Source organism: Haemaphysalis longicornis, unplaced genomic scaffold, assembly GCF_048455015.1.
Source record: "Haemaphysalis longicornis isolate Haplotype H1 unplaced genomic scaffold, Haemaphysalis longicornis Haplotype H1 scaffold_295, whole genome shotgun sequence".
Classification (NCBI taxonomy): domain Eukaryota; kingdom Metazoa; phylum Arthropoda; class Arachnida; order Ixodida; family Ixodidae; genus Haemaphysalis; species Haemaphysalis longicornis.
Genome location: NW_027526334.1, coordinates 69,579 through 213,757, shown reverse-complemented (window position 1 = coordinate 213,757; position 144,179 = coordinate 69,579). Strand labels below are relative to the sequence as shown.

Here is a 144,179-nt window from a genome sequence, read left to right as displayed (position 1 = left end):
ATATCCGGAGGCTGCATTCACCGATTTACGGCACGACCCGAACTGTCGTTCAAGGCAGTGTCTGCCAAAGCAACAAATACCTGCAGTATCTTTTTGAACATTTTAGAAGAATTCGTTCCTGGACATTTAAAAAAAGAAAGGGCGGCACAAATTGAGCATTTACTTCAATTTTGCTCCCCAGAGGTGAGTTGCTGACGGAACCCGCCGCGGTGGCTCAGTGGCTAAGGCGTTGCGCTGCTAAGCACGAGGTCGCGGGTTCGATTCCCGGCCGCGGCGACCGCTTTTCTGATGGAGGCGAAAAGCAAAAACGCCCGTGTGTACGAGATTTCGGCGCACGTTAAAGATCCCCAGGTGTTCAAAATTAATCCGGAGCCCTCCACTACGGCGCGCCTCAACGGCTGCGTTGCATCGGCGCGTTAAACCCAACAATCAATCGAGTTGCTGACGGAGCATGCATATTTTCCTCCTTTTTAACCTATTTGTATAATATGATTTTCGGGTAATACGTTTTATTTTCCGGTTCCCGTGAAAAACGTATCAACGAGATTTCACTGTATATTGTGAGCATCAATGTGGGCGCTGCGATAGTGCTCACTTCAAGGACACATTGAAGGTGCCTGTTACTTCTGTGTCCTATATATCTTGCACTTCGTCTGCTTCTCACGACCGTTATCATCATCGCGTCGTACCTCATATGTTTCTCATACCCATCCACATCATCATTCCCGGTGCTTGAGTCCTGGGCTGCCACTCGGAGTAAACGCGCTGTGTCGGCTGTCTCTCCGGCGCCCTTCCTGTGTGACGGCTGTCCTTGACGCGTCTCTCAAGGAGTGGAGGCGCGGGGTATCACGGATGCTCGAATGATCTGTTTCCGTTAGTTCTATGGTCCGAGCGGTGACAGGATATAATGGCGGAAACCGATGAGAGAAAGCCCCACCCCAAAATCAGTTGATGAGCCCACCCTGGTAAGACTGCGCACTGTATGTGGTGCCGGATTCCATCTTTAAAAGCACGCACTTTTAAGTACCCAGTTGGTTCGATTGCACCTTCGTTAGCACTACACAAGCAAGCGGGACCAGTGTACGTGGTTTTCTCTTTGCGCAGCGGTGAGCACTAGTTTCCATTAACAACTGATATACTAGCTCCTGTGTCAACAACAAGGGCATCAACAATACTTCCCTCTACTTCGACAGCAGAAGTATATATATATATATATATATATATATTTCTTTCTTTCCAAATTCTTTATCTGTTTCAATTACCTACCACATCCTCCCCTTTGCTTTCCGAGGTTTTCTTGACTGCCAACCCTTATTTCTGTCTTACTTTCAACGAGCCCCTCATTTCCTATTCTTATTCGCTACATGCATAGCGAGGGCCTCTGTTCTGGCAGTCTTGGTGCCATAGGAAGCTTAAGAGGGTTCAACGCTGGTCGACCACTCTCGACATGTCGTAGACACTCGAGTCACGGCCCGGGGGTTAAAAAGAAGGTCCCCTTCACCCCGAGTAGTCAGAGTGGCGCTGGCTACCACCCCCAAGCGCAGGAAACAAAAATACCTAACATAAATACCCAGAAAGTGGAGGGGAAATATAGCCCCGCCGGTAGCGTAGTGGTTATCGCACCAGACCGGTATTCTGGAGATCGTGGGTTCGGATCCCACGTGGCGGGCATTTTTTCTCCACTTTCTTTCTTTCGTTCCAAATTCTTTATCTGTTTCAATTACCTACCACATCCTCCCCTTTGCTTTCCGAGGTTTTCTTGACTGCCAACCCTTATTTCTGTCTTACTTTCAACGAGCCCCTCATTTCCTATTCTGATTCGCTACACACACACACACACACACATATATATATATATATATATATATATATATATACAGAAAGATAGGTCAGCAGTCTACGACGCCAAAGGAGGCATAGGGGTGTGGTTAGGCTCTTTTCTTTTTTACTACGGTTAATGAAGTGAACTTTTTTTTTCAAATATACAGAAGAAAGAAAGAAAAACACGCGCCCAGAGTGGGGACCGAACCCACGCCTTTCGATTACATGTCGAATGCCTTACCAATTCGGCTATCTGGGCGACTGTGTTCTCCTTCACTTTCTGGGCTATTTATATTTACTAGAAGTGTATCTGACACTTGAGGGTAGTAGCCAGCGCCACTCTGACTACACGGGGAGAAGGGGACCTTCTTTTCAACCCCCGGGGCGTGACTCCAACGTCTACAGCCTGTCATGAGCGGGTAACTGGCGAGAAGCCCTCTTATGCTACCTAGGCATCAAGGCTGCCAGAACCGAGACCCTCGCTAGGCTTTCGCAGAATAATATAAAAAGGAAATGAGGGGCTCGTTGAGGAAATACAGAAAGATAGGTCAGCAGTCTACGACGCCAAAGGAGGCATAGGGGTGTGGTTAGGCTCTTTTCTTTTTTACTACGGTTAATGAAGTGAACATTTTTTTTTTACTTTTTTTTTCAAATATACAGAAGAAAGAAAGAAAAACACGCGCCCAGAGTGGGGACCGAACCCACGCCTTTCGATTACATGTCGAATGCCTTACCAATTCGGCTATCTGGGCGACTGTGTTCTCCTTCACTTTCTGGGCTATTAATATGTAATCGAAAGGCGTGGGTTCGGTCCCCAATCTGGGCGCGTGTTTTTCTTTCTTTCTTCTGTATATTTGAAAAAAAATGTTCACTTCATTAACCGTAGTAAAAAAGAAAAGAGCCTAACCACACCCCTATGCCTCCTTTGGCGTCGTAGACTGCTGACCTATCTTTCTGTATTTCCTCAACGAGCCCCTCATTTCCTTACTATATTATTCTGCGAAAGCCTAGCGAGGGTCTCGGTTCTGGCAGCCTTGATGCCTAGGTAGCATAAGAGGGCTTCCCGCCAGTTACCCGCTCATGACAGGCTGTAGACGTTGGAGTCATGCCCCGGGGGTTGAAAAGAAGGTCCCCTTCTCCCCGTGTAGTCAGAGTGGCGCTGGCTACCACCCTCAAGTGTCAGATACACTTCTAGTAAATATAAATAGCCCAGAAAGTGAAGGAGAACACAGTCGCCCAGATAGCCGAATTGGTAAGGCATTCGACATGTAATCGAAAGGCGTGGGTTCGGTCCCCACTCTGGGCGCGTGTTTTTCTTTCTTCTGTGTTTTTCTTTCTTTCTTCTGTATATTTGAAAAAAAAAATGTTCACTTCATTAACCGTAGTAAAAAAGAAAAGAGCCTAACCACACCCCTATGCCTCCTTTGGCGTCGTAGACTGCTGACCTATCTTTCTGTATTTCCTCAACGAGCCCCTCATTTCCTTACTATATTATTCTGCGAAAGCCTAGCGAGGGTCTCGGTTCTGGCAGCCTTGATGCCTAGGTAGCATAAGAGGGCTTCCCGCCAGTTACCCGCTCATGACAGGCTGTAGACGTTGGAGTCACGCCCCGGGGGTTGAAAAGAAGGTCCCCTTCTCCCCGTGTAGTCAGAGTGGCGCTGGCTACCACCCTCAAGTGTCAGATACACTTCTAGTAAATATAAATAGCGCAGAAAGTGAAGGAGAACACAGTCGCCCAGATAGCCGAATTGGTAAGGCATTCGACATGTAATCGAAAGGCGTGGGTTCGGTCCCCACTCTGGGCGCGTGTTTTTCTTTCTTTCTTCTGTATATTTGAAAAAAAAAGAAAAAAAATGTTCACTTCATTAACCGTAGTAAAAAAGAAAAGAGCCTAACCACACCCCTATGCCTCCTTTGGCGTCGTAGACTGCTGACCTATCTTTCTGTATTTCCTCAACGAGCCCCTCATTTCCTTACTATATTATTCTGCGAAAGCCTAGCGAGGGTCTCGGTTCTGGCAGCCTTGATGCCTAGGTAGCATAAGAGGGCTTCCCGCCAGTTACCCGCTCATGACAGGCTGTAGACGTTGGAGTCACGCCCCGGGGGTTGAAAAGAAGGTCCCCTTCTCCCCGTGTAGTCAGAGTGGCGCTGGCTACCACCCTCAAGTGTCAGATACACTTCTAGTAAATATAAATAGCCCAGAAAGTGAAGGAGAACACAGTCGCCCAGATAGCCGAATTGGTAAGGCATTCGACATGTAATCGAAAGGCGTGGGTTCGGTCCCCACTCTGGGCGCGTGTTTTTCTTTCTTTCTTCTGTGTTTTTCTTTCTTTCTTCTGTATATTTGAAAAAAAAAATGTTCACTTCATTAACCGTAGTAAAAAAGAAAAGAGCCTAACCACACCCCTATGCCTCCTTTGGCGTCGTAGACTGCTGACCTATCTTTCTGTATTTCCTCAACGAGCCCCTCATTTCCTTACTATATTATTCTGCGAAAGCCTAGCGAGGGTCTCGGTTCTGGCAGCCTTGATGCCTAGGTAGCATAAGAGGGCTTCCCGCCAGTTACCCGCTCGTGACAGGCTGTAGACGTTGGAGTCACGCCCCGGGGGTTGAAAAGAAGGTCCCCTTCTCCCCGTGTAGTCAGAGTGGCGCTGGCTACCACCCTCAAGTGTCAGATACACTTCTAGTAAATATAAATAGCGCAGAAAGTGAAGGAGAACACAGTCGCCCAGATAGCCGAATTGGTAAGGCATTCGACATGTAATCGAAAGGCGTGGGTTCGGTCCCCACTCTGGGCGCGTGTTTTTCTTTCTTTCTTCGGTATATTTGAAAAAAAAATGTTCACTTCATTAACCGTAGTAAAAAAGAAAAGAGCCTAACCACACCCCTATGCCTCCTTTGGCGTCGTAGACTGCTGACCTATCTTTCTGTATTTCCTCAACGAGCCCCTCATTTCCTTACTATATATATATATATATATATATATATATATATATATATATATATACCGTAATTACCCAATTCTAACGCGCACCCGATTTTCTCGGCAAAAAAAACGAAAAAACTTGCACCTCCGATTGTAACGCGCACGGAACTTAGTGAACAAGAAAAAACGAATGCGAGAGAAACGGGCGATTTATTTCTCCACGTAATCTGACTCATCTCACTCCTCGTCGCTCTCCGCTGACCACAACATCTTGTCCTCAGTGCCGCCAAGCGCGTTCGCGATGCCACACTTCATAACGGACGTTCAACCACGGTCGATGGGATCATGGCCCACGCCTCGCACGCCCATCGTGCGAGCTTCTCCAGAGGCGCACGCTTCAGCCGACCACCGCTCGTTTTGAACGCGTGAGAGCCGCTGCTGCCACTGCTGTTATCAAGCGCGCAAGTGGAACGATTTGACGGTTTGTGTGAACGCCGATAGAAAAGCCTAGGCGCCTATGCTTCCGGCGTCCGAAAAATCGTTGTTAAAGCTTTGGCGCCATCTTGAGATGGCGATGGCGATGGGCGGGACGAAATTTCCGTTGTTTCGGCAGTTTCGGTTTCGTATCCGATTCTAACGCGCATGTGATCTTTCGACCTATTTTGGCGGAAAAAAAGTGCGCGTTAGAATCGGGTAATTACGGTATATATATATATATATATATATATATATATATATATATATATATATATATATATATATATATATATATATATATATATATATATATATATATATATATATATATATATATAGTAAAATGGGGCGCAATAAAAAACATAACAACTTTACTTCGAAAACATAACTTTACATCGACGTTTCGGACGGGGACCGTCCTTTATCAAGACTCTTGATAAAGGACGGTCCCCGTCCAAAACGTCTATGTAAAGTTGTTTTCTAAGTAAGTTTGTTATGTTTTTTATTGCGCCCCTTTTTACTATTTAACCTTCACTAGCCTAACCGTTTATCTTATATATATATATATATATATATATATATATATATATAATGTTAGTTATTTTTGTTGTTGACGACACATTGTGCAGATGGTGCTTCGTGCGGGCGAGGTGGGTAATCAGTGATGGTCCTTACTGGGTAGACAAATTCCCATTTTTAGGTTGAGAAATTCCCTATTTCTATCATTTTTCCCCGCAGATTTCTCAAGAATTCCCAGCAAAATTCCTTCCACTCTAATTTTGCAGCTGACACGTCTTTACGTGATTCGTGGTCGGTTTTGTGTGTTAGCTAGCGCCACCTATGTCAACTTTACGTAGCCTTCGGCTTCAGGACGAATACGTCGTTCAGCGTAAAATAAATTACAGTGCATCGGCCGCTCTACAGCATATAGGCATTTCATGTTTTGTGCCAAAATGCATGCTTACTTCGCATGCTAAACCTGTAAGTTAAAACTGCCGGAATGAAAAAGAATAAACATTTTTCAGTAAAAGAGATAATTTTAGCTGAGTGCCGGAACGGCTGGCTGCATCTTTTTTTGACAGCACGTGGACTAAGGTGCACCCAAAATACTTTTTTCTATATCGCGCAGGAATTCACGCGAACAGGCTTCAGCCCTTCAGCCGCCGCCGCTTCACTCTTTACTAGCTATTTTTCATGGAATATTCTTTCCTCTATGCTCCTTCCCGTTTTATTAACTGGATTGTAAGCCGTCTTGGATGCTTGTCGCTTGAGGTAACACGACTTCCCACCTTTGAACACCCATCTGACGAAGTGCTAACGCAGCTTTTAAAAATATAATAAATGATGCGAGGTCCGGTTCACTGACATTACTTGTTCCTTTTACTCGACGACTCCTAAAATCCCCTGCATCAGTTAAACATTCTCTTTCTCCCTTTTTCCAAAAATAAGAGCCCGAAAATTCCCCGTGTGGAACATCACTGTGGGTAATCCATATGAGTGAGTTCCTCGTGTGTTGTTGACCTACCCGGTATATGCGCCACGGTGCAACAGTTATATTCTGAGTCAGGGAAGCACAAGCGAAAAATAAAGGCGTACACTCAGCCGTGCATGGTCACATGAATTTACAGCGAAGTTGTTAAAATGACAACGAAAATTTTATGACAAAGTGAATGACTAATGCACTTTGAACTGCAATTTGCACTACCCTATTTCCGAGTGTATTGACCGAGGTGCAGTCCTAGCGAGACCAACGGTCAAAACACAGTTGTTTCGCATTTGCGATCTGGCATTGTTCTGAACTAATTGTCTGAGTAAACCTTGGAATAAATGACTGCAGTTTTATCCTAACAGGATGACAAGAGGCTATTCTCGCTAGCTAAAAGATTACAGAAAGGTTTCCGAAATGGCACAAAGACGCTTTAGCTGAAACAAAGGCAGGTGCACTGATTTATGATAGAAAACTACAACGTTACTGGAATACAGTACACCCTCCTCATAACGATATCACTGTATTCTAAATCTCGCTTCATTCGAATTGCTTTATGGTCCTCACTGTATAGGAAACCATTCCCTCCTTTAACAAAGGATCGCCTATAACGAAGGCAGTTTCCTGTCTTTGTGGCTTTCGCTTCACTCCATAGACCCGCACAGGACCTTTAGGATGCCTGAAGGACTTTCCAAGCATGACGAAGCGGTTCTTCACCGTGTGCGGCTAAATGTCGCTTACACCAATTACTTTCGATTCAAGACGAAACAGGCCGCTTCCCCCTTGTGCACTCTTTGTGACGTGCGCGAGGACCTACGCGGTATAGAGCCGCCAGAACGCCCCTTTTAGTGTCCTTGGGTCTTCCGCTGTCTAGAGGCTTAACTCTCAGTGACGTGCTAGGCCCTTGGACGAACTCTAAACGAGCATCTCGAGCGACAAAAGCTCTACTGTCTTTCCTGCGAAGCACAGGACTTGATCAGACTCTTTAAACAGGACTCTCTTAATGAGCGCGTCATCTTCATCACAGTCATTATCATCATCTCTTCATCGATTTCTTTTTTTTTTATACATCCGGTGTAGCAAGCTAGGCGCCTTGGCCAGGCTAACCTCACCAGTATCATTAAAGACTATTCTCTCTCTCTCTTTTCTTTAACATGTTTTACTTAAAACCGGTAGTCACAGATATAGCGCACTCCGTCTCGCGCATCCAGGCACTATGACACCTAAAACTTGATTCCGTCCTCAGGGCGTACTGCTGTTCATTTCTCCGAGAACCATACGAGAACGGAAAGCTCTTCAAGCCGGTTTCATGCGCTTCTGACGACAAGTTTCGAGATGCGTTGCACTATTCTACCCTTGGTGCTGTTGCCCTCGCGTTTCGTCGGAATTTATCTAGAATGCCCTGAAAGTGCATTTCGTAAGAATGTTTTAATAGTATTCGTCAGTTGCTTTCATTGCTTTGTCGCAGTTTTTGAATTGCACTTCTGCATGGTCACAGCCTTCCTTTCCCTTCTCTGAATTTCTTTTGTGTGAGTGCCCTTGTTCTGTATGAGCTTTTGAAGGCAGCTGCTTATTTATGCCGAAGCTTCTTGCATCGCCTTTTGGTCACGTCTTCCTGGGGACATTTTTGCCTCTTTGGATGTGTTTATGTGGCATACTTTTCACTCATGGTTTTTCTTCGAATCTGTTTTATCTGTTCCCAGAACCTTTCCGTGGCGGTTGATTTCTATATTTGATATTATCTTTCTTGTGGCCAGTTGCTGCCAAGTGATACTTCGGTGAAACTGTTCGATGCTGAATCGCGGTTTTTTTAGATAAACTCTTTCGATAACGATTGTTGGCACGTCTATTGCACATGTGTGGATGTACCTGTAAATGTACGATGCTGTCTTCGCTAATTCTTTTTTATGAAAGAAGGGCGTGTCTCGTGTCCCATTTCTTGTGTGTGTTTCTTTGCGCTACTCAGTATGTTCTTTAGGGGTGCAGTTTGTTTTAGTGACGATGAGGTAGATACCGGCACGTTCTTTTCCTTCGAGGTCTTATTTTTCGTTTATTCTGCATTACTTCTCGATTTATGCCGCGATTGTTTTTTTTTTTAGAGCTTTGTTTGGCATTCCAACGAGTATTTATGCAAGTTAACTGCGAGTAAGAATTTCTCCACCAAATCTGCTAACGTTGTCCGCCGCGTGAAACGCAGAAAGTGGCATTTCCAAGTAATTCATGATACTAACGTCATCCACTCCACCAAAAAGCTACATAAAGAAATTCTGAGAATTGTCTACACTAATGCGTAATCATTCTTCAGGGTATACATTTCCTGGTTGGCTGGCATTAAAAGGACACATCAGCCCAGACAGCGTCTTTTTTCTTAGTTGTTTTTTAGTTAACCAATTGCGGACGCAGGATTAGACTGACCTCTGGGATTTAGAGAGTTAAATTTGAGTTTTTTTTATATTTGTTGTTTTTTGCTGTTCTTTTTTAGTTAACCGCGTGAGGTTCGGCAGATTAGATACATCTTTGAATGATAATCCTTTTGATTTTTATCCCTATTTTTTTTTCAATTCTATCCACTTTTTTATCGGTAGCCCATGAGAAGGCTTCCTGGGCTTGTTAGCCGCATGGTGAGGCTGTATTAGGTATACCATCACGATTTCTTTACAGCGCTTTCAGTAGGAGTAGTAGAAACTTTTATTGTACCCCTGATAGGATTAAAAAGGAAAGTTACGAATGAGAAGGCGGTGTCTTCTACTCGTCTTCCTCCCCTCTTCCTCAGTCGCCAGCCAGAATCCCTTGGGTTCAGGCGGCGTCCTCGGCCATCCGGACGACCCGAAGTTGCACTTCCGGGTCGGGGCTGAGCAAAGCTGTCTCCCATTGCTCCATGTTCGTTACAGTCAACGAGTTTCTCCTAGCGTTTGCTGCACCATTTCGATTCCGTCTTGCGGGACACGACCAGAACATGCGGCAGAGTTTCGCCCGACAGGCGCATAGCTTACAAGCTCCAGCATATATGTCGGGGTAGCATCGTCTGATCGCAACCGGGTTTCGAAATGTGTTCGTCTGTAACTGCCTCCACGATACCGATTCCTTTTTAGTGAGGCTGCGGTGCGCGGCGGGATACTTTCGTCTCGCCAATCTGTAATGATCTATGATTTCTCTGTTATGACACCATGCGATCTCTTCCCGACCTGACATCGTTTTCAGTTATTTTTAATCGACGCCTATATGGTTTGGGATCCAAGTGTTTTTGATGACCGAGAACCAAACCTTCCGAGCCTCCATTTGTCTTTGGAGCGCGAGGCTTTAGAAAAAGCACGTCCACGTGTGTGTTTCAGCAGCACGAGGTCACCACCAATGTCGCACGCCATTATTAACGTGACTTTGACCCCACGCTTACACGTCTGATCACTTGAATATGCATTTTTGGTAGGTTCCATAGGTACATCTTTATATTTAGCCAGAATAAAAGTGTGCGTGCATATGTACGTGTTTTTCTTTAGGAAAAAATTAAAGCCGTTCCACTCAATGTGAAAGCTGGCGGAAGTGCAGAGCAGTGATTTGCCATAATGGGCTGTAGCGCCGTTATCCGCTCACTACAGCCGCTACGACGGAACGCCGTGTGGCTCCACTTTGGTCCAGCGAGCGAGCTACGACGACAACGCGAGCCCCTAAAATGCTCTTCACTTAAAATGTGACGTCCAACGGGGCTAACCTCCACCCCTTCCCCATTCCCCCGAGCAGTGGGAGACGCTGCTGTCCAGCTCCCTTTTTTGCGATCAGCTCCTGCTTGTTGAGAGAACGGTAGCATCAAGGACGGTACATGGCTACCTGTAAGAAGGCTCCACTCCCACGAGGCTCTGCCAAATAAATAAGTTTTTCACTCTCTCTCTAACGGGGCTACTGATCGATTAAGATCGGTCAACTCTGTTACCAGTTTTTCCAAAATAAAACCTGAAAAAATTCAGAGCCATTTCATTTTGGGTAAGTGGATGACCAGTGAAGCTGTTTGTAAGTTATTTGCTGACCACGAGCTCTCGCTGAAACCACTCCGTAGCACCGAGTACGCGTTCAGAGCGGGATTGTGAGTAGGCTTCACCGTGGAACACCGAATGTGGAAAAGGCAGCTCACAAAAACCAAGCTTACATCGATTCTTTTAAAGTCGGCTTCACTTCCACACACAAATTCATTGCTAAGAAGTCACTTTATCCGGGGCAATATTGGCCACCTTGTAAACGAAATCAACCGCCGGAGGCGAATAGGTGGCCGAAGGGAGAAACTTTTTCGAAGGGAGGGAAACGGGCGCGGCTTTTGTCGTCCTGCGGGCGCGAAAAAAGGGGGGCGTTAGTCTATATCGGATCCGCTGTAAAATGGCAGAATTTGAAGAATGGAGCCAATTCAAATGCGATTCATTTTTCTTTCCGAGCTTTGCAGTCAAGTCAGAGTGGCTGCTGCCAAGACCTCTTAAAATAAACGGGCACGAACACATGGGACCGACGGAGCCCGCGTCGGAATTAGGGGATGATGATGATGATTTTTGGATTTTATTGACGCAAGGCCAGCTAGGAAAAAGAGCGCCAAATAGAGGTGATTAACACAAAAAGTACGTAATAAAACCTGTAAGCCAGACAAATAGTAAAATAGACAAATAGTAAATAGACAAATAGACAAGTAGTAAAATGGGGATGGCTTGTGTATAGGGTCAGTTTTTCATTATGCATGATTAGAAAGGAGGTTCAAAACTTTTACTTCTAAACACGTTTTATGGAAAACATAGTGTCGGAGTTTGGGGACCGTTCAAGTTGTCCGATATTTCGAGCAAACAAAATGCACTTACGTTTCGTTTCGGCCGGCGGTCTGGCCTGCGTGAGAGGGAACCACGAACACATGCAACAACATTCTTTAATGCTACATAGGCAGTGAAGGACATGGCTATTGCGCAGGCAAAACTCCGTCTGCGCAGTTGGCTCGGAGACGAAAAACACATTTACGAACACATGCTTACGTGCACATAGAAGGCGTGAACTTGGTGTATGGTTAACAATAGGAACGCTGCCTCCTGCTAAGATACACTATCTGGCTGTATTGTTACGAGAAATGCATTGTCAGGGGTCAGCTGAATGAAGTACAAGGGAGATAACGCTTGATGGAACTGCTTGATATTTTTAGAAGTCTCCGAGAAGCCGGGATCGATACCTACTATCAGGGTTTATATTTATTGTTATTCCTAAAGCATTATGTGCCTCATGGAGCTAAAAACCCGCCGTTGCGAGCATCGGACGGCACCAGAACTCCACGCGCCTTCAAAGAAAAAAAGACACCTTGGTAGAAGCGGCAATGGAACCCTAGGACGCGCAGTGACAGCGTCCTAACCAGCCGCATGGTATATTCGAAACACCACAGTTCCAGTTAAAATGTTATTTGTCTGCTTTTACGAACCGAAACGACTGGGCTGTGAGGAGCGTTAAAGTGGAGGTGTAAAAATTAATTTCGACCTTCTGCAGATCGTGGGCTGAAGACTCGACACACAGGCGTTGCTGTTTTTCTCCTCAGTCGGAAAAGCGGCCTCTGTGGCCTAGAGTCGAACCCGCGACCCAGTGCTATGACAGGAGGGGGGGGGGGGGGGTAGAACTCCAGGGGCCCGAAATTCTTATTGATAGACGTTTCTTTCTGTTTCTTTATAGGAAAACTGTAAAAATTTGCCGCGTACCTGCTCCTTTCGTTGCAAATGTTGACGAAAGACGATAGTCGACTGGCGCCACTGGCAAATAAATGCCTCCCTTCTCTTTCCCGCTCACCTCTCATGCTGTTCGTCTCCGGTCTCGTTCCTCCAAAGATAACACGCTAGATGTTTGCTCAAGTCAATTTAAAGTTACCGCGTCCCACTGCTCCGAATCGGGTGACTCTATGCCAGCGCTGCCGTGCGGCGGAGACGCGCGTGAATTGAGGCACTGTACTACAACGTTTATAGAACCATGTTGCCCTACTCCACGAGCATTCCAAGCGGAACGTGGAACCTATCTAGTGGAACCTTTAGTTGCTGTTGCCGTTTGATTTTTTAATATTCCGCCAGGTAGCGCGGGCAATATCAGGCGACGTTTTTCTGCAATTGTTGTTGTATTTTATATGCTACCGCAAAAATCGAGCATCTATGAATTTTTTAGTAAAGTAACACTGCCAATAAAGCTCATGTATTGATTTTCTGACTTATATTTGCGTAATGTCTTGTTTTTGTTCAACAATGTTGACAAGTATGAACATTAACACCGGACTAAGACGTTTAGTTTTGGCTTTGGGTATATAAGACTATTGTGCAGTTTCTGTTCCACTTATGCCGGGTGGCTGAATCGAGTCGACTCACAGGGGACATTGAGCCTTATGTCCGACTTTCAGATGCCGAGTTAGTCACAAAAAGTGGTGTCCTCCCTCTAGGAAACGCTACACTCGCCCTTAATCATAACTTATAAATAGTTCGAGACCTGAAGATTCTCGGCGTCAAATTTTCCGAAGATGGTGTTTCACCATACATGTGGCCCGAGTAATAGTTGATATTCAAAAGAATGTTGCCCGGCCTAGGTCTTTCAACTTCTTTTTTTGGAAAAAAATTTATCTGATTAAATGCGTTCTTCTTGCTAAATTCTGTTTTGCCTCCAGGATTATGCTGCCTCCCATCCTGTTACGCACAAAGTGTCTCGCCACATTTTTTTTTCTTTCTTTTGGGATGGAAGCACGGAGCGTTTAGCGAGAGATGCCCTGCGCCTCCCACGCCGCTCTGGGGGTTATGTTATTCCTTGCATCGACCTCATGAGCCAGTCGTTGGACCTTAGAGTCGTCTCTTTACTTCTCAGTGACGAAGACCTTTGATCCTCTACTTTCTCGGCCCTTCTGGACGGGTTGTTTGTCAAGCTATGACCAGCAACCTACACCCCAGTGCAGCTATACCGTCGAAACTCCTCAAGGCCGTCATTACTTTAGCTAAGGAAATTCGTGCACTGGATGCTGATCTCGAGTTTGTGAATGAACAACCTGCCAGGCTGTGTGAAAAAATAGTTACTGCGAGATCGGGCAGACGCGTGGATCCACCAGATTTTCCCTGGTTACGTCTGACTACAAGTAGGCTGCCTGAGGGCGCCAAAAATATCCAGTGGCAAAAAGCTTGGCGAATTCTTCCCACAAAAGACAGATTATTTCGCTGGGGAGTAACACAGAACACTTCGATCCTGTCCAAACTGCGGTGAACCAGAATTTACGGCACACACTTTCTCAAGCTGCACTGTTGCGCGTTGCTTTTGGCGCATCATACACAGTGCCGCTCCAAGTATGGGGCTTGCACGGTATCAATTGAAAGAACAGTGCCCTTGAACTCCCCGAGGCAAACTATTCGTAGTAATTGGCAATTATGTAGTATGGCGCAATTACTGCAGGGCCGTTGCACAGAATCGCAGGCTACGTATGCAGTGGTCCTTGTTTTCCTTTTTTCAGACACACATCGTGACCTTTCTCGAAGGCGAGCTGGCCCTGTTGGGTGAGGAAGAATTTCTGCGACATTGGTTTACCCGGTTTATTGAGATTTCGAACAAAAGAGGCTACTATTCATGCCAGCTTTTCAGACCCGTGTCTTTAAGAATTTTCGTTGTTACAATTAATTTTGGTGTTAGGATTGGGTGTTATTCCGCTACAGTACTCGTTGTCTCGTATATTGCTGCATTTTTAAAGAGAAGGTTTTTGTATCCTTCATTCCTTCGCATGTTGCTCCTTTGGTTGTAAGCAACTCTAAATTGTTTGTATGTTAATATTTTGTCTACGATCAACTTGAAACTGTTTGCGTGCTTTTGGAAGTTCCTGTAACTGGCAGCCTTCGGGTTCTGTTTGTTTTGTAGCAAGAGGCGCTGCACTTGTTTAATTTTTTCCGGTTGTTACGTTGTATCACTGAAACTGGGATTTTTCGATAATAAATGTATCCTTTCAAGACAGACAGACATAAATACACACAGACCAAAATTTATGCGTTTATGTAGCCCGAGGAAAACTACCGTCTTTAAAAAGGTTCTGTCGACTTCTTAGAACTATATACATATGGGATGTCACTTGTGCCGCCACGTAGCAATAGGTATATATATATATATATATATATATAGAAATAAGGTTTGGCAGTGAAGAAAACCTCGGAAAGCAAAGGGGAGGATATGGTAGGTCATTAAAACAGATAAAGAATTTGGAAAGAAAGAAGAGAAAAAATGCCCGCCAGGTGGGATCCGAGCCCACGATCTCCAGAATACCGGTCTGGTGCGATAACCACTACGCTACCGGCGGGGCTATTTTTCCCCTCCACTTTCTGGGGTATTTATGTCAATGTAATTTTTTCCTGTGCTTGGGGGTGGTAGCCAGCGCCACTCGGACTTCTCGGGGTGAAGGGGACCTTCTTTTTAACCCCCGGGCCGTGACTCGAGTGTCTACGACATGTCGAGAGTGGTCGACCAGCGTTGAACCCTCTTAAGCTTCCTATGGCCCTATGGCACCAAGACTGCCAGAACAGAGGCCCTCGTTATGCATGTAGCGAATCAGAATAGGAAATCAGGGGCTCGTTGAACGCCTTCTTTTATATATATATATATATATATATATATATATATATATATATATATATATATATATATATATATATATATATATATATTACAAGAAAAGAAAACTTCGAACAAGGTGGAAACCACGATTGTTGTCAACGTTTCAGCAAAGAGTCTTGCCTTCGTCAGGGCAACCACTCGCCTGGCTGGCACGCTTTATATAGGGGTAGGTCTCCAGGTGAGGGGAGAGAAGGAAGTGGAAATGAGAAAGCGGATTGGTTTGGTATGTAGGATGAGCTATTGAGGGGGAAAGAAGGTTGCATAGTTTGAGTGGCGAAGTCGGTAAGAGGGAAGCGAGCCGGAGGTTGATATTCCCGGAAATTCTTGGAGAGAAAGGATGCGAGGGTGTTTGTTGCCGCGCCGCGCGGCGTACCGAAAGGTTATCAGAAACGCCGCAAGCAGAACAGGTAGGGAGAGGAGTCCTTCTCAGAAGCTATCAGCAAGCATCAGGTCAAAAGCAAAGGTAGAGAAGGGGGAAAATAACTAGGTAAAGGAAAAAAGAAGCAAGAAAAAACAAGAAAAAAGGGAGGAAAAACCACGCACACACACAGAAAAGAAAAAGCAATAACCGCACAACTGAAATGACACGGGTCGCCAACAGCAAAGTTCCTGGAACAGGCCTTTCCTGAAACTCAAAAACGAAAACATAAAGTTGGAGCTAGGGACGTACGGGGCACAAGACAAAGCGGAGCAAAAAAGAAAGAAAAAAATACAATGGAATTCCAGAGAAAAGGTTGGAGGGACGCCTGCGCGGGAGACTTAAAGTTTGACTGAAGTATATACAACTTAAGGTCATCCAAACTGTGGCCTGGTTGGCTGAAATGCTGCGCTACAGCTATGGAGGATTTGCTAAGAGTATCTGCCCGGTGACCGTTAAGACGTAGGCTCATAGGTTGACTCGTTTCGCCTACATACTGTTTGTGGCACATTGAACATTCCAACATATACACAATGTTAGATGAAGTGCACGTAAAACTTGAATTAACCTTGTGAACATGATTACTGACTGTGCTTTTTACAATTCAGTTTGTCTGCAGGTGCCTGCAAGTCTTGCATCTGGGACGAGAGCAGCTGGCTGTGACTGGTTGTTTTTAAGGCCCTGTTTTAGCATGCACTAAAATATCTTTTAGATTCCTATTTCTCCGGTAGGTAACCCTTGGTGCTTCCGGGAACGCCTTTTCCGGTAGTATTTCCGCAGGATATTGTTTACGTTTGGGAGGGCGTTTGAAAAATATAGTTATTAGGGCAGGCGGCCTGGCGCTTTTATTTTGTCGCTGTTTGTTGAGCCCGTCATACCTTTTGAGATTAGATACACATTGGTACACCTGATTGAGCGAGCGTTTTGGGTGGTTAATTGTTCATAAGGGTGGACTTGAGTTCGTCTAGATGCTTTACGTAGTCACTGTCATCACTGCATACTCTTCTAAGTCTAGTGGCTTGTCCTACAAAGATCCCTTGTTTGCAGTATCTCGGGTGATGACTTTTATAATCTAGATACTGCTGCCTGTCTGTTGGTTTTCTAAAAAGAGTAGATTTAAGTTTACCGTTGTCTAGAATGACGGTAGTATCTAGGAAGTTCACTTCTTTTTCAGAATGCTGGCAGGAAAATTTAATAGTCGGATGCGAAGAATTTAGATGAGATATAAACGTTTTTAGAGTCGCGCGACCGTGTTCCCAAATCATGAAGATGTCGTCTATGTATCGGAGGTAAACCTGAGGTTTATGCAGAAAAGAGTTTAGTAGAGTGGCTTCAAGTTGACCTATGAAAATATTGGACCTACCCCTATATAAAGCGTGCCAGTCAGGCGAGTGGTTGCCCTGACGAACTCAAGTCTCTTTGCTGAAACGTTGGCAACAATCGTCGTTGCTACCTTGTTCGAAGTTTTCTTTTCTTGTAATATATATATATATATATATATATATATATATATATATATAAGAGAAGAAAAATTTCGAACAAGGTAAAAGCACGATTGTGGCCTACGTTTCAGCAAAGAGAACTTGCTTTCCTTGCTATATATATATATATATATATATATATATATATATATATACCACCCCACAGCGCAGACAACCAATTCCTTTACATAAATACCCGATAAAGTGGAGGGGAAAAACAGCCCCGCCGGTAGCGTAGTGGTCATCGCACCAGACGCGTATTTGGAGGTCATGGGTTCGGATCCCACCAGGCGGGCATTTTTTCTCCACTTTCTTTCTTTCTTTCTTCCGAAAATTCTTTATCTGTTTCAGTGACCTACCGCATCCTCTCCTTTGCTTTCCTCGGCAATCTTGGCTGCCAATTCTTATTTCTGTATTATTTCAACGAGCCCCTCGTTTCCCATTCTGATTCGCTACATCCATAGCGAGGGTCTCTGTTCTGGCAGTCCTGATGCCATAGGTAGCTTAAAAGGGTTCAACGCTGGTCGACCACTCTTGACATGTCGTAGACACTCGAGTCACGACCCGGGGATAAAAAAGAAGTTCCATTCACCCCGAGTAGTCCAATTCGGAGGGTATATAGCGGTGCGACGATGAGCGAGGACAAAACCAAGCGGTCGTTCCAGCTGGATCAGAGCGAGTCCGAGACAAGCGGGTGCGATGGGGCGTGACCAAATCTTGACAATGATAGTGAGCTGATCTTGGTGCATGCTTACAGAAGGAAGATTGTCAGTTGCACTGTCCTGACTCTGGCATATCCACAGACAGGAAATTGTCCGTTGCATCTCTCGGTGACTATCTTCGTTACAATATATATTTATGTAGTGTGAGGCCCAGGGCAGGAGTCGTCGGGCACCGGTTGATTAGGTGAATCTCGCAAAGAGCGACAGGCTAGCGAGCCAGGTCGAGTGCTGAGATCCCCAAACACACACCGATGATGATAGCGTGAGGACGACGATGTGCGTGGCGACGGCTCCGGTCTTTTCGGTACAGGACGTTTCGGTACAGGGCGTTTCGGTACGGTCTTTTCGGCGCACGGGCGTTTCGGTACACGGGCGTTTCGGGACACGGGCGTTTCGGGACACGGACCTTTCGGTACAGGACATTTCGGTACAGGGCGGTTCGGTACAGGTCGTTTCATTTCGGCGAGCGCTTTAGGCTGCGAGCGTTGTTTACGGGGTGGTTACAAGCACGGAATTTGTACCTATTTATTACAGATGTTCTTGTTCGAAATTCTGCGTTATTTTAGGCCAGCAGTTGGTTATGCGGCCTTCCCAAAAAAACCTCTGTTGATTTGTTAAATATTAGCTGCGATATTTGTAGCATTCAGACAACCTATAAGTGTTCATTATTTTGTTTCTTAGTGACCTATTATCACCAGAATGTTATATAACAAATCAGTGATAGTATCATCGTGTTTTTCACTCTTTTTTTTTTGACGACTTATTATCACCTGTTTATTTTTTCGAAAATCAGTGAGGTAAATATTTTCTTTTTGCACTTTGCGGAAACCCTTCGACAACGGTTGCGGGAATGAGTCCCACCGCACGGGGAAGGAACCTGTCCCTTTATAACGTAATGACGAAGAAGTTGCAATTTCTTGTGTTTCTGCATTTGTGTGCGTTGCTTTCTTCTGATAACGCAAGTACTTGAGGTGTTATTAGCAATGCATTACGGAAGGCACCTATTGTACCTTGCCGCACGCTTCCGTCCCGACTTATTCGTAGTTAGCAGGGACTGCGGCGGGTTTATTGTGTTTCTGAATCAAATTTGGAAATGCTTTGTAATGACATTGAAAGCACTCTGTAATGTTTTATGCAGCATACATACAGTTATTCTTCTTCGCAAGGACTGCTCATCTGAAATTCTTGGCGTTTTGCTAATATGGTCGTGACCTGAGACCAATGTCACCTGCTGCTCCCCATAATCAGTACTTTTTTGAGCCGCACAGCGTTAAAATGATGTTCGCAGAAGCAGGTTGTCGGCACGACATTATACATGACATATATATATATATATATATATATATATATATATATATATATATATATATATATATATATATATATATATATATATATATATATAAACAAGTGCCGACTGCAACAGGCATGCTGCAGGTTAAAATGAGCCGCTGCAACTCAAATCGCGTGGGATGATGTAAGTGAAAAACCCAATGTAACACATTAGCGCTACTATTCCGACGGATAATGTTTCTAACTGCACTGTTAAACCATTTCATTCTTATTTATAAGCTAGGTGTTTACTTAGTTTAACAGCCCTGAAGAGCGCTTAGTGCGTAAGAAATATTTCCCGCAGCAAACATGCACGTCAAAGCAGCGTCCCCGAATAGGAGCCACGTTGGATCGTGGCTCATTGGTACCTCTGAAGTACGGTACTTTTGTGACAAAGAACTTCGCTACTCAGAACAAAATTTGTCTAAGTAATTGAATAATCGATTCAAAGAACATTTATGCGAGAAGTAAACAAATGAAACAGGATCGAGGAACTATCCTCAACAAATATTTACAGGAGAAATCGCTTGAAAAGCATGCGGATTCGTAAGTAAGCGTTAAATAATCACAATATGAGCTCAGAAGCCGTCTAAAGAAATAGATCCTAGAGATCCTGTGCAAAATCAAATCAAAACAAAAACAAAATAAAGAAATAACTGATATGTTCATGCAGCGAAAACTCTTTAAACCCGTAATTTTTTTATTCTGGACCAAAATTTTGGACCGAAGGGGCTGCGGAACCCCAATTGAGGTTCCCCGTGGGGTCAGTCACCTGTCTTACCAGAATTTCTTTGGACGCACGGACAGTGGGGGAGGAGCGTGCATGGCTTGCGGCGGAGCTTGCCTAAAACGCTCGCCCTAAGATCGGGCTCCCGCTGACATTCGTGCCGCTAACCATTCGGGGTACCAAGGCATGTTTTTTTTTTTTTTTTTTTTTTTTTTTAAGCAGAATGCGCCGAAGCCCAAGAGATCACGTGGGCGACGACGGTGTGGGAAACGCGAGGGCACAAATAAAAAATTCAGCCCCGCGAGAGGACGAATATTTAGTATTTCTTTTTTTATTGTAGTGTTTAACGCGCCGACGCAAAACGCAGGCGATGAGGCGCGCGGTAGTAGATGGCTCCGGATTAATTTTGACAACCTGGGGATCTTTAACGTGCGCCGAAATCTCGTACATACGGGCGTTTTTGCTTTTCGCCTCCATCAGAAAAGCGGCCGCAGTGGCCGGTAATCGAACCCGCGACCTCGTGCTCAGCAGCGCAACGCCTTAGCCCCTGTGCCACCGCGGCGGGTAGAAAATACATAATGATATTGTCGCTAAAGAAACGAAGTAATGAACAAGCTATACATTTTCTGGCTACGGTTACGCAAATAGGCATTTTTTTGGCAAGGCCGCATAAATTTCTACTGGACTAAAGTAACGCAGAAATACAAGCAACAACAGTTGTAATAAACAGGTTCGATGTATACTTGCAACTCCCATGTTAACAACGCACGCGAATTTGGCCGCCTCAAACGCTCGCTCGAATTCGTTTTCGCACCGAAACGACCTGTACCGAACCGCCCTGTACCGAAATGTCCTGTACCGAAACACCCGTGTCCCGAAACGCCCGTGTCCCGAAACGCCCGTGTCCCGAAACGCCCGTGTACCGAAAAGACCGTACCGAAACGCCCTGTACCGAACCGCCCTGTACCGAAAAGACCTAGACCCGAAGTGTCCGGTCTTTTCGGTACAGGACGTTTCGGTACAGGGCGTTTCAGTACGGTCTTTTCGGTGCACGGGCGTTTCGGTACACGGGCGTTTCGGGACACGGGCGTTTCGGGACACGGACCTTTCGGGACACGGCGTTTCGGTACAAAGACGAATTTCGACCAGTGCTTTAGGCTGCGGGCGTCGTTTACGGGTTGGTTACAAGCGCGGAATTTGTACCTATTTATTACAGGTGTTCTTATTCGAAATTCTGCGTTATTTTAGGCCAGCAGTTGGTTATGCGGCCTTCCCGAAAAAACCTCTGTTGATTTGTTAAACATTAGCTGCGATATTTCTAGCATTCAGACAACCTATAAGTATTCATTATTTTATTTCTTAGCGAGCTATTATCACCAGAATGTTATATAACAAATCAGTGACAGTTTCATCGTGTTTTTTCACTCCTTCTTTTGACGACTTATTATCACCTGTTTATTTTTTCGAAAATCAGTGAGGTAAATATTTTCTTTTTGCACTTTGCGGAGACCCTTCGACAACGTCTGTGGGAACGAGTCCCACCGCACGGGGAAGGAACCTGTCCCTTTATAACGTAATGACGAAGAAGTTGCAATTTCTTGTGTTTCTGCATTTGTGTGTGTTGCTTTCTTCTGATAACGCAAGTACTTGAGGTGTTATTGGCAATGCATTACGGAAGGAACCTATTGTACCTTGCCGCACGCTTCCGTCCCGACTTATTCGTAGTTAGAAGTGACTGCGGCGGGTTTATTGTGTTTGTGAGTAAAATTTGGAAATGCTGTGTAATGACGTTGAAAGCACTCTGCAATGTTTTATGCAGCATACATACAGTTATTCATCTTCGCAAGAACTGCTCATCTGTAATTCTTGGCGTTTTGCTAATATGGTCGTGGCCTGAGACCAATGTCACCTGCTGCTCCCCATAATCAGTACTTTTTTGAGCCGCACACCGTTATAATGATGTTCGCAGAAGCAGGTGTCGGCACGACATTATACATGGCATATATATAAAAAAACAAGTGCCGACTGCAACAGGCATGCTGTAGGTTAAAATGAGCCGCTGCAACTCAAATCGCGTGGGATGATGTAAGTGAAAAACCCAGTGTAACAGTTTAGCGCTACTATTCCGACGGATAATGTTTCTAACTTCACTGTTAAACCATTTCATTCTTATTTATAAGATTGGTGTTTACTTAGTTTAATAGCCGGGAAGAGCGCTTAGTGTGTAAAAATATTTCCCGCAGCAAAAATGCACGTCAAAGCAGCTCCCCCGAATAGGAGCCACGTTGGATCACGGCTTATTGGTACCTCTGAAGTTTACATACGGTACTTTTGTGACAAAGAACTTCGCTACTCAGAACAAAATATAAAAGAATGTCTAAGTAATTGAATAATCGATTCAAAGAACACTTATGCAAAAAGTAAACAAATGAAACAGGATCGAGGAACTATCCTTAACAAATATCTACGGGAGAAATCGCTTGAAAAGTATGCGGATTCGTAAGTAGGCGTTAAATAATCACGATATTAGCTCAGAAGCTGTCTAAAAAATAGATCCTAGAGATCCTGCGCGAAATCAAATCAAAACAAAAACAAATGAAAGAACTAACTGATATGTTCATGCAGCGAAAACTCCTTAAACCCGTAAATTTTTTATTCTGGACCAAGTTTTGGACGGAAGGGGCTGCGGAATCCCAATGGTGGTTCCCCGTGGGGTCAGTCACCTGTCTTCCCGGAATTTCTCTGGACGCACGGGGAGTGGGGGAGGAGCGTGCATGGCTTGCGGCGGAGTTTGCATAAAACGCTCGCCCTAAGATCGGGCTCCAGCTGACATTCGTGCCGCTAACCATTCTGGGTACCAAGGCATGGTGTTTTTCGCAGAATGCGCCGAAGCGCAAGCGATCACGTGGGCGACGACGGGATGGGAAACGCGAGGGCGCAAATAAAAAATTCAGCCCTGTGAGAGGACAAATATTTAGTATTTCTTTTTTTTTTTATTGTAGTGTTTAACGCGCCGACGCAACGCAGGCGATGAGGCGCGCCGTAGTGGAGGGCTCCGGATTAATTTTGACCACCTGGGGATCTTTAACGTGTGCCGAAATCTCGTACACACAGGCATTTTTGCTTTCCGCCTCCATCACAAAAGCGACCGCCGTGGCCGGAATCGAACCAGCGACCTCATGCTTCAGACATCCCGGTTTTGCAGTGTCTAGGCTGGCTGCTGTGGAATTGCGGATAGTGCCGATGGTATGCATATGAAGAATAGTTTTAAGCCTGCCTTGAGGCACAGTGGTTGTGACATCTAGTGAAGTATACGCGGGTTTGGACGTAGAACGACTAGGTGGAGCGCGACTATGCGTTTAATCAAGCATGACAACAAAGGTTAGAACAATTCGCGTCGAAGTACCCGTTAGATGATGAATATATCATTGGTGATGTATAAATAATTCATGACCCGGCAGCACGACGCCGCATTCGCGCTCAGAACGTATGCTCGCGCGGCATTTACGAGGCTGTTTTGGCAACGCTAGAGGTAAGATGCTAGAAAACACATTATAGATTGTTTTAAAATGTGTTGTAGAGCTTTCAAATTGACATATTAGCGGGTAAGATAATAGCTGTGAAGTTGCTTATTAATCGCGACCTATTGCGTTTCAAAGGGAGCACTGCCAGGGTTACGTGAAAAACGCATTAAAAAAAGGGTCCCTAAATACGTTTGAACGTGGTCGCTTACGCATTCTTGAAAGACGCGCTCAAGGATTTCTGAGCAGAATGTCCCGTTTTAGCGAACAGCACGACGCTCACAATTACGCTTCGACTTTTGCCATTTCTTCTCTGCGCTCATTGTAAATCCTCGCTTTCTTTCGTACATTCTTCCCTATCATGTGTTCGCATAAAGTTTGCACGTCTCCTCGTGTTTATGCGTGTTGGAGATATAATTAATGCTATTTTTCAGCCTTTTTCTTGCATTCCCCGAAACTTTAAGCACTGCTCTTGATTTGACTGCACTGCGTCGACGCCGACACTTTTCGTCAGTCAGTGCTGTTTGCAGCTCTATTGTGTCAACCGTCCTTTTAGATCGCATCTCTTTATGCGCTGAACGGAGTCGACATCGGCGTCGGCGTAAGCGAGCGAAGGGGAAGAACAGGAGAGCATGACAGAGAGCCATGGAAGAGGGAGAGAGAGAAAGTGTTTATTGAGCATATATTTACAAGGCGAAGTTTTGCGAACGCGCAGCGCAGCGGAAAATAAAGGACGAACGTGAAGAGGAAAGCTGGTGTACGTACAACGGAAGCGTGAGGGGAAAGAGTTGAGCGTAGCTCCGCACGAGGCGTGCTCCACAGTGGCGATCTCCACCCTCCCCAGTTCCCGTCTATCCTCTTATCCTCCCCTCCCCTTCACCATGGTCCTTTTCATCCTGCCCATCGGGCTCCATCCCCTTCGTTTTTGAGTACCCCAGCTGATTGAGCGCTTTCGCCGACTTATATATAGGTTGAACTCACCGGCGAGGCACGCTTGCAGGAAACCACGTGTGTGCGCCATGACTGGTTACGTCGGGCTCCGCGGGATGGCGGTACCTGTTCGTGCTAAGCACATGAAGTGTGTTGGAAGTTCCAAACTCTACCCCAACGAACGCAAAGTAATGCCTCGACTGCAATGCGACTGCGATTAAGAACATCTCTATTGACACCACCGTTCAGAATCGGGTTGAAATGGAGCAGGCGACGCACGCCGGTGTTTTCTTTTTTCTTTTTTTTTCTGCGGCGGGCGGGTGCTGTGGCACAATCCGCGCTATGTACGTGGCGCTTCGGCCACGTCCTGTGCCGCTTCTATAGCCAAGGGCCGCTTCTATAATATCATCTATAGCCAAGGGACGTTACCGCGTCTTTAGCTGCTTTCATTGTATTTTTTCTATGTAATTATATATCGAGGGTCCCTGTGCAGTATCAACTATGGGACCCTCGTCTGGATATATCTTCACATGTAACCTTCATCTTTTACAATAAACTTCTTCTTCTTCACTTCCTGGAATTATATAATAAATTTCATGCTACAGTTCTGTCCTACACCTGCCCAATCAACCACCGGTCGTCCATCGACCGTGCAACGTACGTCCATTCCGTCTATAGCGGACGTCTGTGGGACGTCCGTTTCAGATCCGATGTACATACCATGTACGTCCGTGGGACATCCGGATTTAACACTTCTTTGCGTCCTTTCGGACGCCTGAAAGTGGAGGTATTTTGGATATTCAGTAAAAATTTGCAGAAAGACAAATGTTATATTAACGAGAAACCCACGATGAATACTACACGGCACAACGTTAACGCACTACCGTACAGACGAGTATGCACGAACGCGGTAAACTTGCTTCATACGTTTTGTTAGCGGTTCTCAATTCTTATATATCCCTCGCCAGGAGTTCATCGTTGAAGTCGGCGAGCTACTTTAAAAGAGCTAAAAAATTAGGCTTAATTTTAGTGATATACAGATGAAACTTTCAATATGCAAGTCAGGGTGTGGATATACAAAATCTTGCGAATTGAAAATTAGAGTAGCTTTTCTGTTTTTGCTTTCACAATCAATTTACGCCATTATTAAATGCTTCGTGGTAACAGTGTACGGTCACGGGAGGATTTTCCTTCGGACATACGGAAATGTATATCCTTTGTACATCCGTCGCTGGATTTCCACTGTACGCCCGCAAATGTACATTCAGACGGATGTAAAGTGGCCGTCCAAACTTGGCATTCGACGTTCGGCTCTTTTCCGGACGTTCCACGGACGTCCGTGGTTGCTTGGGCGGGTCCACCTCCACACATAATGCTCGAAGTGTCGCCGCCGTCAGGCAGCATACAACCATGGTGTGACATTGTCTGACACCATAATACAACGCTGATGCTGGAGGCGTTTCCGAGTGAGGATCGGAGGCGCCGCCGCGTGAGTTCGTCCGCTACTGAAAGCGTGTTCGGCGGCGCGGTCTGTTCGAATTTTCGTGCGAGTTATCCTGCGTTTTCTCTCACTGGAAGACACAGAATACCCCTTAACCCTAACTGCAGAGTCGAGGAGCTCGAAGGCCCCGAAGCTAGTTACAAATATAAAAGACTCGAATATGACAGAGTTTCAAATTTCCCGTCACACAGCGGGAGGAATGACGTCACTGGGGACGACTTTTTTGCCATGAAGCAATACTACGACTAGAGTGTACTAGAAGTTTTAGAGTGGCCCGAGCGGCGGCCTCTCCCATTGCTCCGCCGGGTCGACTTTCGCGCAGAAAATAAAACCGGAATAGCGGCGGCGCTGCTGTCGTCAACAACTGAACAGCCGGCGCTCCCCGGCACTAGCTCCCAGCCTGCGCGCGGCAATATTTGCGTTGCTCGCTGCGGTGTTTTGCGCTTGCGAAGCTTATTTATTTTGGATTATGAAGTTTAACGCGCCGGCGCTACACAGGCGATGAGGCAAGCGGTACTGGAGGGCTCCGGATTAATTTTAACCACCTGGGGATCTTTAACGTGCGCCGAAATCTCGAAGACACGGGCGTTTTTCGCTTTTATCATCCATCACAAAAGCGGCCCAGCCGCGGCCGGGAATCGAACCTGCACCTTTGGTCAGCTGATTTAGAAAGTAGACGCAGAAACGTTATGACTCCGCTTGAACGATACTTTCTCATTTTTTATGCATTTTCTGAAAACGCTAATTGTTGATATACAGTCCCCTCTCGTTAACTCAAAGTCGTAAAATTAACTGAAAATTTTGAGATAAGTGCAGAGTTTCAAGTTAAGTCAAATGCAGAAAATTTGTAGCCAGGTCCCTGAAATAACAGCTAGTGGCGCTAACAAAAGCACTATTGCACAGGGGAGATTTCGTAATGAAGGCAAAATAATTTGCAGGAAAAAAAAACTTTTATTATTGCAGAAGAAAGAACTGTGTAGCGCTCGGCTGTTTCGCGTTCGCATCTGCACCCCAGAAAAGCGTACCCGAGCTTCTCAATGCATCGCATGAATTGGTGTTCGCCACCGCTACATTTTACCTTGTTACAAAGCAGACACAGCATGTATGTTGTTTCTGCCGTTGCACGCATGCACTTCTGGAGGCTCCTCCTCGTCCGCATGATCAGCTGCGTCGTCCACAGCAATGATGTACGCGCCAGACAGCATTCCGCTAACGGGGACGCGTAGTCCGCGTAAACTTGCACTTGATCATTCGAACGGGGACCTTATCAGCTGCCTGCAGCGGACTTTGCCTTTTATCCTCTCTGCCAGTATTTCGAGACATCCGTGGTCCTCCGAAAAAACGTTTCGAGATAAAGAGGGCAAATGCTTAGCGCCTATGGGAGGTAAACACACTGTGAGAAAAAGTTTCGAGAAAATATTTTGAGATTTTGAGACAGGCACCAGGAATGTTTTTCCCTTCCCTTTCTTGACTCTGCGCATGAAGCAAAAGCGGTGGCGCACATTCTATATAGGCTGCAAAAAGTTTGTTTTTTTACGTCCTCATTTGGAACAAAAATACCAAGAGCCTTCTTCTGGGCTACCCCTGCCGTTGATGCTTGTACTGTCGTTAGTGGGCTTTCTTATTTTATTAACCTGCTATGTCGCATATTGCAGGCACTTGGTAAGGAAGTGTGTACTGAAAACGAAGTACCAAGTCTGAATCACCAATCCTGCATGCCAGAGGAAGATGCCGCTGTGTTTACTACCTCTTGAATTTTGGGCGGGGGGGGGGGGGGAGGGGAGGGGGAGGGGGGGGGGGGGGGGGGGGCTTCTGAATTTTTCCGTGCATTTTTGAAAGTTTATTAGCGATCTCTAGGACGTTTTTACCAGTTGCTTCAGCAACAAGGAGCTCCACCATGACAGCGTTATGGATGTGCCGCAGCCCTTATTCACAGCAAACACCTTAACGGCGTTGGTTGCGACCAGCACGTGAGACCTTGACAGCAGATTTGGTTGGGTTCTGTATACATTGTGGCACGGATTCATTTCTATATAAAATGTTTAATCAAGTTCCGTGATTACATGCGAAGGTGGGAGCAACACCTTAAACTTAGCCGTCGCTAATGATCGAGGGCGAGTTATGAAAATGCGTGGGGCAAAAATGTCAATTTAAACCTCCATGTTAGCGTTATTCCTAAACCTTTACCTGTGTAGACTATGTGCATGATTTCCCGCGTTACATTTCATTTTCTGGGCTATCGAAAATGAAAACAAAATGTGTATTTTGTTCCAGTTCCGTTTATTTGAACCTCCATGTTAGCGTTCTTGAACCTTTACCTCTATAGTAGACGTGGTATATTTCATTGTTGTCGCGGTCAATATATTTTCTGATCTATGTTTTGCATTTGCTTTATGTACGTGTAATTGTACCATCAGCATACTTGTGAATTAAATTTGTGTTAATTTGATTCAACTCCTTTTTTGACCTAATCAGGTGAAAGGTGGTGCGATTAATAGAGCGTTGCGGGAATAGTTATATGAAAGACGGTCATTGGGACAACTGAGCTAACCGCTGGGCTAACCCCTTTTTAGTTAAAAGGATGCCTCGCTGGCGCGCGTCATTTTCTGATCGGCCACCACGGTGACCCGTAATTATCCCAAGCGGGCCACTGCTTAAATACTGCTATAATAACAACTCACGCAATAAAAAACAAGCGCAGCTTATGATATTAACCCACATAACTGCAGTCCGAGCGTAAATTGCAAGACAATAAATAAAAAATTTATCTGAGAAGCTATCATCCCAGTCCTCATATATATTTTTTCATGCCATTTGCGTCGACCAACGTTAACGCTGCACAATAAGGACACAATCATAAAGCAATCATGAACTGGATCATACCAGGCAATTTCACGCAAAATACTTTTATTGAGAAATTGAAAACGCGAAAACGTCGCTGCAATTACTTTATTTACAATCCGCTACGAATGCTGCAAAGGAAAATCCGTAACTTTCCTTGTTGTTGTCGAGCGGGAAAGGCAAAACTAACGCAAAATGAGCTGCAGCGTTGGTTTTTCATTTCGTTACCCACAGTCCACTGTACCTACAGTATATTTAAGCAATTGGACGACCCGCAGAAGAAATTACAAGCGCTCCGCGCGTAAAGCTGCAGCGTTTCCTGGCACGCGCGCGGCCGTGCGCGCGGCCGGCCGCCGCTTTCGCTTTCAGTTGTCGTTGACTACAGCGCCGCCGCTATTTTCTGCGCGAAACGAGCACCTCTCCGGGCGGCCGGTCGGGCCGCTCTAAAACTTCTAGTACACTCTACTACGACCGTGCAATCATGCTTGCTGGTGGTAGCTTTGTGTCGTAGCCGCCAATAGCCCTGTGACGTCATAAGGGGAGCGTCAGAAAATGGCTGGTCTTTGCACGATATCTAGCTTAATTATTTAGGGTTTTCGTTTATGTTGGCACTATTGTTATTTTGACGTGGTACCTTTGCGAAGGAACCGAAACTCTATTTTGTGTTCATGGACTATTTAAGAAATCTATGGCCGCGTTGTTCTGTGCTTGTCCACGCTTCCTGCCGGTGCGAGCGATAGCGCAAGAATTACTGCGAGTGAGCAGCATTTGTATAAAAAAATTCTGGTTGATTACTCTGTCATAGATAGATAGATAGATAGAAACTTTATTGTTCATGGGAAGGTTAGGGCGAATCAGCCGCCTCGGTCCAGGCAGCCGCTGAGGGCCCTGATGATGTGGGCCGCCAGTTCCCGTTGCTGTTGGAAACTCGCCGCAACAGCCAGCCACTCTCCGGTGTAATTGTGTGGTTGGGTTGGGTTGTAGGGGCACTCCCACAGAATGTGGTCCTGGGTAGGGGGAATAAGGCAGTGGGGACAGAGTGGGACAGGGGTGTCTGGCGTGCGTTGGAACAGATGGAGCCGAGTGGGTGTGTGCAGTGTATATGTTTGCGCCTGCCGAATGACTACTTGCTCGCGACGGGTAAGCCCGGAATGGAGGGGAGGGAACGTGCGGCGTATGCTTAGAATGTCTGCTAAGGTGGGGAGCGGAGGGGGAGGACAAGGATTTGTGTCGCGAGCGTCGACAGGGGCCCGGAGGAGAGCTTCGCGGGCAAGCTGGTGAGCTCGTTCATTCCCTGCAACGCCTGCGTGACCAGGGATCCAGTGCACGTGAAAAGGCCCTTTAACGTTGTTGAAGAGGGACAGTGAGGAGGGGAACGCAAGACCTTGAGCCAGGTGGTAGCATGCTGACTTCGAATCGGTGTAGATATTGGTCGTGCGGACGGGGGATGTGTTGTCAGCAGCGGCAAAAGCGATAGCGAGAAGTTCGGCTTCTTCTGGGGAGGTGCAGCGTCGAGTGATGGAGTAGTGAGTACCTTCTGAAGTGATGAAGGCGACCGCACCGAGGTTATCTTCAAATGCCGCATCTGTGAATACGTGGCGGCTGTCGGTATCACGGTTTACTTTCTTGGCGTAGTATGCGGCACGAATAAGACGGCGTTTGGGATTGCGTTCCTTGTCCATGTGGCGGGGAATAGGTGCTACGGTAATATGTTGGAGTATTTTGCTGTCTAGAGGAGTTGTTTGAGGTCGGGGAGGACGGGACGGGTATCCTAATGTGCGTAAGATATGAAGACCTGTTGCAGTTTCGGAGAGGCGTTGACGTTGGTGGCTGCGGTGGATGTCAATTATGTCAGTAACCGTCGGGAGAACACCAAGTTGCGCAAGTCGGGTGGTGCTAGTGGTAATAGGAAGACCCAGAGAAATTTTTGTCGCTTTGCGGATTAGAGCGTCAAGCTTCCCTTCCAAGGTGCGCGATAGGACGACGTACGGCGCTTGATAGCGAATGCGGGAGAGGATAAGAGCATCGCGGAGTTGAAGAAGGTCCTGTTCTTTGAGTCCCCTGGAGCGTGTAGTGACACGGCGCAGCATGTTAAGAATGGGTTCGGCCTGACGGAGAATGTGCTGCACAGCCAAACCTCCTCCTCCATCAGATTGCATGTGAAGGCCAAGAACTTTCAAAGTTTTTTGTGGGTAGATGGTGTTGTCATGGTGATGAAGGACAACTTGAGGTGGTTTCCACTTACGGGAGTGCACAAGCAGCAATGAAGTTTTCTCAGCCGAGCAAGCTAGACCGATAGTGTGAGCTGCTTGATCAACGGCTATGAGGGCGTCTTGAAGGGTGTCTTGAATGAATCCCGGACTGCCGCTCTTGATCCAGATAGTGATGTCGTCGGCATACAGAGAGTACTGAATTTCGGGGAAAGATTGTAGAGCACGGTGGATACGGCGCATGGCGAGGTTAAATAATGTAGGAGAGAGGACCGCACCCTGAGGAATGCCTCTCTGAGGGTGAGGTACCGCGTCAAGCTTGTGGTCGCCAATTTGTATGGTCAGGGTGCGAGATTGAAGAAAGTCCCGGACGTAACTGTACATGTTCGAGCCGCAATTTGTCTCTGCTAGTTCTGAGAGCATAGCGTCGTGATCCACATAGTCAAATGCCTTCATTAGGTCTATAGCGAGGATGGCTTTCAGCTGGGCTGAGCTGGGAGACTGAAGGATGTCCTCGTATATGCGAAGCAGTGTGTCTTGAGTAGATAGCTGTGAGCGATATCCAATCATAGAGTGAGGGAGTGCTTGGGTATCCTCTAGATGTTTCTGAAGGCGATTTAGGGCCATACGCTCCATAACTTTGCCAACGTGAGAGGTCAGTGTTATTGGACGGAGATTAGGGAGATCTAGAGGTTTACCGGGCTTCGGGATGAAGATCATGTGGCCCTTCTTCCATAAGTTGCAGAGTGGTATTTGTCCTGTCCAAACGAGGTTGATGGCATGTAAGAGATGGTGTTGGTCAGCATCTGACATATTCCGAAGTAGGGCGGTAGTTACAGAGTCGGGACCAGGAGATTTGCTGCCTCTACACATACGGAGGGCGATGCGAAGCTCAGCCAAGGTGAATTCCTCATCGGAATCGGTAAAACACAAGAGTGAAATGTGCAACGAAATCTGCAGCTGAGCATGATTTGCGGGTCGGCGGCTGTCTTGTAGTGTGCTTGACGAGCGACGTCCTGCTGGCGGGTCGCTTCGGCAAAGGTGTGCTGGCGTCATTTCCGAGACGGATATGACGTCAGTGAAGTCTTGATGTATCCCGACATAAAACACTTTCGTGTTGAACTATAAAACCCGAAAACGAACAACCCGAAGTATAACGTACTTTTTAGTACTAAAGGTTGCTTCCCCGCAAGAAGACCCTGTGTGAAGGGGTGCACCCTTTACAGGCCGCTTGCTTCGTTGTACTGGCGATATTTCCGTGACGGATTTGACGTAAGTGAAATCTTCGTGAATCCCGGAATAAAACACTTTCGTGTTAATACATTTGAGCCCCTGGAACACCATGGAATGACAGTGAAGAGCGGGGCTTCAACGCAACTGTGGGCTTCGTAAAAGCCTACGAACCAGAGACCAGTTTGGGGCTGTTTATCTTTCTACAATTCTGTGTGTAAAGAAATGCGCGCTCGAGATGTGCGATAAGTAAGCTACCTAAAATGTTTTCTGCGGGGCACTACGAGTTCGCAAGCGTCGGCGAGGAGTGCTCCAGGGTTCCCTGTCAGGTTTCAATCGTTGTAATGAAAATGTTTTTTTTTTTTCGCTGGCTTTTTAATTTTATTGTATATAACTTAATACAGAGGTGCGAAGCAGTTGCAGAAAGGGAGGATATTCCTGAAGAAACCTAAACTAATATGAATTATTGGGCATAAAAATGATTGCGATGACAGAGAGAGAGAGAGAGAGGGGATATGAAGCCAAGGTGGGCTCAAGACCTTAAAAGGGCCATGCAGACAAAATACAAGTTTGTCTTATTCGAATGATTCGGTGTTTTATAGTGCCCCCAGCGCTTGTCCAGCACCAAACCATGCTTTATTCATTGAGAAATTAAATAATTTATGCCATAGTTTTGATTCTTCCGCTGAATCATGTATTCCATAGCGTCTGCGATAACGTACCCAGGGAAAGTATTGAAGCGAGCGTAAGTATGCGGACTAGGGCTGTAGCGAAAGGCGGAACGCCTTCAGTCCTCCTAGATGGCGCCACCATACTCCTCGGGACCGCTGTCCACCCCCTCGTTTTGTTTTTGACCAGATTTGTGCCTGGATAATGTTTATTACCGATGATAGTGCTCGCTTCGTGAAACATTGGGTATGCTCGACAGAGTCACAAAAGACACTGTCGCTTATGCCAGTCGACCAGTTTAAACTCAATGCTTCAGATAGCTGTGCAGCATAACCGACATAGTGCGCGCAGCACGAAGTGGTGCTTCTATGTTTACGTGTGCGTTCGTAACTTCCATTGTTTACACCAGCATCCTTACTGTAATAATATGCATTAAATTTAAGCGCATACAGCTCGTTCTTGGAGCTCTTTGCCCTTGTTGGCCTTGCGCCATTAAACACCAACCATCATCATCACTCATTCTGCCCCATGTCTTCCTCCATGCCTATAATAACCCCTGCTTAGCTTGCGTTGGATTTTGCCGGTAGCAGCCAGCCGCGCAGCTGCCCATACAGGGATTTATACACCCCCTCCCAATACCCCTCAGAAGGGTTTCGACCCCCCCCCCCCAAAAAAAAGAGAAAGATTCCACAACCACGAGCACCCTGCCCAGGGATTTATACACACCCCCCAACAACCCCCAACAACCCCCAAGACGGACTGCGACACCCCCCCCTCCCCCCCCCCCCCCAAATCGAAATTCTGGATAAACCCGTGCGCCCATAATACGTCATGGGTTCTAGTACGGGAAGTGAGCTAGTGGGGAGCATGGCCATTCTCTTTTTTCCTAATTGCATAGCTTATTTGAGCGAAGTTTGCGTTAAAACTTAGGTCAGCTTCAAAAAATACCGCCAGCCATGGGTCAGGGGCGGATTCTAGGAAGTGGTCCTTGATGTGATAACTTAGTTTGCTCGGAAGGGCCATAATAGTGGCTCTGGCACTCGGAAACACTGCATCGGTGCCTACAAGATCACTGAGCAGCTTACAAGAGAGATGTTCCGGCCCATTCAGCTTTTACCAACTTCTCTCTGATCTGGGGGCGGAAGGGGTGAGGGAGGAGTTGACAGAAACGACCTTGCGCGGATTGCTGCACAACTGCGAACGTGTGATAGATAGGCTGAATGGACTCCAAAAAGTTGGCGAGTTCCTTTTGTGTGTGTGGGAACGCAGGGTTCGCGGACTCAAAATGGCTTCGCGGACCGCTGGCTGGCCCTCTTTGAGAACCAATGCCTGGTGGGGTAGGTATAGCGGGCGCTAGAATCGGGGTGGTCTCGGCCTTTTCGTAAACCTTCTGGGAGAAGAATCAGTCTTGTTGGTATCGCGTTCGGAGGATGGGAGCAGCATGCGGTCGTGCTGTTTGGCAGTGTTTGAAACCATACAGTTTCTTCCACGTTTGCCAAAAAACTTTGTGTTTGGATTTGGCGGGGTACTGTAGTGCCATCTATATTATACTATTCGAACTGATTGCTATTTCAATCCGAAACCGGAATCTCTCATGTTTTTGCAGCGGTCGTCTCTTGTTTGATACTTTCTGGTCCTGAACGCGGTGAAAAAAATTATAGGACCACAATTCATGCCTTACATCACAGCCGATATAAATCAGTCAGCTCAGACTGCTTGCTCAGCTGACCGGAACAGACATCTAGGCAGCCCAGATGGCAGTGGGAGCGTTTGTGAATTTTTTTTTCGTCTCCCATTGAGAACTTCCGCTATGCGGAGTGTGCACCCGAAAATGAAGTTACGAAATTTTGTAGCATGAGTTAGTCGTTTCGTCCTAATTCTACCGCTTTACCATGGACGCTAAAAGCATGGATCATCAGTCTGCAAATGGAGACACGGAAAGTGAGTCACCTGTCATTTCTTGAAACTGTCTTTTGAAGGGACCCTTAGGCTTAAACTGCAATTTGTTGACGATTTCCGACCGAATGGTTCGCCCCCAAACCTCAGGTAGCTTTAGCAGTTGCAACCTACTGACGTTGGGCCGTCCGCTATCGTGGGAATCGCGCACAACAAAATTTTATAACCTGTCAACAATGCGCAGCGTTAGTTAGGTTTTGTCTCGGTCCGCGTTTTGGGTGACTTCGCGGTGCTTGGTATTGGTCTAATCAAAGTGGTCATCAGCTGACTGAAAGCTCACAAGTGCACTGCCGCGCACGGACCGATGTTCCGAGGCTTTGGGCGTCGGAACGCCATACGCTCCATTACGTTTTATTATTGTCTCTCTATCGTTCGAAATGCAAACAGATAATATCGAGGGATCCGTCGTGGTAGTTACTGCGAAAGGATTCCTGTACTTCAAGCCCTGACGCATATACCCCTCTTTTTTGGTGTCTAGCCTCATCAGAGCTCGATTACGTATCGCGTAAGAGTATGTTCACCGGTAAGAACTCTTCTGGGGCGCTAGAAACTTCCACTTCGAATGTCACCAGTTGCATGGCAGCTCAACATTGCGCCGTAGGAAGCATGCCGACGTCGTTTTGCTTTTGGGGCATTACGGAGGCCAGTCCGTGTCATCAATTTGAGTTCTGAAGATTGGCTCTGATGCAACCTCAATTGCTTTGCGGCTGATTCATACCTCTAGGAACGACTAATGCCCGCACGACTGAGTCACTCATTTATTAAAGAAAACACGACATATTGGAAGACCTGATTGGCTTACCATTCAGCCAATTTTGTCCTGGTTGTCTTGAAGTTGTCAAATTTATCTTCCGCAACAAAGATTAAGCGGGTGACTTTTGTAAAGCCCTTATTTCTCACCAACAAGCTCTGTCGTGTGGTATATACATTGTTTCCTCTGCTTGCGTAGAAGACTTTGCATTTGCTCTGAAAGAAGGAATAAAAAAAAAAACTGATGCCTCGAACACAAATTCGTTCACGTTCTTTTCTTGCTGACGTAAACCACACCAAACTGCTTAACAACGTCGGTGTCATGCAAAACAAGCAAGGGCTTCAGCCATGATTCGTAATGAATAAAGGGGTTGTTAGCACCATATCTTATTTCATACAATCCACTGCTGTTGAATCCTGGGACCCAAATTTTACGCCCTCCCGGTCCCAAGGGAAAATCCTCAGGCACTGACTGCACAGTTACCAACTCAGTGAAATGGTAAAATGTTGCTGTTGCTAAAAGCAGGCCCTGAAACTTCTTGCAGACAGTCTGTGAAGGTATGACAAGTGATAGTTCATCTTCATTTGCTACCACACCCGCCACACCCACACCATCAGGAGGCCCTGGTCCCTGACCAAAACAGGCTATAGTTGATTCCACAAGCTGCGTGCGGCACTGTGGAGGCAACATTGTTGCCAATAGTCCGCCCCCTCAGGGTGCCTAACTCACTGTTAAGGAAACGACAAAAGAGGCGCCGGGGCCTTGCGCTTCCACCTGCCGAGAGGGGAGAAGGAAATGTCTCGGCCATGTCCATGGCCGTTTCCAGTGTTTCCAAGCGAAGGAATTGACAGCTAAACTTTTCAATGAATACCACCTGTAGTTATACATGAGTGCATGATACATCCAGTTTAACTTCCTTTGTCTTCAGTGCATCCCTTGGTCTTAATGTATCGTGGGTTGTCTCTACTGTGTCGAAGGCAGGGTATAAGGTCTGACAACAGTGGTGTTAGGAAGAGGGTCAAAACATGCATTTGAGGATGAATTGCTCGTGGATGCATGCAAACGTGACCGAAAATTTGCCAGGGGGGTAGGGTGCAGAACACTTGAGTGGTCTGTGCAAGCACCTGTGCAGTTTATAGCCAATTTCATGCTCTGCATCACCAAGCTAACTCAAATTTGAATTAGATTGCAGGACAGGCATTCAGTATTCATGGGAGGTCCATGCGAAATATACTGCTTTAACTACACTGAAAATTTCTACCTCTTGAAAACCAGATTTCCACGTAGTCTGCCAAAAAGGACGGCCAGATATGAGAACAGGAGAACAGGAACGCGCGTGTGCACGGCGCAAACAACCAGCAACAATTGGGGATTTTGAACGTGAAATTAAGAAGAGCGTGGCCGTTACGGCCAGGCTAAAGTGACGTTGCAGTCGCCGAGCAAGCGGCCGGCCAGCCAAAGCAAACCTGCGTGCAACCGCATTGTGCACATGGCAGCCGTAGAAGAAGAGCACCCAGCGGAGCTTGATCAGTTCTCCTAGCTGGCCGGAGGATCAAGCAGCCGGCCGGTCAGGATGTCACTTCTGCTTCATGGCCGTTCGCACAACCCGCCAGTAGGTGCAGCGCGTCATCTGCTACAGAGCCATTTTAAATGCTTCTGATTAACAATGCATTTCACAAAGCGGTCAGTCATGTCCTATTTGGTTTTGTGGTAGGTACTGTATGTGGAAAGCAAATTTAGCCGTTGTGAAATTTGATTGCAGTTTGCGTTTAAGGAGAAAAAATGTAATGGCATAGCAAAGAAGAGCGGAAGAATGTGATAAGTTGAGTAAAGGGTTTTCATGGGTATTGCCTGTGATCAGTGAAGTCACACTGTGTGCTAAAGCTTCTAAAAAACCTTGTGAATTTGCAGCGAGGCTGCATATACAGAATATTTGTGCCTGGTCTTGGCACTTAATGGTGAAGTCAAGAATAGAATATGAAGGGAACATGAGCAGTGGTTTTAAAACGTGCATGAAAAGGGCTCTATGTGCCCTTTTCAATGGCACCATGTGCCCATAACAATGCAAACATTGGACAAAACAAAGACGGTATGGAGGCTGATACTGGAAATGAAATATTTAAGAGTGTAGCTTTGAGTTGGTATGGCATGGTTGCATAAATGTGTAAATTGTTAACTGAAGGCACACATTGCTGTGTCTGTGCCTTTCCCTGTTGGTATATCATGCCAGACCAACTCACCCACGCTGCAGATGCAGTGAAAGTGCAAATGCTGCAATGTAGACTCCAAAACGCAGATGCCGAAGTAGTAAATTGCAGCGAACAGCTTGCTACGATTTACTGCTAAATGCAGTGTAGGGGAAGTGGTTCAGACACGCGCTGTTATAAACAAAATGCTTCGATATTTGCTGGCGTGACAGTTTACAAAAAAGATGTTCTTGCAAAATTAACAGCAGTTGTGCCTTAACAAGGACAACCGCAAATGGGCATGCCTTTCCGTAGCAAGACTTGTAAATACATCGCTAGCAGGATAAAGTATATACATAACCAATGGGGCAGTGTGCACCTGGCTGACATATTTCTACTCCCTATGCCTGCGGCAGGAATGGTGTTTGTTGTTTTGTTGGAATTATGCCACTTAATTTTTTTTTCATTAGGAGTGCTAGATTGAAAGCCCGTAATTATTACGTGCTTATTGTAGTATGACCAGTGAATCATGTAAAAGGTACAGCGGACCAGTACATCCTCTCGGGGGAGGGGCCTAGCGGCTCCGTTTACATACGAGAGCACAGGACGATGATTGCCTTCCTTCTTTAACCCACGCTTCTTCACACAAGTGATGCTTATGTTATGAAGGGAGCTTACGGCAACCGAAAATACATTTGAAAAATTTAATATGCATACTTAAAATAGCAAAACAGGGCTTTATGAGTAAAAACTGGGCAGTTGACTTTGCATTGCCCTCAATGAAAGCTATTTTAGCTTTATAGTTTTACTTACAACTATTTTATTTTGTTAATTAAGTTCTATAATTTAATTTTTATGTAAATTTCGTTAATTTTTTCATTTTATTTTGTAATTAACACACGAAAAATGTTTTTCCCCCCATAATATCCAGTCACAGGGACTTTCCAACCCACAGAGGAGCTCACGCAGCACAAGATGTTAGTAAATGTCTTACATCAAAGTTGACTTTGCAATTGGTTTAAGTTATTTCCTGAGCTGCCGCTTGAACATTTGACATTTACTTCGCTTTGGGGAGTTGTCAGAACAGATGCCTTTTTTTGTCTTTAATTTTTCTGACTGGGGTGGATTTTTTTATATTGTTAAATGACTTTTGTACGAAACAGTAAGGTGTAAAAGCTAAAAAACAGTGGCTGGGGTGGCTGTCATAACAGAGCTTGAATAGTGCATGCATTTGGCATTTAGAAGGGACTGACCGGAGGTTCTCCAATTTTTGAACCAGCAGTAATATGCCATTAACTCGAATTTTTAGATTTTGGATAAGAAATGTTAGTTGAGCAGAGAATTAGGTAGCAAAACTTTCAGAGCTCAAGCCTTTATTGTAGATAAACAGCTTATACGTCGATTTACCATACGTAAACTGTGTTTCCTATGTGAAGCACAACTGCGCAAGCTTTTTGCCTGATAAGTAAAATGATAAATTGACATCAAGTGCTCCGATAATACAGGGGAGCAGTAGGGTTTTCTAAAGCAGACAGTCTGCAAGCAGCATTGTTAAATGTTTAGTCTCGTATAAATCACTTCAGACGGAAAATATCTTGCAGGTTGTTTGCCTGGCATTCAACTCTGTTGTAAGAAAGAAATTTCAAAGCCGCTGCTGCACCTGTCTTATGGTCAAATACAACTGAACTAGAGCACAAACAATGGTAATTGTGAAGTGACTGCTGCCGTACAAAACCAGAAGGAAAAAAAAGTTGGGACAGAGAAACCGGGAAGCTGCCAAGCTAGGCCCATTCCAAAGGCTTCGCAAAACACCAAAGGCTTCGCAAAACAAAAAAAAGAACAGTGGAAAATAACGAGCGAATGTCAAACATCCTTGAACCTCGATGTGTGCTTCCTGTTGTGCCTGCATGTGCTCATGCGTGGGACATTTTTTTCCCCCGCTTGCGTTGCTTTAACTTTACTGCCAGGGTTATCTCTCCAGGAACGGCAGTTTGCAACTTCAGTAGCTTTCGTGAGGGGCTGTTTGTCCAAACTTTTGCCCACTCTGGACTCCGAGTTGAAATTCCAGTGATCTGAGTTGAAATTTCGAGCCGAGTAAGTGCTCACTGTGGGGGCCCTGCTGCAATCACCGCAGCCGTTCCCGTTCCAGATGCGGAGGAAGGGTCGCTGTTGCTCCAACTGCGCAAGGAGAAGGAGACCATGGAAACTGAATTCGGACTCAAAAGGGCAAAGTTCAAAGAGCTCTTCATGCAGAAAGAAGGTATGTCATCGTCTTTTCTACTCCTGCAGGAGACATAGCGGCAGAGGGCTGATTGGCCTAAGCCCTTCCAGTCGTGTAGAGCTTTCCACTGACAGCTCGTCTGGTTAGTATAGCCCTTTCGGCCCTGGTGGTGTCAATTGACGCCATCACATGAAAGCGCATAGAGAACGAAACCAAAACTGCTCGTTTCTTTGGGGAATTGTTTTTCATTGATTCCTATTGCGATGGATGTCACTATGGTTTCATAAAAAGAAGCTCCTCCGGTGAAGACGATGTTACGACGTTGAGGCCAAAAAAAATGGCGGTCCGAATTTTATTCCCAGGCTTGTCAATCTATAAATAAGTGCATTACGAAGCTCATTTCTTGTTTGTAGGCTCATGTAGTCACAAAGTTTCGAAAATATGTGTAAGTGATGTCTCTGTTTGACAACAGAAACGTTTTAATTGCCAGATGTCCTAACTAATTGCCTCATTAATAATTCTGTTATTGCTTGCACTTCCAGCTCTATTTTTTGTTTGAGGACCTATGGGACCCTAAATTTAAGAAAACACAGAAAACATTGTTCTGCTTGAAATAAAAAAATCAGGGCGGAAAGGGATAGCTTCAGGCACACTAGTGCCAAATGAAAAAGGGATTAACACACAGAAACTTGCCCGTGGGAATCTGTGTTCTAGTTCCGGAAGTTTTGAACGGGCTGACTATCTTCAAGGCGCAGTTCCTTTTAAAACTTCCTTAGTGGTGAAAGTCAGGTTTGCCACATGTATTACAGTAAAAACATTCCTATGTATTGCCATGTTTGTTTTCCTGTCATTGAAGACGGAGCACTCGTCACTGCTTGTCCTTTGGCCGGCTGCCCAGTGACCAAGGAAGAAGCGGACAGTTTGTTTGGCATAGAAGAGCAATAAAATAAGTGCAGCGCATGTCTGGTATTCAATTGGACAGCAGGCGTGAGCTCTTTACGACTCTGGCATGCATCGTTGGGTGGTAATAAATTATCCTAAGTGACATGCTGTTCTAATACGTCATGCTTCTAGTAAAAGCATAAATGTCCAGTCAGGGCAAAACTTTACCTAGAAGTTTGAAGTTATTAATCTTCCTAGTTAAAAAAAACAGGACCAAAAGGAAAGAATTAGAGCCTAACCGGCAATTTCATATGTCTTTTTATTTTTGAGGCTGTTGTATTGCCCGCTTTTTGAGTACTGCTTGTGTGTTTTTTTATTTTGTGGTGGGTAGTTTTAATTTTATTGTTCTTGTGAAATCGACGTGAATGTTGGAGTTAATTTACTCAGCATTTCTTTACTTGGGCATTCTCGCAACCTCATGTGTTCAAATATTAAATATGATTTCTTGTGTGGAACTAAACGGTTCTGCTATGGAAAGCATACAAGTGGAGTCTCAAAAGCAAGCTGTGCAGAAGTTTGTGTGCTTATATGAATTTCTCCGCTGTACGGATATCACCATGCACCATGTGCTGCTGCTTTACGAGTGGATTTTGCTTCAGGAGGACCTGACTAAAAACGCAGTTGTGTGTTAATATAAATTTCTTCGCCATGCAGATATCGCCATGCACCATGTACTGCTGCTGTACGAGTGGATTGTATTGGATTGTAGTGTAGGAGGACTTGACTAGAAATTCACTTAAGATTGCTGGCCACTGCACGTGGTTGCTAAGCACTTACGGGTGTTTGAGTCGTGCGTGCTTGCGAGCAACCTTCTTAGGGCTACCCAAACATTTTTTTTTTCTTTCAAAGAATGACACGAGTGGCAATGCTAGTGCCACGACAGTGTTACTGGATCTAGTGCAAACTGTATGCCGGGTGTGTTGTGCAAGTGCTTACAGTTGGTGCCAGCTTGAGAAAATGTTCAGTGTCACCCTTACATTTCCTCTTCTTTTTGAGACGTCAGTGCTTTTTGTGAATCTACAAAATTGGCTTCTACAAAATGTTGAAGGTATTTTGGGGGCTCGAAATCCTCGCGAGTGACAACAACCCGTGTAACCGACCACCATTTCTTCTTATTCATTCTGTTATTGTCCAAGTGGGAAACGCAGCAGGCACTTTATATTTCAATCTTGTCTGCCCCTGTAACCCAGGCCTAACATGGCAAGTCCAGTTCCTTATTGGCTTATTCAAAACACAAAACGCAACAGAAAGAGTTTTTCGAAGTGAAAACTCGTATTAAGACAACATGCTCATGCATGTGAAAGGTCCGGCACCGATGTTTCCTGCTGGCATAGCTGCTCGGTGCATGAGCACAAGTTGTGGAATGGGACCTGATCAGTGACCGTCGTCCTTGTGGTGCAGTAAAATTAAAGGGGAAACAAAAAAAAATTGCAAGAACTCCCGAGTGGGTGTGGTGACAAAAATTATTTGGCTTCACTTCTACACGCATGCGTTGCTGGGAAGACATTTTCCCACTTGCCATATTAACGGTGCGATACCAAAGCAGGAATGCCCCCAGGGCCTTTTTCTGATAACCAATGGTGTAAGACCCCACAAATCCCTATTAAGGTCTATATGCGGGGCTCCTTTAAATTCGGCTTCACTACTGTACACAAATGCATGGGTGAGAAGATGTTTTTCTGGAGCAATGTAGGTCTCTATGGAAATACGAAGGCCCCAGCAGCTTCTATTAGTAATAGCTTTTTCGTATGGTGCGAAAGTGCAACACATAGAGCGTTACTGAGGGATGGACGTGAAAATGCCGACGCATTTAAAAAAATGAAAGAAGCTCACACTAACGCATAAGGCTTGAAGGTAGCGAAGCTGTACACAACTTTCACAACCATCATGACAGTTTCAGTCCACGATTGCAGCCACTTTGCTCCTTCTTACGTGCCGAACGACCTTTACTCCATCATTGTGGCTATAAGTGTGAGCTTCTTTCATTTTTTGGATGTAATACTCATGTGACATCACCTTGGAGGGAGGTATGCTACGATATCTTTCTTGCGCCGAGCAAGTGTTGCCACGACTGTGGCGAATGCTGGAGTTCTTTTGGCCAGTCTTGGTCAATCTCCCTTAGTAGGTATACTACTTGGCTTGATAAGCGTGTGCTGGGGTGCTGGGCGGTCGCCACGATGCACGCGCATATGAGCGCTCGGCATTTTCTTGGTTTTTTTTAACTGCCGGGCGGTTGCCGCAATCTTGGCCAATCTTGTTAAGTGGGTACGCCTGACTTGACGAACGTGCGCAGTGGATGCCGGGCGGTTGTTGCGAGGCCTGCGCTCACGTGCGCACGCTTTTAACTGCGGACATGAAAAACTATGATTTGCTAAACAGCTTCGCTGTTGCAAAAACGTGTCACGATGGTGTTGGTGGTGCAGAGGAGCTGCAGGCGGAGCGTGAGCAGCGGGAGTCCCTGGCGGGGCAGCTGCGGGCACTGCAGGGAGAGCTGGACGAGGCGCGCTCGCTGCTGCTGGTGGCCCAGTGCGAGCAGGAGAACGAGCTCGAGTCGGAGAGGCGGCGGCACCGCGAGGAGCTCGCCTCCCTGCAGCACATCCTCAAGGAGAACGCCCAGGAGGCCCTGCGCTCCTCCAACCGCTACGAGAAGGAGCTCGTGCGCTGCCGAAGGCACACCGAGCGCCTCGAGCAGGAGCTGCACGACCTCAGGGCGGCTGCCGGCCAACAGCAGCAGCAGCAGCAGCAGGGGCCTGACAAGTAAGTCTGCCACCCGGAGTAGCCCTTCCTCTTGTCGTGGGGGACGTTTGCGACTCCTGTAACGCGAACTCAGTGTCAGCGAGGTGCATGAAGCATAGAGTGTCGCGTATTTACTAAAGAGGAATCCAGTGCTAGTGTCTACGAGAGCCATGCTTTAATGAGCATGCCATCACGTATAGTGGAGGATCGTTCTAACTCACCCTCTGTGGTGGCTCAATGGCTAAGGTGCTGCGCAGCTAATCCGAAAGACGCAGGTTTTATACTGGCCGTGGTGGCTGCTTTTCTGATGGAAGCGGAAAAAGAAAACTTTCTTGTGTCGAGATTTCGGCACGCGTTAAAACTTCCCAGCCGGACAAAATTCATCCGGACCCCTCCACTATGGCACACCTTGTAGCCCAGGTGTAGCTTCGGTTTGGTAAACCCCCAGAATTTTTCTTTCTTTTTTTTTTTTTTTTTTGCATAACTGGTGAACAAGTTCAACGGTCGCCTGTGGCTGTGTAAACTGCAGTTACTGTCCTTAAAAGACCAGTGCAAGGTATTTTAGTATTGCAGTCCAACCCTGCTAATATGTAGTCGGCTGGGAACGACGTTTATGTTTGCATTAAACGATGTACGGATTAACCGCTAATGCCAGTTTAACGGCTACTTATTGGCCAGAAAAGAACTACGACATGTTGCTTTCAAACATACAGACTCTGGCAGACATTATTTGCAGATAGGCAGCAAAAAATCCGTCCTCCTCACTTTTTGCCATGGCGGACTTGTTGCGATGTCGGCGTCTTCGAAGTCGGTGAGGCTGTGAACCAGTTTGTCCATGAGGCCCCACTTCTCTGCGAAAGCTCGCATGACACTGGCGGAATGAAAAAAAAAAATGCACTTCTGTGCGGTTACTTCTTGAACTGGATTGGATTGGGTTCGACTGTGACAGCGAATTCACACCCCCTACCGGCAGCTACTTCGTGTTACCACGAGCTAACCTCAAAGGCCATGTTTTTGTGCGCTGCAATTGGCAACAGCTGTATGAGCAAGAAATATATCGTGGTGGCCATGTTTGAACATCGCTATCACTGGCAACTGTCGTCCGAGCATTGCAGCTCGAGCATCGAACGTCTGCACACATGAGATTTTGCCGATTTCGTGCCTGTGTGTGTAAAAGAAAGAAAATAGTATGCACTAGCCATTTGATGGGTAATGGGTGGCTACGGCTTAATTTAGCAGGCAGCCAATACATGGGGTTCAATGGGGGCTGGGTAGAGAATCTTTGCAGCTACGTTTAAACGGCGATTACACATTAAGCTGGCATGTAATAATGAGGTGTGACTGTATAAAGGTACAGCTAACAAAAGGCTTCTTTGTCGGGTATTTTTAAAAGTTTCCCGCAACTGAACAAGAAGAAACGATGCTGCCCATGTTGTCTTTGTCGTCAATGGCTGTAAGAAGGCATGTTGCAAGCCTGACCAAGTAGGAGAGGAACACCTCCAGCTGCATGTGTGGTTGCCATGACAGCACGCGATTGCAGCAACAGATTACTCTCTTGTATATAGGGGTATGAAACTGAAAGGCATCAAGTAGTACGTACGGTCTTGATGCTGCTGTCACTTTGCTTCCACCTTGGTCACACGACTGTTTAACATTTTAGCAGTGATGCTTGCATTTGGCGTAAACAGTCGGGTGATGTCACTAGCACTCAGAAATCAAATCATTTCTGTCAGGGGTGGCACTAACTGAATTTTGCTAATGGGCAAGTTTTGCAGCCTTAGTTTTCTTCGTTGTAGTTGCATCTTTCTTAGACACCATATGGCTGGCCTGGTGTTCTGAATTGGTTGCTGTTCTCTATTAGCGACACATGAATTGTATCTGTTTAGATTACTCCTATTTCTCGCCAGCTACCATCACTGCATAATGGTTCTTTGCCTGCTGGAATATTTAAATGGCAATGAGAGTTTTCATGAAAGAATAACAAGGGTTAAATGATTTCAAATGAGGCTTTTGCTTTACGGACTGTTCAGTCTTGTCAGTGAGCTAATGTTATCCTGACTAGGTACATAGCAAAGCATACAGTGGTAGACTGAAAAAATTGTGTATATACAGGGTGTCCCAGCTATCATGCACCAAGATTTAAAAAGAGAAGTCGCGTAACTCGAAGAAAACCTAGTGCATAATGTTTGCAGTACTGTGAAGAAGCGGAGAGTAATTTTTTTGTTTATGAGACTTAATTAATTAATTGTAATTAAATATCTAACTCGAAAAATACTGTCCTAATCACTAAAGTGTCAATGAGGCACTTGTAGGTAACCATGAGGGGCATCTAACTGCGGTATTTTCAGCGACGAACTAATTGCGTACTCATTTATTCTGACTGATAAAGGAAACCCGCGAAATATGAAAAATACCACGTGACGACGCTTACGCGCGCATTGTGAAGCAGCGTCCCCAAGCAAAGCTGATTGAAAGCAACTGCTTTGCGTGTTACCCGCCCGAAGAGACAGCGCATCACCTTGATAATAGCATGCATGGAAGGAGCAGCAGCAGCAAGATTCGCGGGACGCGTGTGCAGATAAGGAACAAACTCGGTCGCGATTTCTTCTTTCTTTCTTTTGTCTATTTCATTCTGGCTAACTCAGAGGCAGCCTGTTTGAGGGCGTTGCTTTACGGTGCGCGCGGAGGCGCCGTCACGTGGTATTTTTCATATTTCGCGGGTTTTCTTTATCAGTCAGAATAAATGTGTACGCAATTAGTTCATCGCTGAAAATACCGCCGTTAGATGCCCCTCGTGGTTACCTACAAGTGCATCATTGACACTTTAGTGATTAGGACAGTATTTCTCGAGTTAATTAATTACAATTAGTTAATTAAGTCTCGTTAACGAAAAAATACTCTCCGCTTCTTCACAGTACTGCGAACATTATGCACTAGGTTTTCTTCGAGTTACGCCTTTGCTCTTTTTTTAAATCTTGGTGCATGATAGCTGGGACACCCTGTATATTGAACGCTCTAATCACCCTGCCCCTTTTATCTGCATGGGTGGATTCATGTGTGTGTGATGTCGGGTTGATGTGCGTCTTTCTCTGGAATGCTGGGAAACGGGAACGATTCTCCTTTCTGACAGTTTTCTTTCCTCTCTCTCTCTCTCTCTCTCTCTCTCTCTCTCTCTCTCTCTCTCTCTCTCTCTCTCTCTCTCTCTCTCTCTCTCTCTCTCTCTCTCTCTCTCTCTCTCTCTCTCCCCCCCTCTCTCTTTGTCCTTTGCCATCCGGGCTCCTTTCCTCCTGGTGTGTGCACCTCTCTCCCGTGCCTTGGTGTGTCTGATGCTCCCGTGTCTCTCCTCTTCCTCGTCCTCTTCCTCCTCCTCCTCTTTCTTTGTTCTTCCTCATCTTCCTCCTGCTCCTGTTTTGCTCTTCCCCCCACAAAGGGAAGGCGTGCTGGCGGTGGTCACCAAGTCCCTAAAGCAGAAAGTGGGCAATCTCAGTCCTAACCCGTTTTCCTCTTCCAGCGACAACACCGTCGAGAACCTCGAGGAAAGCATGCGCAAGGTAAGGGGAGGTCCATGTCTCTTGCTTGCATTGCCTGCCCTGTCTTTGTCGGCTGAGCTCTGTCCCATCAGCTTTTGCCGGCTTCCCTCGACAGACAATATTAGAGCTGCAGCAGTTGGTTTCTCATCGAGAAGGTCAACATGAAAATTAAGTCTTTATACAGAACATCTACGCCTTTAGCAGGCATGTGCATTTTACCTGTACACAGCTATAGCAGAACCTCGTTATAATGCAGTAGTATCAGGTCAGTAATTTAGTTCGTTATATCCAATATTTGTTGCAACAGTGGAGCTAAAAATCGGTTCAGACCAATTGATAATCTGGCTCCCGCAAAAATCTCGATACAAACGCAATATTTTAATCTTTGAACCTACTATAAACAAGGTAACTGTTATCTTTCTCCTTGTGGCATTTCAAGCTCAATGAACGAGAACATGAAACAGGAAGTAGCAACAGAACAAAGTTAATTTGACAAAACAGGCCTGCGTTCGTACTTTTTCGAGGAAGGATGTTATCTTTGTCTAGTGGCTATTCACAGCACTGAGCAGGATGAAGTTTTCCGCAATGGCCGCGAACAAAGGGGCCTTTTCTACTGCTGCAGTTTTGGGCGCCGGGAGTTTTTCCAAATAGCTTCTCAGCCTAGTGGTCAAATATTTTGTTGTTATAACCGATAGTGTGCGTGGCTCTCACAGTTTCCCTTTCGTTAAAAAGGAATGAGTGTCATTGAAATGAAGCATGACCAAGCAAAGTTCAAAAGTAGTTCACTGTCTGGTAATTCGCTATATCAGTGTTCGTAAAAACGAGGTTCCATTGTACTTTCTGTCAATGAGCGCAGCTTCAGGTTAATCTGACTAAATAGCTATGCTGTTAACGACCTGAGGCTCTACCGTGTCATTCGCCTTCTTATGAAACATGGCGGCACAGTACTGAGTGGTTCGCTAAAGGTCGCTGCACTCTGATGCAATTTTATTTCGTGTTGGCAGCTGTGGCTGGACGTAAGTTACCCCCGCTCATTTCTGCATCCTTGCTTTGTAAGACGACAGCCTGCGGGTTTGCCATTCTTTGCTACCGCGAGAATATGCCTGTCCAGAGCTTGGCTTTGTCCGAGGTGCTGACTGAATTACTGCTGGTAAAAGAAGGCACTAGTTTTTAGACCCAAAGTCGCCAAGAAATTTTATTTTATGTTTGCAGCTGTGGCTGGACGTAAGTTGCCCCCTATCATTTCTGCATCCTTGCTTTATAAAATGACAGCCTGCGAGTTTGCCATTCTTTGCTACCACAAGAACATGCCTGTCCTGAGCTTGGCTATTGAGTGGGAAGCTGCCCCAAGGCACTGGTCTTCTGCTACACCTGTAAGGTAGAGATTTAGCTAGCGCCGAGTCGTCAGAAACGTGTACTTTGTGCAACTTTTTTTGATCAGAATGGTAGTTTTATTGCCAAAGTATATTTTCTTGATCAAAATGTTATTTTATTGCCAACGCAGATTAAAAAGTCACAGAAAAACGCTTCAAATCCAGTGTTTCCCTTTGAATGAAAACTTGCTCTTGGCAAGCACAGTGCTGCTCTGCATCTTCTCACCTCATTTGTTTTAATCTGCAATTCTGGCCAGATTTTCTATATTGCATGAGTTGGAGCACAGATTTGCAGGTTTTATGCATTTTTTTCCCCCTGGCACGAATGTTTCTCTTGAAATGAAATGAAATGATCGAAGACCAAGATTTCGTCATTTACAAAATTTCACAGTTTACTGGCAGGTAGACTGCAAATTCGTCACCCCAAAAATGTAAAACTGGCCGCTTATCTTGATAATTGCAAAACAGCACAAAAGTGCATCCTTGCCAAATTTTCTAGGCTGCAAAGAATTGAAAGGAACTACTGTTCAAGTGTGATCGAATTATTATGCGACAGTAAGAAAGAAGGGTGCATTTAGCAGCCATCCGGAATCAACAGTTCATATTTACTCGAGAGGCAAGCTCCTGTCTTGAATTATGGGGGATCATCTTACGTGGCCCATAAACTTTTGGCAAAGACTGTACGTGGCAAAAGTGAGGTCCCACAGGGCTGGCGAGTTAAAACGTGTGATGTTGGCAGCAACTGCAGGTGTGTCTGTGGCGCCCCCTCTTCCTTCTCCTCCTCCTCCTCGTTTTCCTCCTGCTTCCCTGGACGCAGGCGCAGGAAGATGCAGAGATGCTGCGCTCGCTGGTGGTTCCCCTGGAAGAGGAGATCAAGGCCCTGAAGGACAAGCTGCGCTCGACAGACAAGCAGCTGCACGTGTACGAGGCGGCCTTCACGGGCCTTGTCCACGGGCTCGGGTCGGGCACCCTGAGCGATGCTGTGCGGGGAAGCTCGCCTGCCGAAGTGCTCTCCCACCTGGATGACAAGGTGAGGGGGGCCACACTTCTACTGGTGGCTTGTTCTCTTCGTCATCAGCAGCCATCACCTCCCACTGCAGGTTGAGGACTGCTTTTCCGCAGGGGGAAATACAGCAATTTCCCCTGGATGTTCACCTCGCGCTCTTCCGTCTAGTTCTCTGCTTGCCTTTTCTTGTCACTGCATCTCTTTGCAGCTGTATGAGTCTTCTCAACTTTAGTCGTTTCTCGTATCGCTAACAATTTTTCGTTCCCTAGTGGAGTGCGGTTGTTTGCTATCCCTATCAAGGTCATGTGGTGGCCAACAAAGGTGGAGGCGGCCTGGCTAATGAACATTGTGGTTGCATCAGACAGTGGCAGAAAACAGTGCTTTGAAAGCCTTTTTGTTTCCCTGAGGGCGGAAATTTATGCTGTCCGTGCATGCTTCTGTGTTGACAAAGTCTACTGTTGGGCGAGTTGGTAGGTCATTTAAAAAAAAAATAGCTGCAGCGCTAATAGAAACAAGGACACAGAAAGACGACAGGACGAGTGCTGACCGTGATTGCAATTAGTGTAACTAGGATCGAAGGGTGCGAGGTTAAACTAGAAAATGGGCCTGATGAACTAGAAATAAAGCTTAACGAAGTGTACTGTTCAGCGTGTCAGCGCTCGTCCCATCGTCTTTGTGTGTCCTTGTTTCTATTTGCGCTGCAGCTGTTTTTTTTTACTAAGAACTACCAATTCGCCCAACAGTACACTTTGTGGGCATACTGGGTCTAGCTACGGGATAACAAACGACCCCGGCTAGCTTCGTTCGAGACGTCGAGCGCCAAAGTGGGCTCGTTGGTCCCCTGCGGGCTAAGTGGGGTTCAGGGTGTTCCCCCTTCGCCCGGAAATGACCCATCCAAAATGCCCCAGAGAGGTCCGCGGCGTCCACAAGGGAGACGCCGCGACGGGTTCGACTCACCGACACAGGCGACGACAGGCTCCAAAGGGCCAGGACGAACCATGGGGTTTATTGGCCGTGTCGTACAGTGCATAATAACGCCAAGACCGGGTTAAGAACTACACTGTAACGACGCGCGTCCTACGGCGTCGCCCAAACAGGCGACCATGGCCGAGGTTGCACGCGGGCCGCTCGCAAGGTGACCAGAGGCCTACCCTGCGCGTCCGATCAGGGCCAAACAGCGCCCGACCGGCCGGCGCGGCGGGGAGGAGATGAGCCAGCCGGGGACAAGGAGCGCCCCGGTATCCGACTCCCATCTCCTCCATTCCCCCATCTCCCCTATCCATGGGGCCAGAGCCGGAGCAAGAGCCCAGAGCAAAAGCAAGAGAGAGCGCGAAGCGCGCGCGTCGTGCTTATAAGGAGAGGGGGAGAGGAGGCAGGTTCCCGGGCGAGGAGGAGCGACAGCGGCGGCAGGGCAGTCGGTGCCCGCCGGCGCGTCGGCCCGCGAGGTGACGTCACGTGCGCGGGAAAGCGCGCTCGTTCGAACATCGCGCTCGCGGGAGGAGGAAAGGGGATCAAGCGGATCCCCACATCCCCCCCCTCCTCAAAACCGAGCCCAGTCTGAAGGACCGGCTCGACAACTGCAGGCACAGCACATACCCTACGAGGTTACAACGGGTCCCCAGCCCAAGAAGTCCGCGAATGTCCGCACGTTGGAGTACACGCCGACACACACGCCCACACTTCGAAGACACGCCGTTCCAAAGTTCGACACGACGCCAGAGTGGTCGGCACGAGCAGGGGCCGTCTAGATGACTCGCCAGACCGCGGGGCAGGTTCACGCCGGACGCTTGGGCAACAGGCTCGAGGGTTGAAGCTGCCAGGCGTAGCTCGACCAGCTGCAGCAGGAGAGGGCCACCGGAGGTGGAAGGTAGCCGCAGCTGCAGGGTGCCGTACCGGCTGAAGGTCCCGAAGAAGCACCCAGGGCGCGCTCGTCGAAGGCGCCAAGGAGAGAAGCCGCGGCGAGCGACGCCGCACGAGGCATCGTGAGGGAGTGCCCCTATAAAGCGCCGGAGCGCCCGAGTTGCTTGGGTGTGCCACGGCCCTGGCGAGTGGCGACGTTGAAGCCGCCGGTCGATGCAGGATGGCGTGTGGCAAGGGCCGTGTGGGGTGCGGCAACTGAAGACTGAAGAAAACCGGGCTGGGGACCGAGCCAAGGTACAGTGCTGCAAAAGGGAGACGAAAGGCGAAACCCAAAACTACCTGCCGGGAACAGCGATAGGGGCGCGCAAAGGCTCGGGCCGAAAAAGTGGCCGTAACGCCAGTGTCGCGAGAAACTGGGGAGAGCTAACGGCTTCGTAGGGCGTAACAGTGGTCGCATCGAAGGTAGCCGGCATTCCCAGTTTCGCTTCGTCGGCGGCCATCCTCCCCCCCCCCTTCCAAAACGTCGCTATCGGCGACGAAGGCATGGAGGGAAGAATAGTGGAACGAAGGGCGTGAGGCCCGCGTCGTTCCCTAGGCCGCCGATTGAGTGGCGTGCCCTTCTCCCGCGGTGTCTCTCCGACATCCGCCATGAGAGAGGGTCTACCTGGCGTGTCACGTGGGCTTATTGGGCCAATTGGTGGGCCCGTCGTCTTACGTGACGCGCTTCCGCCCGCCACTGAGGAGAGGGGGCAAACTCGTCGCGAAGCAACCTCTCCGTGGCTGCGGCGTTAGTGGCGTTAGCGCTCGCTGGCGCTCGGTAGGGTTGGTCATGGGGCGGAAACGTCGCCCCGCGCCAACGCTCCGCTCGGACGTGGGGACGCGTGATCAGGCCCGCGGAAAAAGCCAAACGGGTGAATATCGCGGTCCTTCGTCCTCATCGCGCATGCCTAGTGCTTCCGCAGGGCGAAAATGTCGCCCATCAGCGAAGCCAACAGCGGCAGCCCGACAGGAACCGACGACTACGGCCACCGGGATGGAGTCCCAACGTGTACGCCGTATTTTGCCGTGGTTTGCGCCTCTCGATTGGCTGCATGAAGTCGGATAGATTGAGGGATCCGCACTTCGCGCTGTGGCACGCGCTGCACGAGCGAGAAGCAAAAAGGCTCCTCGCTGTGCGCTCGGCCCGATGTTAAAAGCAGAGTGACACAACTTAATAAAAGTCTTACGGTCGCTCGCTTATCCGGCCCTTCGCGAGTCGGGGAAGCTCAACGCGGCTTCCCTAGACTGCGGTGAATCGCCACCCTTGCTGAGCCTCGTGGGGCCTTATCGGGTGAGATTTTATCGGCAGAACTCCCATCCGCTCCTCGCAGGCACGGGTCCGTGGCAAAAATAAAAACGCGCTTGCAGCAGCCTGGCTGCATAGCGCACGAGCCCTACCGCAGTACCAGCGGTTATCGGCCACCCTCGAAAGCGTCGCCCGCTCCCTCTCGGAGCGCGACTCACACAGAGCCAAAACGACCTACTATTTACATATTTACAAAACGGACCTTCGTGCTGCGTTCGGAGGAGGTTTGTTCTGCCAAAGGCGATGCCGGCGGACAGCATATGGTCCCCGGGTGCGCCTCTCGTCTAGGGATTGCCAAATTCGTGGCAGTGCTCCTTTCGACGATCGCACCGACGAACACGTGCGAGCATGTGGGGATAGGTTCGGTCAGGTGCGGCGCGCGTCAGGAACTCCGGGTTAGCGACTGGGGCTGATATTTGCCGCCACGTTCGCGTTTCCCTCCCTTCAGCGCAGCGGCAAGAGCGAGGATAGTGGAGATCAGCTCGCTACATGCCTGGCCAGGTAGCGGAGCGGCACAACTTCGCAAAGTCTTGCGGCCACTCGCCCAGCCGCCCGCGAGTCACGGAAGTATCGTATACCTCCCTCAAACTGCGGGTGCTCACCACCGTGAAACTCTCAGGGGGAATTTCCTTCGGTGGGATAACTTCAGCGAGAGACATTGAGCGTGTAGCAGATACGAATCCGAGAGATAAAAAAAAACGCGCCTGCAGCAGTACGAGCTGCAAAGCGCTCGAGGCTGACCACAATACAAGCGGTTACAGCCTCCGGCGACCGCGTCGCCCGCTCACACAGAGCACGACTCACACAGAGCCAGTTAAAATCATATTTACAACACGGATCGTTCTGATCACCGGGCACCTGCTCGTCTCTGCTGGATGCAATACCGGCTGACAATGGGTCTGCTCGGTATGCGATATCGCCCGGGAATTGCAACGTTTGCACGCTTAATGCATTCCCTTCGGGGCTCGCACCAACTGGCCGACGTTCAGCACGTGGCTACGGGGCCAGTCGGGTGCTAGGCGCGTTAGGAACATTCAAGCGGCCACGGGGGCTCACGTAATGTGTCCGCCACCACGTGGTGCTACCGCTCCCATTGCGCGCGGTGACGTTTTCACGGGCGCAGCTTATATGGCCAGCACGCGTGGTTCGCGTACCGCTTAAGCCAGCTGAATGCCACGTGGTCCGTCTCCACTACGAACGAACTTTTGTCGACGAAACGGTCAAACTCGTTCAGAACGTGTGGCCCGATCTCTAAGTAGTCCGTAGCACTACGCGGCGAGCGGGCCGCCGTGCTTTGGAAACACGAGATCGTAAAGCGAGCTATGCCTGGGAAACAGAGTGCTCCCCAGTGGGCCTAGCTGTGGACTCAGCGCACTGCATCTCACGCGCGTCGGCAAGATCGACAACAAAGCGTCGTACAATGCATGCGCGGGGATGTGCTATGCGGTCCCGGCCGTGTCGTGGGAGCAAAATGCGCTCTTTCGCGACAGGGCCTTGGCGTCCGCGTGTGCGATGATGCACTCGGTAGGACGAATGCGCGTTATCGTCGTCGGAGCAGGAGGCTCCCCGACGAGGCGCAAGGGGCTCCTTGGCGAAACGCAAACTTGGCCACAAAAGCCGTTTGTCGTGGAGATACATTGGCCGCAGGCTAACGTCGTCCGAGCAAAAGGTGTTCTCGTTTCCGACGTAGCGAGCGTATGGCTCTGCTCCAGGTTCATATCGTACGTCAAGTTCGCAGGCTCAGGATCGCCACTACGTTGAGTCGTACAGAACACAGGAGATGCTGGCGCGGGTCGGGCAATAATTGCCTCGGTTCGCGGACAGCGGTGAGCGGCGGGAGCACGTTCGCCGAAGCGTCGTGCTCGGAAGCCGAACCGCTCACCTCACAGTAAATCGCACAGGGACTAAGGCCAGGGGCCTGCTCCGTCGCGCAGTGTCGATACCGTGTTGGGCGCCAATGTGGGCATACTGGGTCTAGCTACGGGATAACAAACGACCCCGGCTAGCTTCGTTCGAGACGTCGAGCGCCAAAGTGGGCTCGTTGGTCCCCTGCGGGCTAAGTGGGGTTCAGGGTGTTCCCCCTTCGCCCGGAAATGACCCATCCAAAATGCCCCAGAGAGGTCCGCGGCGTCCACAAGGGAGACGCCGCGACGGGTTCGACTCACCGACACAGGCGACGACAGGCTCCAAAGGGCCAGGACGAACCATGGGGTTTATTGGCCGTGTCGTACAGTGCATAATAACGCCAAGACCGGGTTAAGAACTACACTGTAACGACGCGCGTCCTACGGCGTCGCCCAAACAGGCGACCATGGCCGAGGTTGCACGCGGGCCGCTCGCAAGGTGACCAGAGGCCTACCCTGCGCGTCCGATCAGGGCCAAACAGCGCCCGACCGGCCGGCGCGGCGGGGAGGAGACGAGCCAGCCGGGGACAAGGAGCGCCCCGGTATCCGACTCCCATCTCCTCCATTCCCCCATCTCCCCTATCCATGGGGCCAGAGCCGGAGCAAGAGCCCAGAGCAAAAGCAAGAGAGAGCGCGAAGCGCGCGCGTCGTGCTTATAAGGAGAGGGGGAGAGGAGGCAGGTTCCCGGGCGAGGAGGAGCGACAGCGGCGGCAGGGCAGTCGGTGCCCGCCGGCGCGTCGGCCCGCGAGGCGACGTCACGTGCGCGGGAAAGCGCGCTCGTTCGAACATCGCGCTCGCGGGAGGAGGAAAGGGGATCAAGCGGATCCCCACAACTTTCTTAAGCTTTATTCCTAGTTCATCGGGCTCTTTTTCTTGTTTAACCTCGCACCCTTCGATCCTAGTTACACTAATTGCAATCACGGTCATTGCTCGTCCCGTCGTCTTTCTGTGTCCTTGTTTCTATTCGCGCTGTAGCTGTTTTTTTTAAGTGCGAATGCACTTTATAAGCGACCCTGAATTCCGTTGACTGCCGTCCGTCCACATAGCAACAGCTGCGGGTGCGCGCGCTCCTCGTCTTCCTTGGCAACGGGGGGAGATGGCACATACCAACATGGGAGATTGGCCAGGAATCTCCTCGTCTTCCTTGGCAACGGGGGGAGATGGGCGCGCGCTGCCTGGCCGCTGACATGGCACATACCCACGTGGGGGATTGGCCAGGAATCGGGCGTGAGAAGGGCTAATGCACCCGCTTAAAGGAGTACTGACACGAAATTTCAAAGCTGAGATCCGCTCTAGCAATCAAGTACAACGACAACACAAATAGGTGTCTGTGCATGGCACATACCCACGTGGGGGATTGGCCAGGAATCGGGCGTGAGAAGGGCTAATGCACCCGCTTAAAGGAGTACTGACACGACATTTCAAAGCTGAGATCCGCTCTAGCAATGAAGTACAATGACAACACAAATAGGTGTCAGTGAATAAATGCATCTTTCTTTCTTTGTAGTTGTGTGTGTGTGTGTGATCTCTCTTTCGCGAACATTACAGAACCGCGCAAATTCAACTCCTGCATTCGCACTTTCACATTCTTCCCCTCGGAGAAATGCGGGGAAATTTTTTCTTCTGTGTTAATTGAGTAAAACGGGAGTGTGTGTGTATTAGGGACTGTTCCAACCTTGCATGATGTGTGTGTGTGTGTGCGTGTTGCAGCTGAACAGCCTGTGCAAGGGCCTGCAGGCCGAGAAGGCATCGCGCAGTGACCTCGAGATGTACGTGGCGGTTCTCAACACCCAGAAGACAGTCCTGCAGGATGAGATGGACCAGCTCAAGAAGCAGTTCCAGGAAGGTGAGCCCGCTCGCTCGCTCACCCCGTCCTGTGACTCTCGGAATCTAACCCGTAATGCCCGATGCCACTGTAGTGGTTGAAAAGTAGATTGGAAAGAGTAAGGTTCTCATGACCTCGCTCCTAGTGCTCTGAACACAGAATTATGTGTTCTCATGTTTGTTTGAAAGGGGAGGCAATAAAGTGCTAGTGGTTCATTGGCACTTTGCTCCCTGCCTGTGTCGCTGTCACTTATTTATTGGAAGCACTCCTGTGTCAAGTGCCATCCTGTCCTGACATTCCCATTCAGCCTCTGCTTTTCCCCCTTAATTTTCTCATGTAAACAAAATCACAAGCTAAGTCAGTGACATTACATACCATGTTATGCAGCACCTCTCTGCAGGAGTTACAGAGTGGCACTCACGTGATGCTTAATGCTGTACTCCAACGCCTAGCACAAGCTGCCTACTTGTTGATTCTGTTACCGAATCAAAAGCCGCTTGTTTTTTGCTAAATTAGGTATTTTTATGGTTGGAAATTAATTAAGCGAAGGACAATGATCAGTGAGTGGGAGTGTTTAACTGGCTGCAGTCTCATGTTTCCCACAGGTGGTATGATACTGCTGGGGGATCTGGTTGGCATACCTTCCATTCGAACATCCACTCTTTTTTCCGGGAGTTTCTCACAGTGCAACAGGGTGGTTTCTGCATGTGGGGTGATGAGATCCGTGCTCCAATGTTTAGCTTGTGTACACTGGCGAGGCAAGCATGCAGGCAACCATGGGAATGCGCCGTTACTGGTTACGTCGGGAACCGCGGGATGGCGGTACCTGTCAGTGCTAAGCACATGATGTTTGTTGGACGTTCCAAACTCCACCCCACCAAACGCAAAGTAATGCCGCAACTCCAATGTGACTGTGATTAATAACATCTTTGTTGACACCACCCTCAAGAATTGGGTTGAAACAAAGCAGAGACGCACGCCGGTTATTTATTTATTTTTTTCTCTCTCTCTTTTTTGTGGTGTGCGGGTGCACACCACAGAAGCCGTGCCATGTCCATGGCACTTTGGCCATGTCTGTGGCCATTTCCAGTGTTGCCAAGCGAAGAAATTGACAGCTAAGCTTTTCAGTGGATACCATCTATAGCGTGTCGCTCACTGCCCGTGCGGTGCAGTGTGCCAGCTGCTGGAGCGGGAGAAGAAGGACCACCGCAGCCTGAAGCAGACGTGGCAGCGGGCCAACGACCACTTCCTGGAGGCCCAGCAGGCGCACGTGCGTGACCTGGCGCGCCTGCAGGCCGTGCTCACCAAGGACCAGCAGAGGCTCCTGGCACGCACGCGCAAGGACGAGGAGGCCAACGCTGCCGGTACACACGCCTCCTCCGGGCATCAAAACAGGGCGCTGTGCAAGGCGGTTTACGCTCGTCTCTGAAAAGGCGCAAAAGAAAAAAGACACACGGATGAAGGCTGAGGGATGTTTGTTTGTCTTGAAACATTCGTCCGTGTATTTTCTTTTTTGTGCCTTTTTCAAAGATTCTTGCGGGGAGGGGGATGCATCCCGCCAAAGGCAGTGACAGTACAAGGTGTGTGCATCCTCGCGGTTTCTTACACACGAGGCTAATAACAAGCAGAAATGCGACGTTTTAAACGAGAATGGAAGGAAGTTTTAGGCACAATGTGAATGAACTTGCTGTTCAACAGTTGGGCAGGCGGCACACACGGCCACTGTTATTGTTTTCTGTTTTCTATCCTGTTACCTATCCTATTTTATATTCCGTTCTGTTTTCCCTATCCTGTTAAAGTATTCATCAATTCTGAGTCTGCAGCTTCGATTCGCTGACAGGTATGCCGGGAAATCTTTGTTTACAGTAGCCGCATTCCATTTGTTATCTATCTGCAGGAACTGTGTCTGTGTACATGCTGCTCAGTTACCATTTTCGAATCTCCAGTAAACCGAGAAGGCAGCTGGTAGATCATCCGCTCCTCACTCTGTTCTCACTGCTTCTGGGTAGACTATCCATGGCTCACCTATACTCGGGGACAACTGTCTGTGGCAATGCAGCCAAGGCTGCAGAGCTGAACCACGTCGCTGGCTTGTAACCTAAGCAATTCAAAAATATGTAGCGTATTTACTCGCATAATGAGCGCACTCGCGTAATGATTGCACCCCTGAAGTTCGTCGTCAAAATACGACTTTTTTTTATTTCCCGCGCAATGATCGCACCCTGAACTTGCCGCAGCCATATGTCGTATGTGTGCCATCTAGCTGACGATGGTCGTGCTTACCTATGTTTCCTCCTCTTCCAAAGCGGACAGGGCTAGGTTGTTGCCGCAGACTTGCCGATATTAGCGATATTGGCAAACATAGGTTCATTATTGCTGCGAAAGAAACTCTCGCTAAATGCACAAAAACATGCACTCAGCTTGCTGCGTCGGCAGCCGTGTCTGTTTTGGTGTCCCGCACTGTGAAAGCAGCAGCCGGTTATTGTTCGACCTGTTCTCACCTCACAGCATACTCGTTCTGGCGCTTACCGAAATTCATGAACACACTGTATTTGGCGTCCCTTTGCCACACGGCTGGCATGGTACGAGGAGTTTTTTTTTATGTTTTTGTTTATTATGCTTATTATGTTCATAAGAACTATCGTAAAAATCCCTACCTGCAACTTACTTGCGTTTTCTGCTCTGAAACTGTTTTCACAAAAAATTTACCTCGCGTAATAAACGCACCCCTAAATTTGCATCCTATTTTTGGAAAAATAAAGCGCGATCATTACGCGAGTAAATACGGTAGTTCTTATGTTTTAGCCTTGGATTGATAATTTAGCTAAATTACTAGCCAGAATATATGAACCGGAGAGCATTATTTTTTAGATTTTCGGATTTTTTTGGTTGCGACTGTCGCCACTGGCGTTGCAACAGTTCCCTTCCGAAAAAAAACAAGGCGTTCTCGCCGACGGCCTTCGGCACCTTGCGGCAGCTCGCCATTTCATTCTCTGCGTGGGATTTTTAAGAAGCTTGAGAAGTAAAAGCTGTCAAAACAAATGAAGCAAGTGGTTTGCAAAGTGTGCGCCCAAGTGAGACTGATACTACCGGGACTTTCCATTGTTTCCGCAATCCAGTTGGTTAACCAGTTTGCCAGCATAAGCGAGCGGATGCGTAAGTATGTGTGCGTACGGCTGTTTCGGTATACTGTGCCCATGCTATTTGAGTATGCTGCACATGTCGGTGGTGCTTCCCAGTTTTGAGCTCCAGAAGAGTTTACAAATCAGTGCACACAGTCAAAACTGCAGTGTTGACAAAATTCACTTCACTTCTGAATGATAGAGGGTTGGGTGGTATAGTTCACGGTCGGTCCGAGTTCTCCAGTGAAACCGTTGGCTTGTGTTTACAAACAAGGCGTGGAGAAGGAGACACCAATACGCCTGCATGCTTGGTGATTGTGGTTCAGTGCACTCAACTGCGGAGCCCTTCTGAATACATGAACTGTATAAAATGCGTATCTGTCACACCAAAACTGAAACCAAAACCAATTTATTGGGAACTACTTTGGCGCACTAACACAAAGCAGTTAGCTCCCCCTTTCCCCTCCCCCCATAGCTTTCTCTCTATTGCCACAGAAAGTTGTCCCCGAGTATAGAACCGACTGATGCTGAAGTTTTGCTCGATGCAGTGACAGGGAGCTGCGAGAATGCTCTTTCTAATCCAGGGGCGAGACTTCTGGCTCGAACACGTGCTCGCATTGTCTCTGGCTTGCACGTGGTGCCTGCAGAGTGCCCTGTTCTGAACACAGGTTCTCCCCTCGCAGGTGCAGGCCGGGGAAAGCTAGTCCCCTGCTCGGTGCAGGAGCCGGAGCTGCAGGAGGCCCTGCATTCTGTCTCCCCCCTGCCCTCGAGCAGCCCCAGGCCTGGGCCCAGGTTTGCTGCCTTGGAGCACCGCCTGTTCTCCAAGGCCAGCAGTCTAGTGGGCAGGTCAGCAAGTGAGGTGAGCCTGGCCATACAGTAGGGTGTCGGGGGTCGTGGTACAGTTATAGGCGAGAAGCTAACAAAAACATCGAAAACATTTCTCACACTAGGCTTACGCAAGTTCCCGTTTGCTTTCAAAAAAGTACTTAAGTTTTTGAAATATTCAAAAAACTTCGAATGGTCGAAGTTTTTTGCGAAATTGAAAATTAGGAATTTAGGAATTCAAACTTCAAGTTGCATTATTTATGCAGTCAATATTCAATTCAAATTCAAAGCTCCGAGGTGGGTTTAATAATGTGCTACAGGTACCCTCAAGGTTCTCCTCAGAGTGGGCGGCAGCGGAAATGCGGCCCACTGCTCCGCTTCACCGCCCACTACCTTTGGTAGGTCACCCACTACTCCGGCTGACCCATTTGAAATTCAAACCCGAGGGACTAAACCTGGCCACTGTGCGAGAGCAACGGCAGCTGGCCGCATCTCCCACTACCTGGTTGTGTGAAAAGTAGTCTGAACAAGTGGCTTTGAAGTCCCAGAGGGCCAGCTGCATGCAAACATAGGAGTCAGTGCTTGCACCTATCACTTCCTTAATTTGTTTAAGAGCTGTCACTTTTAACTACGCGGCAGCCCCACAATGCCCGGTATTTGACCAGGGTTAGTCAATATTTGGGATGAAAATTTGAAATCCCCCCCTCTTCCCCTTCTGTTCTCAAAATGGCCACCTCTCATAAATTGCTGGGGAGAGCACTGGGTACCCTGTAAGGAGCTTGACCAATTATACTACTAATTAATTAATGTGGAGTTGCATGCAGTAATACTTTGCCTTCAGTGTTTGTCTGTGAAAGCCTTTCGACAAGTATTTGTATTTTTCATTTCAAGTTCCATGGTATCCAGTGCACTTACTCCTCATTCACAAAATCGGACTGCTTCCCTGCTCCAGCAACAGCTGGAGCAGGGAAGTAGTCCACTTGAAAATGCTTGAAAACGCCATGATTGACATTGGGCAAGCAGGCATTGTTGTACTGCAAGGACTGTGTTGTGTTTGAAATCACTTGCAGCCACTGCCCTTTGCAGTGCCATTTTGTGCTGGAGTATTGTAACGAGAGTATGCCAATAAATATGCCAACGAGAACTTTTTAATGCACTCACATTTGTTCACTAAAGTTTTGGATCAGTCGTGTTCGCAGCCACTGTTGACAAACTTTCAGTGGAATGGTATGGCAGGCATTGATTTCTTGATGGGGTTTCCTTGACGGTACGCAGCGTATGCGGAGCTCTCCGGCGGACTTGGATACCGTCAAGCCGTCTCGGTTGCTGCCTAGGCAGATCCATCGACGGTCCCTGTCAAGCTCGGACCTGCCCTCTGCAACGGACGAGTACCTCGCGGTTGGGCAAGGGACCGAGGACACACGGTCGCTGGGCGACTTTGCTGCCACCTCCGCTGCTGGAGCTGGACTGACAGGGGATCAGCTGAGCGCGCTCTCTGGTGAGTGCACAGGTTGTCTTGGTCATGAAAAGCAGCTGAAGTTCTTGTCTTGATGTTCCATGCCTTATTGTAATTACAGTGGAATCTCGATCATACGAATCTCAAGGGGCGGCAAAAATATTCGTATCACCCGAAAATTCGTATCATCAGAAAACGAGAAAAAATGGAAATGTGCTGCGCATGCGACAGGCGGCGGCAATATGGCGTCGGCTCTTGCCGCGAAGAGGTGCAGGTAGCTTCAGCAACCGCTTCTAACCTTTTGTTAAAACGGAGCTCAATGTGTAAATTAAATTGCTCATGCGGGAAAGGAGCTGACAGTATGGGAGAAGCACTATAAATTGTCATCTACGCCAAATATCCACCGCGGAGGTGGCCCAGCCAGCTGCTGCTAGCGCTCCGAAATTGCCGCAATCACAATGAGGCGCGCGTCTCCCTATTGGCGCAAGTCGTGAGGCTCCTCCCAATGCAGTTAGCGGTAACCGAGGCAGAGGCTGGCGCCTGGGTGCCGGGCTGAATCGTCAGCGCGGGCGTCAAAAGAACGCGCCCTCATCGCCGACGCGACGCGCGCACACGAACTCAAGCCTGAACCGCATGCCATTCGGGTGCGTCGGCGTTTGCGCGCGCGTTCTTTTGACGCCCGCGCTGACGATTTCGCCCCCATGACAGATTTTACCTCGCTCGTAAAATGACGCGCGACGCGCGCGGCAGTGGGAGGAGCCTGCTGACTTGCGCCAACGGGGAGGCACGCTCTTCATGGCGGCAGTTTGATCCGGACAGCCCGCTGGCTCCGCCGGAGATGTTTAGGCTTACCACGGTGGCGGATATTTGATAGGCGATTTCCCTAGCCGCGCGGACGATGCTTTACAGTGTCGTTTTCGGACTCATCAGCTCCCTTAATTCATAAGCAACTTCTTTTGTTCTTTAAAGAGTGGTCAGAAGCGGTCGGTCGAGCCACCCGCCCTACTTCGCGGCCGTTGACGCCGCCATGTTGCCGCGGCTTACCGCGCCGTGCGCCGCATGCGGGTGGTATTCGCGGTGGCGTCAGCGCGCCTGTGGCTTGCGCGGCGCGTTTTCGTGAGCAGAAAACGCTCCATCCAGTTCACGCTTAATGATTTTGTGCCTGCGTGCGACCAAGGCCACACGGCCGCACAAACACTCCCGCCTCCCGTCCACGCCGCAGTCATCTGCTCGCGGCTCGCGTGTTCGTATCACCCGCACCGGGTGATAAATGCGAACGGATCATCCGAATTTTTTTACATTGCGTACAATGCATTTTGGCCGGGGAATTTTGAAAATTCGTATCACAACGAAATTCGTATCAACCGAATTCGTATCACCGAGATTCCACTGTATCAGCTGCATTCTTCAGTAGGACCCGCCGCGGTGGCTCAGTGGCTAAAACGTTGCGCTGCTGAGGACGAGGTCGCGGGTTTGATTCCCGGCTGCGGCGGCCACTTTCCTGGTGGAGGCAGAAAGCAAAAACGCCCGTGTGTACGAGCTTTCGGCGCACGTTAAAGATCCCCAGGTGTTCAAAATTAATCTGGAGCCCTCCACTACGGCGCGCCTCATCGCCTGCATTGCGTCGGCGCATTAAACCTTACAATCAATCTATCAATCAATCATTCTTCACTAGGCAGTGAGTGCTACAGAAAGAGGTCTCAAAAGAAACTGAAGGGGGATTTCCTGGTATGAAATGCATCTGCATTGTTATGCGGTGGGAGTGTGGGGGGGAAGCAAGGCTAAGTAAAATACCATAAGTACTAGGCTATATGAGCTTGCACTTAAGTGTGTGCAAATGAAAGGAACAAAAAGGGCGAAAGCGTGGATGCTTGCTTTGATGGCTAGCACAGGTCAGGTTGGGCACATTGTGTTGCTGATGCGTTGGTAGTGACGGTAAACACAGTGTGTGAGAGATTAGGCAGCTAAACAATCCTGACCACGAAGCAAAAACAAACAAACACCTCTGAAAACATCCCCCTCGCGAGGGGCACGATCAAATGCAGAGCATTTCCGCGGGGGGCGTGCCTGCCAGTCTTATGGATTACGTATTGGTTGTTGTTGTTGTAATTGTTGTCTTCCAGCGTAGACATTGTCGATGAAGTCGATGGTGAAACGTGAAACGTGCCGTGAACCCCCTGCCGCGGCTATTACGCAACGTGGAGAGGCTACGACGCAACATGGCGCGGCTATGACGCAACACAATCCAACACAATCCACTTTAATCCAACCCAATCCAAATCCAAGCCAAGCCAATCCAATCGAATCGAATCGAATCCAATCCAATGCCCTTTGCGAGAGAGGGTTATAGCGCCGAAATCGCGCCACCACATGAACGCGAACCGAACGCGGCGAGAGAGGGTGTTGCGAGCGGAGAGAAGGCGAGGAGGACGCGGGGGAGAGGTCGCACCTGTGGCCGACGGTTGAATGAGTCAAGGATATAAGGCGCGTGCGTAACCTTCCATTCTGTGTCGGCTCCGTGGAGCAGTCGGTAAAGTGCCGTGTACCTTGCGTTCCGCCCGCAGAGTCGTGGGATCGAAACCTGGCGCCGGAAGGTATTATTTCTTTATATAGTGTAGGGTGCGGACTACGTAGTGATGCGGACTACGGACGCCAACGCGGGTGACATCGTGAGTTACTAAAATGCTCTGCATTTAAAATGTTCAGGTTGATGCCAAACCAAAGTTGACGTCATCGCTGTCAGACCTGCCGCCATTGGGTACACCATGGAAAGCAGCTGCAAACTTACTGTGTTCGCCTGGGTGGCCATATTTTTCAAGCACGTCTCATTGCTTTCCCACTGGATTAAAAAAATTGTTTCTGTGAGTTAACAGAGGATGTCACCGCAGTCCTAAAGCTATGTGGTAAATGACAAGGCACGCCCTAAATGCGGTATGGAAAGAACTGGGCCATTGGTTCCTTGTCCCCCTCATTGCAGATGCCACACCAGAGATGGAAGCGCGGAGGTCCTTGATGGAAACGGCCCGAGCCGAGTACGATGACGGCCTGGGCGTGGGCAAGCGAGTGGTCAGCGACAAGGAGTGGAGGCTACTCGAAGAAGAGGTAAGCGATGCCTCCTGTCACGGGGGTTGCACCCTTGTGGAAGGGAGAGGCAACGTCCCCTGCTGTTGTGCTGTGTGCAGCTGGGCCGGCTGCGGGAACGGCTGTGCCAGCCGTGTGAGATGTGCAGCAACTACGAGTTGCAGCTGCAGCAGGTGCAGCAGCAGCTGGAGCGGCACGCCAAGGAGCTGTCCACGGCGCGCCAAGACCTGGCCCATGAGCGCGACCACCGGCAGCAGCTGGAGCAGCGCTTTGCCGACTCGGCCACCGACGTGCAACAGCAGGTCCGTGCTCTTTATGAGGGAGGGGAGGATGAACTGAGGAGAAACCGAGAGAAAAAAAATGGCCACGTATCTGCTCCTTTCGTTGCGAATGTCGACGAAAGGCGATAGCCGACCGGCGCCCCTGCCGCCTAAATGCCTCCCTTCTCTTTCTTGCTCACCACTTACGCTGTTCCTCTCCTGTCTTGGTCCTCCCAAGATAACACACTAGAGGATTGATCAAGTCAGTTTAAATTTACCGCGTTCCACTGCTTCGAGTTGGGTGCCTCGATGCCAGTGCTGCCGTACGGCGGGGACATGCGTGAATCGAGGCAACCTACTACGGCGTCTATAGAACCACGTTGCCGTACTCCACGAGCGTTCCAAGCAGAACGTGCATCCTGTCCAGTGGAACCTTTCGTTGCTGTTTGATTTCTTAAAGGAGCCATGAAGACAAAATACAACTTTGTGTTATTCGAAAGATTTAATGTTTTATAGTGCCCCCAGCGCTTGTCCGAATGCAAACGACGCTTTGTTCACTGAGAAATTAATCAATTTAAGTTAAAAGTTCGATTTTCCTGCTAAATCGTGTGTTTTTGTGGTCCGCAATGACATCACAGACCGCCCTGCAGCCTAGGGTTCCTTGATTCACCCATCCGCCGTACAGGGTGGAGACACGTATACGCTGGCGCCGCCATTTTGGGTCGCTCGCTCGCCGCCGATGCAAAGTTATCGGCGCAACGCGGTTAACTGGCGAAGTTTAAATCAACTTATCTGTTTCGCTTTGCTCAGTCACGTGGGAAACGAAAAGAACGACTCGTTGAGCACGTTGACCAATTGCAGCGGCACGGGACCGTTCAAAGGGTGTCTCCACCCTGTACGGCAGCGTTGGCATCGAGGTGCTCACGCGTTTGTTTACGTTAAACCCAGATGGCGCCACCATACCGTGGCATGCCGTTTTGTGCCTTTGGTTTGTTTTTGACCTTCTTTAACCTAACTTGTTTTTGTTCTGGGAGAAAATCGTTGCATGAAACATAGTGCTCGCTCAACAAATATGATCACGTAAGACACCGTAGCGTCAATCAATCGGCCAGTATCGTCTGAGACGACCCCAAAGCTCCGCAGTTCTGTGCAGCTAAACAAGCATAGTGCGCGCAGTACCAACAGCATTACGCATCGGTACTTCTATGCTTACATGTGCATTCGTAACTTACACTGTTTGTCCCACCATTCTTACGGCTTTAAAAAGAATGTGCCCTAAATTTAAGTCCAAACAGCTCGTTCAGCAAGCTTATAAACTCTGCCTAATTTGCGTTTGCTTTTGCCGCCCTCCGCCAATCGCAGAGCTGTCCCATGTGACATCATAGGTTCTGTTGCGGGAAATGAGCTAGTGGGTCGCATGGCCATTCCCTTTTTTCCTAATTATGTAGCTTATTTGAGCGAAGTTTACGTTAAAAGTGGTGTCAGTATGATTCTAACGAGGCAATCTTTTTAATGAACCAAACTTGTGTTTTCTCTTCATGGCTCCTTTAAATGCTGCCAGGAGCTATAGTACCACGGGCAACAGCAGGCGACGATTTTCTGCCGTTGATGTAGTATTTCATTTGCCATTGCAAAAACCAAGCATCCGAGAATTTTTTGGTAAAGGAGTACTGCAAATATCACTCGTGTATTGATTTTCTGCCTTATATTTGCGTAATGTCTTGTTCTTGTCCAACAATGTTGACAAGTATGAACATTAACACCGGACAGACATTTAGATCTGGCTGTGAGTATATAAGACTATTGCGCAGCTCCTGTTCCGTTTTGGCCGGGTGGCTGAATCGAGTCGCAGTCAGAGAGACCAAAATTTGTGAGTTTAAGGGGACCAAGAAGGACTATCGTCTTCAAAAAACGTGTACCGTCCCCTTGGAACGCCCACCCTTGCTGCAGGTGTCGGAGCTGCAGTCTCGGCTTTCTGCGGCGGAAGTGTCCCTTGCAGAGGCCCAGCGGGCACACGCAGAGGTGTCGCAGTGGGCGCAGGCAGAGGTGGGGCGGCTGCAGGCGCAGCTGGTCTCGCTGCGGGACGAGTCCCTGCGGCTGTCCAGCGAGAACCAGCAGCTGCTGGGCCGGTACGTGGCCAAGGCCCGGCAGCTCCAGGACCAGCCCATCAACCTGCCCGACTCGCTCGAGGTCAGCAGGGTGGGGGGAGCGGTGGCTCAGTGGCTAAAATGTTGTGCTGCTGAGCACAAGGACGCGGGTTCAATTCCCAGCCACGGTGGCTGCTGTTCTGATGGAGGCGGAAAGCAAAAACGCCCGTATGAACGAGATTTCAGCGCTTGTTAAAGATCCCCAGGTGGTCAAGATCAATCCGGAGCCCTCAACTACGGCCCGCCTCGTTGCCTGCGCTGCTTTGGCATGTTAAACCCTAAGATCAATCAAATCAATCAAGGTTGGGGGGGAGGGGGGAAACGAGCGCCCATATCAGCGAGAGGGTGGTTCCTCCAGGTTCACAAAAAGCACCAAAAGCTTTGCACGTGCTGCGCCTACATCAGTCCTTTCACCTCCTCTTTTTTGCGTGACTCATCCAAACCACGTGATATTTCCACAGGAGGTTCAGACACTATTTGCAGCACTGGGGGCAATGGGGAGGGCCAGCTTGCTCATACTTTGCCCCAGCAATTGAGAAAAAGCATTTTGAAGGAAAAGTGACTGCGCGTCACATGGGACAGGAAGAGAAGGAGACAAACACTTGCTTTTCGTCACATCCGATGTGCTGTCGCTTCCTCTTTCAAAAGTTGTGACTAGCAGCCCAAGTTTCAACTCTTCAAAGAAAGCGCAGCTGACATAGCATATGATGCAGTGGGCTTCTTTTTTACGGGTGATAGGCTTGCCGCTTTGTGACAGAATCTCACTAAACTTTTTCTTTTGCGTGTGTGTGAAAGTGAAAAATGGCCCATTGAGCAAAACAGCCAGCTCCTGGTGTTGGTGCTGGGACAGAAAAATGATTCTTGCAAAGCATTCCGTAGCACAAAATGTTCCGTAGCACAAGGCATTCTATAGTGCAAGCTTAAACTCTTCAATAGTGAAAGGTGGCTGTCCATGCCAGTGCACGACAGGTAAAGGGAAGGAAAAAACACGGTCAAAAAGGAAAACACACAAGCAGTGAAATCCGCCATTGTTAACTCTCCCATTGTGTGGCAGCGGGAAGGAGCAGCAGCGCAATGCGTACAAGAGACATCCTAGCCATTTGAAGGCGTTCGGATGGATTGCAAAGCCAAGCTTCTCAAGTGTCAAAATTACAAAGGTCTTTGACAACGCAATGAAGAAGAAATGTGTCTCGGGCCTTGGACGTTTATGTTGCATTCATAAGAATGCTCAAAAGGTGCTTAGGTGTCCTCAGACTTTTTGTTCTTTGAAGTTTCTGTGACAGCTCGGGAGGGCGCCCCAATGCACGGTTTGGCCACAGTACAACCGCTGCGGTGGCTCAGTGGCTAAGCTAAGGCATTGTGCTGCTGAGCAAGAGGATGCGAGTTCAATTCCCAGCCACGAGGGCTGCTTTTCTGATGGAGGCAAAAAGCAAAAAACACCCGTGTGTTTGAGATTTTGGTGCACGTTAAATACCCCACGTGGTCAAAATTAATCCGGAGCCCTCCACTACGGCGCGCCTCATTGCCTGTGTAGCGTTGGCGCGTTAAACCCCACAATCAATCAATGGCCACAGTATGTTGCAACTCGAGGGTATTGAGAGCTATCCTAGCGCAATAGTAAATGGAGTCCTTGCACCTGCAAACGGCTTGTCCTGTGAAGAAAACTTTTATCACTTTTTCTTTTTCGTGGTCACAAAAGCCATGTGCACATTACAACACAGATTTTTTCTGCTTCCAACTTCTCTTGAGGCAAGGATGGAGGAATGTGCACACCTAAATGTCCTCTCTCAAAAACTACTCTGCCAGGCAGCTTTACCCAATTGTCGCGAGTTTGGTGTTAACCACTGGGAAGGCCTAGCCGGCCCACAGAGCTACTGTCACATACATTTGCTAGCACCTAGGCTCCATGAAAGCCAAATTTACTCCACCTGGAACTGTCGATTACAATACACGCTTTCTGCAACCACTGCACAAGGTAGTATCAATGCATTGGATGAGCTGATGTGTACCACCCTCTGCTTGGGTATGTTGCAACCAGTCTTGGGAAGTAACTAGTTACTAGTAACGCGTTACCGGTAACTAGTTACTTTTTTTCAGTAACTTGTAACTGTAACTAGTTACATTTAAGTTAGAGGAACTTGTAACTGTAACACTGTTACTTTATGTGGAGTAACTGTAACTGTAAATATCGTTACAGTTACTTTATTTCTATAAAAAAAAATTTCCAACAGCAACACTCATTAACGACCGTTGTACAGTTTGCGCGTTTCACTTTTTCGGCCTTTCCTCCGCGGAACCTTCGTCTACTTCATCTATGCCAGCTCACTCCCTTTGCATGGGTGAAAAAGATCTGGACTAGAAATTTTTAGGCGTGCACGTGTGCGTGGTGTTCCACGCGGTCCACTAAGGGCTCGAAGTTTCTAAGCTGCAGTATTTTCCTCAGCAGCGCGACATCGCTCTCACCCATACCCTGGGACACGCGCCTAAGCGCACGTGGATGCGCTTAGAACCTATAGTCCGATGCGCGGCTGCACCATTTTCGCCACATCTGGAGTGCAGTGAACAGGAAAACAAAGGCGAAAAGGAATACAAAGGCGAACAGGAAAACAAACACCCACAAACGCCGCACAACGCACTGAAACCTCTGCACTTTCGAGGAAGCCTGGTAAACTCCTGTCAGGGCATCTCTTTCTCATTAGCGACGTGAAGCCCCGTTTGCAGGGTCATAAAACGCCGCGGGGAGTCTCTCGGCGGCCTTGCGCTCATCCAGCCCTAAGCGCACTCTAGAGTGTTCGATTCACAAGTCGAAGTTGCTTGCGACTATTGTGCGAGTCCCCTGGCCGTATTTGGGACCACGCGTTTGGTACCCCTGGTCTAGAGGCTTCATAGAGCTGTCAACAGTGCTCGAACGAGGTCGAGGAAGTAATAAATTTCACGCCCCTCCGCACATACGACGACCCCAACAATGGTGGCGCCCGGCCGCCCTCACACCAGCCAGCATCTTGGCCGGCAGACGTCTGACCACACTGCCATTGCACGAAGAAATGTTCTTGGAAAGCCTCGCGACTTCGTTTCGAGGCCTGTGGCCGAAACGTTCAAGAGTAGGTTCAAACGTTCAAGAGAAGGTTCGAACGTTCAACCTTCAGGAGTAGCTACATCTGCTCCTGAAGGTTGGGTGCAAGGAATACTTAGGCGAGCTTTGTTCGCCCTACGCCTCAAAGCAAACGAAGGGAGGGGTTCCTGGGATCGGTGACGTGATTGCTGAGGAAGGCTGGTATTGTGAAAGCAGTGTTTTCCGGTCGAGACGGCAAAATCCGCCTTTGTGAGGATAGGGGTGAGGGGGAGGAGGGCGAAAACAGGCGTTCATTTCAGTTTCTATTCCCTTTGGAAATATCTTGTCTCATTACGGGGATGGGGGTGGCTGGGGGTTGGGGCGGGAGAACGACTCCGAGGGCCCGCGGACAAACGTCGCTTCGGCAACGGCTCAAATTTGTCCCCGTCTCCGACCACAAGTACGAAATAAAAGTTAACGAAGCGCTTTCAAAACACCTCGACAACCGATGTACTTCCACGTCCGTTTCCCCTTTCCTCCAAGGGCCTTCCCTCTATCCGCCACCTCCGCCTCCTTTTTCCCATTCTCTCTCACTACGTGGGGCGGTCAAGCGACGGCATTGTAGGCGAAAATAAATTAAGTTTACATTGAAAGATTGTTTCGGCTGGGTCGTCCACCAGCTCTGTATAGTATAAGTTCGGCCTTTCTGATTCCAACTTTGAAAAACAACTACTTATGCTACAATGATGTTTGCAAATTAATTTTTTTGGAGCGAGAGTGTAGCAACAAAAAAAATGAAGACCCTTATGATGGATAGCAAAACTTCCGTAATAAAAAAAATGAGGCGTACACAATGATTGTTGGTTTGGGCATGAGAGTGCATCACTTTAGGTTCCCCTCATGTAGGCTTTACTAGGTGTAATTTTTTCTACCTTCATGCCTTCGTACGTTTTTATTAAATAAGCCAAATCTTTTTAGCTATTACTTAGTTTTATACAGTAACGGAAAAGTAACGACGTTACTTTTTTGCCGTAACTGTAACTGTAACTAGTTACTGTTGGAAAAATCGTATCTGTAAGTGTAACAGAGTTACTTTTTTGGGTTAGGTAACTGTAACTGTAACACTGTTACTTTTTTTCGGTAACGTGCCCATGACTGGTTGCAAGACCCCGGGCAATCCTCTCCCTCTTGCTGCTTTGCATGGTTACTGTTGTCGGTGTCCCTCGTTTGAGCCCCACTGACCGAAAGGGACACTTCCTCCTCCGCCCAGGAGCTGCGCTTCCAGTGCCTGCAGCTGCAGGAGGACCTGATCAAGGTGCAGCTGGACAAGGAGAGCCTGGAGGAGAACCTGCGCGGGCAGATCCTGTTCCTCCGCGACCAGGCCAGCTCGGAGCTCAACTGCAAGCAGCAGATCGAGCGCACGCTCACGCACGAGGCCGAGCAGCTGCGTCGACAGCTGGGTATGCAGCAGCAGTCTCTCTCTCTCTCTCTCTCTCTCTCCCCCCCCCACCCCCCCCGTCTACTCGTGGATGCGTACAGGCTGGCAAGAACAGCTGCTTTTTGGAGGGGGCTGTGCCCCAAACTTCAATACGGGGTGTGACGGGTGAAGGGTGCGCTCAGTCCTTTGTGTTACCCACCCAAAAGTTAGCCCAACAGGAAAATTTCTATAGCAACCAGAATGAGTGAATGAAAAGCAGCAAATGTTTGCAGGTGGCTATAATTGGGCGGCAGTTTACGCTTGGGGCTGTGCTTACGTCAACATGACAATTGATCATAATACAGCACTGAATGACGACAGTAAATTACTGGTAGCAAAATAACTGAAAAAGCGTAGCAATACGGCATAGTTATGAGTACCGCAACAAAAGTACAATGGGCAGTGAAGGAACACAAAAACGAGTCGATAAAGAGCTCAAATCACAAAGGTACATTGAAAGATTTCAAAAAATAATAATAATGTTTTTTATTATTATTTATTTAATTAATTATTTTTGGTGGAGTCACATCTTCTAAATCTCAATTTCTTACCCACTTAGGTTGTGGTATGGCGTTAATTCGCATCAAAAACTCCCTTTTTGTAGTCTGCTCAGCCATATGATAGGTATGACCTAGCAGTTCTCGACGATGCTTCCTACTAACGTTGGTTTGGTGCCCTTGTGTCTTCCCCCCCCTCTCTGCCTCTCTGCCTCTTCCCAGAGGGTCCTGGTGACTGCTACCTGTCCTCCCTGTAGTGCACTTGTGGCCAGCCAGCCTCTGCTGTTGCTTGCACCTGATTGCACCCGCCTGCTCTCTCTCCCTTCTGCCTCCCTACACTGCCTGTGCTGCTCTCTGTGGTTGCTGCCTGGCTTACCACCTCTTCTAGCCCCTCCTCCTTTTGCGTGGGCCTCATTTGACTGGGCGGTTGGGCTGTGTAACAACAGACAAACGCAACCACCCTTTGTGCGCTTCTTGTTTTCTTTCCTATTTGTTTTTCCGATGTCTGCCTGCCTGCCCATCTCCTTTGTTGGCTCTTTTCTCGGAGTCAGACTTTTTGTGCTCAAGACGTCATCCCTATGGACTGACTCATGCCTGTGGTGGACCTTAGTGTAAAACTGACCACAGTGCTTTGAAGGCTTGACAACTTGGTAGTCTTGAGTTTCCTGTTGTTGAATGACGGGAAGCGAGTTATGAAGATATGGGATGTTTGTGAGGTGGTGGTTCAGTAAATCCTTGCTGGACTACACCTACAAAAAGGGTTGACTTCAACTTTAAATGAGAAATTTAATTCCACGGTCGGAAAGCGAAGAAGTTGAACTTTCATTGAAGTCTACCTAGAGTCAACTGCATTTTTCAAACTCTAAATGTTTCCGTGCTTTTGTGTGACAAAACGGGCCTAGCTTTATTTATAATTGAATCAAGCGACACTAAATAGTAGCAAGAAATTCTAATATTTAACAGACCATTTTATGGCAGAGTTTTTACTTATCATTCAAATAAATTTCCTAAGTATAAACCTATGTCTCTCCGTACATGCACTTTCCGGGTTAAAAGTGCCAAAAAATGTTTTTCCTTTTTTAACCCATAGAATTTGTAGATACAGCAAACCCTCGTTAACTCGAACTCGCATATCTCGAAATCTCGGTTAAATTAAGTCGAACCTTTTTTTCGCCGTGCATTAACCTCCCATAGGTGCTACAGTTAAACCTCGTTATAACGAGACGGGCTATAACGAAATAATGGATATAACGAGCAAATCGTAATTCCCCTTGAAAGTCCCCATAGAAACCAATGTATTTAAAACCTCGTTTTAACGAGGTAAAATTTCCCCGTTACGGGATATAACGAACAAATTTCGTTGAGAAATCAAATTTTGAGCTAATTTTACAACAGTGCGCAACGCGGATTTGAAACAGTGCGTGACGCGGCAACTGTATTAGCAGTTCAAAACTCCAGCCACGCGCGCGAAGCTGGCTGGCGCGCCGTGCGTACGCTGCGCCCGCGAAGCCCCCACCCTCCTCTCGCTGCGCACGGCATGCAGACAATGGGGCCCTTCGATTTACAGTGTCGGACTCACCGCGGGCTCCCCGAGAAGCAGTCTGACGTTCGATTTTCCCACGTATCCCTATGGCTTCGGGGAATCCGCGGACTATCCGCAGTGAGCCCGAGAAGAACCCCAATGCACACGGCACGCACGGTTGCGGCACCTTCCTCTCCTTCCCCCCCCCTTCTTCCCTTGTTCGTATCGCTGACGTCGCTGCGTAGCTGTGTGTGCGTAGGTTTTGTCAGTCTTCAGCCTTATCTTTTATCGTACTGCCGGCGTGATTCCGACAACGCCAGTGCGACAGGCGGGAAGCGAAAGCGAAAGACTATAACGCTTGAACAGAAGACGGCTATGATAAAAGCCGTCGCATCGGGCGCGAAGGAAGGTAAGGTGCACTCCGTGGTAAGGTGGCAAGAGACTTTGACGTGTGGACGAGTACGCTGTCCACCATCGTGAGAACCCGAGAGTCCATCGTCAGCGCTGTTGCACATGGCTTGAAAAGAAGCGCTAAGGACGGCGTCGGAGGCACTAGATGCGGTGGACGTGCTGCGTCGCTACTTCGGCGCGCACGAGGGCAGCAAAGATGGCGTGAACGTAGCGGCCGCAGCTGAGGGAGCCATCGCTCGCATCGGGAAGGTGCATCAATGTTCAATTATCAATGTCCAATTACGGACTTCTTCGTAGCCAAGTCTGTTTGAAATACGAGTTTTGAACTGCAATAAAGTAGGTTCGTGACTTTTCCTTTTTACCTCCGGAATGTGTTTACTTTACTAACTATCGCCGTGCAGCAAGATGCTATTTCTCCCGCTTTTTGTTTTAGGTAACTACAATGCATAATATTTGGAGTAAATGTCGGCTACGTCTATAACGAAATATTGGCTATAACGAGCAAATCGCGGCGCCCCTTCAATTTCGTTATAACGAGGTTTAACTGTATATGTATTTGCCCCCTCTTATCTCGAAACGTTTTTCGGAGGGGACAGCGGATATATCGGAACTCTTGACCGGGAGGGCAGAAGGCAAAGTCCACTCCCAACAGGAAAAACGAGGGCTCCGTGCGAACGCTTAGCTCTTACTATAATGCCAAACGCGGTCGTGAAGGGCGAATTTGAAATTCCCGCGGACGCAGCCGTTTTCTATCCGCCTTATCAAGCAACTGTGGGAGTGATCACGTGTGCGCACCTGCGCGCGACTTATGCGCGGTGGGGCGGCGTGTGCAGCGTGCCCCCGTCAGTTCGCCACCTAGCCCTTGCATGTGCGAGCTGGTATTCTTTGTTTTCCCCGCGATCTGTGCGCGACGCATCTTGAGTTCAGTTTTGCTGAGTAGTGAGTGGTCTGTGCTACGGACGCTTCCGAATATCGACCAAGATGTCCCGCCCAAAGCAGTGCAAATCTCTGACGTTGGAGAGAAAAGTCGCGTTAATCAAGGAATTTTTTTTCTCTGAGAATTCTTGTGCCTTTACTACGGTAGCTCTCTCGTGCAGTGGAGCTTTTCCTGGCAGCACTGGCTTTTCTTTTACAGTGACCTGGGCAATCATTTTCGGCGTTCTGCTTAACTCGAAATACCGCTTGTCTCGAAATTTTTCCCGGTTTTTACTACTTCGAGTTAACGAGGGATTACTGTATATTATTCGTAGGTACAGTGTAGACTGCTTATAACGTATGCATCGGGAGCCGCGAAAATCCGCACTATAAGCAGTACTGCGCTACAAACAAAACATGCGGGAATTCAACCACATCGCAGCCTACCTTTTAATCATTCTTTGTTTATTATCACTCAACTGAACACTACGTAAAAGCAGAGGCACGGTCTTTATTTCGTCTTTTTTTTTCCACATCAGACTGCTTTCAAACTGCGAGTGCGGATGTTATACTTTGTTTTTATGTTCTGAAGGATCTGCGTTTCTTATCGTCTAGAAGAAGGGATGCCGCAACGAGGGAAAAAGCCGGGCTTATGTTAGCGAAACAATGTTATAAGAAAGCAAGCAGATTCTTTTTTTTTTTCTCCCGCCTTGTGCTTGCGATGCCAAAGGGGGTTGCTTATCAGCACAACGTACTGGTAGTGGAAACCTTGGGCGTTGCGGCTCGCTATCTCCAGATGTTCAAAAAGGGGCAGGGCGGTTTCTTATCTGCCTAACGTTTTAATAGAAACAACTTACCGCACAAGAGGGGGGGGGGCTCGCTATCTTTTGAGGAGGTTGCCAATTTTTTTCTTTTGGTTGTTGAAGCTAGAGGAGAGCAGGGAGTGTGCACTGCATCAGATGTCTGATTCAGTCTTTTTTTTTTTTTCTTTCTCATGACCCTAAAACGATGTCCAAGCTGCGCTGGTTGATCAGCAGACCCACCAAAAAAAACGCACTATAAACAGTATTGTGCTTCGGCCAAGCGTGTTTTAAGTGCTATGCTTATGCAGTGAGTTCTATGGGAGGCAAACGGGTGGTCACAAAAACCTGTATTATATGTGGTCACACACTATAAGCGGTTACGTTATAAATGGTCTACACTGTATACCCCTGTATGGGCTGTTCTTTTCTTTCTCTTTTTTCTTTCGTTCCTTATTTCATTCGTCTTTATTTGTATTTGCTTGGTCACATTTCGGCTTTTCTTTTTTTCACATGAATGAATGGATTGTGGCTGATAGCAGGCATTTCATTTGGCAATTTTGAAGCAACATTTTGTTGCAGTTGCACATAAACCATAAACGAAACATCGCCAAATGGAACAAGGCACTATTTCAGGCTTGTTTGTTTATCTCGTGGCCCCTGTGGTTTTTGTGGCATTGAATTCACACCTCAACTGATAAACCAATAACTAAGAAAGAGCTGCTCAGGGGGAGTCTATTTTCCAGCGCCACGCCAGTTTTGTACAGCTTTGAAGCAAGGCATGTGGTCTTACAGCTTGTATAGAGCACAATGGTCACATCCCTGGTTGAGGTTTTGTGGTGCTGATATCCCGCAAAACGCCTTATTCAAGATAAGTATGTGGGCGCAGCTGAGGTGTTGCTGTAGTGAACTGGGCCCTGGCTGCCTTTTTTCTTCAAAGCAATCTGAGGGGCTAGTTGACCTCTTGACATCATAGAATACAACACCTGTCACGTCTTTTCCCTGTTTGACTGGGACATGGCACTGCCTTTGCTTGCTAGTGAATGTCAACTGTGGGACAGTGTTGGCCGAACAACGGAAACTTGATCAAGAATGCACTGTTAGGCAAGTTGGTTCATATTTGTTGAAAAACTAGCCCAACAATGCATTCTACTGAAGTACATTTCCTCTGCAATAGGCCCTCTTTTGCGTTCTGCATCGTCTCCCGCAAAAGCCTCTGTGTTGATCAAGAAGCACATTCTCCTCCGTGGTTTAAAAGCTGTGTGAACGTGGTAGTTTTTCTTTCGTTTGATCCTGCAATTTTTAAGGGTCACAAGCCTCAGCGAATCATGGTGAATTCCCGCGCATAGCGGTAAAAAGTTGCTGATCAGGTGAGCAATTGCCGGCATACCACGCAAGGCTAGGTCCACTTGTCAATAAACATCACCACCACCACCACCACCACCACCACCACAAAAGGGGGGTTAGCGCGAGACAGTGTCAGCTAGATATAACAGATTATATTTGCAGAAAGGGCTGAGGAGAGTATCGATATTTGTTGTTTGTAATTGTTATGTAGTTCAAGTATTGAGATGTGAGCTTCGAATTGAGGTACTCGATCGATCAATATTTGATTCAAAATTGAATTGTAAAGTATTCACACAGCTGTAATTAGAATGCATTGATAATGTATTGCAAAACATGCCTAATCTATAATTATTTAAATTTATTTTGCTTCTTTGCATGCATATCAGTACCAAGTTTGGTTAGAATTGTGGCCTTTCTCATTTTTTGTGTGGAAAATGGCCACAAAGGTTTACCTGAGTTCAGGTTGACTTGCTTGGGGGTGAGTTCACTTTGTTTTGTACCTTGTACTTCATTGTTGGGTGGCTTTGTTTTTCCAGAAGCGGATAGGCCCTCTGTAAGTTGTTATAAACGACGCCTTCAAAAGTGTTACGAAACACTGAGTTAGACATCCCTCCACATTCCATAAGCACGTGTTGAAAAAAAGCATTTGTGGGCATTTTAGCCAGTCGGAAGCGGTTCTCAAAATGGTGCAGGCTCATTGATGCGATGGCACAGGCTTTTTACCTGCGATGTATTTTGATGAAGTATGGCTGAAGAAATGAATGGTGCATCTATGTTTAATTAGCCATCTAGAGATCTAGACAGCTATATCATATGAGGCCTTACATTTTCTTTTCTTTTAATAATTGTAACATTCTTCTATAAACATCTGGTCTATTGTGATTTTATTGTTAAATTTTAAATCCTATCATCTGACTGCCAGGACATCATACGCATACTGCAAGTGTGTGACTGCGTGCACTTCACAGGGCTAGTTTTTGTCAAGCAAAAAGTTTCAATACTGCCAATTCACAATTATTTGAGTTGTTTCAAATTGCTTTCATTTGATCACCATGGTAAATTAGAAACACAATCACTGCAAATGTATGAAACGAAAAGCTTGCATTTGTAAAGTCCCCTGTAGAGGTGCAAAAATAATTTGCTAACCTTTTAATCTAGCCTGTTATATCCGAATGTATGCTGTAACAGAATCTGCAGTAAACAAGTTTAACCAATGGCAGAGATAAGAATACGAACCAAAGATCGCGAACTGGCAGCTCTGTAAGCAGCTCTGTTGTAATGAAGTTGCACTTTAGTTATTAGTTGGTATAGTTTGTGCACAGGTTCAAGATGGATCCTAATTATATTCGTGTGTAACCTGCTTTATTTTTTTCTTTTCGTACAATTAATATTATATTCCTATGTAGCCTGCTTTATTTTTTCTTCTTTTCGTGTACACAGTGCGTTGTCCCGTGCACTTGTACTCAAGAACGAGTTGTGTGCATTTTAAGTGCAGAGCACTTTAAGGCCTTGTCGTTCTAGCTCTCTCTAGCGCGTAACGTTCTGAGATGTCAAGCGACTGCCGGAATCAGGCGGTGCAGCGAGATAATGGACCCATGTAGAGCCCGGCTTACCGTTGTAGCAGCATCCCGTCGTAGTGGCGTCCCACAGAGGCTTCGAAAACCAAGCGGTTTATGTAGTCATAACCGTTTGAAACTCGTGAACCATTGGTGCTTGTCATACATCTCCCCCTTGTTTATAGTGAAAAGAAAACTCCAGGTACATTTGAGGCAAAATATACGTAACTAACCGCAGCGCCTGCGTTCATTTAGTTAGAAAACGCTTGTTGGGTTGGATTTTACGATATTAAGTGAAAAAAAGTGGCAGTGCAACGGCGGCACATGCGGGAGGAAAAGAAAGCAAAAAAAAAAAAAAAAAAAAACTCCCGCGGGGCATAGTTTCAGGCGGGGGGGGGGGGTGCGAGCGAAGGTGGGAAATTTGAATTGCGTTGGACAAACCTCCGTTCCATTCATCAAGAGAGGAGTGAGACAGGGCGGCGAAGAGTGTGATGGGTGGTAGCAGTGAGTAAACAACGCACTACAGCCCATCATGACGATTCACTGCTCTGTACTTCTGACAGCTTTCACATTGAGTGGAACAGCTTTAATTTGTTTTATCTCTGTCTCTCTCACTTAGTTTGATGTGAATGTGGTTGCGGGATTAAGTATTAAGTGGACCAGGCGAGCCTGCAGTATCCTATGCAACAGAGCAAGCTATGTGTGAAAGGGCTGGGAACAACAGTCGATGCGCATTAACAGCATCCTCTAACTGCGTCTCCTTTTGGCTCAAGCCAAAAGTGGCTGCCGTCTTTACCGACCACTCAACCCAACCCCCAATTGTCATGTTGTTGGTTGCCATTGTTGGGCCACCATGGTTTCAGGTGCCATCTAGGGAGGGCAAGTGGGTGAAGTGTGACGGAGGTGATGTCATTTTTAGCTGTGCCCCGCTCTCAGGCGCGCCGGTGTTGAAAGGTTGCTGGGGCCGATTTCTTCGCTGTTCCAACAGACGTTGCACCGCATCATTCGCGTGGTTCACAGCTGGAGTATCAGTTGGTTTCCGGCCAGAAACCGTGGCGGGGATGGTGTGCAGAGCTTCGGGAGAGAATGGGAAGGGGAATGGTCAGGGAGAGCCCAACACGGCTTCGCAAAGCATGATGCCAAGCTCTTGTTCCTCCATGACCTTTGCATCGTGAACGTTTCTCCCCGTGCAGACCAGTTGACGGGCGTGCGCGAGCAGTTGGAGCGAGAGCAGCGGGTTCGTGAGGAGAAGGAGAAAAGCCTGCGGGCCTGTGAAGCCCGGCTGGCCCAGCTGACCGGCCAGCTGGACGAGCGGGTGGCCGCGCTGCAGAGGAGCCATGACCAGGTCACCACCACCAAGGCAAGCCAACAACCCTTCACCTCTGGCTGGTCCCGAACGCTTAGCACGCACTGCTTCGGTCATTGGAGAACATTTACATGCCCCAGCTGTTTGGCTGGTGGTGTTGCAAGCGGGCATGATTGGGCGGACCTGTACTACACGAAATTTTCAATTGACAGTGAAGTTGATGGGCTCTGAAATTCTCGGTGGAGTTTCAGTCGTTGGCTGTGTGAACAAGTGACTTGGCAGACTTTCCTGTGCACTGTGTGGAGAGTTCACACAGTGAACAATGCATTCAAAGGCCTTTGAAACGCCCGCGTTGCATAGGTGTATTATGCCCGTGCTACACGGAAACTTTCAATTGACAATTGAACAGTCACTTACAAGTGTGCCCTGTGTACATTAGGGCACTCGATAGACAATTGGATCAACGGCCTTAAGAAGGATTTTGAAATGGCTGTGTAGCAGAGGTATAGCTCAGTTATGCTGCCTATTCTGTTGCACAGTTTCCACAGTGCTGCTTGGCATTTGTGCATCCCCTTGTTTGCCTTGTAAGAACAGCAGTGAGGTAGAAAGTTAGTGCTTGAAATATTCTTAGGCTGCACTTTAGGTTACGGGTATACAAAATTACGCTCATTGCTGTCGACTTCGTTTTGTAGTTTTGTGTACCTCGTAACCTTAAGCGCATTGTAAGAATAATTTTAAGAAACAACCTTTTCCTCTCAGCCAGTGCTGGTCAGAGATTCATTTCCGACCTGCACTGCTTGCTGCAACATGTAGTGACAGGACTTGTTATTTTTGTTACCATTCCGTCGCTAAATTATCATCATGGGTTTTACTTGAATACAGCATGGTGAGCAGGGATCCTTGAAAACCTTGAAAACCTCTGAATTTAGAAGTGTGATTTTCAAGGCCGTGAAAGTCCTGGAATTTTTTAACGTTCCTTGAAAACCCTTGATTTGCAACGTGATAATCAGTGGTTTTGTAATTTCAGTAGAATTTAAAGTGTTTGTCATTGACCTTAAAGGGACCCAGAAAAGCTTTGTGAAGGTGGCAGTGAAATGCATTCAGGTGGTAGAACACACAACGGGGAATTTTTGAGCCAAGTGTGAGCCCCATACGTTGGACGGATAATTTGTAAACAATTTTTGAAGATAGCCTTTCTCAGCCGATGAGCGCGATGCCACAGCGAGCCGATCGCTGCTGACACGACCGCGATCGCGGCTGACGCAACGGCGAGGTACCCCCTTGATTCGCCCAATCACTGGCGAGGTCGGCCGCCGGCAACGTCACTGCCATTGGCTTCCGGCTGCTCTTCCTGCTTCCTGCGCGATCCCGAGTAGGCGTAGAGTACCGGATTTCTGCAGCGATGTTCCGATACGAGCGCTCTGCGTCCTCTAGATCTGGATAAAGATGAGTTATCTGTGCCACGTCGTTGGCTGCAAAGCGAGTGACTGGAGTGGCGCCAAAATGAGGCAAAATATGGACGATTGCAGACTGTGCAAAGGCAAAAGCGGGTCCGCAGCGATTGATGTGTACCTAGGCACAGGAATGTAGCTAGCGCAGAACGGAAGTCGAGCTTCGCATTGTCACATCGCTATTCCCAGTGTTTCCAGCTGCTTTGAAAGAAGCAGAGAGGGAAGAGGAATCGATCGGCAAGGGGGGAGAGGTGCATTTAATTGCTTCTGGCGCAGCTAATACTGAATGTAGATCAATAATTCTAACGGCATTGCATCGCTATATTGGTGCTACGCGACAATACAGGCCTTTTGTAACTTTTACAAAAGGCTTTTCTGGGTTCCTTTAAGTTTTAATTAACTTCAAAAATTGTAACAATCAAATTTCAGAGTATATTGTGCGAAATTACAACACATTTAGCAAATTCTTGTTAAGCGCGAGGCAGGGCTGTCTCGCGAGGCGCGAGCTGTCTGCAGTGCAGCTCGGTCTCAAGGGGAAGACATTTTTAACAGAGATGAAAACTGTTGGATTGGATGAAGACAGTTGTAGCTGGGTTCATAAATGCCAGACTGATCCCGTCTGCAAGGGGTGACAATGTTGGCGAAGAAGGCATCAGTGAGTCGCAGAACGACAGCGATGCGCGAGTCAGAGGAAGAAGGCTTCCGTGGTTTTGCCTAAACGCCATCTGTAAGTACATGCCATCTGTGTGTATCAATAAACTGTTTTTGAGACGTTAGTTCTGTCTAGACTTCGGACGGCTGATGCACGTGTCTGGCACTGCTTACTGGGGGATGCGTTCAGAGGCGGCGGCCGCCGCAACCATGTACTTTCGCTGCACTTTCCAACGAACTCATCCTCTATGAGTTTACCTAATGAACAAATGCATCTTGTACACCAGTGCGTCTTATACACCAGTGTGACCTGTATGTTTTTTTGTTTTTTCTTTGGAAAAACTCATTTTTGGGGGAGGGGGGGGGGGGGGGGGGTTGCGACTGGTACAAAGGTGTGACTTATAGACTGGAAAATACGGTAATTTGACTCTTTTGACGCTGGACAGTTGCTCATTGTGTGCTTCCCGACCATTTGGAGAAGGTGCTGCCCAGGGGCGCACTAAGGGTGCACTAAGGTTGTTCCAAGCCTGTCCTCTTGCCGTGCTCGTGCAGGAGAAGCTGGAGGAAGAGGTGCAGCGGCTGCGGGGCCGGGTGCAGACCCTACAGGCCGAACTGGACAACAGCGAGGCAGTGCAGCGGGACTTTGTCAAGCTGTCACAGTCGCTCCAGGTCGGTGCACGCTGCTGCCCACTAGTCAACCCCTGTCTTGCCTGGTGGGTTTAACGTGACACTGGTCAACAAGCTGAGCATGCATCGTGTTCCTGGGGACCTGAAACGAAGGCCTGGTCATAGCTGTTGTGTTTTTATCAGAACTTGCTTCTTGGACCCCGTGAAGGGGGCAATCTGGGAATAAGTAAGCATATGAGCTCATGGAAACTCTTTTTCCTATGACCAGCCACGAGAACCACTTAACCCTTTGAGGGTTTTTGCCGTACGTGTACTGCGGCGGTTTTCTGTCCCGCAAGGTCTTTGCCGTACGGGTACGATTTCGAGCATCCGTTTGATATTTCGCGCCATATTAACGATGCATGCTCCCTGGGAGGTGCTGCCACCTCCTGGGACTTACAAGAAGTGTTTGAAATTTGATTGTACTACCTTCTTGCGGTGAAAAACAGAACTCTCTGGCTTTGGCGCGTTACGGCATCTGTACGTGTCAACGCGTTTCGTGGTTTCAGTTTCGCCACGTGATCGCATCGGAGGCGCGCGAAACTTGATCGGCGCTCGCTGTCAGGGGCGGCGGAAGTTGATTTCGATCTATATTGGTGCTGCTCTTATCTTGTTTATTATCCACGCTCACTAGGTATTCTTGCCCTACTTGCTTGGAACTGAAGTAACCTAATCGGAGACTCCGTTGCGGGGACGGCGGAAGTTGATTTCTATCTATATTGGCGCTGCTATTAGCTTGTTTATCACCGGCGCGCATGAGTTATTCTCGCTCTCCTCGTTTACTGGGTTGCCTTCGAGTTCTTCAGATGCACGGCAAAGCGGCGATATGGCCCAACGAACTGCCCACTCTGATGACACCGACCGCGATGACTCTTCTGACTCTGAGTTTGCTACTGGGTTGCCTTCGAGTTCTTCAGATGCACAGCAAAGCGGCGATATGGCCCAACGAACTGCCCGCTCTGATGACAACGACCGCGATGACTCTTCTGACTCTGAGTTTGCTCCTTTCACCGAGTCTGAATCGGAAGACAGTCTTTCTTCGGAAGAAGACAGCTCATTTTCGGACATGCGCTTTATGTGGGCAGACTCCATTAAGGGGGCGCACGGGTCTTTGGGACCGAAAAAGTGCCAAAAAATGCACTTTTCATAAGCATCATTTTTGAAATGTTCAGGTCTTTTTCTCCTGGTTTGCGAAGTTTTTCCTCCGAAAAGTCGGTACTTGAGCAGTAACAGCAACTTATAAAAGCCCTACAAGGCCGATTCTTCGAGATTCCGACGCCAAAATAACTATTTTTCTATAATTCCTCACTGCTGCGCAACGGGCGGTATCGCAGCGATCTCGGTCTCGTTTGAAAGAGCGAACTTCGGTCTTCAATTTCCCGCCACTGCGGTTCCTGCCCGCTCAGTCGTAGAGTGGGAAGCACGCGCCAAAAAAAGCAAAAATGCGCATTCCTATTCGCCGGCGAGCGCACGTGACTAGACAGCGCGATGCGATTGGCCGAAGGCGGCGTCTGTCGTCTGCTCCATGCCGTTGTCGGCGCAATCAGGCGCCATATTGCTCGGGCTCTGACTACGACGTTTGCGATGTGGAAGGCCGGAAGAAAATCCCGCACGAAGAACCCGTATGGCAAAAAGAGAAAGAAATCCAACCTCGAGAATCTCAGAGGCCGCTCCACACCAGCGAGGAGCGATGAAGGAGATAGCGACCGACCTTCCGTGGTTGGCGACGACGCGCTTGTCAACGTAGGCCTAGCGCCTCCGCCGACCGCTCATAACGCCTCCGGCAGCGGCCGCATCCGTCTCGATACAGCAATGTTGCACCCGTTACAAGTGGCAGAGGTGCGTCAAAACGCGGAAAACAAGCTGCACGAGCTTTCTTCAACTGGAGCTACACAACGGAAGTGCAGCCTGTTGGGCGACCCTGACAACGCCGCAGCCACGCCGCTGGACGAAACAAGGTTCGTGATCGTCAGTTTGACCCAGCTGAACGAACTGATGCGCGCAGTGAAATGCAAGTTGTGCTTCGGTGATGTGGAAATCGGCAAGGAGGACAGGGAGTACGGCCTCGCCGTAAAGCTAGTGCTCAAGTGCGCGAACTGCGGCGACGTGTCGACGGCGTGGAGCTTGCCGCGCGTTGACGGCGAGAGCAAGGCGAAGCCGTTTGCCATCAATGTTCTGGGCGCGCGCGCCATGCAGTCGACTGGAAAGCAGCAAACAGCGTTCAACGACGTGTTTTCGTCGATGAACATTTCTTCGCGCGGCCTGCACAACAAAACGTGGCAGAGCTACGTGAAGACTAAACTGACGCCCGCAGCTGTTCGCGCATCGCAGAAGGTGACTGCAGATTGCGCACGATCAGTTCGGCAACTGTACGCTGAGCTCGACCTTGCAAACCCGGGCAACATCGCCGTGTCGTACGACGGCTCCTGGATGACGAGGGGACACTCGTCGCACATCGGAGTGGGCACGGTCATCGAGTTATTCACGGGGCTCGTGCTCGATTATGTCGTGCTTTCCAATTTTTGCGCCGGCTGCGAGCGGGCGCCCAAAGAGAGTGACCCTGCCTACGAAGAGTGGAAGGCGAAGCACCTCTGCCAGAGAAACACCACCAAAAAAGCTGGGGAAATGGAAGTGGCGGCTGCCCTCATTCTCTTTCAGAGGTCGTGGGAGCGTCATAAGCTCAGGTACACCACAGGGGTTTCGGATGGTGACTGCCGCACCTACCTCGCTTTGAGGGATGCAGATGTTTATGGCTTCATTAAGATCCTCAAAGAGGAGTGCTTGAACCACGTGCAGAAGAGAATGGGCACTCAACTGCGCAACCTCCCAAAGCAGAGGCCAGCTAGCTCAGAGAGCCTCAGTGGTAGGGGGCGGCGGACTGGCGACCTGATCAACAAACTGACCTCCTACTATGGCTGGGCAATCAAGTCCCACAAAGGGGACGTGCCAGCCATGCACAAGGCTGTGATGGCCACGTACTATCACGTGACATCCAATGATGCAGTGTCGAACCACAGCCTCTGCCCCACTGGTCCTGACTCGTGGTGCCGCCATAACGCTGCCAAGGCCAAAGGGGAGCCAGTCCCCAAGCACCGCTACAACCTGCCCCCCCACGTCTGCGAGGCCTTGCTTCCTGTATATGAACGGCTGGCGGACCACAAGCTGCTTGAGCGGTGCCAGCGTGGCAAGATGCAAAACAGCAATGAGAGTCTTCACTCAGTGATATGGTCGCTGGCTCCCAAGGAGCGCCACGCATCGCTTCACAGTGTGGAAGCTGCGGTCGCAGAGGCTGTGATGCGATTCAATGCCGGAAGCCAGTTGGCATCATCAAAGATCCTGCAGGAGCTCAACATGACCGTTGGCACACTAAGCAGCACACGCATGGTCGAAAAGGACCGCCGGCGAACCAAGGACTCTTCCCGCAGGCGAACATCCGCAGAAAATGTGCAGCGGACCCTCAAGAAGAGGCACCTGGCTGGTGCCAGCAGTCAAGATGACTATGCTGCGGGGGCCTACTAGTTGTTTCGTGCAAAAAAAGTACTCCACCTTCTACTGTTTGCATTAAACATAGCACCGCTACGTTTTTTGCCATTTTCTTAAAATGCATATTTTTGACGTATAGGAACTTCTCGAGAGGCATACCTCAGCACATAGTGCAGCTAGAATGATAATTTTTCTTTCAGCAGGAAGCTGAATGTTTAAACCATGTGGTATGGGAAGCAGATTTTGCATTTTGTGTTTCAGTAATTGTTTAATTAGCATTATTTTTAATTGGTTAGCAGCAGTACTTCGAACCTAATAGTAAGAATTGATGGAAACTTGTATGTGATTGTTGTATGTGATTGTAAAACAAAAAAACTGCTTCCCATACAACCTTCTACACAACTTCTAGTATCTATTCATGCCTTGCTTGTAATTTTTTATTGATTAGTTTTTTTTCCATTGTTCTCAAGAACAATCAAGAAAGATTTCTAATTATCTCGAAAACTAAATGTGTTACATCAAAACTAATTGGATATTTGAAATCAGCTAAAAAATCTGAACAAGCCCATACAGTTTCATGAAGATTGGTTGGAAAACAAAAAAAAAGTTTCAAAGACCAGTGTGCCCCCTAAGGCACTGTGCGTAGACCCGTGTTTCAAGGAATACCACACTCTGAAATACTATTGAACATTTTTCAGTTTTAAGTGATGCTGACCCCAAAATACTGTTCCTGATAATTTTTTACCATTTAATCCTGACTTTAGACATTTTGTACATTCCAAATCCGCAATAAACTAATTTGACCACCAGGGAAAGTTTTTTTCAAAAAAATTCGACCCTCAAAGGGTTAAAGAAGCCATAAAGACAAAATACAAGTTGGGTTTATTAGAAAGACTGCTTAGTCCCGATAACAATGATACCAATATCATCGCAATCTTCGAGCAAATAACGGAGATGTGAAAGAAAACGTGTGAAGCAGTCGCGACACCCTAGCCAATTTCCCGCAACTTTTCTATGACGCCACGGAACCTTGTTTGCGCGATTGGCGGCCGCCTAACTGACCTGTCACGACACATGACTGGACGTCTGGAGTTGCATTTGACCGCATCACTTGAATGCTAACGTGCAGTTAACGCACTGGAAATTATGTTTTACTGTTGGCCCGTATGACGTCATTCTTGCTCATAAACACGTTACTGTGGCGCAAAATCTGAAAGTTTTTAAATACTTCTTGCTTTTTTTTTTTCGTTAAAAAAACATCGTTTGTGGCTGTAATGGAGCTGAGTGAGATACTGAATCCTAGTTCTTTCAAATTAAACGAAGTTGTGTTTTCTCTTCATGGCTCCTTTAAAGTTCTGCTGGGCGCACTTCCCCTAGGGCTGCTGCGAGGGCGAAGTGTTGCGCACAAGTTTGCTCTGACGGGCTGGCCGCATGCGGCCGCTCGCTCGCTGGCTTGGCCGGCTGCAACGTCACTTCAGCCTAGCCATTTCAGATTTTTCATGGTCATTTCCACCATGGATACATGCATTTCAGCTGTCATGCTTAGTATTTTGCAGTCTTTTTAGGCAGGATGTATGGAAATAACGTTTTGAAGAGGTTGAAATTGTCAGTGCAGTTGGTCATCAATGGTATTGATGTGCAGCTGCGCGTGAATACCATTTATTTAAAAACATTTTCAACGAAAATCCCCTTAATGGCCCATAAGAAATTACTTAATTAGGCTGCAGCATTCTCATTACAACTAAAAAAATAGTTATGCCACTTGAAAACTAATTACATATTTGAAATGAGGAAGAAAAACACATAAGCCCAGTGACTTTTATTATCATAGACCAATTAACAGAAAAGTCCATTTTTAACGTGCTCCTCCAAACAACTTTTTTTTTAATAATGAAGTTAGGAGGCTGAAATTTTCACAGCTTATAGAGATTGAGCTCCTCTGGTCATATATGTAATCAGATTTTGAATAGCTGCTCCGGATAAAATGTTACGCAGCATGACTTTCAGAAAAATGGCTTTTTTGTGCACACTTTTTTTTATAGTAAAAATTTTTTCTGAGACTTTTAAAATAGCCTAGGTGGTTCCTTATGAACTGCAGAGTGCACAAATCTACCTAAAAAAGCCTCATCATCATTTTCCTCACCACGAAAAAAAAATGACTGGTAGTGTGCCTTTTTTTGTTCTGTATATTTTTGTTTTATGACCGCCAGAAATATCTAAGGACACAAATTGCATAATGAACAAGATTTGTGCACTCTACGTGTTATAATGAACATTTGTGCAAAATTTCATCCTGATACGACAACTTTAACTGGGAAAATAAGTGTGCACAAACTCAGAAAACGGACAAAAACAACAAGCTGAGAAAAACGCAATTGAAAGTTTATTTCTTTGGCAGATTCAGAAATTCTTGCTCGAACAACATGAAATTTGGTGGGGATACAGTCTGAAATGTCCACATTGAGGTACTAAAACTAGAATGCTCCTGCTGCATAAGTTGCACCCTCACGGTTTTTGCTGGGGTAGTCCTTGGTGTGGGACCGTTTCACCAGGCTGCGGCAATGGGGCTAGCCTTAGCAGTCAGCTTTGCACACATCTGCCTGACCCTCCGCTGGTCACTTGCATTGCTTAGTCTGACCAGTTCTTCTGAAGGGAAGATTCCCAGTTCTTGGAGAACTTGCTCAAAGCTAGTGTGGCCTCTGTTGAACCACAACCCTGTGAGGGCAGTGGCAGTCTCCACTACAGTGAACTGCAGGTTGTACGATAGCGTCCTGTGCCAGATGCGCAGTGCTGCTTCCGTCTCCATGGCATGGGATGAGCAGTCGACATTTTTTTCACACACAAGAGGCATGAAAGGCTTGCCACACTTCCTCCTCTTGCTCATCAAGCTTTTGGTGGCGGCTACAAGTACAAGTAGTTTGACAGCACCTCAAAATCCAGGCAGAGACCAGTGTCAAGAGAAATGGCAGTGCTGTTGTGTCTCGTGTCTTTGCTTCTGCCAAGTACCATCAAAAATCACACTGAGGTCAGTCTGACCAGCTTGCAACGCAGTTACTTGCCTTGCTTCAGCAAGGTTGTCAGAGACGCCTTTTGTGGCCGCAACATGAACTTTCTTGGCAGTGTTGTAGAACGTCTTTTGATGCTGCGGTTTTGGTAGACCAAGAATGGCACAAAACCTGCATAGCTGATCGTGTCCGATGCCAACCGCGCGTGCAGCGAGTACCGCTTTCACATTGACGGCGAAACTATCACGGGGAGGCCGCAAACCGGAACTGCAGAGTTCCGGTTTGCGGCCTCCGCGACCGACGGCGGCAGCACGCTGCGACGAGTAAACAGAAGAAATCACTCCTGAAGCCACTCCCGCAGGGCACTTCTCGTTTTTGCACTTCAGTTCCAGTACCGATGCGAGGCCCTTCCGCTTGTTCGCAACCTCGACTACGACGAGTTCGCACTTCCCCCACGTCGCGCACACGGCGGCACTCAAGGTCAGTCAGAGCGCCGACTCCACAGATAACTGCACCGCTCCCGTGGCTGGCTGTCTCCTCACCTTGGAAGGCTGCCGACTTCTTCTCCGATGCGCTTATAAAGTCGATATCTTCGCTGATAAAATCAGCCCCGCCTGGTAGAGCCGCGCTTGCAACGCTTGAAGGCCCGGCGCCGTTAGGCCTCACGGTGCCGGTCGTGCCGCCATTGGCCGTGGTCGTCACAATGCTGCGCCGCTTGCGCTTTCCTTTGTACCGGCATGAAGTACGCTGCTTCCGGCGACAAAAGTCACTGTGATGAGCTCCAGGAAGGAAACCGGTGCAGAAAAGAAAGCAGCGGAAGGATACGAGGGCAATCACTCGTTAATGGGTATGCGCCTCCACAGAAGAGGAAGAGGAGGAGGAACGCGACCGGGCTCTTGGGCGGACGAGCGTTCGGGGTGCGCCTGCATCAGCTGCGAAGACACCCATCGACGGCGCCCGTGCTACCGCACCGGGACATCGCCAGGTACCTCCTGGTCACCAGCCGGATCCGCTACTGCACTGGGCAACAGCGCCGGGATCCCTCTCCTGCCGTTTTCGCTGCGCCTGGTCTCTTCGCCTTCCGTTCCGGTCAGCGTTGAGCCATCGAGCCACTCGCGACCGAGTCATAACGGACTGCATCAGTGAGACTGTTGTGGTTTTCTTCACGCATGTGCTTTCTCTCACGAATCGCCAAGAAACTGCGACAGGGAAGGACTTAGTTGTGGTTTCCTCTCCCTTTGCATTTCATTCCTTTATTTTTCAATTTTGTTCTTGTTTTTCCATCGCCTTCTGCATACCCCCGTGTGTCCGCTCTCTGCAATATATTGCCTCTACCCGCTTCACGTTCGTGTTGTGGCCTCTGTCGTCATTGATCTTGCGTATACGTCTCGTGGTTCCCACCACCGAACCCTGAGATCATCACAATTGGCGTCCGCGACAGGACCTCTTCAATAACATCTCGAAGAGGTCACGAGGCTTGTGCAAGAGGCGTGAGGACAGAGAACCGACATGGAGGTGGAAAAGTTAGTGGCCAGCGGAAAGGAGCTGGGACTCCGCGATGCCGAGCTGCGGGAATGGGTTAAGTCGGAACAGGCTTGGTTGCGCGATGAGAGGGCGGCAGAACGGGAAGCTCTGAAGGCCGCAGCAGAGCTGGAACGCGCAAAGCAGGAGAGCCTGAGGCTCAGCTTAAGACTACAGGAAGGCGCGCAAAACAGCCCACAAGCTGAGGGCTCCGTGGCAGCCCAACCTAACCCCGTGCCTGTCATGTCGACGAGCCCACATAACTTTATCCCCCCATTTGATGCGCGCAGAGACGACCTGGACGCATACCTCCTAAGGTTCGAGAGGGTCGCTGCAGCTCAAAAATGGCCGGAAGATAAATGGGCCGTCGGATTGAGCACATGCCTCACCGGAGACGCACTCTCCGTCATCGGAAGGATGACGCCAGAAGATTCTCTCGACTACCAAAACGTCAAGCTGGCGCTCCTTCAGCGGTTTCGTTTTACCCCTCAAGGGTACAATGACAAATTCCGCCAGGCGAAAGCTGAGGACGGCGAAACCGGAACTCAGTTCGCAACGCGACTTTCCGGTTATTTTGACCGATGGCTCGAAACAGCTGGTGTTCCCAAGACGTTCGAAGCGTTACGCGACAAGATGATCGCGGAGCAATTTTCCAAGTGTTGCTCGTCGCAGCTGGCCATTTTCATTAAGGAAAGGGACTGCAAGTCGACCAAAGAAATGGCAGAAGCTTGCGATCGCTTCCTTGAAGCACAAGCTCTCACAAACTTGGGAAAGACCAGGGACGAAATAAAAGAGTCGCAAGCAGACCTGCCTTCCAAGAGAGCTCCCACCTGCTTTTTATGTGGAAAGACTGGGCACAGCGCGCATAACTGCAGAGTTGCAGGCCACAACATCCGCTGTGAAAATTGCGGAAAACAAGGCCATCACGCAGACCGCTGTCGCTCTAAGTCTCCTGATAGGGAGCAGGTGTCGGCTTGCGCTATTGAGAAGTGTCGTCACGACAACACGCAACGGCACCACGGTAATACAGGCACATTGGCACCAACACGTGCCCAGCGTAAAAAGCAACGCCAGCTCCAACCGAGCAGTGCTGCAAGGCGTATGCCTGTTGTAACCGGTGAGATCTACGGACAACAAGTTTCCGTTCTGAGAGACACCGGAAGCAACGCCGTCATCGTGCGACGAGACCTCGTCCCTGATAGTTGCCTTACAGGCCGTGCATCAACCGTCCGTTTTGTGGACAATACCACAAGGAGACCTGAAGAGGCTTTTATCCACGTGGATACACCTTACTTCACTGGAAAAGTCCTGGCCAAATGCATGGCTAATCCTTTGTACGACCTCACACTTGGAAACGTACCAGGCGTTAGGGACCCGAACAGACCTAACCCCGCATGGAAGCCACAGCAACCAAGCCATCCAGCGACTCCAGCGGTGCTCGGTGGAGAAGCACATTCTCCTTCGGCCGAAGAGAACACCAGCCGCGTCCATCACAAAGGACAGCATAACGGGCAAGCAAGTCCTATCATGTTCGCCGGCGTTACAAGAAAAGAGATGCGCCAACAGCAGCAGCTGGACAAGACGCTAGAAAACTGCGTGAAGATGGCACCTTCACAGTCCTCTTCCGATAAAGAGAACCCCTGCAAGTTTGTTTGGCAAAAGGGGCTGCTGTACCGTCGCTTCGCTTTACCATCTTGTCGCTTCATTCAGCAACTTGTTATTCCGCATCCTTTCAGACACGCGGTCATGAGGAAGGCTCATGAAGGAATTCAGGGTCATCATGGATTTTCAAAAACATCTAAAAGAATCCTTCAGGAGTTTTATTGGCCAAACATTTACGCCGACCTCCGAAGATTTTTTAGGACCTGTCAGCGATGCAAGACGGCAAATACGAAAAGCGAGGTGGGCATTGCTCTTTCGAGAAAGGTGCCTACTGTAGGCCTGTGCGTGACTGAAAGTCTGTTTTCAAGCAAAACAACAAGCCCATAGTGCACATACAGGCCACGCCGAACAGAAGCATCTACGTTCTGAAGTCAAAGTTTTTAACCTAGTTTTGGCGTCTCTGCAGTGAGGTGTCGTGGACTCCAGACGATGCTTACGGCCGGGTCGCGAAATCTCTTGATTGTGCGAACAGTGCTTTATTTTCTTTTCCTGCACCACCCTTCGCCCACCGGAGTCTTCTGAAAGTGTGTCTGTGGCGTAACCCCAAAACACTTTCTAAAGCCGGGGGTAATGTGATGAGCTCCAGGAAGGAAACCGGTGCAGAAAAGAAAGCAGCGGAAGGATACGAGGGCAATCACTCGTTAATGGGTATGCGCCTCCACAGAAGAGGAAGAGGAGGAGGAACGCGACCGGGCTCTTGGGCGGACGAGCGTTCGGGGTGCGCCTGCATCAGCTGCGAAGACACCCATCGACGGCGCCCGTGCTACCGCACCGGGACATCGCCAGGTACCTCCTGGTCACCAGCCGGATCCGCTACTGCACTGGGCAACAGCGCCGGGATCCCTCTCCTGCCGTTTTCGCTGCGCCTGGTCTCTTCGCCTTCCGTTCCGGTCAGCGTTGAGCCATCGAGCCACTCGCGACCGAGTCATAACGGACTGCATCAGTGAGACTGTTGTGGTTTTCTTCACGCATGTGCTTTCTCTCACGAATCGCCAAGAAACTGCGACAGGGAAGGACTTAGTTGTGGTTTCCTCTCCCTTTGCATTTCATTCCTTTATTTTTCAATTTTGTTCTTGTTTTTCCATCGCCTTCTGCATACCCCCGTGTGTCCGCTCTCTGCAATATATTGCCTCTACCCGCTTCACGTTCGTGTTGTGGCCTCTGTCGTCATTGATCTTGCGTATACGTCTCGTGGTTCCCACCACCGAACCCTGAGATCATCACAGTCACGCTTCTCCTCACCGTTCACGATTAAAAACACACGATAAGGAAATAGAAAAGATAGCGCGAAGTAGCGAACGGAAGGATGCGGGCGATGGCGGCTCACAAGCGGCAAGAGCCAATGGCGGTCCCGCTTTCGCGTCACGTGATTTAAATGCCCAGTGGGAGCTCGCAAAACAAGCGGGAAGAAACATTTTTTTTATTTTTTTTACACGGAGATACGAAGCTGGCGAGCGGCTCAATCGAGAGAAGAAGGCTTGATCTACCTCTCTCAAGTGACCAAAATGGCGGCGAGCCACGCTGCCGTGCGGAATAAATTCTCAAACCTGGCCGAAATTTGGCTTGATTGCGCGATTTCTTGGGTCACCGCGAGTCATTCAGACACATTTTTCACTAAGTTCTCGTTCGTATTTCGTTTTCATTTTTTTACCCATGAAAGAAGGATAGTCAAAGATGCTAATGCAAGGGAAAACAAAAAATCGGTGTATTTCGAAAAAATCGCGTTTTTTCGACCCGCGTGTCCCCTAAGACCAGCATCTCCCTTTAATATGTAGAAGTGGTGTAAAAGAACCACACAGACATCGGTGGCTGGTATCCACAAGCGCGTCACTGACATTGCTTGCCACCGCTCATTCCACACAGCTGCACCCGCACTGCTCTCATGTTCTAGCGTTTCATCGCTGTCTTCTATACCGTCATCGTCACCTTCCGCTGTGCCGCATTAGGAGCACACTACAGAGATATAGCTCCCGGAGACTTCGCACGTGCCCTCGCTTTTGCCACTGGTGGCTGTACCCTCAATTCTGTGGTAACTCAAATTCTTCTGTTGGGAAACATTTGGCCCTTTAAAATAGGGCCACCCATGGGAATGTCTTTTATTTTTTGCACGGATTTCCAGAAACTGCGCATACAAGTCTTTTTCAATTTTCTCGCTCCCGGAAGTGCATACACGACACGCTCCTGATTGGCAGACACCCACAGTGGCATGGCTCAGGGGATATGACATCACACAGAGACACGCTAACTTCCCATGCAGTCATGCAAGCTTTGCAAAACGCGTCTAAAAGACAATGATGCTACAAAAGCACCGTTATATCTGCAACTTGTAGTAAATATGCTGGAGTGCTCAGGGGTTTGAACCCAACGCATGTCCCAGCATTGCTTTTGAAAAAAACACGACTTGCATCCTGGTTGTTTTTGCTGTTCCCATTCAACACGCCTTATCAACTCGGTTATGCCATCCTTGGCGGCGTTGAGAGAGACTAGCGTTCTCTGTCTTTCCTAATTTGGGACCCAGGTGGAGCTGGAGAAGATCCGGCAGTCTGACAGCGAAGTCCGATGGCAGCATGAAGACGACGTGGGCGAGTGCAACGGCTGCAAGAAGGCCCTGCACTCCCGCAAGGAGAAGGTGGGGGGGTCTTCCGAGCTCTGTCTAATTGTTCCTGCGAGGCCTTTAATGACACCTGTTTCCCCCTTACCCCTCGTCCCCCCCTCCCGGCCTCTTCCAGCCCCACTGCAGCCACTGTGGCAAGATCTTCTGCTCCGACTGCCTGGGTCGGGTGGTGCGGTCGGGCCCCAAGCTGCGCCCCTTCCCCGTGTGCAACGTCTGCCACACGCTGCTCGACCGGGACACTGCGCCCTACTTCAGCAGCGAGCCGCCCCAGACGCCCAGCTAGGCCCTTCTCGCCCCACGATGAACCACCCAGTCGTGGGCGGTGAGAGGGGGGCCGCCAAAAGTCTGGTGCCCTTCTCCCGTGCTGCTTCGTCGTCACGCTGCCTCTTCCCTCTTTGACAACCAGCCACTTCGTGGCCCCGGCTAACCCTAACGGCTGCCCCGACGCGGCCGCCGTTGCAAGTTTGGCTGTTTTTTCGGGCGTGGGCTTCCACTGACTTCACGCTGCCCTGCTAGACGAGGTGCAGAGTTAACTATCGAAGCACCCAACATTTGGGGGCCATAGACGACAAATCCTGTCCCTGGGTCTGGCAAGTTGTCATTCAGCAGACGTGTCAGACGGGGATGCCAGCTTGCATTTGCTATGCGCACAAGTTGTCATTGGGCAGCCACGATCTTATCTGTAACTCTACAGGCGGTGTGGCTTTTAGTCCTGTCAACGGGCATACGAGAAGTGGTTTGGAAACGTGGAAGCCAAAGATCAGGTACCTTCTGTGTGCCTCTTAGCATGGCTGTGTCTGCAAAAGCAAAAAAGGAAGTTTTTAAACGGTGGACGCTGGCATGTTCGCGCTCCTGCTGATCAGACGTTTATGACTGCTTCGTGATGAAAGGTTATGTTGAGTGATTGCAAGTGCGTTTTCCGAGCTGTTATTTATTTGCCAGAGGTCATTTTTCCTTCGAATGCAAACTATTTATGCTTCCAAAATTGCTGCTGGCTTGCCTGCGGGGAAAGTTTATTCCTGCCTGCTTGTTTCGGGCAAGCTGACTGAGTTACTACTGCGGTTGTTGTCACCGCTTTCTTTTCTAGTGTGCGGCATTATTGGGGACGTATCCGAAGGCTCTGTCCAGTGAGTGAAGGACAAGGTGGCAGCTGCCACAGCATCTGCTGTTTATTCATTCCTGATGTTAGCGTGACTCTAGTGCTTGAAAAAACAGAAGCTTGGCCATATTGTTGCTCAGAGGGAAGGATGCACCAGCCCAAAGCATCGGGCTGGAGCTAAGTCCTATTGCAGCTGCATGCATTGAAGACTAATTCACTGGCTTCGGCCTACTTTTCTTTCACGGGTGCCTCCGCTCGCGAAGTTCCAATCACTAGCACTGGCCCGTATGTAAACTTTGTCTCAACTGAGTGTGCCTGTGTGGGGCGCGGGAAGTGGAAGTCGGTTTCTACTGTATGTAACGAGAAATAAAAGTACAGCAGACGGGCTAAAGAAAAATCAGTTAAAGGGGCCATGAAGACAAAATGCAACCTTGTTCAGTTGTAAAGAACTAGTCTCTTCGGTAACTCTCTCAGCTCTAGTCCAGTCACGATAAGCTTTTTTTTAAGGGTGTGCGAATATCAATTTTTTAATTTCGAAGCGAATTCGAATAATAAAAACAAAGTTCGAATCGAATCGAATATTTTTCGAATATTTTTCGAATACGAATGCTTATTGTTTTTTGTAAAATTAAAGTTTTCACCATCTAGAGACACAAAAACTGCAACTTTATTGCACAACAAATCACACAAAGTAAAATTAGGAATTACACAATACCATTGCACTCAACAGGTTAAGGTCTGCACTCACTTAAATGTTAACATGGAGAAAGGTTAACTGCTCGACATGTTCGGGGAGCAGTGACAACCTCCTGTTCGTCACCACTTTACCAGATACCGAAAACAGCCGCTCACTTGAGACACGTAGCTGGCATGCCCGAGCCCGTGCACATTGCCGCGCGCTGATACAGTAAAATCTTGATGATACCAATCTCGCGGGACTGCGAAAAATATTCGTATCATCCGAAATTCGTATGAACCAACACAGACCAAAAAATTTAGCGCTGAAAAAAGTTTTCGTTTATTTCTTTTCCTACTTTCGCGTGAAGAAATTCGTGATTTTTTCTGCTTTTTTTAACCCCCGTGTCGCAAAGCAGTCCTTTCTGGAGCATGTAAAGCTTAGCGCTCGTCTCCTCACTCGCTGTGCCCAAGCTCGCTACACGCCGCAACAGCCAAGCGTGAACTGCATGGTGCGTTTTTGCACGCGATTCGCTCGCCTCGGCTCTGCGAGCGCTGTATTTTCACGCCCACATCGACGATTTCGCGCCCACGGTAGCGCCTACCTCGGTCAGAAAATGATGCGCGACGCGCGCGGCAGAATGGAGGAGCCTGACTACTTGCGATGAGATCGAGACAGCCGGCTTGGCTCCGCCAGAGATGGTTAGGCTTAGCACCCCGGCAAATATTTAATGGGCGCTTTCACTAGCGGCGCGGATGATGTTTTATAGTACCGTTTTCGCATGCATTATCAGCTCCTTTACCGCACAAGCAACTTCGTGTCTCCCTTGAGCCGCATTTTAAAGAGCAGTTAGAAGCGGTCGCTCGAGCGCCCGCGCCACTTCGCGGCTGGAGCCGACGCCTTGTTGACGCCGCCGGCCGCGCCGCGCGCAGCGTGGGGGTGGTTTCGCGGCGGTGTCAGTGCGTTGGGCGTGCGCAGAGCGTTTTCGCGAGCAGAAAACAACAGCCCGGCCGTTTCTGGAGAAAGAGTGACAAACAGGGGAGCGAGAGCCGTCACTTGCTCGTTCGGCAGTCGGGTGCCTCGCCGGCTCGTTCGTATCTTCCGCCGGGCCGCGCAGGTCCGTTCGTAACAGCCGAAATTTTTCCCATTGCAAACGGTGCAATTTCGCCAGGACTTTTCGGAAATTCGTATCATCCCGAAATTCGCACCCCCAGAATCGTATCATCGAGAGTCCACTGTAAATAAACACCAATACAGACACGCTCTGAATTTTTTTTTTTTTTTTTAGTTTTGGGTGGTTCGAATATTTCGAACAATAAAAGTGTCGTTCGAATCGAATCGAATACCAAAAAATTCGAATCGAATATTCGAAGTTTCGAATATTCGCACACCCCTACTTTTTTTTACTAAAAATAGAAAAGGAAGATTTTTTTTTTTTCAAAATTCAAAATTTGCGCTACACGACGTCAGCAGTCACACAATTGAAGGGCCACTAAAAACATGGTTATCCGTGTGTGAAATGCTATTAGCATTCAAGTGATACAATCAGATGGAATTAGGGACCCCACTGCTATCGCGAAGTCATGCATCTTGGCAGTGGCTTTGGTCAGCAGCTGCCAATTGAGCAGATGAAGATTCAGTGACGTCATGTGGACCCTGCACGAAATGGGCTGGGGAGTTGCCACTGCTTCATTTTTTTTCTTCAATATTGTCATTAGCAGTCTTTGTAATGAACCACACTTGTATTTTGTCTTCATGGCCTTTTTGAATAAAACAGGCACCTTGAGGTCATTTTTTTTTTTTAACTAGTACTTTCAGCACAACTCTCTGTAAAGTAAACAGTTTTATTGATTTCTTCAGGTACAGAGTTTCACTATTATTGAGCAGTTGGCGATTTATTAGATGCGTAGTACTACACACATAGTGGATCAGCCAAGTGCACTTTGTCTCGGTAGGTGCCTGCTCGGCCCCTTGAAGAGACGTGCTCGTTGGTGTGTTAAGGACTGCACAGACTTGTGTTTGTGGTTTTCACACATGCTTTGTGTTCATTGCAATTGCAGCCTTACCATAAAATGCTGAGCAGGCCCCCCGGGTTCCCTTCTTTTCAGGAATGGGGATAATGGGAGAAGTTTGGTCTGCTCTAACATTCAAGGGGGCATTCCAAAGGGGTCTCACTAGAAAGCAAGAGCCTAGGGAAGATTTATTCAGACCTAGGCAACAACTGCAGCAACACTTCACCCCAGCCAAATTTATTGTGTTCGTGTCGTGTGTACTGTCAACCAGCAGGGACATGACTGCTATCTCTTTGAAGAGGCTAATTAATTACGTTACGAGCACTTAAAACAGCTCTGAATTTGATTTTGAAATAGTCCAATTTTGCTGGTCCTTCATGGCATTCTTGCACGCGTTTCCTGTGTCGTGATTTTGAGGTTGCAATCTTTTTTATTTAATCGTATCACACAGAATCTGTTTTCATGAGGTTGAAATTTCTGTTGCAGTTGACCCTGAAAAACATGTTTAGTGGCTCTGTCTCTCGCATCTGATGTTCAACTTCAGAGCATTCAGCCCACAGATTCCCGTACTCGCAGGGCACATTTGAGATGCCGCTGTCCTTGAGTGTGTGTCCAGATGTCTCTTCAGATGCAGCGTCTTGGTGCTGACCTGTTGTGTACTTGTCCTGCACTTGGAACGGCTTGTCCTACACTTCTGCGGTGCTCAAAAAAAACTCGGAAGTGAATCGGCATCCACCACTTCACTGACAACTCACTGTCACTTATTTTGCGGAAATTTTGATGCAGCAACTTTTCGTAATGTTTTTCCCCATTGTGGCTAAAGTTGCAGTCGATTGTAAAGTGGCAGGATTCCTCGTGCATGGTGCACAAATTTTTTTCAAGAATTTTCTTAGCCAGTCAGGTAAAAAAGCAGCACAGGCAATCAGGATTTTGTATGAACATACAATTTAGTTTTAATATTTGCAAATTTTAATACTCCTGTGCAAGATTCAGGGTGGATGTGTACTGCTGGATAAAAGGTAGAAGAAGAAGAGAGGATTTGAAATTCGCAGACAAGTTTGAGGCTCGCTCTTGTACTTGGGGTGCTTGCTTTGTGGTAGTTGCCTTGGTACTGTTTTCCTCGGATGATTTTAGTCTCTATGGCATTTAACAGGAATGTTGCACACAGCACTTGGCAATCGTGGTTCAAGCGCAAATTGTGCCCATGATTCTGCCCATACTTGTTGGACCTTTATTTCATTCCTGTGTGGGGCACGCATCATTGTTTGTGCGCTGATTTTGTCTCTCAATGTTTTGTGCATGAAGTTTGCATCTTCGTGACAGCCGATGGGGTTTATACGAGCACAGTCAAATCCAGATGTATTGAACTCAAAGGGAGTCAGAAAATTGTTGGATACAAGTGACTGGCGATGTGATGCGCACTGTACTACAAAGATTTTCAAGATGTTCAGACTGTCCGGTATGAGCAGTAATTGTGGACGTTTGGGTTTGATATACCTGGATTCAACAGCAGCACTGGTGCGTGTTGAAAAGTTTATGGGACTTGTCTGATGCAGTTATCTCCATGTTCATGTGTCAAGCTATGTGAACTGTACCATTACCAAAATGTTGTTCTGATGCCGCACTGCTTCATCTGCACCTTGCATGTTTTTAAGGCATTTCTTGGGTAAGTCTGCGTGGAATAATTCAGGATCAATTCTTCTTTGAAAGCATGGGTAAGAATGTAGAACACAATGGCAGGTGATTGGTGCGCTCAAACATGTGCAACTCTTCGGTTCACTTATCAACGTTTTTGTAGAAGTTTTTTACGCATAGTCGTAAAAAAGAAAGTGCATGGCTGTTTTGCTTTTTAAATTTGAGTGCTGGCAACCTGTCCTTTAGCTGAGATTGTATTTTGGCAACTGTGTTTGGTAATGTTTAAACAGACACAGGACGACAAAACATCTCTCGGTTTGAAGATCGGATTGCTCCTCCACTGTTCCCTTCCGATCCATCCAGCCTCTTTCCTCCACCCTCCTTAATTTTTCCGTACCCCCCTCAGTTTGAAGGTCAACTTCCCCACCCCCCTCTTTTGTTCATCATTTGCATTGCCTTTTCTGTAACACTGAAGTCATTTTCCCTTGTCTTTCCCATTCCTTCTTCCTCCTCAATTGTCAGGTCAAATTGATGCCCTATTGGGAGAAAATGGTTACACGGCACGGATACTGACAGACAAAAAAACATAGACCCTAGTAGCACTCAAATTCTACATGATTTGGATGGCCAAGTGGAGGCGGGTCTAAAGGGACCCTCTAGGCTACCGATAAACGCTTTCCCTCTCTTCTTTGCGCCCAGAAGCCCCTAAAGGAGTATAATTATCGCCGGCACAGAGCAGCAGTGTGCGATATGCTCGTCACAGTAGATGTATGAAGTGTCTGGTATGTTTTCTTTGATTTTTTTTAGATGTGGCTATCAAACGCATTCATTGCTGCAACTGATAGGAGCCACGACAGAGCTAAAATGATGTCCTTTAAAAGAGCAAAAAATGCCCAGACCGAGAAAGAGAGGATATTCTTTTAAGCTAGTCTCCAAGCTCCCTTATGGGCGTAGAGCAGCAACATTTAGCTGATACTTTGTGGCCACGTAATCTAAGTACTGGATGCGCTTGATGACTTGTTCTGACGGCATTTTAGATTTCGAATTAAGTCGAAGAAAAACTAGGGTTTCTTTAAATATGCGAGCCAAGTGCTGTCCTTCAAACGTGGCAAACTCCCTGCCTGCATCCTCTTGTGGGGTTTGTGCAAAAAGCATGCCAGAATTCGATTCATCTACGCATATGCCAGCTATATATATCCTGCCTGGCACGCTTGATCGCAAAGCTCCCATTAAACTTCGATTGCGTTGGGTACGTGCGAAGCAGCCACACGCTGTATATGTAATTTGACTTTCAAACTTGGCGAGGTTCGTTATCCTGTTTCAAGGCCTAGACTCGAAATTTGAGCATTGCGTGTTGCCTGCCAGTTATTTTGTGGCCTTATGAACTATATTTACGCGTTGGATTCTTGCCTGTGTCTCTGCACTTTTCCTTTTCCCTTCTTGTCCTCTCTTTGTTTTGTACGGCTTGCTGCAACTGAAAGGAGCCACGACAGAGCTAGAATGATGTCCTTTAAAAGAGCAAAAAATGTGCACACTTAGACACGTTGGCTACGGTATAAGAGGTGTGAATAGACTGGTGAGGTATTAGTGTGGGATGTGACGTCTGCGTGCACTTGTGGTAAGGCTTTTGTTGCTCGTTCAATTCACACATTGTTCATAATGCGCTGTCCCGCAGCCTGCGCCGTACAGGTTTCGCTTTTATTTCAGCAGCGTGTAGGACAATGTAAAATAGCTCCTTCTGGGTTTAAAATACACAGGTTTGATGTTTGGCACTGTTCGCCTGAGATAGGGTTGATTGTGCTGCGCGAGATGCTAGGCCGAAGCTTTAAAACTACCTTCTGTGATCGTATTGCTTATGTGGCGATGACTGCATTGGATGCCTTTTGTTGAGAGCGTTACGGCGGATTTGTGGGAATACGGTTATTTTATTTTTAACTCTGGGGGGGGTAGGTAATGCCCCGGTATGCAATTGTCACATACTTTGTTATTTGCCGCTCATTTGCTGACGTGGTATTTTAATTGCTCAACTGTGTGTGTAATTTTATGCCTTTTGTGAAAAAAAACGACAAAAATATTCTTTTCAGTAGCTTGTAAGCACAGAGAAGCTAAGCCTGACGTACAGTTTCTCTCAAGTGTGTGTGTATGTGCGTGGATGTCCAAAAGCACTCTGGCCTACTTTCTGCACATGTGTATTTTGCCTATTTAGGTTTATTGTAAATATAGCGGGAAGAGCACGTTTTATTGTTTATGTTTGACTGTCTGAAGAGAATGTCAAGTCGTAGCCTGGAACTGACATAGATGGCATCTACGCTGCGAATGGACCCATTTTGGGTCATTGGTAATGTGGGACTTTAGGAATATACACTATAGGAAGCCTTGCTTTCAATATGCACATGCGATTTGTCTTACACAGCAAATCTTTGTGGGCTTGTGCTTTGTTCTAGCTGGTATGTGGTTTGGGTATTGCCTACTTCCGTACCCTTCTATTTTTCCGGTTGTTTATTGCGACTGTAAATATGTACAGAACGAAAAGAATATGACAAACGTTGCCCGTGCATCATCGTTGCTGGTCTTTTTAAAAGCATTGTCAACAAATTTCTCCTCTCTAGACAATTGTGGGGCATTTGCTGTACACCCGAAAAGTTCCATGCCAGTAGGCATTTGCTGTGTTAAGTACAGGGCGTACTCAACTAGACTTGAGTACTCCGCTTACATCACTACTTGCAGCTGCTGCCCGCCAATCACGCTTTGTGCAGCCTGTTATGTCTGCTGAGCATGCCAAGGCTGTCGTGCACTTTTAGGAGGGCATGTCTGGGCCCCGAGGACAACCTCTCGGTGAACTTGTCTAAATTTCATTCAAGTGCTGCAGTGTATTAAAGGCTTGTTTTCACTGCTTGCATGTTTCTTTGCTGGCTCATCACGGCTGCCCTCAGTTAGTTCTTTAGTGCAATGTGTAAGAATTTTACAGGATTAAGTGCAGTTTAAGTGCGGTTTACCCATTGAGCTGACCTTGAAGGACTTTTCAACTGGGTGATTGTGGACCAGCCTGACGGAGACGTATTGAGTTGATTGGTCTAGGTGCTGTAGCCTTACTTAAAGGGGCCATGCAGACAAAACAGAAGTTTGGTTCATTCGAATGATTGCCTCGTTAGAATCATACTCGCACCACTCTTAACATAAACTTTGCTCAAATGGGCTTCATCGATTAGGAAAAAAGGGAATGGCTAGCGTCAATAAAGGCTTTTAGAGTATCGGCACTCTTTTCTCTCATTGTTATGTGCTGCCAGGATTTTCATTGGTCGGTCGGCACCACGTGATATTTGTTTACACATCGGCGCAGCCATTTTGTTTTTGGGCGGCTCTCCTCTCTCTCTCTCTCCCTGCTGCGTGGACGCTAGAGCGGCCCGTCACACTCTGCCCGTCCCAACCGGCGGCGGTTTCGTTGGGAGAGATGGCAACACTGCAAGCCAGAAACAAAATGGACCCCATACGCTTCCGGGTGCACGAAGTGGCGGTACTTTTGAGCGTAGCTTATTTAGTGACGCTAGGAATGGCCATGCGACCCACTAGTTCATTTCCCGCAACAGAATCTATGATGTCATATGTGTCAGCTCTGTGATTGGCTGAGGCCGGCAAAAGCAAACTGAAATTTGGCAGGGCTTATAAGCTTGCCAAATGAGTTATTTGCACTTACATTTAGGGCACATTCTTTTTATAGCAATAAGAATGGTGGGGTAAACAGTGGAAGTTGCAAAAGCACACGTAAACGTAGAAGTACCGATGAGTACTGCTGTTGGTACTGCGCGCACTATGCTTGGTCTAGCTGCACAGGACTGCGGGTCTTTAGGGTTGTCTCAGACGACACTGGCCGATTGACGCAAGCAACGGTGTCTTACGTGGCCATATTTGTCAATCGAGCACTAGGTTTCACGAAATGGTTATTTTCTACCTTAACAAAAACAAGCCTGGTGCAAATACGTTCAAAAACAGAGCAACGTCCGCAGAAAATGGCTCGCCGCGATATGGTGGCGCTGTCTAGGTTGACTAACGGTAACAAGGCTGGCAGCACACTAGGTTTGGCTTGAAGACCTGCTCTTGTGATGTCACTGCAGATGTGAAAACACGATTTGGAGGGAGAATCAAAATTTTAACTCAAAATAATTTCTCGGTGAATAAAGCATTTTTTGCTTCCGGACAAACACTCGGGCAATACAAAACACGAAATCCCTCGAATAAAACAAACTTGTATTTTGTCTGCATGGTCGCTTTAATGTATGGTTTTTCTGGCCAGTGCTGATAAGAACACAAATAGAGAATGACATTTGTAATCAGTTTAGTGAGCACAAGTTTGTGAGAAAGTGCGCTGTTTTGGTGGGATATGTGAGTTGGCATTTTTACAGTAAACCATAACGCACCCCCAAATTGCCCATGCTTGCTTTTTTAACTATAGATCCTCATCTGCATGAGGGGAGAGCACTGCCTGAAGGCATTAGGATGCCACGTTAGTCTTTGAGCGTGCATGGCTTTGAGTGGCTGCATTTTCATGTGAATGCCGCTTCCAACTGCTGAGTGCACCTGGTGTTGGATGGTAGTTGAGACACTAGCTAATTGCAAGTTGGTAACCAACAGACAATGCTGTGCTTCTTGTTCTTCCACTTCAGGCAAAAAATGAAACGTAATTCAGAGTGCTGCCATTATCCTCTCCTGATTAAAGGAACAGCTCTTAAAGGGGACATGCAGACGAAGCACAAGTTTGGCTCATTCGGAAGATTGCCTCGTTAGAATCGTACTGACACCACTTTCAACGTAAACTTCGCTCAAATAAGCTACATAATTAGGAAAAAAGGAAACGGCCATGTGACCCACTAGCTCATTTCCCACAACCAAACCTATGATGTCATAAGCCCTGCTGTGCAATGGGCTGAGGCCGGCAAAAACAAAAGCAAATTAGGCTGGGCTTAGAAGCTTGCCTATGGCAGATGGCAGACGTCACGAAAACACTCTATTTGGCAGGAGAGTCAAAATATTAACCTAAATTGATTAATTTCTCGGTGAATACGGCATTGCTTGCTGCTGGGTAAGTGCTGGGGGCACTATAAAACATGAAATTTTTCGGATAAAACAAACTTTTATTTTGTCTGCATGGCCCCCTAAGAAGCGCAACCTCATCAGGCTAGTGGAAGCCCTTATTATAAGTCGAATCATGTATGTCACTCCATGCCTCCACCTCAAAAAGAGCTGAACGAGGTAAAATTGACTGCATAATACGCAAAGCCTATAAACGGGCCATGGGCATTCCCATCACGGTATCGGCCGAATGGTTCATGGCTATGGGTATCCATAATACCCTCATGGAATTTGTAAAACTGCAGTGGCCAGCCCAATACCAGCGATTATCTAGCAGTCGCACAGGACCCCTTCTACTGCAGAAATCAAGCATTCCGTATGCCAGCCATTATGGAATCAAGACTCCGCTCCCTTTTTCGCCTTCAAAAGGCCATCTGTCTCTCCATACCTAGGAACATGCACCTGGTACACCACCTGGACCGCCCTCATGTCCGAGCATTTGCCCTGCACCAGCGTTTCAGAGATGGCTCTTACGTACGATATATGCTGACGTCGCGGACTACCACTTTACGCGCTCCATGGCCATCGTGGCAATAGATGCTAAAGGCATCTGACAGCAGCTTCTATTTATGCGACTCGCACTGTGGAAGGAGAAGAGGCCGCTATCGCGCTTGCCATTGCCTCCACAATGTCTAAAACCGGGTGACTCGAAAACAGCTCTCCGAAACAGATCCTGCCAACTATGAAATTGGCAGGATCTACTACAGCCCTACACATCTTACGCTCCGTCCAGGCCACTCGTATGCACAACTTGCGAATAATCTGGACACCGGCCCATGCATTTCTCCCAGGCCTTGAGCTAGCACATGAGGTGGCCTGAGGTTTCAGCTTTCGGGATTTCCCTGACGGCGCTGCTGGCTCGGACCAGGGGGCTTGGGACAAGCTGGCGACCTACCGGAACATCACTCAACACTATTGCATGGAGTGCCAGAAATATCGTGCAGCACATCCCACGCTCAACAGACGTCAATCTGTAGCCTGGTGTCGGCTACAGGCTAATGCATTCCGCAATCTTGCAATACTCAGCCACATTTATTCTGAACTTTACAATGAACAGTGCAAGTGGTGCACCCAGCGAGCCACACTCACTCACATCATTTGTGATTGTGATGCTCAGCCACGAACTCTGCAAGCACACTTGCGCATTACAAGCATGGAGCAGTGGGAGACCTTTTCGCTTAGCTCCGACCCCGAAATATAGATCAAGCCCTCAAGGCCGTCCAAATGGCCGAAGATGCTGCTCGCGCCCAAGGCCTGCCGTCCACCATCTGAGAGGGAGGAATCCAGGAAGACAACCACTTCCCCTTCCTCCTTTCACCCAGTTTTGGGCAAAATAAAGTTACTACCATCATAACCACGGGTATGTACAATCATCATCATGCAGCAAAGCGTGGTGACTTAACTAATCATCATGCAGCAAAGCGTGGTGACTTAACTATAGTGCCTAGAATATCCTGGCGCCTTTCTGTTTTAGGGACACCTTCCTGCTTCGTTGCTGGATTCTAGGGAAGAATTTATACTTCTTGAAACGAGGGATTTCTGCTACTGAACAGCATGTACAGTGCCAGGGTGCATAATCGGTCGACCACATTTTAGATGCGACGCTGAGATCGTCTCTTGTCGGCGGCCCTGTCCTTTCTGCGTGCGTCCGGCGTTGTCCGCACCGCTGCGCCCCTCCTCTCGCCGTGACAGCGCGCCTTCTCCCCTAACATCTGTGGCGCGCACAGTGCGGCGCGCTCTCTCACTCCGCCGGTGGGCGGCGCATGTGCAGCGCCCTCTCTTTCCGCGGTCTCCTCTCCTTCGGGCGCGCTGCGCATTAAGCGGAGTGCCGCGCTCCGGCCGGTCTCTCAGTCGACGGTCGTCCGCGCTGCGCTTGCGCTCTCTCTCTCTCTCTCTCTCTCTCTCTCTCTCTCTCTCTCTCTCTCTCTCTCTCTCTCTCTCTCTCTCTCTCTCTCTCTCTCTCTCTCTCGCATTACCCGACGATTGCTCACGCAATTCGAGTAATCGACCCAACGGAAACGCACAATGGAACCCCCTTCAGCGTCGCATCACACCAGGGTTCCCGCGAGGGGAGGTGGGCGTAATTTTTAAGTGCGAATGCACTTCTTAATTAAGCGAGCCTGAAGCGTCCGCCGCCGTCCGCATAGCAACAGCTGCGGGTTCGCGCGCTCCTCGTCTTCCTTGGCAACGGGGGGAGATGGGCGCGCGCTGCCTGGCCGCTGACATGGCACATACCCACGTGGGGGATTGGCCACGAATCTCCTCGTCTTCCTTGGCAACGGGGGGAGATGGGCGCGCGCTGCCTGGCCGCTGACATGGCACATACCCACGTGGGGGATTGGCCAGGAATCGGGCGTGAGAAGGGCTCCCAAGCAGCAGAAATTGCCAAGCCCAAGCATGGCAAAACATCAATGGCCAATGTGTCCGAGCTTGGCAATACCTCGGCCGCCAATATTGGCTGGTGTTTGGGAAAGGTGACAAGCCAACAATTGGCCAAGCCCTGGAAGGCCAATATTGGACAACGCTTGGCAAAGTACAGTCGGGGACTTAATTTTGCAGACCACGCGAGCGCGTGGCAAAAGCCACCGATGCGCGCTCTGGAGGCCCGGCGCCTGCTGTCGAGACCGGCGCGGCGCGCATGCGCGTTCTGCTTTACTCGCAGGCAGGCCGATTTTCTCGCTTCCTGCTGCGGTGCTGCAATAGTCACTCAGGAACCACAGAGCGACGCCTTTGTAGCATTCCTTTCTTCCCGGTGGCACATTTGGGGCCTAACGTTACGATTGCGAGGGCTTTGGCGCAAGTGCTCCTTGCGTCCTGATAAACACTTGCGCGTAATGTTTTATTTGTTTGTTTTGTGCCTTATCGTTTACAGACGATGAGACCGGCGGCTTGCGAACGGCGTCCCCGAATGAAGCGCGTACGAAGCACAGTCTCGCGGTACGCGCTACCGACGACGAAATGCCAGCTATATGAGTAGCGAACCTTTATTCCCCTTGTTTATTGTGTAATTTGGCCAGTGAACATATATTCCAACTCGCTGTCCGCTGCCCATAAAGTAGGCAATTTGCAAGTTATATAAAAGAAATTATTTCGGCGTTTTTGCTGCCTACTTCATTGCTTAAAAATGATAGAAATACGTACTCACATAAATTGTCTGTTCGCTCTGCCCGTCGCACTCGTAAAAATGGCACCTCGGTCTCCCATTGAATGCCGTAAAATTATTTGCTACTTTTCTCCGTAATATTAATCGCTACTTAGGGCCCTCCGAATGTTTTTGTCACTATTGAACGGGTGTTTAAAGAAGCCATGAAGAGAAAATACAACTTCGTTTAATTTGAAAGAACTAGGATTCAGTATCTCACTCAGCTCCATTAAAGCCACAAAAGATGTTTTTTAACGAAAAAAAGCAAGAAGTATTTAAAAACTTTCAAATTTTGCGCCACAGTGACGTGTTATGAGCAAGAATGACGTCATACGGGCCAACAATAAAATATAATTTTCAGTGCGTTAACTGCACGTTAGCATTCAAGTGATGCGGTCAAATGGACAGACGTCCAGTCATGTGTCGTCGCGACAGGTCAGTCAGGCGGCCGCCAATCACACAAACAAGGTTCCGTGACGTCATAGAAAAGTTGCGGGAAATTGGCTAGGGGGTCGCGACTGCTTCACACGTTTTCTTTAATATCTCCGTTATTTGTTCGAAGATTGCGATGATATTGGTATCATTGTTATCGGGACTAAGCAGTCTTTCTAATAAACCCAACTTGTATTTTGTCTTCATGGCTCCTTTTTTAACCACTGAAAAACAATAAGCTTGTCCTCTTGTTTCGTTGTTGACCTTGTCCTTCCGCTCCGCTGGGCATCTGCAAGGTGGCCCTTTTCTGATGAAGGCGAAAAGCGAAAATGCTCAAGTGTGTTCGGAATTTTGGTGCATGTTACACATTCCCAGGTAATCAAAATTAATCCGGAGCTTTCAACTACGGTGCGCCTTATCGGCTGTGTAGCATCGGCGCGTTAAAACCTCATAATCAATCAATGCAAGCCGACCTTGAAGAATTGCTCCGGCCTTGGAGCAATTCATTTCCGTAGGCATGAATTCCTCAGCTAACAGCGTCTCTTGGGCTATTAGTAAGCCGGCAAATGTCCCTTTGAAAAACAGCTTCAGAAAAGTAGCGAATAATTTTACGGCATTCAATGGGAGACCGAGGTGCCATTTTTACGAATGCGACGGGCAGAGCGAACAGACAATTTATGTGAGTACGTATTTCTATCATTTTTAACTAATGAAGTAGGCAGCAAAAACGCCGAAATAATTTCTTTTATATAACTTGCAAATTGCCTACTTTATGGGCAGCGGAGAGCAAGTTGGAATATATGTTCAGTGGCCAAATTACGCAATAAACAAGGTGAATAAAGGTTCGCTATTCATATAGCTGACATTTCGTCGTCGGTAGCGCGTACCGCGAGACTGTGCTTCGTACGCGCTTCATTCGGGGACGCCGTTCGCAAGCCACTGGTCTCATCGTCTATAAACGATAAGGCACAAAACAAACAAATAAAACATTACGCGCAAGTGTTTATCAGGACGCGAGGAGCACTTGCGCCAAAGCCCTCGCAATCGTCACGTTAGGCCCCAAATGTGCCACCGGGAAGAAAGGAATGCTACAAAGGCGTCGCTCTGTGGTGCCTGAGTGACTATTGGCGGTGAGATCTTTGAGTGGCGCCCCCTGGCTCTGACGTCGGCTTAGGGATTCGCGCCGCTGTCGTCTGCTACACTCCGCTTGTGAGGGGCAACAGTGCCTGGGCTAGAAATCGCCCGCTTCGTTGCTGTAGTGCGTTAAAAAGCGTATTTCTAGCGATTCAGTTATTTTGCCAGCTTCTGAGGCATCTGAATAATTTGAAGCTGTATCCCCACAAGTTTGCAACACACGAAGAGATAGAGAACAACTTTCTTCAGAGTATCGGTCAGAAGATCATGTGTAACTCGTCCTTTCTTACTTATTCGCGAGGATCAGCGATCAGAGCTTCTCGATAAGTATTCAAAATGCGTAGGCTTCCCTGCAGTATTTTTGAGATGCTCCTATGAAGACTCAACAGTCTAATACTACGTACCAAGCAGCGGCCTCTACACGCTCATCGCACAGCAGGAAATAAAGCGGCTTTCTTCTGTTTCTTTCGTTGTTGTCTTGTATCGGATTAATGTTTCTTGCTTTTTTTTTCTGCCCAACGCGTTAATTTTTCTGCGCCGTCACCAACTTCTTATTAGGAGGTTTCGGGATGTTTGGGAGCCTCACAAAGGTCGTGTAGATATTCCCTTCATTTTGTATGGCATACATTCCCTTCTTCACAAATTGGCTTTCATTACGGCTTCGTGCAAGAAGGTGCATATCCGCAGCGTGCTTTGTTTATTCACATGCAAATACAATGAGAAGGTTTGTGCTACGCCACCGCGATTGCGCCCTAAACAAAGTGGTCCACAGTACTCGAAGGCGGCTTTGTGCTCCGAATTTTTATCGTAATTATATCGTCATCATAACGAACTGACGCTCAACTCGAACAATGATGACATGATTACGGTGTTCAAGGCATGATATACTCGCTAATTAACGTAATAAATAGTATACCTGCATATATTACAAGACTCGAAACCGAAGACGAATTCCAAGTAGCTCTTTATTGCTTTTCAACCCTTCCAGGCGCGAAGAACAAATCCTATTCTACTCGGGATGGCGTTCTATGATTTGAAGAAAATTACTTTTACTCTCTTGTCCTGGACTGAGGACCCGGCCCACAAACCAGATCGATTTAATTGTTAAACAAAGTTTTCCCCTCCTCCCCTTACTCCTCCTCCTCCTCTTGAGTGCAGTTTTCCTACAACGCATATCCGAATATCGGGAAGGTATGGCTGTGCAAAATGTTCCGAAATATCCCTCCAGGTCTTAACAAACATATATGTGTTACTATAAATTTAACGAAGACGTGCCTCGTTTTGCTCAATAAACCTCCATACTGGTTAGATGCCTGGTATAGAATCAGCACGCGCGTATATACACACTGGGTTATTTGGAACTCAACCTACAGTTTTTGCAGTCTATAGTGCATGTCGGCAAACGTTCATGCCTTGACAACGTAGTGATGTGACAAAACGCGTTCGAGCGTTCGGCAAGGTTGCAAAAACTGTTTTACCTTACATATGATTACCGGGAATCGCGATGCCTTCTGCCAAAGCCGACAGCAGCCGACAGCCCTGAAGGCCTAGAATTTGTTTTGGTCTTCCATTTTCGCTGTTGTCGGTTATTAGCAGCTGACTGTTCCTTTTGTTCGAATGCTTACATGAGAAGCTGACGCCTAGCTCCGACTCTTCGCGCTCCGCACAGGACCGGCTTCGCAAGGAATGGGGTGGCGCCGGTAATGTTTCTCCCGTAGCGGTATCCAAAACAATACTTTAATTGGCACCATGAGCTAGTGTATGCGATTTTAAGCCTATTATTATGATAAAATGTTACCCACACGCCAATTCTGGTGCGGACAAGCATCAGACGTTGACCGAGCGCAAAGAAACAGCAGGGAGAGCGATCCTGAGTGAAGCAGACGACAAATGCGAGAATCCCTAAGCTGACGTCACGGAGGCGCGCTTCGCAGCGCCGCCTGTGTTCGCGCTCACCGCCAATTGCAGCACCGCAGCAGGAAGCGAGAAAATCGGCCTGCCTGTGAGTAAAACAGGACGCGCATGCGCGCCGCGCCGGTCTCGACAACAGGCGCCGGGCCTCCAGAGCGCGCATCGGTGGCTTTTGCCACGCGCTCGCGTGGTCTGCAAAATTAAGTCCCCGACTGTACGTTGCCATGATAATGCCAATGGGTGGACCCCACGCTATTTTCATGCACATTTTTGGCTTTGTGGCCAGTCCTTATGACCAATGCTTATTTGACGAGTTGCCTCGCGGCCCGATTTCTGCTTTATACATGCCAGTATACAGGAAATTATTAAACGAGTGCGCATTATTTATTTAATGCGCACTCGTTAAATAATTTCCTGTACAATGGCATGTATAAAACAGAAATGGGACCGCGAGGCACAATAAGCAAACTGCATCAACTTTGCGAAGCAATTATACATACGTGACTTGCCAAAAACAATTGAGCAACACAACACACCGGGTCTCTCTGTGTAGCTTTTTTATTATGCACATCAAATATAGGAGAAATCTGACTTAACAGTGGCAAGAATACGAACACAAACATGAAAGCAAACAGAAATAACAGTCGAGAAAAAAATTTAAAAAGCGCTGCTCATGAAGCGCGAACCGATTATCATTCGTTTAACTGCTTGAGATGCCTACAATACAGAAGCATTCAGGTAAATGAAAACAGGACCCTCATTCCCGGTAATTCGCCGACCTGCCAAGACCACAATATGTTTTTGAACAGTACTATTGTAGAATAGCCCAGCTTGGAAAGCTTGTCACTGCTGCATCCGCCACTTGTCCACGGGAAACACCTGTGCGTCGTAGCGCCTGTAATAAGTAAAAAAAAATAGTTCCCTATAATGCTAAATTCACGCTGCTTACTAAATACAGCACCTATACAAGCCTTAAAACATGTCCGTGTGAAAATATTCAGCCTAAAGTTCTAGCTTGTTAACACTCGCTATGAAACATAAAACGTACTGCACTATTCATTTTTAAATACTGCATTTTACGGTAGCAGTTACTTTGCTCGTTCTTGAGAAAACAGTCCGGAATTTCGCCGAAAATGGGCTTCACTCTTATTGCAGTAGCGCAAAGTAATATAAAAAGTCCAATAGACAAAGCGACACGCCAGCGGTTCCGTGAAATTTTGTTGTGCCTTCGCTCACTTCTGCCCCGTCAGACGCGGAAGACGCGAACGGAACCCACGGAGAATCCCAGAGGTAGTGTAATTACTTTGTCGCTCGACAATACCTTTACATTGCTCAAGAAAATAATCAAACGAAAGCTTCATTTATAGCTAGAGTTTAACTAAGCCAGCTTAATACATCCGCAACTCTTATACGGCACACGAGTCTTGCTTCAACGCATGCTGAACGTCGTGAAACTGCAGTGGGAGCACGGCTGCTTGTTCGGAAAACACAAAGCCGGAAAAAGGATAGCTAGAACTGGCGTCACACAATTGGAAGCACATGTATGGGACCACTTTTTTCTTCGCAAGAACCAACAACATAACACTAAGCAGCACTCGCGAGCGCCAGTTATAAACGACAGCTGAAGGTTTGGCGGGAACTAGCGCGAGCACTCCCGCACAGCGAAAAGAAAAATAAAATGGTGACTTACGTTTTCAGCGGCGGCCGTAGCAGGCAAACGATGTTATTCCACCAGTCAGGTATACTTCACACAGCCACCGACACCAAAACGCACCTCACAGACACGTACAGGAGTGCTACCGCAGTTTCAATGCCACAACAGAGACGGAGCCGTCGGTGCAACGCGTCGGTCCACCGGCCCCGCCGCGGGTTTAAAGAACGCGCAAAGGCACAACGCTGAAGTAGTTCGACGGTCACCGTTGTGTTAGGTAACACAAATGACCAATTCCTACTGAACGTTTAACACTCTCTCTGACGCTGTTTTGAATAAGCTGCACTTTAGTTTAAGTACGCTTTGTTTCGTGGCACCGTGCTGTGGCTCTTTAGGTAACTACTTTTTGCTGCGTTGCGGCCTGTTCACGGCGCTCTAACCGTCGTTATCCGTTGGGGGACCGCCGCAGGCAACGACCGCAGTGCTGCCCTCGAGTGGTGCTGCTTGCGCGCCGGTTGCGCATGTACACACGCAAAATAACGCACACGAGTGCTCTACAGTGAGACTTCATGCAACAATATGCAACAACAGGCAAGGCTGTCGGCATTTACACCTGCCAATACTTTTTATTTAAATGTGTTACTTGACACAAGCTTGAAAATGATTTGGAACTACTTTTTTGTTGTGCGCTGCGCGTGAAAACAAACTTCAGTAATATTTTGAGTGAACTTGAGTGGTCATTCAACTAACAAGAAAATGCCAAGACGTGCGTAAAGACACTCATAAATACCTGCGTCACATATAGGCTACTACTCTTCATAAAATTTTATGATCAAAAATTACGTCTGAATGAGCGCGCTGTCCAGTGTGATTTTTTGCGCACCGGCCAATGCGTGTCCTCAAGGCCGGTCGTATAGCGCTCGTTGTCCACGAGTGGCTTTTGCGTACAGGCCGGCGTCTGGCCAAGCTATCGGCTGTCCAGTGTGATTTTTTGCGCACCGTCCAATGCTTGTCCTCAAGGCCGGTCGTATAGCGCTCGTTGTCCACGAATGGCTTTTGCGTACAGGCCGGCGTCTGGCCAAGTTATCGGAAGCCAAAGGGAAGCCAAGGGGCGTCCAATGATTGGCTATCGGCCAATGCTGCTTGGGAGCTAATGCACCCGCTTAAAGGAGTACTGACACGAAATTTCAAAGCTGAGATCCGCTCTAGCAATCAAGTACAACGACAACACAAATAGGTGTCTGTGAATAAATGCATCTTTCTTTCTTTGTAGTTGTGTGTGTGTGTGATCTCTCTTTCGCGAACATTACCGAACCGCGCAAATTCAACTCGTGCATTCGCACTTTCACATTCTTCCCCTCGGGGAAATGCGGGGAATTTTTTTTTATACATTGCCGCGGCTCCTTGGCGGCTAAACAGCTGCTTTTGGGGTCTTCTTCTTCACTTCACGTTTCCATTTTCTTTTCTGGAAAATAAATGAATATGAGCTAGGCTGCAATTTCCCACCAGAACACAGCAAAATTAGCCCAGGTCAGCACTTGCGGTACGTTCCAAACTCATCAAGAGCATCATCGTCATCGCTACTAAGATCGAACGTGCGGGAACGCCCCCACCTGCCTGCGCCATTGAACACAAAAAGGATCGCAGCGAAAACGCGACCAAATGTCTTATAACGTACTGCCAGACTCTGACCTCAGTTCTGACCTTACATCTGACCTTACTTCCGGCCTCACCTCCGAGCTTACTTCCTCGAGTGACGATGAATTCGAAGACTCGGCCAGCAGCCCCCCCGGCAAACCGACGCCATCGCCACAAGTAAGGCTTAGGGAGGTTTCCATGGTGGTGTGCCCGCAGGGTGGGAAACACGTCGTTCCGTCGTGGATGGTGGAGTTCCACCTCAACCACTGTCGGGACAGCTGCTGCACCGACACGAAGAAAACGCCACCGGGAAGCCCACGCGCCACGGAAGACTGGGAAGCGGAGTGCCAGGAGGCAAGCCCCCTGGCGATGGCGTCTGCCAAACCGCTCTTCTTCCAGGTAGCGTCGCCTGGCCTGACGAAGGGACAGAGGAAGAAGCACTACCGCGAACTCCTCGGGCAATACAGGGATGCGCGGGCGCTGCAGGCACGCTACGACATGTTGGCCGACGACGAGCAGCCTGTTCCGTCAGCAGAGCAGCATGGCGACACCGTGAGCACGGCAACGGTACGCAGCGGCAGCGAACGATTCCCGGAGGTGGGTGCCGCTTCGCCGCACAACGCCGAGCCATCGGACGTTGAGTCCGTCCCCGTAATCGTAGCAGGCCCGGGCTTTGGAGGCGATGACACGGTCGTGAAACTTGTGGACGAAGACGGCAATACCTTTTACACGACACGCGGTCGTGGTCGCCGCATCCCACTCACCGGCGGTTCCCGCCATGCTGGCCAGTGGCGGCCCGAGAAATCTAGTTGTCTCAGCTGGCTTTCTGCGAGGGCGATAACATCGCACATATGACCCGATAGTCTCACTAGGTGTCAACTAAATGGTTGTCCCTCAGATCATATGGCGCCATAAGTTTGCGTCGCCGTTATTTATCTTGTATGGAAACGTTATAATGAATAAAGCCCCGGGCGTAAATGAGGCAATCGTTGCGAGTATTGACGTTGATCTGTAGGAGTGGGCACACAGAAGAGGGAGGAATGATTTGCATGCCTTTTGCGTTATTGTTTTTGCATGCTAAGTAGCCATGCATAGATACATAATGATCGCGTCCTGCATTTTGAGGGGATGGCCTCCCGTGACACATACCCAAAAGCTATACCTCTCCGAGCGTACAAAGTACCCGCTAATCTACGCGCTATCCTTCTAAGTTGCGCAGAATTCAACACTGCATCTAACGCGTTAGCATAACGTTTCTACATAGCGAAGTTGTCACTACAGTGCCTAGAATATACTGGTTAGTGTGCTGAGGGCGGGCGCGGAGAAGCCCCGACCGTGCCCACCGCGATCGACTACCAGCGGCGCACCGTTGCTCCGGCCCAAGGTCGCTGAAGGTCGCAGGGGCCTTAAAGGTCGCTTTCCCTGGCGCGGGCGGGCGCAGGGGACGAAAACTCGGCCTTCGCAGCCTGTGTGCGACATTTAATAAAAAAAGTGCTTCTCATGACACAAATTTATCCCCCTCGTGAGGGGCACGGTCAAATGCAGAGCATTTTCGGGGGGGCGCACATACCCGATTTTATCTGGTTCGAAAGAAATTGACAGCGAGAGCGAACGCCGAGAACCGCCCCATCACGACACGACCGCGCCACGACCACGTCACGACTACGTCACAATCACGCCACAACTGTTGTTGCTCCCGCGCCAAACTACGACGCATGCGCGCCCCACCTGTTGCTGCACGCGATCCCAGCACGCAGAGAACACGCGAGGAGCAGCGGAGAGCAGGCGAGGAGGAGTGGGGGAGAGGGCGCACCTGGAACGGCTGTTGCGGACGCCGAGGCACGCCAACGCCGGGTGACATCGTGAGTTAAAGAAATGCTCTGCATTTAAAAAAAAAAAAAGCTACCGCACACCAATGAAGGAGACAGGTAGAAGTAGTTACCGGTGTCATTAGGGTAGTTACTGGTGCTTTTGAATTTTCTACGTAGGCTATGCCTGGGGTGGACGCATAAGTGAATTCGTTGCTCGGCAGTATTCCTTTTTGTAATCACGCATGGTTCCAAAACAACACGTTTTCCGGATACATTTCTGAAAATCTCACACATGTTTGGAACGCATGTTCCGTGCGTTCCGAGCAAGAACCAGATTGTGGGACTTCAACCGACCGAAATCCAACCAATAGTAAACACCAAAATACCACCTATGTCGTTCCCTTTTTTCTATAGCTTAAACGTGCGGTCTTTGACATATAAAGTAAATCACATGGCAACACTACTTGTAACGTTTGGCACAACGCGACCATAAGACCAAACTGCGTGCGAGTCAGATTCAAAGCTCAACAAATCAAAGTCTAAACAGTCTTCGAGTCGAAGTCCAAATCCAGACGGCAACCAAGGAAACCCTCACGAGAAAGCTGAAACCATCGTCGTCGTTAGATGGAGGAGTGCATGATGATTTTTCAAGCGTATGGTAGATGTGGTAAAACGCGACTGCAACATTCAGTTGTGAATCTGAGGGCAGGTTTTGGGCACTTCTCTGTCTCGTACTTCAGCCATGCAGTAATTGTTTTTTGAAAAACCATTAACGAACTAGCCATCAACCATGGTAAGTCCTATTACAGGCATAAAGCAATGCTTTTCCACGACAATAAATGTCGTTTTTCTGTCATGCGGTATTTATTCTGGGAACGATTCCCAATGGCTGTTGTAAACGTATTTCTGTGAAATGAAACACGTTTCTATCGTAAAAAATTGCGTAGCGTCGTCCCTCGGTCTTTTTCTTTTGAGATAAATCTTAGAAGGCACCCCAACTTTGTCTTCCGCTTGTGCGCGCCGCACAACTGGCGAGGTGGACGCCAAGCGAGAGATCGCGCCATGAACGCTGGGCAGAGTGTTCTCCTCGAAGGTCGAGCTGGCCGACGCCGGGCGTTCCTCACGAGGCGCACACTCACGTGCGCTCAGTATTTTTGCGAACACATTTTGCGAACGCCGCTGTACCAAGCTCAAGCTTAAACAACTCAGCGATTAAAAAAAACCTATTTCTCTTTTTGTCTACTTTGTAAATCCAAGCTCAGAGGCCAGGAGTCGATCCGCCCACCTCGTTCTAAGCTGCGCGGAGGCCCGTTGCGGTGAAGGGAGTTAGTTTTCCGGCACTATAAATAAGACCAGGCGGACGAGTTCACCTCTAGATCATTAACGGTAAATCAATGTACACGAGCGTGAGGCATTTGCTCCACCAGCCGCAACGTCGTAGTCTGTTGACCAAACGATTTATCATCCAAGAAGGAAAGAATCTTTATTTCATGAAAAAAAAAAAAAATTGAAATCCTGCCTGCTGATGTCGAACGCGAAAAATATTGTTACAAAAGTATCCTAGGCAAAAAGAAATTAAGCAAAGCTTTTCCGCGGCTTTTGTATCCACAGAAAAATAAATTGCGGAGTGGAAAATCGGTAAATTATCTCGCCATCACTACGACAGGGCATTTTCTGTAGGGCACAACCTCGTTCCTCGCTTTTTCAAAATTATGTAGTGAGTGGGAGGCACTTTGCTCGTCTTCTGAAAAGGCGCGGTCGTATTTTACCATCATTTACCAGCAAAATTTCGAGCCGAGAAAAGGGTGACCTTGTTGTTACTTGTAGTATATACGCTTGCTTCCTGCGCCGGCGGCCAAAGATGACAGGGCCCTGAATGGCTCTGCACCCGCTTACACTCTTTCCTTGCAGAGTGGAAGCAGGCTCGGTTAAAGGGCCGAATTCGATTCAACTGCTTCCAATTTCATCAGCATGCAAAGCCGACAGTGATGCATCCATACGCCCCGCCCGTTCATGTTGTTGCTTATTCTGCGCTTCGTCGGCGTCCCCAGAGTTTATTGTTGGTTCTTCCGCTTCGCTGCAGAGCTCTCTCTCTCTCTCTCTCTCTCTCTCTCTCTCTCTCTCTCTCTCTCTCTCTCTCTCTCTCTCTCTCTCTCTCTCTCTCTCTCTCTCTCTCTCTCTCTCTCTCTCTCTCTCTTATTGAAAGGATATTACTCAGTTTCCCCTTCGTGTATTCGTCTTCAGCTTAGAAGATCCAAAGATGACAAGAATCCCAGTTGGAGCGCCATGGCACCGAGGAAGAATGCACAAACTTGGGGGAAAAGGGGGGAAGCAAAAAAAGGCGTGTCATACCGGCAAATCGTGTTCGTTCAAGGGCGAGTGCATCGCTGAATGTGACGCCGACCGAGCAACAGCTGTCGCAACGCGGCTCACCCAGACGAAGCTTGACTCGGAACTCGTTTTCGAACGCTCTTCGTCGAAAGAGATGGCGACAGATACATCAAGAGAGAATAGAAGAAGGAGACAAACCGATGCAATGAGGAAAATGAAGAGGGAGAGAAAGAAGAAAAAGAGGAGGCAGGAAGAAGGGATGAAAGGGGAGAGGAAAAAGAAAACTAAGTGGAATGAAGTGACTAATAGGGAGGGAGGGAAGGAAGGAGGTAGTTAGGAATACGAAAATGAAGTAAATTGTGGAAGAAAAGGAAAAAGGTGGTGTAGCCCCGCGCTAGCACACCAGGATGGCTAGGTTCCGCTGTCTCACCCTTCGAAAGACGCTCCTCTTTTTTTTTTTCTTCTTCTGACGCACGTCCGGGCTACAGCAGTGGCGTCCGCCGCCTTAGCCCAGCCGTGGCCGACGCTGCTGCGTTCGGGACGCCGCCTCCGCGAATTCCAGGTAACGGCTGGCAGAATCTCTGTTTTCACTCTTTGTAGAGCCACGTGTGTGAATTCAAGTGACGTCGCACGGGCAAGTGTTGTGGGTGTAGTTTAAAGCTTTGCTTTCCAATCATTTTCACAGCGTGGATTAGAACCAGTTTTTTTCTCCTCTTATCTCCGCACTTAATTATGTTATTTATTTTATTTTTATTTGGTACATACTTCTAGCCTTTTAGTGGAGGTTGTGGCAGGAATTGGTAATACATTCAAAACAACGACATAACACAATTTGCGTCTGCAGTAACGTAGTTGAAAAAGGCAAAGGCGGCCAACAAAAGTAAAGAATAACTTTTCAAAAATAACACAACGGTGTAGGAAATTTGCAGCAATGCCCATTCAAGATTATATAATATAGCATTCATCAACCATAAGTTATTACCCGCCTCAGTGGCTCAGTGGCTAAGGCGTTGTGCTACTGAGCACGAGGACGCGGATTCGATTCGATATCCCGGCCGCGGCGGCCGCTTTTCTGATGGAGGCGAAAAGCAAAAACGCCCGTGTGTACGAGATTTCGGCGCACGTTAAAGATCCCCAGGGGGTCAAATTAATCCGGAGCCCTCCAGTACAGCGCGCCTCATCGCCTGCGTTGCGTCGGCGCGTTAAACCCTACAATCAATCAACCGCAAGTTATCATGGGGGGTAAAGATGAAGACGGGTGAACAATATAAGGAAACACACATACATACACATGCGCACCAAAATGACAGGCTGGAAACCATAAAAGATATTTCACTGTGGCCATGTTCAGTCACGGTCCAGGCTTGATATTCCCCATATGAAAACATCAACGTTTCTGCATGTGACCACGTCATGAGGTAGCGCGTTCCAATCTCTGCTTGCTTGGAAAGAAAAAAGAGCGCTCGCATGTGTCTGGGTGGAGACCAACTGTATTTGGTTATATGTTGGCTAAGTTGCATTCTAGAGCTTCCCGTATTTGACAGTATTCACAAATGAGTTTTTTTCAATCTTCAGCTCATCATTTGAAAGAAACACAAATTTTAGACGCAGTAATCTAGCCCTTTCAGTGCTGATTTTTTTTTTTTTATTTCAAGCGAAACGGTGTTTTCTGTGTGTTTTCCCAAATTTTAGAATCCCATAAGTCCACAAACAAAAAATGCAGCATGAAGTAAAATGATTAACATATTTATAACGAGGCAGTTAATTGACTTCTGGCAATTAATAATTTTATGCTAAGCGGGCACATCACTTTTGCGCATTTTCCTAAACTTTATGACTACATAAACCTACAGACAAAAAAATGAGCTTCGTAGGGCTCGTATTTTTACATTTACTAACTTGTGAATAAAACTGAGACCGCCATTTTTTTCAGCCTCAATGTCGTAATTTCGACTTCATCGGAGGTTTTTCTTTTTTTTTGTAGCGTGTAGCTCCACCAAAATGAAACAACAGTGATATCTATTGCAAAAGGCACCACTGAAAAACAATCCCCCCCCCCCCCCCCCAAAAAAAAAAAGAAAAAAAACTAGCACTTTTGTTTTCATTTTCTATGCGCTAAAGGAACTTTTATGTTATGGCGTCAATTGACACCACCAGGGCCGAAAGGGCTAGTGCGACTATTGATTTTATGGAGGCCAGCTCAAGCAAGAAGCTCTGTTACGCTGTCCTACTACGCCGTACAGCCACTTATGTAAAGACGGAATTGGTCGACTTAGTCGCGAACGAAAACCGAACTGAACAACTGGCGGTCTTTGACGCCTCATCGCACAAAAATATTCCAACAAGCTGCGGAGCGGCGCGCATGAGTCGGCTTAACTGAAACGAAATATCAGGGCTGTAATGAAAGAAACAATTTCGTTTAGAGAGACAACGGGTGTCGACTCGGTTCAGAAAGAGGGATAGAAGGGGATATAAAGTTATCCCGAGCTTTGCGCAGCAGAAATATCGACCGTACTGCATGCAGTCGTTGGTGTTACGTCACTCAAATTTGTCTATGAATGTCGTCGACGCTGTAGACATCAAGGTGTTCAAATTTCACTCAAATCGAAATGAATTAATTCAAAAACTTACTAAAGATTTTCGTTTTTTAAGCACCGAAACTACAGCTGGCCTATGGTGCGCCAAAGTGGAGTGCTCAGGGTGTTTCATCGGCGTTTTCGTTGAAAGTTGTATGTTTCGATTTTCGCGCCTATATCTCCACTTGGAAAGCTTGAGAGAGGACTAATTCCGAGATTGCCATTTTTTTCTGTTCCTTCCTTCCTTGCTTCCTTCCTTCCTTCCTGTCTTCCTTGCTTCCTTCCTTTTCTTCCTTCCTTCCTTCCTTCCTTCCTTCCTTCCTTCCTTCCTTCCTTCCTTCCTTCCTTCCTTCCTTCTTTCCTTTATTCCTTTCTGTTTTCTTCCTTCCTTCCTTGCTTCTTTTATGCCTTCTTTTCCTTGCTGATGAAGATGAAGATGATGATCTCCATTGGTTTCCCCTTTGTATCGGGCTGATGACATGTCATCTTACCAAAAAGGACTAATATAACCATGTTTTACACTCTTGGTTTAATACTAGCGCTGCTTAGGGCAGGCACAAAAAGCTTATTCGGCACAAAATACTTTTTTTTTCCTGTTACGGGTGGTAACTGTCTTAGGCAATATTCCCATCTCTGCTTTTCGTCCACCAGCATTCTAATCTTCTTTTCGTCCCCTCGACAGCCTTGAAGTTAACTTCCTCTGGGATACCCTTAAATCCTAGCGCTTCTGGAAGCCGAATATTTCCTTCATGTAGATTTGGATGGATACCCTCACATTCTAACACTATGTGCCGCATAGTTTCTGTTTCTTTTCCGCAGACCAGACCACGCATACCCCATCATTTTGTGAATACTTCCCCACAAAACTCTTAGTTCGCAGGCAACCTGCTCTAGTCTCAAAAAGCAAAGCACTGCCCTGGGAATTATCGTAGAAATTTTCTTTTCTGATGTTCAATTTCTCGGCCCTGTACATCTCTAACGACGTTTTAGCTTCCATTTTTTCCCTGCATTTATTTGTTTCGATCTGCCTTGCCTCTTCTTTCGTTACCTTGGCTGTTTTGGATTCTCCACTGTTCTTTCCGTATTTCATCGTCAGCCTTCTAGTCTTCCTTAACCACTGCGTGTCCACGCTTATCAAGTATAGGTACCTAAAAACCTTAGCTGCCCACCGTCGTTGATCCATTGCTCTCAACCTCATTTCAAAGCATATTTTACTCTGTGCTTCTCTAACTTCACACGACACCCAGCCCATATCTCCCTGAACTGCTTCGTTACTTGTTTTTCCATGCGCGCCTAAGGCCAAACGTCCTACAGTTCTCTGGTTCACTTCAAGGCCTGCTAGAACTTCTGATTTTAAGCAGAGTACAGCATTCGCAAACGTGAGACCCGGAACCATTACTCCTTTCCACATTCCTCTTACTACTTCATATTTGTTATACCCCCACAGCGCTATATGCTTCATTATAGCTGCATTTCGCTTTCCCTTAACCTTAAGTTGTTCCTCGTGAGTTCTTAAGTAATTATCCCCTTCGTTTATCCACACTCCCAAATATTTATATTCCTTCACTCTGGGTAATTCGCCTTGCTGGATAGGCACTACGTCAGTGGTAGCATCATTGAAAACCATTATTCCTGATTTTTCTGCACTATAATTTAATCCGTGGTCGGTGGCTCTCTGACCGCTAATATTTATTAGCCGTTGCATATCGGTTTGGTTATCAGCTAAAAGCACAATGTCGCCTGCGTATAACATTCCTGGAATATGCTGTTGTACCACTTCACCTTGTAGAATATGGGTTAGGCTAAACCCTACTTGACTTTCTTCCAGTTTCTTTCCTAACCCTGCCATGTAAAGCATAAACAGTATTGGGCTCAAAGGGCATCCCTGTTTCAGTCCCCGATGGATGTTGATTTGCTGGGCGCATTTCTGTCCTTCCCATGTAAGGTGCACTCTATTCAGAGTTACTGCACTCTATTGTCTTTATAGATTGCCATAAGGAACTGTATTAACTCGTCATCTAATCCCTGGAGTTTCAGCATCCTCCACAGCCGTTCTCTGTTTACGTTGTGATATGCCCCTTTAAAGGGACACTGAAGTGAATTTGTCAAGCTCCCGTTTTTGCTTGCACTGCGTAGACTGGCTCAAATTAGCACACTTTTCATCGTTTATCCGGTTGACAAATCGGTAATTATTTTACAAAGCGCGAAAGAAGAAAAACTACCATGCGCGGTTTGCGGCGGCCGCACCAACTAAGGCTGTGACGTTGAGAGGAGGGGCGCCGTGATTGGACGATGCCCAAGGTTAGCAATCACACAAGTTTCGGTTTCGGTTTCGGTTCTGTAAAACATAACCAATGGCTTTGTTGGATGGGCATTCTCAATATCTCAGTAATCATCGTACCGCGCTTCTGCCATGTTGTCGGCTGTAAAATGCACAAGATAAGCCTCCCAGGACGGCTTGTAGTCGTAGCATTCACTAGCCGAGACCTACGCAGTGCATGAACGCCCTCCGCGTACCCGCAGACGCCCAAATGTCATGCGCTTTTCCCCCATATTTGGAGCTTGCCTCCCTCATGCCTGTATCGTAAAAAGCGTGTTCGCACCAGGCCAAGGGTCTGTTCATTCTGGCCTGTGCCCACTGCCTGCAAGCAGTCGGTGCTTATGGCAACAGCACGCCAACGAGAACTCGCTAGCGCGCCAGTGCCAGCCTGCGCGCGTTTTGTGAACTAGTTCGTGTAGCCATGAACGTTGCGGCCCTAAAAAAGGTGAACTCAATATAGAAAACATCGGCGGAAAACAAAAAAGTTAACTTACAAAAAAAAAAGCACGTACCCGCGGGGATTCGAACTTGTGACTCGCAAAACATTTGCTGTGAGTTCCTAGAGCCTCAGACCGCTAGGCCACGAAGCGGGACGCTTTTTTTTTTTCTTTATTGCCTGCTTGGCGACAACACAACACGCACTGTGCAGTACACAAATTACTAGCTCCAGCCACCAATCGGCTGAAGGGAGTGGCTTAAAACATCTTAAATTGCGCTAGAACATCCAGAACGGGTAACCACTCAGGCTCTTCCGGCATCACTCGATAAACTTCTCTTATATAAGCAACGCTTTCAATGAAGTACTCTCGCACTGTGCGAGCATCCTCTTCGGCATTTTGAACCGCCATGCGAGTTTTCCACATAGAATGCAGACTAAGTGCCATGAACATATCATAGGGCACGCCTCCATCGTTGTTTACGGGCAAAAAGCGAATGCCATAAGGCGTCAATGGTAAGTCTTTTTTCAGGGTTCGTTGGAGGATGTCCCAGTGAAACACCGCATCCCAACAGTCCAGAAAAATGTGCTCAATTGTTTCCAGCTTTTGGCATAGTCTACAGTTAAGTGTCCATGGGTGTACATATAGTCCTTTTTCCTGCAGCCAGGGTTTTACTGGAAGCGTGCCGCTATGAAGTTTAAAGAAGAAAGATTTAACAGATGAACGTACTGGCATTCGTTTCACTCTTTTTAGAACATCTTTTCCTGAACCCACTGCATATAACTGACGATAAACCGGAACAGGCAGACACACATCAATCATATCTTTGTACAAACGTTTTCGCGGTACACTACTCAAATACTCCGAGGAAAACCTAACCCTTAAAATCCTAAAAGCATCCACAACTTCCCGCAAGAACCCACGCACACGTACACATCGCATTTCAGAAGTTGAAACTACATAGTCTGGGATGACATCACGTAGTCGGGCTTGTACCACAGTACGTAGAAAGCAATCTCTCTGATCTCTCAGAAACATAAACCTAGAAACTATTTGTCGAAGCGGGACGCCAATGCCGTGTTAATATAGGGTATATATTGTACAACCGGTTTACACTTTTATTTTAGTTTTGGCATTTCAAGCCGCTTAGGTGACTATTTGTTGTACTGCGATCGTGCAGTAAGCGTCACCCGAGTTTCCACAGTAGCTCACGTCTAGCAATTGCATTTCGTAGACGGAAAAGCGTTCGCAGATGCGTAGTCGTGCTGCTGACCGCTGTGCTTATTCGCCCAGCGCAAAAACGTGCTTCCCGCGCCCTAGTTTTACGCTGTACGGTAAAAATATCAGTTGATTTTATTTGCTTAGTACCTATATTGACTTCGCTGACTCTTCTCCCGCCTTCAAGAGGCCTTATATTTTCCTACTGGCGTACCAGTCAGCGAAGCGTCGCATGTGCAGCGCTTGTGTGAAGCGACCTTGACTTGGAGCTAGATACAGTGTACAAACAAACCAAGTAAAGAAAGGCACATTCTTCCATTCACAAACGTGTCCTGGCTTCGTTTCAACTAAGCGAACGAATTGCGACCAAGCAATTTTTTTTAACCTCCTTGATTGCGACGACCCGCCGGCGGCCGGCGGACGAAACGCTGGGCCGACTGACTCTGTCGGCCGGGGAGCCGTGCAGTAGCGCAGCCGTGGCGCAGCCAATTGCCAGCTCATCCCCTCCTGACGTCACACGAAAACGCCACAGAAAATGGGCGAGCGTAAAGAGAGGAGGACAGCGTTTTCGAATTAGTTTTTCTACCAAATAAAATAGCGTAAACGCGCCTAGAGTGGTCGAAACATGGCCTGGGGACTCCGGACTACAATTTGCGCTAGTAATCCCGCAATGTTTACATATCACTTCAGTGTCCCTTTAATGTCCAAGAACGTAATCCATAATGGTCTGTTCTGTTCTTTAGCAATTTCAATGCATTGCGTTATAACGAACAGATTGTCATCCAGTCACCTGTCTTGTCTAAATCCATTCTGCAGTTCCCAAAGTATTTCATTTTCTTCCATCCATGCTTGAATTTCTGATTTTATCGCTTGCATTACGAATATGTACACCACTGACGTTACTGTGAGTGGTCTGTACGAATCAATACTGACTGTACGAATCAATACTGCTTTCCTTCCTTCCTGCCTTTTCCCTCTCCTTACATCCTTCATTTTCTTCCTTCTTTCCTTTATTCCTTCCTCTTTCCTTCCTTCTTTCCTCCTTCCTTCCTTTCTTGCTTCCTTTATTCCTTCATTTCCTTGTGTACTTCCTGCAGAAAAAAAAAATAAATAAATAAAGAAAGAAAGAAAGAAAGAAAGAAAGAAAGAAAGAAAGAAAGAAAGAAAGAAGAGTTAGTACAGAAATAAAAAAAAAGGAAGAATCTGGCCCCTCAACGTAGCTTCCCGGAAAAACATGATATGCTGTATGTCGTCATTTAAGCTTGTCGAAGGCAACAGAAGATGCATCAGGCCGAAGTGGCGATCTCCGTTTCGTCCTTTCACGCCCACTGGCCCATCTGAAATTGAGAGTTCTCCCTTGCGCAAGAATCGGCATAATCGAGTCTATCGGGTGTCACAGATCCCCAAGTTGATACTGTTAATATTTTTCAGAACAAGCGCTCAGAAACTAGCTGAGAAAGCTTCCGCGAATCTATTTATTATTTATTTTAGCGGCGTTGTTCCCAGTGTCTCGACAAAATGGTTTCGGGTTCACTAAGCATACGTTCGTTCGTTCGTTCGTTCGTTCGTTCGTTCGTTCGTTCGTTCGTTCGTTCGTTCGTTCGTTCGTTCATTCATTCATTCATTCATTCATTCATTCATTCATTCATTCATTCATTCATTCATTCATTTCTTTTACATTTAAATATCCCTGACTGCAACAAAAACTCTTTAGTACAACAGTGCTCGCAGCCGCAAACATTTCAATAAAAAATTAAAATCACCCAGAGAAGTTCGGTTACTCTTATGTCAAACAGGCCTGCATAGCAAATTATGGTTTTCCAACGCCGGGTCATGAAGCTCCTCGAATGGCACCTGTCATGCGGACGTCTCACAAACCTTGCAAAGGACCTAAAGTAATCTGCGCTTGCGAGCCCACGTATCTATCTCTTCAGATGCATTATTTTAACTTAAAAAATTATGGGCCGATCTGACACTGCTTTGCTTTAGGTACACAAGCAAGCCCACTTGGTTCATTTGTGTCATTAGGCGGGTCTGCATGAATCTTGCTTGTTTTCTCTGGCGTGCGTGCATCAGACTCAGAATAAATTCGTGCTCATAAAACCTTCTCCAGTAAACCCCTACGCCTATGTACTACTCTGTTGATGTTTAACACTGTGCTTGCTCGGCTTCAGAATTGATTGATTGATTGATTGATTGATTGATTGATTGATTGATTGATTGATTGATTGATTGATTGATTGATTGATTGATTGATTGATTGATTGATAGGTTGATTGATTGATTGGTTGACTGAGTGAATGAGTGAGTGAGTGAGTGAGTGAGTGAGTGAGTGAGTGAGTGAGTATGTGAGAGTGAGAGTGGTTTTGGCTGACTGATAGGATTGAGTTGATTAGTCGTTTTGTAAAGTGTTGCCAAATACACGTTTGCGGGTATGCCCTACTCTCTGGACATGTGACAACGTCGTGCTGGGCTTCAGAGCACGCGAACAGGCTTCAGAGCGCGCAAATTTGTTCTAGTTCAACTTCCTAGTGCTTGCACCCTAAGAAATTCACTGGCCATCACCCCAAGTTGACTCACCCTACTTCGAACGTTGTTGGCGTACGGCTAAGCTGTCAAGATGACTGTGTGAGGACATTATTTCATTCGGTATCACCAAAAGACTTGGCTTTAAATTGAGAAAATAATTTCAATAGTTGACATGCGGGTACGGTTGAGTGACAGGTATGCCTTTGGTCCTGCTAATAATATAACATACTGATTTTTTTTTTCATTTCCACAGAGAAAAGCAGCCATAACACAGACAAAGGACACAACAAAACCACGCCCATATTGGTCCTCTCCTACGTAATATGTCTGTTTTGCGCTGTGAACACGAAGTTTCCAAACAATGCAATTTTCCGTACTTCTTTACGCGCAAACCTTGCCATTGCTTCACAATTTCCCGTGTGGATTTCTGTCGTGCGTGAGTGGACAAGGGTCGGGAGCATCCGCGGCATGCATATTCCGTGTTGCTGTTTTGAACCGCGGCGAAGCCAACCAGCCATCGTGAATTTAAGATGCCGAACAGTACACGAGGAGTCAAATCAAAGCCCTTCCGCGAATTACTGCAGAGACTAGTCAAGATAACGTGGCAAGCCTGCACTATGTACAACCATGTTATTTCACCCGGATGATTATACACCTGAAACAGGTGCATTATCAAAATGACTTTCACCCTGATTTGTTGTGTTCGCAGCTTGCTCTCTTTTTGTCTAGCTTTTCTTATCCTTTCGAGCTTTGTTACTTTGCAAGTCAATGCTTTTGAGCACAAGGTTGCATTTATCATATTTTTTTGCATCGTGGAAACTCTGGATTTTGTAAATACCTGCTGTTACTACAATTTAACATGTGTTTGTACCAGTAATGAAAAAATAAATATTTGTATTCGAGTGGTTATCATTCCTGCCTCAGTAGCAGAGGAATCTGATTTCAATCATGAAAATGTCCCAAGAAGTAAGATTATTTTGTTCGTCGGATTTTTGCTCGCCTGTGCATATGCATCATCGTACCAGTGATGGGCACAAGTCGAAAAGAATTCCTCCTGTAATGAATTAGTGACCCTGTCGCTAATATAGCACGCAGTAAGCCGTTGCACAAGACAAAGGGTGCGTCCTCATAAAAAATTGTGCAGCCAGTTTCTTTGAAATTGTTAAGAAAATAAAAAAAAGACCACTCGGAAACACGAAAAAAAAAACATCAACGTAGAGGAAAACCCGTACGGTTAAGCTGTCAAAAAGGTTTCCACTGCGTGTTCTACCATACATAGAATAGAACGGTACTGAGAGCAGAGGTTAGAAACACATCTTTGTTTAAAGGATTGCTTCGAGGAAAAGGGACTATTTCCCCCTGTAACACCTCAAGCAAGACAGTAAAAAAATTCCGGCACACCTAAACGTGCTTGGACAAAAAAGGGGATTGTTACAGCGTGTCACTGTAATTATTCTCTGCAATTTAGACGTTTTGGTAATACTCAACGTGGAAACGTGCAATATGACTTCTCCGCGCAATGGGTAAAATCACTGCAGCTTCCAGCATTAGAACTTACAAGAAAGCTACCAGATGACAAAAATTTTCCGAGTTTCCTCGCCGGAGGTAGACCCATCATCACGTCCGATGTTATTCCAGTATCATTCGAGCCTCTAGCTACGCCAATGCCGCACGTTCACTATACTCGGGAACAAGTTAAGAACGGCAATAGCTCCTGTACGGTATCACTCCACCTAAGCGACGGACACGGATGTCAACGGGCGCGCACGTTTTGAAAGGACATTTCTACGAATGCGTGATATCGCCTGCCTTTTCTGTCGTAGTTTGTTTGTCGTCGCTGCAGTAATTTATAAGCATATTAAGTCCAAAACAATCAAAATATTCTCAAACAATCAAAAATGTTCAAAATATTCCCAGTAATGCACTACTTTCGCCGCGTGCAGTATCATCCGGTGGCGGTGATGAGGCACAGTGGCAACTTCCGTTGCTGTTCTTAAGTTCTCCGGGGCATACACACCATAGACATAGGAGATGGACATCCCAACAGTAACGACCGAAGAAGTAAGGAAGGCTTTGAAAGAAATGAAAAAGGACAAAGCACCTGGTGAGGATCAGATAACAGCAGACCTCTTGAAGGATGGCGGAGAAATTGTACTTGAAAAACTGGCAAACCTGTATACGCGATGCCTAATGACCGCAAGTGTACCGGAATTTTGGCAGAACGCGAACATCATCCTAACTCATAAGAAATGTGACATGCAGGACTTGAAAAATTACAGGCCGATTAGCTCACTGTCAGTCGTCTACAAGGTATTTACCAAGGTAATTGCTAACAGAATTTCTGCAACCTTAGATTTCAGTCAACCTAAAGAACAAGCAGGGTTCCGTAAAGGTTATTCAACAATGAACCATATTCACACGATCAATCAGGTGATAGAGAAGTGTGCTGAGTATACTGAATCCCTAAATATAGCCTTCATAGACTATGAGAAAGCCTTTGACTCGGTCGAAACCCTATAGCAGTCATTCAGGCATTACGGAACCAGGGGGTAGATGAGCATAATGTAAGAATACTAGAGGATATCTACAATGGGTCCACAGCTACCATCATTCTCCATAAGGAGAGCAGTAAAATACCTATAAGGAAGGGCGTCAGACAAGGAGACACAATCTCTCCAATGTTATTCACAGCATGCTTACAAGAAGTATTCAGAACGTTGGATTGGGAACAGGTGGGAGTAAGGGTTAATGGAGAATATCTCAGTAACCTCAGATTTGCTGATGATGTTGCCTTGCTAAGTAACTCGGGGGACGAATTGCAAAGCATGCTTTCCGCACTGGACGAACAGAGTAGAACCGTGGGCTTGAAAATTAATATGCAGAAAACCAAAGTAATGATCAATAACCTCAGGACAGCACAACGGTTTGAGATAGGTGGCGAGGCAGTAGAAGTGGTAAGCGAATATGTCTACTTAGGTCAAGTTGTGACCCCGGATCCCAACCATGAGAGAGAGAGAGAGAGAGAGAGAGAGAGAGAGAGAGAGAGAGAGAGAGAGAGAGAGAGAGAGAGAGAGAGAGAGAGAGAGAGAGAGAGAGAGAGAGAGAGAGAGAGAGAGAGAGAGAGAGAGAGAGAGAGAGAGAGAGAGAGAGAGAGAGAGAGAGAAACTTTATTTAGCCCCAGAAAATTGCGGCGACTACGTGCCGGATGGGGTGGTTCCCTCTTCACGGGACCCATATGCTTGCGCGGCTGCCTGGCCCCTGGAGATCAGGACGAGCTGGTCTTCCAAGGCGGGGCTGGTTAGCAAGGTCTCCCATCGCTCGTTAAGGGGGTGTGGGAAGGGTGGTGGAGGGTTGGGTAAAGGGTGAGGGGATTGTCTCGGTGAAATCGCACTCTCCGATGACGTGCCGGAGCGTGCCCAACCATGAGGCAGAGATATATAGAAGGATAAGAATGGGGTGGAGTGCATACGGCAGACATTCTCAGATAATGAATGGCAGCCTACCATTGTCCCTGAAGAAGAAAGTGTATGACAGCTGCATCTTACCGGTACTCACCTATACGGGGCAGACAGAAACTTGGAGGCTCACTAAGAGGGTTCAACTTAAATTGAGAACCACTCAGCGGGCAATGGAGCGAAGATGATAGGTGTAACATTAAGGGACAAGAAGAGAGCGGAGTGGGTCAGGGAACAAACGCGTGTTAAGGACATATTAGTAGAAATTAAGAAGAAGAAATGGACGTGGGAAGGGCATGTAATGCGAAGGCAAGATAACCGTTGGTCATTAAGGGTAACAGAGTGGATCCCTAGAGAAGGCAATCGCTGCAGGGGCGGGAGAAAGTTAGATGTGCAGATGAGATCAAGAAGTTTGCGGGGATAAATTGGTCGCAGTTAGCACAAGACCGGGGTAATTGGAGATTAATGGGAGAGGCCTTTGCCCTGCAGTGGGCGTAGATAGGCTGGTGATGATGATGATGTACACCATGCGGTCAGCGCCCATATGCGTATGGCGCGTCTTCCCAAGTTTCCAGTTCGTGTTACCAGCCACGTTGATATCGGGAGTAGGGAGTGGAATGTGAACCCTTACGAAGGGCCACCTCCTGGCATGCAACAGAAACAAGAACGAGGCCCCGGAGGCGGCAGTGTCTCAGCACACGAGGTAACAAGAGCAGCATGTTCTCAACACTGTAGCTGCACTAAGGCGAACAGATTTGGCCCTTCGGCCGACGAGGCACGTTCGGAGAGACGCCGTTTCTTGAATGACGTGGAGAGGACGCCCTCGTCGAGCTTGGGTCGATAGCGAGAAGGGAAGATCCCTGTGTCCGCGGCGAGCTCGGTCGGCGTGGCGGTGCTCGATTGGGGGGCTTCACGCACGTCAAGTCAGGGCCGCCGTACACGCGATACTATCTGTCTCCCGCGAGCGACAAAGGAAGCCGGGAAAAACAAAAGCAAACTGGGTCTCTCGGGGAAAGCACACGACGACAAAAGTACACGTGAGGCGAGTTGTAAAGAAGCCTCTGAGGGGTTGACTAGGAAGGACGAGAAGATTAGAAGAACACGGTGGGGTAAGACAAAGGAGAGACTGTAATGCCGCATGCACGCTCCCTATACCCAACAGATTCCCAAAACTAGATGCGACCGAGATGACACGAAAAAAAAGAAAATGAAACGGAAGAAAATCATAGCTAACGGAAAGTACATGTGCAGCCAAGGTGGCTAGACGAAAAAAAAAAAACCTGGAATAAGACGGAGGCAAGGAAGATGTGGAGGTACAAAATAAATAGCTACAAACCATTTAACAGCAATTTGCAGACTACGCGAAAACTGCTCGACAGTGCATGAACGAAAGATAAAGAGGAAGGCAATTAGGTACATCAGCTTAACAATGAACGTACATCACTTCCGATGTTGTCGATAATATCCGTACATTTTATTAACAGCTTTTTCACAGAGAAGCTGTTGTTTTTGGCCGTAGTGTGTCTGGCGTCATCAGAAAACCCGGGGCATTGTTACACCCGCCGCGTTTTACGAGGAGCGCCCGGCGTCGTCCAGGCTTGCGCGTGGCAAAAAATAGCAAGAAAACAGTTCACTTGCGTCCGCGTCTCAACGGGGGCGAACCAGACAGCTCGCGCTACAGACGTCCTGTTCGCGAAACCGGTTGGCGCCGGTTCTAGCGCGTGCTGTCGCGTTCTATTTCGGGAGAAATGTGAGAACTTGTGGGCAAAACTATCCGGGCCCGCCAGTCATGCACGAGGAAGACGACGATATAGATGGATTTGACGATGACTAGTACTACCGCAATGAGAAGCGACGACGGTACATCTGAATCAATTTCAAACGTAATGCAATGCGTTGTGGTGCGTCCTTCGGTGATTACATAGAAAGGAATCTTAGGTGATTACATAGAAAGGAAAGGTTCAAGCCCTGCGCGACTTAGGGCAAGCTTCTCCATTTTTTTTCTTTTTAAAGCAATTTCGGTTTCTTTCTTCTCAAGGAAACTACAAAAACAAGCTGAAGCCAGATCAGAAGTCACCAGGGAAGCAAGCGTCAGCTATAGTGCCTAGAATATTGTAGGCACTATACGGCAGCGAACGACGATGGATTTAGCACCACTGGGGAAAATCAGGCAAAAAAAAAAAAAAAATAAAACAACACAAGTACGCAATACCAAAAAAAGAAAGCAGCTTTAAAGAGGCAATAGATAAAAACAACCCACACAAGCGCGAAAGGAAGAAAATCTTATCAGGTGTTACGCACAGCGAGTGATTACTGGAGAAAATTAAATGACGGCTACCGTTCAGCGGCATTCAAGGAATGAAGGAAACGTGTTACGGGACCAAAAGGAAGGGAAAAACAAATAAACAAAAAAAGATAACAAAAATAGGTTGAGGAGGCTAACAATGCACTTGTGCCCAAAGCACGGAGCAAGAATATATAGGAGGCGAAACTGCCCATCGCGATAAGCGCGGGCGAGTGACCCGATAATGTCACAACGAAAACCAAAGCGGACTGCAAAGATTCGTCGCTGCGACGTTGAACCATAGGGTAGCGGCAATACCGGCCGCACTTCTTTCCGTGGCTGTGCAGTGCAATGCCGAAAGCGGCCGCCCCGCAGTTTCTTCACCCGCGGCAGATGCCGCGGCAGATGACGAGCGCTTGTGACGTTATCTGGCCGCGCTAGGAAGGCTCGTTTCCCCTCCTATATTATTCTTGCTCCGTGGCCCAACGTAATGAGCAGTTTACTAAAACGTTATACAATGCCTGTAATCGATCGAGGCAAGGAGGACCTCGGTGAGGCAAGCCCGCATTTTATTATCCCGACAACTGGATAGCAGGGAGGCAAAGAAATAAAATCCCCACCGACAGACGTATACAAGGCGGCGACGTACACAAGTCGTCTTACCCATTGGGCTACGACCGAGAGTCAAACGGCCTACTCCCTCGCCTGTAACGGTGCGGAGTACCTTAGGACCTCCCAATGTCCGTCCGCGTCCATCCGTGCGCGCACCACCATCCAGCGAAAATCAAGCGAAATTCGATTTGAGCCGTGAGTTGCAGTTTCGATAAGGGAATAATCAAGGTGCAACTCACGGCTCAAATCGAATGACGCTCGGGGCGCGAATCGGATGTCACTCGGGGCGGAACGTGGATGTCATTTCGAGTCCCCGTACTCCGCACCCTCGCCATCATCCTCGGGGTGGAGATGCTGCCATTTTTTGTCATCGTTAGCGGGCTCTTTGGCGCCTCTTGTGGTTGTACTTTCACTTCCCCCACCCCAAGCGGTTGCGCGAAATCGCAAGCCAGACCTACTGCGCTGCCCTACCTGACTCGTTCCTCCCGCCTACATGCGTGAAAATATACGAAGTGTGCGATTGGACGATCAGGCGTTCATGATAGAGACAATCGTAGGGCATCGGTGAGCTCGCAGGAGAGCGCGCTCACCGATCGTAGGACCAGGAGAGCGCGCGTTCCCCTTCTTATCTCCCCCTTTTCGCCTGATCTTTCTTTTAACCCACAATCCAAGACCCCAGTGCAGGGAAGCAACGGGCTGTACACCTGCTTAAGGGGGACTCACCTGACCATGTTACTATGGGACTTACACGGGCTTAAAAAGCACCGTGTACCGACAGGAAAAGTTTTGCAAATTTGTAGAGATGTTCCTCACGGCGTAGTTGGCTTCTTTTAAAAAATATATCACTTCAGTGAAATAAAAAAGAAACAAGAAAGGTATTTTGGTTTATCCAGTTTTCACTAAATGGCGGTAGAGGTCTAGCAAGCAAGAGTTTTATTTTTTTTATTTCAGTACGGAGGTGGCATGTCTCTCAAATAAGCCAACTATGCCGTTGTGAATACTGCTATGTATTTGAAAATCTTTTTGGGTTGCGACCCGCCGCGGTGGCTCAGTGGCTAAGGCGTTGCGCTGCTGAGCACGAGGTCGCGCGTTCGATGCCCGGCCGCGGCGGCCGTTTTTCTGATGGAGGCGAAAAGCAAAAAACTCCCGTGTGAACGAGATTTCGGCGCACGTTAAAGATCCCCAGGTGGTCAAATTAATCTAGAGCCCTCCACTACGGCGCGCCTCATCGCCTGCGTTGCGTCGGCGCGTTAAACCGTATACAATCAATCGAAATTTTTGCGTTGTGCACGGTGGTTTTTAAGCCCGTGGGCCATGAAGTAGTACGTCTTATTCAAATGTTAACAGGTAAAGGCCTGCCTGTTCTCAAGACAAGAGAACGCTCCCAAGCGCACTGAGGCGCGCCCGGCACCATCGCACATGGTAGAATTAATGCATTCAGCTGCGAAATTGAGGAGTTCACATAGCCGTTTGACAATCTCCATATTTCTTCTCTACGCCTCCCACCTCACCTCCCCTCCTCTCCCTCACTTTCCACCTCCGAACTCTGAGTTGTTGGCTAATTCTAGTCGTTTTGTTTTAGTGGTACGCAGCTCTCCTTTCAGCGGCCCGTTTCTTTACATGTATAGGAGTGGTGGTGCCCTCCGGAATCAATATTTGGAGGCCACACTTCTCTTCGCACTGTCACTGCAACTGTCAGGTCCCGCTGGCGCGTTTGTTTGCTGTATTTGTTGCCCGGTGACTGACTGCCCGGTAAACTTCTGCGAGATATTGATTGTAGCCTTGATTTGTTCGTTTTCTTGTCTTCTACGAGCGGAATAAAAATCGATGTTTATTAGTACCTTTCCTTTTTCTGCCGAATTATAGCTTTTTTTCTATCTTCCCATTTTGTTTTTTTCCTCACTTAGAGTTCTATTTATCTGATCCGCCGCACCGCGATCATTTTCACCGGCGCACGACATTTGTCTGGTGGCAGCCTCCGGAAGCTTCCTCGGTGAAGCGTGCTCTCTTGCTTGCCGGCTGAGATGCTGCACTTATTAGGGGGATTTGTCTTCGCAATGTCTATTTTTCTCTCCCTCTCTTTGTTCTCGTCGCTTCTCCGATCATTCTTTCTTCGGTGTGTTTCAGCGTAGAGGGCGAAGTCTGTCTCTTGAGAACCCGTATACTTCGTGCTGCTCTTTTCCTTCGTTAGCTTCAAAAGGTCAGAAATATGCGCGACATATCGTTTTTTTTTCTGTGGAACCTACTTCCCGACTAAATTTTCCCACTTAATCATGAGTGAGTGAGTGAGTGAGTGAGTGAGTGAGTGAGTGAGTGAGTGAGTGAGTGAGTGAGTGAGTGAGTGAGTGCTTTACGCGGGCACGGATCTTTAAGCGGTGAGCAGGAACCAACAAATATTTGAATTTTTGTGTGCACGCACGCCCGCTTTTAGTTATTGAGCACATGCTCCAAAATATATTCCTGCACCGTCACAGTCAAGGGTCAATCCTCTTGATAAAGCAGGAATCACATTTTTTTTGTCGAGATATAAAACCGCGGAGAGTGGGCCTGTAAATAAACACCCTTAACGCTGCTTCAAAACCCATTCCGAAAGTATTTCAAACACCCCATAGGCTTCTTAAAATATCTCAAACTCTCCAGACATTTTCTCGAGAATGTGAAGCACCTCCCTCTCACAGCAACAGTATGCAGAGCATACGGCTTGTATCATCACTGCAGTGTTAATCCTGGAGCGGTGTCTGAAATCGTTTAATGTCTTCTACGTTTACTTCAAAAAATACTCCCCTGGCTAACACATCCGTGAACAAAGCCAACTAGCACATAATAGGCCGCCGTGTTCGATCCCCATCGCGTATTGTTTGGCAGAGAATGCTCCATGCGTTTAGTTCCAAACAAAAACACGCCTCGTGCCTCTAGCATCTGCCGGCGCCTACATATTTTCTCTAGGAAGTGACAAAAAGGCATACAACAGAGTTCCGCGACCAGCCCTTTCGAATCAAAACAGCGGAGGAAGTTTTTATTGAGGCGTACATCCAATTGCTTCTATTCCTTGACTAAGGTCATAACGATTTGCAACTGTCTTTCTCGCAGTTCAGTAGCTGTGGCTAATCTGCCTCAACAACAATCACTGTGCAATCTCGGCGTTCGTGATTCAGGAGGGCGCCAGATGTCTTTCGAGCGAACGAAGACGACAAATGAAGTGCTGGCCGACATTGTGAGGAACACAACACCCGTTTCTTCTCCATCTGCCGTTCCCTCAGAAAGTGTTCCGAATGCAAGCCGCCATCTGCCACTGTGACATCAGTGCCGAGTCGCCTGAAAGTAAGGACAGGCTCTACACGAAACCCCGGCCCAGCAGCCAGCCGTCTGTGGCGCCGGCCGCGCATTTTGTTTGACGACGAGCCGTTGTGTCGGGCAACAGCCGGCGCTTCCAAATGACCGAGCCCTCGCGGAAAGGTTTTCATTAAGCGCGCCCTTTCCCCCGCCGATTCTTTGACGCCCGATCGACACGCAGTAAATGGAAGAACATTGAGCGAAGTGCCGCGACACCAACTCGATGGAAGACCGTGCGATTGAAGCATTATTCCCGCCAAGCGATTGGCTTGACGACGCTTGTCCGGTCGACACTGTCTGCAGGGCGTTGCTTTTTTGAACCTCGACTTTCACATCAGTAGCGTCGCTACTAAATCATGAATTTAAAATAACAAGGTGACTTATCTTTATGTACTAGGTGCTGTGTGAAGAGGCGAGGGGGGAAAACAAGCGAAAAAGAAAAAGAGGGGGTGAGCAATAGTGCGAAATTGTAAAACGCGGATAAGAGAAAAGGACGAGGGCCATTCTATTCCAGACTTGATCACAACTAAGGGGTGCTACATCAATGACAGACGGGAAACATGATCACGCGGTTCAGATTAGTGAAAGCAAAAAAAAAAAAAAAGGCTTTCAAGGCCATAAGGTAAAGGTCCGGGAAAGAAGCAAGAGAAACGAGTAACGTGCGATTGATATTTTTTGTTCGTCAGAATTTTTATTGGGGGTGGTGTTTCGGCGAGTGAGGAAATACGAAGCAAACTTTCCGGGGACGATGCCATGAGGAGCGCTAAGATGACGAGACTGAAGCGGTTGGAAAGAAGGGATTCGAAGCAGGAGCAGCGCGGGAAACAAACAAGCGAGCGGGCAAGAATCGATCAGGGAGGCCGGCAGAGAATCCTTAAGAAGGTCACTGAAACGTCTGCCGCTAAATGGAGACAGAAGAGAAGCCGTCTCAAAGGGCTCTCAATCTTCCCCGAGGGCCAACACTCTTGTCGCTTACGGCAGCAGCCAGCCGAATTGAAGCGGGGCTGAAAGAGGCACCGCTTAGAACTTTGGTTTCTCCTAACCTCTTGTGTTCTCGTTACCCTCGCAACCCTTCGTTCTTTTCTTTTCGTTCACCTTTGGGTTTAAATAAAGTAAAAATCCCGAAGAAACGAGCTCGCGCAACGCGCAGTAGTTTCTAATCAGACTCTACGTGAAGAGGTACACGAGGTGCCGGGTTCAGTCATCTGAGTTATGAGCTCCTCGTAGCGAACGAAGGGAGGGCGTTCGGCGCAACTACAGTCCGGGAGACTCCATTGCACAGATCGCAAGTATTTCGCCGACATAGAGGGGGGAGTTCAGCCCTACACAACACAGGGTGCAGATGAAACGTTATCACGACAAATAACTACACGTGAAATTTAATGCTTACGAAATACAGTACTGCGCAGCCATCCATGACACTGGCACAATTTTTTTTTAATTGCGATAGTATGCCATTTGGCATAAAGCCCTAAAGGTACAAGTTGGCACTTGTTTCCCGGAGGAAGTCCAGAAGACAGCGGTGGTGGGGCCCCCGCAGTCATCGCTGGTGATCGGGGGGGGGGGGGGGGGGGGGGTCTCCCAGGATGCAGGCCAGTGCCGCGAAAGTATCGGGGTCTCGCTGCACTCAGGGAAGGGCACGTCCATAACAGGTGATTGGTGTCGGCGTCTTCAGCAGGAGCCGTACGGAAGAAGCAGTTGTTGGTTTTGCTGCTGATATAGCCGTTCTTTTATGTGAGGGCACGGGTTTCTCTAACGACGTATGTCAGGAGTTCCGTGTTGCCGGCTTTGTTCCTAATTGCTCCATTAGTTCGGAGGTTTTACTATTTTGCCGTATTTTTATAGTGTTTTTTGGCTACTCGACCGCTTACTTCTGTTTTCTAGTGGCTGAGACTCTGGCAAAACACGCGCGGGTGTTTTTAAGGTTGAAGGGTCTTCCCTTCCGGCTACATTGGGAGTAAATAACAGGTCAAGTCCCGTCCTTTACAGCCAGAGGGTACAAAACCACAAGTCAGAAGTTTCCTGCAAGCGGGCTTGACATACTTTAACAAGTGGTAGAGCTTTGAGAAGTATCTTACAGTGATGCAACATCGCCCCATTAGGTGTCGTTTGACACAACCCCTGTAATTACTTTGTGTACATTGGTAAGATTTACATATGTGAGCAAGAACTATTTAGATATCTTAACGGGCCAGCGATGTAATAAAAAATTACGAAAAAAAAAACATTTTAACCTTTTTTACTCCCTGTGGGTGCAATTTTGAAGAAACGAAGCTTTAGTGAGCTCCTACGCCGTGGTAGGAAAGAACTTCCGAAAATTCAAACCTCCTGTTGCTGTTGCTGTTGCTGTTGCTGCCGAACCTTTTGACCGGCTGCAGTTCTCGTTAAAGTTGGAAAAGGAAGTGCCTGGCAGGGAGTGGACTGCATTTCAGAAATGAGTGAAAAAACTGCTTCCTTGCTTTTTTCAAGGGGCTGCCGAAAAAGGTTGCCTTGAGGTTGCGGTTTTTTTTTATCTCTTCCACTGGTGGCTGGCGGCCACGATCGCCGCGATGAAAAGACGGGCATCTCTTACTAACATTAGTAAGAAAGCTATACCACACCATTTCTCGCATGGTCTTTTATCGCGTCGCAATGCCCTTGAGCCGTTTGAGCTCAAGTGTGGCAGGTGTGACGTTACGTCACGAGATACGTTGTAGAGAGGCGGCGCAGCTGTGCTCACTCGGAGCCTCGTCGTTGCTGTACCACGTGACTAGGCGAGCGTTTAACGGCTGCTTCGCCAGCGCTTGGTCGCTCAGTCTCGCCATGAATGGCGCACTACTTAGGCCGTCTGTGCACGCGTTTCGGCGCAAGTGACAGGCTGAAATAATCTAGTGATACACTAGGCTAACTTTCATGAGACACTGTGCGCATATAGCTTTTGCAAAACCAAGCGAAATTTTCGAACGTGATGCCTAGGTTTACAAATGTTAAAGTTGACCATTTTCTTCCGATGTTGTCAGTGCATGACCCGATTATATTGAGTGGCGCTTTCGCGTCACTCTGTTACAGGTTCCCCTTAGCATCATGTCCTTGACGCCTCTTTTAAAATTTGCGTTTGCCTTTAACAGCATCAGCCGATACGCACCGATCGTTGGAGTCTCCTGGTCACATCGATCAGCGAAAGCGCAAGCGCCTCGAGGGACAGCCGCCGCCGGCATCCTACATTCCTCTTTTCTAATTACTCACCGTAATTAAACAAGCTTGGGTGAAACTTGTATTTTTGTTCCGCCTTGACGTATTTTGTTCCAACCTGACGTATTTTTGTTGTCTGTTGTCTTTATGGTCCCTGAGAGACCTTTGTTGGGGCCAAGGAAAAAAAATGCAGCGATAACAGCAGATGAAACAAGAAAGAAGCACAACAAAAACTGAACTGGGAGAAAGAGAGAGAGGGAGAAAACATTTTAATGAGCTCAAATGTGAGAATGGAACAACATTTTTTCCTCCTACCTTGTTTTCTTATGCCGTTGTTATAAAACCTTTTAGTTCTTGCTTTAACCATCATGAATTAAAAAAGTGAAACAAAGAAACTTCCTTCGCTGGCATGGGAAGCCAATGTTATCTTGCGGCTGCTAGTCGCCCCCTTTATAACGATCGGCTTTCCATCCCCCTCGGGCTTTTGTAATTCTCTATAGCGGGCGTTTAGTGCCCTTCGCTTTATGTCTACTTTTATTTTTCTTGTCATCGCAGCTTTTGTAAATTTGGAATCCGCCTATCGTTCCTTTCTATGCGATCGTTTATATCTCCCTTCTAACCACTTACCCCCTTCTTCCGCCATTATAATCTGAAATATTGGTTAGCGTAACTGTGTCCAATCCCCTCGGTTTGTATGGGCCTCTCAACGAGACGCAAAACAAAGCATGAGGCGAAAAAAAATTCGGTCGGCACCAGAATCCCGGGACGCTCGCCGCCGAGTCTGTACACAAAGCAGCCGCGTCGGCGGATTGCCTCGAAAGCGCGTCATCCCTATTTCATATTTGCCGCGCTTTCGAGGCGCTTTTTCAAAGAAAGTGCTACGAGTTGTGCCGCGCCTCCGCCAGATGGCGCCACGGGTCCCGCGACCGAGAGAAGACGCAGTGAAACATCCCCCTAGCGAGGGGCACGATCAAATGCAGAGCATTTCCGGGGGCGCACGACGTTAAGTAGTTTGCGTTACGTTAATGTTGTTGCACTTGTGGCAACTGCTGAAGAGAGAGCGCTCGTCAGCAGTAATTTGAATGAGTCAACGATGTAAGGCGCGTTCGTAGCGTCTCCATTCTGTGTCGGCTTTGTGGCGCAGTGGGTAGAGCACCATGTACATTGCGTTCCGCCCGCAGGGTCGAGGGATCGAAACCGGGCGCCGGATAGTATTTTTTTTTATATAGTAGGGAGGGGTGCGGTGCGGACTACGGACGTCAACGCGGGTGACATCGTGAGTTACTGAAATGCTCTGCATTTAAAAAAAGGTTTCGAGGTCACCTAAGCTCTGCTTATATACTAGTGAATGCAAAGCATTAGTGCCTACATTCCAAACCAATATGCTGGTATTGTGAGCGCCGCCATAGCCCCCTGAATTTCTGGTGACTGCTGCGGCGGTGGCTGGGGCAGCGGCGTGAAGCCAAAGCTCGACGTGAGTGCAAAGCTGAAATAATGTGTCCTCTCATAATAATCGTCCGCTTGGTAAAATACAAGCGCCAGAAATGAAAGACGTCCAAAGTAAATGGAACACGACGCTGCTAGCGTCTACGTAGTCCATCCTGCAATCCTGCTCTTAGTTTTGCCATAATGAACCAACTCACCCATGAAGCCATGCTTACCAACATCCCTTTTCCTTTGCGTCTTTTTCTTCTTCTCTTAACCCTTGTTGCGTCTGTCAGTAGAATTGCTTGGGATTGGGCGAGTTGGTTCATGATCGCTGGAAAACCTTCATCTGGAACGTACAGAAACGAAGGACGGTCGAGAGAAACACGGACACAATGCTGACTAACAGCTGACGTTTACTGAAGAAAAACACCCATATATACACAAAAACATTGCACAACTTGGTGAAAATTTGGTACAATCAGTCCACTGGATACACCCGGAGCAAGTCATTTTCTTTGTCGGTTAATGTGACGGAAGCGGTGCTGACGCACATGTGTCGCCCTTCGTGTCGATAGCAAGAGTTTAAAAAATTTCTCGTGGCAGGCGATTGTGTTTCCGTCAGTTAATGTTAATTTCGTCTATGCGTGCGGTGCATGTACGATCGCGGCAATGGAATGGAAGGTGGCTGGATGGCGTTGTCTTGAGTGATGCGGCCTGTTCTCGGGCTCTGCCATTTATGCACCTGCCGGTTTGTCCAGTGTAAACTTTTCCACGCGATAATGGGATGCTACAAATGACTTCGCTGCTGCAATCCGCGTACCTGGTGCGATGGTTCCTATCA

At 47.8% G+C, this 144,179-nt stretch overlaps 1 protein-coding gene and 1 long non-coding RNA gene across 3 annotated transcripts; one reads left to right on the top strand and one right to left on the bottom strand.

Moving 5' to 3' along the window:
- The first annotated feature begins 34,662 nt into the window (after window positions 1-34,662).
- LOC144173151 (rab GTPase-binding effector protein 1-like) lies at window positions 34,663-96,610 on the top strand. 2 transcript variants are annotated; one of them, XM_077701661.1, is made up of 17 exons: window positions 34,664-34,855; window positions 39,957-40,067; window positions 43,394-43,727; window positions 47,137-47,257; window positions 49,427-49,639; window positions 56,435-56,570; window positions 57,722-57,913; window positions 60,340-60,530; window positions 61,772-61,994; window positions 64,930-65,054; window positions 65,135-65,335; window positions 67,244-67,483; window positions 71,763-71,952; window positions 80,211-80,377; window positions 82,978-83,094; window positions 95,281-95,391; window positions 95,492-96,610. In XM_077701661.1, the coding sequence occupies exons 1-17, from the start codon at window positions 34,807-34,809 to the stop codon at window positions 95,657-95,659; spliced, it is 2,889 nt and encodes a 962-aa protein (XP_077557787.1). In that variant the 5' UTR covers window positions 34,664-34,806; the 3' UTR covers window positions 95,660-96,610. The 2 variants fall into 2 exon arrangements, with proteins under 2 accessions (XP_077557786.1, XP_077557787.1); XM_077701660.1 differs by lacking the exons at window positions 80,211-80,377; window positions 82,978-83,094; window positions 95,281-95,391; window positions 95,492-96,610 and adding an exon at window positions 74,034-74,105 and having other exon boundaries at window positions 34,663-34,855; window positions 39,942-40,067.
- Window positions 96,611-113,088: 16,478 nt separating this feature from the next.
- Window positions 113,089-114,623, bottom strand: LOC144173149 (uncharacterized). Its single transcript, XR_013323166.1, has 2 exons — window positions 114,235-114,623; window positions 113,089-113,439 (listed from the first exon to the last, which is right to left on the bottom strand). It is a non-coding gene; the product is annotated as an uncharacterized LOC144173149 (long non-coding RNA).
- Between the last annotated feature and the right edge of the window lie 29,556 nt (window positions 114,624-144,179).

Bases quoted from the DNA above. Each gene is read 5' to 3' on its own strand.
- LOC144173151 (XM_077701661.1), top strand. From the start codon at position 34,807: ATGGACGCTAAAAGCATGGATCATCAGTCTGCAAATGGAGACACGGAA. The intron at 56,571-57,721 runs GTGAGCCCGCTC...CGTGCGGTGCAG, and splicing joins CAAGAAGCAGTTCCAGGAAG to TGTGCCAGCTGCTGGAGCGG. The intron at 71,953-80,210 runs GTATGCAGCAGC...CTCCCCGTGCAG, and splicing joins GCAGCTGCGTCGACAGCTGG to ACCAGTTGACGGGCGTGCGC.